General features: G+C 39.1%; 8 protein-coding genes and 1 non-coding gene across 13 annotated transcripts in view; all 9 read left to right on the top strand.

The window, feature by feature from the left end:
* Positions 1-20,966: 20,966 nt before the first annotated feature.
* Positions 20,967-29,517, top strand: cunh4orf54 (chromosome unknown C4orf54 homolog). The gene is made up of 2 exons (XM_036597148.1): positions 20,967-25,032; positions 29,128-29,517. Exon 1 carries the CDS (start codon positions 21,072-21,074, stop codon positions 25,017-25,019), a length of 3,948 nt encoding a protein of 1,315 aa, XP_036453041.1. The 5' UTR covers positions 20,967-21,071; the 3' UTR covers positions 25,020-25,032; positions 29,128-29,517.
* Positions 29,518-40,533: 11,016 nt separating this feature from the next.
* trmt10a (tRNA methyltransferase 10A) lies at positions 40,534-47,629 on the top strand. Its single transcript, XM_036597743.1, has 8 exons — positions 40,534-40,580; positions 41,180-41,363; positions 41,640-41,802; positions 43,734-43,805; positions 43,893-43,967; positions 44,665-44,814; positions 46,010-46,115; positions 47,151-47,629. Exons 2-8 carry the CDS (start codon positions 41,194-41,196, stop codon positions 47,381-47,383), a joined length of 969 nt encoding a protein of 322 aa, XP_036453636.1. The 5' UTR covers positions 40,534-40,580; positions 41,180-41,193; the 3' UTR covers positions 47,384-47,629.
* Positions 47,630-49,728: 2,099 nt separating this feature from the next.
* On the top strand, positions 49,729-71,445 carry nectin4a (nectin cell adhesion molecule 4a). The gene is made up of 11 exons (XM_036596543.1): positions 49,729-50,381; positions 56,291-56,485; positions 56,786-56,953; positions 59,264-59,542; positions 61,043-61,160; positions 63,453-63,604; positions 66,389-66,548; positions 67,745-67,820; positions 67,935-67,994; positions 68,090-68,278; positions 69,564-71,445. The coding sequence occupies exons 1-11, from the start codon at positions 50,312-50,314 to the stop codon at positions 70,050-70,052; spliced, it is 1,956 nt and encodes a 651-aa protein (XP_036452436.1). The 5' UTR covers positions 49,729-50,311; the 3' UTR covers positions 70,053-71,445.
* On the top strand, positions 70,485-86,361 carry coro1b (coronin, actin binding protein, 1B). Of its 3 annotated transcripts, none has more exons than XM_036596545.1 (11): positions 70,485-70,565; positions 75,114-75,319; positions 75,603-75,725; positions 76,754-76,883; positions 77,927-78,108; positions 78,228-78,347; positions 79,615-79,719; positions 79,998-80,143; positions 80,798-80,855; positions 82,045-82,350; positions 85,433-86,361. In XM_036596545.1, the coding sequence occupies exons 2-11, from the start codon at positions 75,116-75,118 to the stop codon at positions 85,553-85,555; spliced, it is 1,497 nt and encodes a 498-aa protein (XP_036452438.1). In that variant the 5' UTR covers positions 70,485-70,565; positions 75,114-75,115; the 3' UTR covers positions 85,556-86,361. The 3 variants fall into 3 exon arrangements, with proteins under 3 accessions (XP_036452438.1, XP_036452437.1, XP_036452439.1); XM_036596544.1 differs by lacking the exon at positions 70,485-70,565 and adding an exon at positions 71,813-72,577; XM_036596546.1 differs by lacking the exon at positions 70,485-70,565 and adding an exon at positions 72,006-72,020.
* Positions 86,362-91,821: 5,460 nt separating this feature from the next.
* On the top strand, positions 91,822-95,945 carry si:ch211-119e14.1 (FK506-binding protein 4). Of its 2 annotated transcripts, XM_036597605.1 has the most exons (3): positions 91,833-91,899; positions 92,695-92,762; positions 94,497-95,945. In XM_036597605.1, the coding sequence occupies exon 3, from the start codon at positions 94,502-94,504 to the stop codon at positions 95,114-95,116; it is 615 nt and encodes a 204-aa protein (XP_036453498.1). In that variant the 5' UTR covers positions 91,833-91,899; positions 92,695-92,762; positions 94,497-94,501; the 3' UTR covers positions 95,117-95,945. The 2 variants fall into 2 exon arrangements, with proteins under 2 accessions (XP_036453499.1, XP_036453498.1); XM_036597606.1 differs by lacking the exon at positions 92,695-92,762 and having other exon boundaries at positions 91,822-91,899.
* Positions 95,946-97,661: 1,716 nt separating this feature from the next.
* Positions 97,662-97,733, top strand: trnaa-cgc. The gene has a single exon. It is a non-coding gene; the product is annotated as a tRNA-Ala (tRNA).
* Positions 97,734-97,785: 52 nt separating this feature from the next.
* dtx4a (deltex 4, E3 ubiquitin ligase a) lies at positions 97,786-121,759 on the top strand. Its single transcript, XM_036596762.1, has 9 exons — positions 97,786-98,317; positions 98,983-99,200; positions 102,123-103,110; positions 116,852-116,913; positions 117,509-117,670; positions 118,156-118,217; positions 118,333-118,653; positions 119,089-119,178; positions 119,803-121,759. Exons 1-9 carry the CDS (start codon positions 98,259-98,261, stop codon positions 120,028-120,030), a joined length of 2,190 nt encoding a protein of 729 aa, XP_036452655.1. The 5' UTR covers positions 97,786-98,258; the 3' UTR covers positions 120,031-121,759.
* A 6,061-nt stretch (positions 121,760-127,820) lies between these two features.
* Positions 127,821-130,869, top strand: msantd1 (Myb/SANT-like DNA-binding domain containing 1). 2 transcript variants are annotated; one of them, XM_036597122.1, is made up of 3 exons: positions 127,821-128,253; positions 128,580-128,864; positions 130,620-130,869. In XM_036597122.1, exons 1-3 carry the CDS (start codon positions 128,000-128,002, stop codon positions 130,867-130,869), a joined length of 789 nt encoding a protein of 262 aa, XP_036453015.1. In that variant the 5' UTR covers positions 127,821-127,999. The 2 variants fall into 2 exon arrangements, with proteins under 2 accessions (XP_036453015.1, XP_036453014.1); XM_036597121.1 differs by having other exon boundaries at positions 127,821-128,259.
* A 3,875-nt stretch (positions 130,870-134,744) lies between these two features.
* The window catches only part of rgs12a (regulator of G protein signaling 12a), a 48,249-nt gene continuing 38,814 nt past the window's right edge, over positions 134,745-144,179 (top strand). Inside the window, 4 exon segments of the mRNA XM_036597174.1 lie at positions 134,745-134,819; positions 135,413-137,021; positions 137,023-137,334; positions 141,550-141,651. Of these exon segments, the coding sequence (XP_036453067.1) occupies positions 135,501-137,021; positions 137,023-137,334; positions 141,550-141,651 (1,935 nt within the window). The 5' untranslated portion in view covers positions 134,745-134,819; positions 135,413-135,500.

Genomic DNA, 144,179 nt, shown 5'->3' with positions numbered 1-144,179 from the left:
GACTTATTAATGCAAGGAAACGAGATCCTAATGCATGGCCACGACTTAGTAAGCCATGGGAACGAGATCATGCTTTACTAAGTCATGGCCATGCATTAGGATCTCATTCCCATGCCTTACTAAGTCGTGGCCATGCATTATTTTTATTTATACAGGATGTCACCAGTGGGGCTCCATACTTTTGTGTTGTTGTATACAATCTTTTCATATCAAGAAAGCTGTCGTGCTGTATTTTATTTCCATACACAGAAAGATAACAGTGGCCTAGTCTGATAAGTGTTACAGAGAAAATACTTTATTTGATTATATTAATTAAAAACATCAGAGTTGATTTCAATTCTGCCAGTCAAATAGTCACTAAGGACCTGCAGGAAGAGAGTCTAGCACTTAGTTTAAATCTAGTGTACCATGACTCAAAGGAGCATTTGTTTTTTACGCTAAAGGTCGCAATCAACTTAACCCACACCAGCACATTCGATAGCATCATTCAACTTCACAGAGGCCACCACATTCAGTATCATTATTCCACCTAAATCACTCCAGCAGGTTCAGTGTCATATGAATTGCTTTGAACAAAACCAACACCACTAAATTCAGTGTCATACAGTTGTATGCAAAAGTTTGAACACCCCCCAGTCAAATGACATTTTGCTGATTTGCTAAGTGAAAAAGGTTAACACATCCTCTACAGAGAACAAGCTAAAACCTGACATTTTTCTGCTAACTTTTGTGTGCAATTTCTATTGATTTCTTTTGATTTAGTTTAGAATATAAAAAAAAACCTAAAATATAACATGTATCAAAACTTTTGCACATGCCACATTTTATTTACTTTTTTTTTCAATATGCTAAATTCAACAAATAAACAGTAACTTATTTATTAACTTATTTTCACACAGAAAATCAATAAAACATATCAATTTACCAGGAGTGCCTAAACCTGTGCATACAACTGTCCGTCATGCCCCCAGCCCTAGTCTTATTAGTAACTTTTGCAATAACATTGATGGAGACATAATTTTTCTTCATTTGAATTTATTTTAAAAATTGTGAGAATATTAAATCATGAACCCAGTATTGTGAATCAAACCCCTAGGATACAGTGGATGATAAAGGGCCACAACCCAGCCTATGTGGATCACATCCAGCACTGCACCCACCACACCCTCAGATGACAAATGGCAGGCCTCCAGCCTGTCTCCTTGCCTGATCCCCTCCTTCATGTGGCCAAAGAGTCGACACAGAAAAGCCAATTGCTGCCAGTCATCTGATCAGCGCGTTGCCTCCTAATGAATTGAGGACATCTGCGCTTCAAGCTGGCCATGCATCAGAAGAAAGTCTGAGGCCCGCCGCGAAGCAATCAAAGTGATCATTTCTTGTGGAATTTGCTGGAAGGCCTGATAATGTAGATGTGTGATATTTTGTGTCTGGCGGCGGAGTCATATTTCCAAGACATGAAAGCTGACTAGGGCAAAACTGACTGAGGATGTTTCAGTTAAGCCTGCTTGACGCTGGCAATCAATCACCTATGAGCATCACCATGGCCCCCTCACTCTCACCCCTGCAAGCCTTCCGCCCCCATTCTGCCTTATCTACTTCCCTACTGCACTCTTTCCATATATTTCATTATCAAGTCAAGCAGGCCTAGAGATTAAAGGAGGAATTCAGACTTCAGGTCATGTTAGAGGCTTTAACCTTTTGTTGAAGGCAGAGTCTACACAGCTACTGAGTGAGCTTTTTAAAGTAGTTCTTCACCATATATTTTTTTCTTGATGACAGTTTTGCCAGCTTAATGATTGCTTCTTTGTAACATGGATAGTTGCAGTTCTAAAATCTGATTGGCTGAGCCATGTACAATGGAGCTGTAAATTGCTTCATCTCCATACATATAACCATATGCATCAGTTAAATTTTGTATTTATGCTCAAAGTTATCAAAACCCACTCAGCTCTTCATGGAATTATCATTCACCATTACATTGCTTGGCAGCCATAGCCTAATGTTACTGAACTACTTTGCTTGCCAACTGTTTATTGCAATTATTATTTATAATGAATACATAGTTTTTTGTACCATATTGTATTTTGTTTCTATTTTCCATTGTGTCTACAAACACTCAGCAGAATTCCACTGATTTGAAGGGTACAAAGAGAAACTTACAGCGTCAGAATTGTTTAATGGCCCTAAAAGCTCCTGTACAGACATTATACATGAAATGGTTAGGAGTACAATGTCTGAGACATTACTCTGTGATAGTTTTGGGATTTTTTTGGTTAAATTCACTTTTTAAGATCCATTCAAGTCAGACAGCTACATGCAGGGTGTGGTAAGGCAAAAATAGTACCCAAAAGGAAACGCCTATTGCCCAAAATCATGTATTTCTGTTTTTATTTTTCGACATCGTTTCCACTCATCAAACGGCCCTTAGATTATGTGAAAACGTCATGATAAATGGACCAATAGAAATGCTTCAGAAATTGCTTTAATACAATAACTTTGCAATAACTTACATTAAAAGTAGAGATACGGCGACAGTTTATTTACTTATATTTCTATCATCAGAAAACATACAGTACACAATGTTTAATTCAGCAAATAAAGCGTAATTGTGAATTAAAATGTGCAGGAGTATGTCCTCTGTACAGGATGTGCAACTTATTTTCACTTAGAAAATAAACAATAATTGTAATTTGTATAAAAAAAACAGGACAGGATCATTGGGAATTTTGGATAGTAAATAAAATGGTTACATTTCAGTTGTAGACATCATGATCCCCTGGTTCCTATCAGCACCACTGTAAAGAAATCTGACTCGGCAAGTTTCTCTACAATGAACCATTTCACATTAAACCACTCTGAATGATTGTTTCATCTTTCATTTCAGTAACTAAACTGTGCAGAAACCTTAAAAAATGGTGGAATTCCTCTTTAACAATGGTGAAATCACAGTAATGCATTATGTCTCATGGCTTATTCCTGCATTTTACCAAGATTGTACAGGTCAGTCACTACATGGCCTGAAACAGAGAATACTTTTGGTAAATATTTTGAGTATGTGTGTTGATACTGCTGCACCATCATGGCAGTAAAGTTACTTTTAACCAAAATGCTCCTTCAGCCCTCTTGATAGAAGAAGCCCTGTGCATTTGGCACAGAATGATAATCATCCATTGTATTGCAAAAATCGTCAAAAAAATGCTGTTGCTTCTGCCTGGACCTGGCAGCTCTGCCAAAAATAAGCCAATCTGCTGTTTCCTGCTGAGTTTCTGAAAGGCCTTGTTTTGATCAATAAGCATTTTCCAACGCTAATTTATCCAGTTAAGTACCCGAGCACGTCACTCTTTATTTGTTTGGACAAGCAGTCTGAGCCTGCTTTCAGTGCGCCTGTCTCCAGATCCTGAGGTTATTACTGATCAGCAACTGAATGACTGGCTGTAATTTGCTTCACATTTCAGATGTGGTGTCACATTTGATTTTCAGGAGGGACTTGATAAGCTGAAGTAACTGCGTTCTGATAATTACAGTTAGGAGATGGGGGGAGGTGGTGGTGGTTTTGGTTCAGACTCTCTTCCGCCCAGCCTCTGCTCTAATTGCTCCAGGTTTAAGAAAGTGCTGAGTCATAATGGGGAAATGTCACTTTCGACAAGCTGCGCCAGCATTTCACCGGCTGTGTGACTTTCCCTCTTAGCTGGGGTTATGAGACTTTAACTGTGGGATTGGGCTGTTACATCTGTGTGCAAGAGGGTTAGCAGAAACATATGACAAGTGTTGTGAGAACGGTGCGATATTGATCATAGACATCTACTACAGTCTCTAGCTCGCCATTATCAAAAACTATTTTAGCCCCTTAAACTCCATAGGGCCATCATTCATTTATTAATCTTAATATTTATTGGGCCAGGTTCTTGGACACAGATTAAACCTAATCTTGGATTAAATGGTCAAGTTAACAGGGTTTCACTATTAAAAACCTTTTTAGTCTAGGATTAACCTTAATCTGGGTCATGTAAACCAGCCCAGTATACAGTATCTACTCTGAATTAGTCAGCAACTACTATGAAACTTACATAATGTCTGTTTTTATGAGAGTGATAAAGGGAAGTTTGGATCTGCTGAATGTTGTGGCCACTATGACAATCTGTTATCATTATTATGATGAATTATGCCACATTAGCAATTTTACAGTGACTCTTTCAGTAAATAGCCTTAGTATAAAGCTGCCACCACAGTTTCCATTGAAACATTGGTAAGGCTACCACTCATTCACAGTCAGAGACCTATCTAGAAGTTCCAAAAGGCCTAATTCTGTTAGTAGTAAATGCGACACATTAGGCCTTCAGTTCAGCTCTTGAAGTTCTAACCAATCAGAGATCTTGCTTTGCTGTATCTAGTTACAATCCAAACTGAATAATTTTCTGTTGGGCATTTGAAGAATTTAATCCTTTTGTGTCTGACCAAAATGTAACCATGAAATAAGAGTAATACTACAATACTTGTAGGGTTTAAATACAACAAGGATCACAGTTATATATCAAAAATGAGCTCAAAATCAGACTCTTTTTTCACAAGCTTTTCCTCTAGTATTTCATGGCCTTTTTTTAAATAAGGCACTGCTGTTTTTCCAACTTGTTGACAAACAGAAAAACTAAATATGATTATACATATTATTCATTGTGAAATGGCTTGAAGTATCCCAATGTTACATTTTTGTCATCTTGCTCAAACTTACCAATGCAAGGGTCACCTCACCTCTGGTTTGCTTTATAGTTGTAAATGTTTTTTTTGTTTTTTTTTGTCAAATGGGAAGCGCTAGTCATCAAGCTGACGCCTGCAGGCTCTGTCCTCCGCACCTGTGCTGGAGGCTCATTCACTCGCTGCCAGAGCAGTCTGAACCTGCATGAGCAATCTGTCCCTCGTCACTCATGCACAGACAGCAGCTTAGGCAGGAGATTCCTCTCATTCCCCCACCAAACGAATTCCAATGATTGCTGTTAACATAGCCGTTTTGTCTGTTGGGTGGCTGTTCACAGAGAGTTCAGAGACTTCTCAAAGACGTCACTGTAAAAGAAGCTCATTCGCAACGTGACTCGTGCAGGTGCACCAAACGAAGAAAACAAGGTGTGCATGAGAAAATCAGGCTGGTGTTCTGTCTCAACTTACAGGTGGGCTTTTGGCGTCTTCAACAACATGCCAAGGACTGTGGTTTTGAGAAACAGGTTTTGGGAAATATTCAAGATCATTTCAGCACGTAATGTAAAGTCAGTGGCCATTTTATTAGAAACACCTTCCTTGTACATCCACTGGGTGCACAGATACAGACTGTAGTCCAGCTATGTCCGACCTTATCTGCAAAGGGCTGATGTTTCTGCAGGTTTTCATTCCAATCAAGCAGAAGTGCACATGATTCTATTTATTCACCTGGTCTCAATCATGGAGGGCTGCCTTTCTGCAGAGCCGAGTTGCCACCACAGTTGGCCACACCTGCTCCAGCTAATCAACCTCTTCCCAAGTCCCTGATTGGCTGGATCAGATGTACTTGAGTTAAATGAGGGTCTGGGCATCTTATTGGATACAGTTTGGAACTAAACTTTGCAGGAAAGTGGCTCTCCAGGACCAGGATTGGAGACTGGTCCTAACTGGGAGAAAGAGTATTCAGTGTGATGTTTGCTTTACTACCCGTATCAGTACCACAGACAGTACAATGATACTTAGGTTAGAGTCTGACCATTGACGGACAGGGTGGGGGGATAATATATTGTACATCATCAGAAGGGTCACAGCAGTGTTTCCATCACCCTTTGAAGTTAACAGTAATTTTAAAAGCTTAAAGGTCTCTGACAGTACAAAGCTTCCTTTTGTCTGAACGATGCTCAGGCACGCTTAGTCCACAGCAGTTTGAACTCTCAAAGTGCTTAACTGCCCCCTAGCGTCTGAATACAGCAATTACAGCAAATTCTTTTCGTTTCACAGAAATCCATTTTGGAAGCTACAGTTCATTTGAAGTTCTGTAACAGATGCAAAACAAACAAACACATTAATCTATATGGATAAAATAGATCATTTTTTAATATACATGCTGTACTAGAAAATAAACATTATACACAAACCATAATTATTAGATGCAAATACAGCTTAAAAGGGATTTTTCAAATATTCTGCATAATTAAATCAAGGATAAGTAAACAAAGTCATTCAGAGTGGTTTGACATGAAATTATTTAGAGAAACTTAGCGAGTCTGAATTGTTCACCATGATGATGATCGGAATCAGATGTCTACTGTTTTTCATGCCTCCAAAAGCTACGTCACAGAAAGTTATTACATGAAGTAGTTATGAATTTGTTACCTGATGTCTGAAACATTCTTTTAGAATAGTTTTGAATAAGATTCTTTGAGCTTACTCAAAGAAAACTGGTTCCTACCACCAACACTGTAGGGGAAACTCATACCACTCTGAATGACTTTGTTTATGCATGACTATGATTGAACTATCCAGAAAGTTAGGAAAAATCTCCTTTAAATTTATAGACGATGAATACTGTAAGTCAACAGTACTGTAAAACTATAAAATACTATAAATATGCCACACAGGCACTGACACAGTAAACCACAAAATAAATTGACACCTCCCAGTGCTCTCAGCTGCATTGTTGCTCATTCAGGCTCTGTAGAGAGGGAGTGTGTGTATTCTGCTGGGTGTGTGTGTGTGTGGGAATTTTGGAGTCTGGGAGGCAGAGACTGGGCGTGCCTGGCATTGCTGTAAGTTTTGATGACAGCTCACTATATCTTGCAGCTTGTGTTCAAACACATGCACACACACAGCTACAGCTGAGCACCACGTCTATTTTAGTTATTGTTACTAACGCAGGTGCGCTTTCTTAGATGACAGTTTTCCTTCACAACAGATGCCTAAGAATAATCAAATGTAGGTCTGTGACGATTATTTGATGAATTGAAATTGAATGAAAATAATATAAGTGTTATATGAACATTTACCTTCTTGATGGATGGGCAGTGATTAGTACTTAGTTTTCTCTCACAGTAAGAGGCAGAGGCACAGGTTGATGGACAAACCAATTTATAGACATTTTTGGTCACATAGTTTGTGTGTGTGTGTGTGTGTGTGTGTGTTTCGTGATGAATAGAACAAATGAAATTACTTGGAAAAAAGTCCATAGAAGTCCAAAGTCCAAGTCCATAAGTCCAAGGTTCCATATACACACACGTGGGGTCCAAAAGTCTGTAAGACCACTAGTGAAGAATATACATATACATACACACACACACTTATATATAAATGAATTTTCTCTACATGGCATTTTTTCCCACAGTTTTTGAATTCTTTCCCTCACACACATTCTCACCAGACCTCAGTATGAAGACACACGCACTGAGACGGACAATCTGGCTAAGTGAACCCAACAGTGCTGTAAATTTGTTTTAAAGACCTCGTCCTGACACAGTAGACACTGCGTCTCACAGTTGCTATAAGGCTGTTGAACCTGACACCCACATTTCTGTTTTACCATCACGCCCCAGACACATGATGCGTGTGACATGTGGAAAAAGCTATGCACTCAGTATGGATGCAGTGGTGTGCTGGGATTCTGAGGAAGCAGAGTGGCTGTGGGGTGGCCTTAATTAAGTTCCCTGGACAGCCACCACATTCTAGTGGCAAACACTGGACTGGTTAGATTCTCTCAAGCGGATTCTTTCTACTCTGGACATAAACAGTGTTTAATCTTAAACTATATCTTTACCTCAACTAGTCAACTACTACTATCTGTTAGCTCTGTAAACAGCCTTTAAAAACTTTACCAGAATACCATCAGGAGAAACAGTAGGGTCTGCTAATTCTGTCTTTACATGTTAAAAAAATAGACGCTTTTGCATGAAAAAAGTGTCTTTATGTGCCTTTTCAATAGTGACATGCAGCCAGTGTTGCCATGATGATAGCATTTGTCAAAAACTTGTCATGATCTAAGGAGAGTTTTATCTATTATTTTATCTATCATATATTATCCTTCATTTATTTAAGATGGACAAAGGAGAATAAGGATACAAGAACTTTTGCCCTTTTACCATGATTGCCTTACATTTTGTAATATTTTCAAAGGCACTGTAGATTTTTTTCTTTTTTTTTTCAGAAATCCGTAGCTACTTGCATGCAATGTTTCCCATTTTCCTCAAAGTTTGAACAGTATAATTATATGTAATTGCCTGAGTGGCGTCTGATACGTTATTGGCTAGGAATAGTATTACCTGCCTCTAGTACTTCCAAATCATCGCTGTCTAAAGGGTAACAAGTATCTCTAAACTGGCAACTTTACAGGAGAGGGCAAAAACATTATTTACTTTCAATGTAAGTTAATGTAAAGAGATTTTATATCTGTGTCAGTGCGTTAAAAGTCAGTAAAGCACTGTCATTAAAGCACTGCTAACTTGGAGCTAGCTTAACATTGCAAATCTCATCGCTAGCAGAAATGTGCATTATTAGCATGATTGCACAGTTGTAATTGAATAAACAGACTACTCATGAAGTGACATGGTGGTGGTGTGTTAGTGTGTGTTGCGCTGGTGGATCCTCAGTGCTGCTGGAGTTTTTAAACACCTCAGTGTCACTGCTGGACTGAGAATAGTCCACCAACCAAAAATATCCAGCCAACAGCGTCCTGTGGGCAGCGTCCTGTGACCACTGATGAAGGACAAGAAGATGACCAACACAAACTGTGCAGCCACAGATGAGCTATCATCTCTGACTTTACATCTACAAGGTGGACTGACAAGGTAGGAGTGTCTAATAGAGTGGACAGTGAGTGGACACAGTGTTTAAAACTCCAGCAGCACTGCTGTGTCTGATCCACTCGTACCAGCACAACACACACTAACACACCACCACCACATCAGTGTTACTGCAGTGCTGAGAATGATCCATCACCCACATAGTACCTGCTCTGTGAGGGTCCATGGGGGTCCTGACCACTGAAAAACAGGGTAAAAGGGGTCTAACAAAGTATGCAGAGAAACAGATGGACTACAGTCTGTAATTGTAGAACTACAAAGTGCACCTATATGGTAAGTGGAGCTAATAAAATGGACAATGAGCGTAGAAACAAGGAGGTGGTCATAATGTTATGCCTGATTGGTGTATATGAAACTGTTTTCACTCAATAAAGCAAAGCTAAAGTAGTCTGTGGAAATGATGACGGACATAAGCATCAGTTTTATTGCAGTTTAGTACTCATAAAGTCAGTGGAAACAAAGCTAAAGCTGATGAAGGTGTGCATTCTGCATCCTGTAAAATCTGCTTTTCCATTGCTGTGTCTTGATGACAAACATGTGACTGAAATGTAAAGCTTCAGCTCTGATCTTAATCACGTCTTAAACGAATGATTGTCCATTGACTAGGAGGAAAACTCATCATGCACTGATCCTGATAAATAACACTGCCACATCTGCAACAGCTTCAGCAGAGTTGTTACAAAGTCCCTTCATCCCCAACCAATACACACACTGCCACCCACATACAGACCCCTCCTCCTCTCATACTGTGAAGTAAAATACTGCACTAAAGATCGCCAGGAATCAAATATCAATAACACACTATTTTATGATAGCATTATTCAATATAAACTAATAACCATTACAATGTAATATTACTGTAGTAATGTCAACAAGACTTTTGGTAACACTTAATTTTAAGGAACTTACTACTTTTTAAATACAAGTTACTTTGGAAATTATTTTTCATTGTAACTTAATTTTTAATGTTATACAGTTTGCTACAGCTGTGTTCATCATTGTGGGCACATCTAACATTTCCTATTTATTTATTTAACAGATTCCTGGCTTCCTACTAATTGTTTGAAACCTCTGCAGTTGCACAGGACTCACACATTAGAATCATTTTATACGTTTATCTGCAACCAATTTGGTTTAATATCACTGTAAACACTGACATCAGACTTCTGATTGTAGAGTAATTCTGGAAGTGCTTTCTTCTCGTCTGATCTCTACACAGTGATTCATCCAGCTCTGTCAAACTGTTACACACATCAGTCGTGCTTTCACTTATGAGACAGCATTCAGCATTGCTGACCAGACAAACACCAGCCACTCCAGCAGCCTCAACAACAGTGTATCAGTGCTCTGTACTGTAGGTTCCCTCTGGAACAACACACACCTCAGTCCTGCACTGACTGCAGGAAACTCTCTCGTCAGCTGAGTTTCCTTTAAGTCTGTGAAGAGCTGCAGAAAGTATTTTGTAAAAAAAGCACTTTTCCTCATGAGGAAATGACGGGGAAAGTCATGAGAGGGTCTTAGGTTAGTGGTGGGGTTGAAACAGAGCTACAGAATAAAACAGCAAAGAGGTAAATTGGGTCATTATCATTTTTGATACCCAGCTTTATTAGCTCACATTAGTGGAAAGTCGGAGGGGAGATGCAGGTCCACTGCAGCATCAGTGTAGAGGTGGGAGGTTAGAAAGTGGACCAGAGGCTAAGATGGAACTACAAAGCAGAGAACCAGACAATACAATAAACTCCACAAAGTAAAAGGAAAGGATTCATTCAGCTCCTTATCTGACTCGATGAGATGCTTCATCTGAAGAGGCTCAATATGTTGTTATTTTGAATTATTTTTTTATGATTGTGACATACCATTAATTTCTGCAAATGTTCTGGCCATCTTGTCTTTTTTCTGCTTCACCTTGTTTTTCAGGCATCTGAATGTTCACTGTCTTGTCACACAGCTTCCATTGCTCATCCTCTCTCAGATGTTTCATCGCTTCCTCTTTATCTTCTGAACACAGTCCGGTTCATGTCCATCATTCAAAATCACATAGCTGGGCTGAACACTGTTCCTAGCCAGACTAGGAAGTCCATTACCTTTCTGAATCGGAGGAGGAGGCAGCTCTAGCCAACAGAGAGTGAATAATAGATACAACATGGTCTTAAAAATATTTAATGAAACCCATATGCTTCCAAATGAAGTGTCACAAACTGAGCTAACAGATAAAGTGAATAATAAATAACACTGGGCTGTATTGTCCTAATTGTCTAACTGTTGTTGTTCCTTGAGCAGCTTTCAAGATCTTTGCAGTGTCTGAGATGTCTGAGACTCAGCACAACCTGCTGCTGAACAGAACTGTGGTGAATGCCATGAGGAAGCTTGAGGGGAAAGAGGAAACTATCATCAAACTCCACTTTGAGATGCATGTTTGAACTCAGGACCAGCATTATGAAGTGTTGATGGTGAAGCTGAACCCTAATAAGTCATTACAATGAAAACACCTCATGAAAATTACACTTTTTTAATGATTCCAAATGCAACATCTTAATCCACATATCTGTTCCACACAGTCATTCAGTGGAGCTCCACCAAAGCTATTAACGCAGATGGCAGCTGCTGTTCCACTTCATTATCGGAGGTGGTGAGGTTGATGTTCAGAACAATGTTCCACAGCAGCACTGATAGAAGGAAACAAACCTGATTAAGACTACTGGAGGTGGACAAATGTCCGTTGCATAACTGACAAACAGTAGTAGCAGCATCTAGAAGTCTTTTATAGAATGTTCTACAGTGTTAGAAACCACAGATGCAAGTCTGTTTAAGACTACTTTAAAACTTGAGGACATAATACTTTCCTCGAGGAGCGTTCACTGTTTTTCTCAAAGCTTAGATGATCCTGAGTGAGGCATGTAATAAATGCCTGGATCGGATACATCATTAGCTACTCACTGTGTGCAAAAAGCTATTGACTGTTACAGTCTGTGTCACAGTACTACCACATTCAGCCAAAGATCATGTTGAAATCTTTAGTGTAAAACTGCACCATATAAAGTAAAATATATTTTACTTCAATGTCTTTTTATTAGCTTCTACATCCTGTGTTTAGAGAAGACATCCTCAGATCTTTCAAAAAATTCTGATAAATCGATTGTTGATATTGCTAAGTTACTCACAGCAGATGTAGTGGATTTCCTACAACAAATAAAGGCTCAATTTAAACAATTGCATGACCAGACTTCCATTCTATTAGAGGTAAAGAGAGCCTGTGTGGAGAAAGTATAGAGAAATTAAGGAGCAGAGCAGAACTCAAATATGTGATACTGACCTCTTTGCTGTATTCTAATGAAGCTTTAGGAAATACTACACCTACAAAACTACAGTGGCCCACAGTGAATGTTTGTAATAGAAAGTGATCTCTGTGGGATTGTGTACAATATTGTGCATAGTTCAAACGTTGAGATGATTCATGCAAAGAAACTTCCCAACTCTAATTTCTGTACAGTGGTGATGATAGGAACCAGGGGCTGTGATATTTACAATGCAATTATAACCATTGTAGTTACTATACAAAATGACCAGTGAACCTATACTTGTCCTTTGTGTTTTCATATGTAATGTTGATGATGATAAAATAGTAATAAATATGTGAACAGTTCTCCAAAAAAGACATTTTCACATGAAGCCACTCTCACTTTGTGTGCATATTAATGATTTAAGTATACAGAAATTTCCAACAATGGGTGGAGTTCTCATTTAAAAACACTCTCTATATAGATCAAAGTCACATTTTTCCTAGAAAGTGTTTGTCTTTCATATCTCTTTATTCTTCTGAAATTTTGATAAACACAGCTTCATAACATGACATTGCAAGAAACCATATTCAAATGCATATCAAATTTATATTCACCCTAATATCAGTAAAGACCTGGGCTACAATCACAGTGTACACTCTCAGAAAAAAGGTACCAAATGGACACTGTGGTGGGACCCTTAAGGGTACCTCTCCAGTACCTTTAATTAAGGAACAATAATTGTACCATAATCCATTGCAATTCTATTTTTTAAACTTTATTGACTCCACACATCCTGTCTTGTCTCCAGGCTACTTTTTTATGTTGCTTGTTTTTCAACAAGTTTTAAACATTAGGTTATGTACTTTTCCCCTGGGAAAAAAACAGGGCTTTTTAAGGTACACCATTGGACCTTAAAGAGCAGAGCAAAACTCTGCTCTGTCTGCTCTATATCTATCTATAGTGTAATATACCTGGAGAATATAACCGAGGGAGAGAGAGAGAGAGAGAGAGAGAGAGAGACAGACAGACAGACAGACAGAGAGACAGAGACAGAGAGAAAGTGACATAGAAAAACAGAGGTAGAGATAGAGACAGAAAGGTAAAGAGGCAGGGAGGCATACTAAGACATAGACAGACAGACAGAGATATAAACTGACAAACAGTGAGATTGAAAGACTGACAGAAAAAGATAACCGACAGAGAGAGAGAGAGAGAGAGAGAGGGAGAAAGAAAAAGATAGATCTTGCAATGTCATGTTATGAAGCTTTTGTACTTTTGAAGGTACATTTACATTTCTTGTACCTTGATGATCGAAAAATGTACCAGCACAGTGCCTTTATTTCTGACAGCGTGCTATCAATCATTGGGCTGAAGTGACCTGACCTGAACCTTGCTGAACCACGTTAGCACAGACAGTGAGACAGGGTGACCACTACAGCACCTCTCTGACATCGACACTGATTGCTGGGTTAACCTTTCAGGACTGGAAAGCCCCCATACTGGATCAAAGCCAACCTACGAGCCAATGTTCAGGATCAGAGTTCACACGATACATACTTCACGCTCCATATGGAACAAGTGTCTGAGTCTAAGAGTGGACATGTACAACAACCAAATTACATATGTTCATATAATCAGTATATAATCTGAACCCTTTGCAGAGACATGACAGAGAATATGTACATTTATGACTGAAGTGTCTGACAGTGGATTAGAAACAGGCAAGAGCAGATCTGATTGAGAGAGTTGAACTGTGTGAAATTTGCTCAGCCTTTGTAACAGTATTGGTGGACCAGTTGTTTCAATAAAGGTACTATAGAGAGGTGATATGTATCTCTAAAAGGCCTTTGAGGACACTCTGTCATTTCTCCATCCATTCTTAGTAAACATAGCTGGATAATCTGGCTGTGGTATGACTGTGTCCAGTATAGCGTGGCTGGGCAAGTATCAGTGAGGGGTATGAAGACGTCTCGGCGCACTGCACATGAAGTGACAGTTTTAAAAGGAAATATTAGCCTGGAGACTACAAATAGAAACCACACTGGCAATAATTACTGTAATATACCTGCAGAGAGAGACAGAGAGAGACAGAGACAGAGAGAAAGTGACAGAGACAGAAAAACAGAGGTAGACAGAGACACAGAAAGAGGTAGGGAGGTAGGGAAGCAGACTAATGAAACAGACAGAGATTGAAACTGACAAACAGTAAGAACAAAAGACTAACAGAAATAGATAGATAGATAGATAGATAGATAGATAGATAGATAGATAGATAGACAAACTAAGCAGACAGATAGATAGACACATAGACAAACAGACAGAGAGACAGACAGACAGACAGACAGAGACAAACAGACAGACAGCAACTAATACCTAATCATGAAATATAATTCAAACTATAAAAATATTGAACCAGTTTATAGTGTGTGTGTGTGTGTGTGTGTGTGTGTGTGTGTGTGTGTGTGTGTGTGTTAAATTTTAACTGCTGATTAATTTTATTAATAGTGGAACACGATGTACTTGTTTAATGGACAATGCGCTTCTTGAGTGTCTATGTCCTGTTTGAGACTGTTGATGTTAGTTGTGTGTGTGAGCTGGGTTTTCAGGCCTTGTGTTTACTGAGTGTGTGGAGACAGCAGCAGTGGAGAGTGCAACACTGTGTGTTTCCCTCTCATTACCAAAACAGCAGATTAGCTTAATGTCTGCTTATGTAAGACAGAACTCAGTAGTGCAGCCACTGGCCTGTTCCACAGAGCAGCTGCTGGAGTCAGCTGTAACAGCAAGAATATAACTGAAGTTACTGAATTACATTTACTTAATCTGTGTTAAAGATGGTAGTGCTGAAAAATGTCACTAGTCAGCATTGCTTACACTAGTGTGTTTTTCTTCACGTGTTTTTTTACATGTTGCTCAAGTTCTATTTTACAAACCTGATATATCATATACAGTACAGCATCAACTCCCCAGTGCATTATGAAGTAATAGTTTGTCAAAAATGAAAAATAAATAAGTTCACGAAAGTTTCCCCTTTAGCATAAAAAATGGCCAAAATGTAATCAGTCATCAAGCAATTGCTTGGTGTCTGAAGTTTTCTTATTTAGTGTAACACTGGATTTATGTGGCTAATGTAGCTAACAACTAATAGAAGTCACACTGTGGAAACACTTTATTAATGTAGTTTCTGACACTGTATGACAAATTGTTATCTATAAAAATAGTCAAAAATTCAGGCAAAATAGACAACATTCAGACTTAATGGCTAATAGTACTGATTTTAGCCATGAAAGAAAATGTCCATTTCTTGTCCATCTGGGATAAGAGGAAAATGTGTAAACTGGGTTAATTTCTTTATTTATCTGAGAACCCAAATAAAAACGCTTGGATTCACTTGGATTTCCAGACATATAAACAACTGTAAATGTACAGAGTAGTTGTTGTTGTTTTTAGCTCTTGTTCAGGCTGGTGAGGTTCAGTAGAATGAGTGCAGTTTAGAGTTGGAACAGTAGACCTACAGGAGAAGCTCAGATATTCCAGTGTTATTGGACTCCCACAACTCCACTGCAACAGCTGCGGATAAATACATGTGAGATTTATAAATGTGTGATGGCCTCCGTCTGCACTCAGAGCCTGAGCTCTGGCCTGAGTCCCTCCTAACACCACACACATCCTACTCCAGTGTCAGTGCACACATGTCCATCACTTACACCAGTTTCTTATGGGTTTGTATATTTACTAATGCTCTCTCTCTCTCTCTCTCTCTCTCTCTCTCTCACACACACACACACACACACACACACAAGGAGGCACTGAGAGGGCTTAGGAGGATGAGAGACAGATATTTACTGAACACATGGTTAATCTGGGCTTTCTTTCTAGAAGCCTCCATCAAGCCTAAAGCCAGCAAGTTAAAGTCATTCACCATTTAATATATGAGTGGATGAATGATTGCTAAATTTTGTCTCTAATAAAAAGGTACTGGGCTACAGTGTCATATGCCACCATTAGAATTAGATTACATTAACCTCTTAACATCTCAGGCTTATAAAATACAAAGGCTTGTTATTCAGTAACTTATTCAGGGACTCCAATGCAAACTGGTTGACCTATTCTTTGATTATAGAAGTGTGTAATAAAACTTTGGCCCACCAATTAAGGGCTTAAAGGACCTGTGTTCTACTTTTTTCTTTGTGTTTTATTTAATCCCCTGAGCTCCACTTAAGACATTAAGAGGCCATTTGTGTAGTATTACATATAGAAACTATTCATTCATACATTCTCCATTCTATAGGTCAGAAACACAAGTATGTGAACGCAAATGCTAAGCTGTGCACAAGCTCCATTCTTAGTTCTTTAGCAGGGGGCGCTACAGCGACAGCCTAGCTTGGCCAAACTATCTCAAGTCACTAGCGTGCACTAATCTGGTCAGCTGTCAGTGAATTTGTACAGCAGGGTGTTTTGGCCTTAAAAACAGGCTGTTTTTGTAACTGTGCCTTTAAGACTGATATATGTAAATGACCTCAGTTCTGACTGGCTGCTTTGTATTGTGTCTTATTAAAAACCAGTCTGAGCTGAAACACTACTTAGAACTACAATATGAATAGCCGGAGCTAAACTACAGCAAGAAGAACAGATGGAAATTTATAAATACATTTTTTTCTAACATCATAAAAACGAAAAAAAAAAAAAAATAGACTCAAAATGGGTTGTTTCTGGCACTTACTTTCCCTGTGTGGAATTTATGGACTAGAGAGTGAACGGTATGTTTTGAAACTTTTTTAATCATATGGGCTGTTTAACATACAAAGCTCTTAGGCACCTGATAACATTATATACATTATACACAAAAAACTATTCATCAATCATATATACAGTAAGTGTTTGTTTTGCTCAGAATAACACTAATATCAGAATAAATGCAAAAATATTAATACAAAAGTAATGATATTATGTATGTCAAAGTTCTCCTTGTGGAAGCCCAGTACTGATTGTAGTTAAAATCTAATGCCTGGCTTGGCTAAATCAATACTTCATGAAATTCGAGCAAATCCATTTGATGTCAATGTCAATGTCAATACGATTACTACCACTACCGCTACTTCCACAACTACCGCTACCATCACTACTACCACTGCTACTATTATTACTACTACTGCTACTGCTACTACTACTACCACTACTACTACTACTGCTACTACTACTACTGCTACTGCTACTACTACTACCACTACTACTACTACTGCTACTACTACTACTGCTACTATTACCACTACTACTACTACTGCTACTACTACTTCTACTATTACCACTACTACCACTGCTACTATTACCACTACTACTACTACTGCTACTACTACTTCTACTATTACCACTACTACTACTTCTACTATTACCACTACTACTACTGCTACTATTACCACTACTACTACTACTGCTACTACTACTTCTACTATTACCACTACTACTACTGCTACTACTACTACTACAAGTCAAAGTTTAGTTTCAAGTCAAAGTTTACATAATGCTTTTTACAACAGGTGTTGTCACAAAGCAGCTTTACGGAAAAAATCTGGGTCCGAAGCCCCCATGAGCAGGCCAATGGCGACAGTGGCAAGGAAAAACTCCCTAGGAGCAAGAGGGACCTTGGGACAAACCAAGACTCAAAAGGGGAACCCATCCTCCGCTGGTCGACACCGAATAGGAAACAGTGTTAGTATAGAACATTAAAATACAAAAACAGGGGAAAAACAGGTTTTACTACTGCTACTATTACTGCTAATACTACTCCTACTACTACTACCACTTCTACGACTATTACCATTACTACTACTACTAGTACTACCACTACTACTACTACTACCACTACCACTACTACTACTCCTACTACCATTACAACTACTACTACTACTGTTATTATTATTGTTACTTTCTTGCATTCATTTGCCGCTGAAATGAAGTATGAAGAAACTTCCTGAAAGCTGTAAATAAATAAATGAAGTTAATGCTAGTGTGAAGTGCTACATGAGAATGCAGTAAGTGAAGGAAAGTGAAGCTGTGCTGGTGCAGCAGTGAAGCAGTGGCAGCGCTGGAGGTGCTTAATGCTGTGATAATTAATCATATATGTGAGGGCCTTAGCAGTGCTTATATAGGACATGCTAGCTGGTCTGTGATCCGTGGGAGCCACACATGAACATCTGCTGGAGAGGTTAACTAGAGTCAACAGCACAGAGAAAAACCAGGCTACAGTTTCACTTACTAATCTTGGTGTTACATTATGGCCTTTATGGATGAACTAAATTGTTTATATGTATGTGGTAAAATCAGCAGTGTTAAATGTGGACCCTCTCTACAGAGAGTAAAAACCACACTGTTAACAGTGTTAAACTCTCAGTATTAATATGACACTGAACTGTGGAAAAAGAACACTTGCAGTGTACAAACACACACTAAGGTTGTTTATATTTAATGCTTGGGCCATTTAACACTCCTGGTGTTGTCTGTACTTTAGCACTAACACCCCCAACACTAATGATCTTCAGTCCAGCTCTACTGGACTGAGCAACATTTGACGCTTCAGTTTTTACACCGAGGATTTACTGTGAAGTAATATATACACTCAAATAGTTCAAACTTGTAACCATAGAAGAACCATTTTTGGTGCTATATAGAACTATTTTCAAAAAGGTTCTATATAGAACCACATACAAACCATTCTCCATCTGAAGAACAATACCATACAAACAACTATTTAAGCATGAAATCGTTCTATATAGAACTTATGGTTCCAAATAGAACAATTCCCTTTACTAAAGAACCCTTGAAGATCCATCTTTTTAAGAGTATACAATATCAACAGCTCTTAGTCAGTTAAAGGGGAATTCCATTGATTTTTCAGACTTGGCATAATTCACTGATCAAGATATCAACAAAGTCATACAGAGGGTTTTGATGTGAAATGGTGGACTGTAAAGACGCTGCCCATGTCTTTACAGTGGTGATGAGAGGAACCAGGGGCTGTGGTGTCGCAGATGTATTTTATTTATTTACTAAAATGAGCAGTGAATCTATGGCATCTTCTGAGTTTTTATATGTAATGTTGATAATAGTGAAATAGGGACAAATCCCAAAAATATGTTTTCTTTGGGGACTATTTTGCCTTACAATGCCCTACATATTCCTTTAGGCCAAAATCATATCTGAAAACTATTGTAGAACAATGTGTCAGACACCAGACAACATGTTCATTACCATTTCAAGATATAACTTTTTTAGATGTATTAAACCCTCAGGTGTCTGGTTTCTATCAACAATTCTGACTCAGTAAGTGTCTCTAGAGCGGTGTATATCACATCATACCACTCTGAATGTATTTAATTAGAGCTTAATGATTTAATTATGTTTAAATGTTGAAACATCTGTGGAATTTCCAGGACTTCTTAATGTCAATCCTGTAAAAATCTGGTACTATATAGAAAAGCAACATTAAAAAGGAAAAAAAAAAGCAATTAACATATTTATTCACCATGTTTTGCACTGTGTATGTACAGAATATCTCATTTAATTGCAAATACACATTTTACAGACAGTTTAACTGTGCTTTAATTTGCGAAAACAAGACCAAAAACTCACATCTGGCAACATAATTTTTTGTCAACACTTCAATGTTCCATGTAATCCAGCGTTTAAATTTAAAAGCCTTTAAAAAAACAAAACCTGAAAAAATATTTATGCTTATTTAACTGTCTTGTCCCATAATGCTGTGCAGTACAGCTCAACTTCAACATCATGGTAATTTGCAGTGTTATAACAGGAAGTATCTTTAGATGTGCTGATTTCACAGTAAAATGATGAATACAGTATTTTACTGTGGGACAGACAGAGTTAAATACAGTGAAATACTGGCAATAAATTACAGGGTAACTACCTTCTTTTGATGTATACTGTTTTATATTTTTGGCCATCGGTTCCCTAACAATGCGCCTGGGCCCCCAACAGGACCAGTTAGGGACCTCCTGCTTTGACGGCTCTGACTGATTTGACTGTGCTGTGCGCTGAAGGTGAAAGTGCTCTGTTGTTTCCTGGTGGCGCTGTCCGCGGCCTGTGGTGCTGAAACAGCACAAAAGCTGCCGTTTAAGGTTAAAACTCACTCTCCACACTGACCTACTGCGAATCACACAGCAACAGTGATGACACACAGCTCAGTCGGGCTTCAGACACACGGATGTCTTTGTTTTGAAGCTCAGCAAAACTCATCAGTCACCCCCTCAGTCATGTTTGAGGATCCGGAGAAGTTTTCTATAAAAAACCTGTGTGAGCTGCTGACAGAATAAAACCCTCTCACATGACATGAGTGTGAGCCGTCTGGCCTGCTGTTTCACCAAAACATATACAGGAGCCGCTTTTACTATATCATTAGACTATTATTATCATCATTATCATTATTATAATCATTATAATTAAGCAGAGCTGTGGAAAAGCTCCTCAAAGCTCAGGAATCTTTTTTTAGTCCAAATGTTGTGTTGGAGTCTCGGCCTGCAGGTCTGCGGCGTGTAACAAAACACGGCGAGCACAACATCCCCAGTTTTAAAATAGCCCAGATTTGGCGTTTCGTCACCGTCTCTATATTTGTAGACTGGGTGCATTTTAAAGACAGAGATCGAGGCAACAGAATCTGTTCTGGCAGTAGAGGCGCTGCTCCAGCACTCAGGAAAAACACGTTAGATCAGTTTAGGCAGGAATCGCCTTCAAAATGTAGAAAAGCCCTGAGGCCCTCACTTTCCAGAGCTGGACGCTGGAATGCTCCCCCGCTGTCAGCACCGCTATGTGAGATGAGTCTGTCGGTGCCACACCGACCACTGGAGCCAAACCGACAACCGCGCGAGCGCAGGGAGGGCAGTGAGGAGGGCAGGAGGGCTTTTCTGGGGGGTAAAAAGTCTCTACCGTCTACCCCTCTCTGTCCATATCTCCTCTTCACCGCAGAGTAAAGCGCGCGATGGCTGCGTCCCCGACCGCTTTGCCCATTTACGAGCCCAGCTACGTGGACCTGCTGGACGTGAAGGTGGACGCGGCGGCGGCGAAGAGCGCGATCCGAGCGGGTTTTAACGGCGAGGCGAACCACGTGGCGATCGTGAAGCAGTCGAAGTGGTGGACGGAAGGACGCGCGGGGGAGGGGGCGCGCGCCACTGCTGCTGAAGATCCTGCAGTCAGCGCGAGCGGCGCGCAGTTCCCCGCCAAAGAGCGCCAAGAAAGCGCGCGCGCCAACGGGGACCTACACGACGAGGTGGACGACGACGACGACGAGGAGGAGGAGGAGGAGGACAACGACGGAGATGGAGGCGACGACCTAGGGAGCGCGCACGAGCGTCTGAGCGTCAAGAGCAACGAGTCTGAACACGAGCTGCGCGTGCTGTTCGCCGAGGTGATCGAGGACGAGTCGCACTACATCACCACGCACGAGATCCAGCTTTCCGAGCTCGATCACGACGCCGACTGCGACGTGAGCGCGTGCGCAAGCTGGGACGGCGAGGACGAACACCAGGTCTACACGTTCGTGGACTACGCGTCGTTCGATCGCGAGGAGACGATAGTGGAGGAGAACGAGCAGGAGGAGGAGGAAGAAGAGGAGGAGGTGGTGGAGGAGGAGGAGGAGGAGAGATCGAGAGCGAAGAGCGACGAGGCCGCGAGCGCGCAGCCCGAGATCAAGAGGCAGAGCGGCGGTGAGAGCGGAAACGCCGCTGGGCGCGTTCACGTGGCCATCAGGGCCACGGCCAGAGCCGTGAACGAGCCTGGAGGCGAGCGCGCCTTGAAGGAGGAGAGAGCGCGCGAGGGCGCTGCGTGCTTGATCGCCGTGCCTGGCCGGCTGCACATCGGCGGTGGCCGCCTGAAGGGGAGGGACGCGCACGAGCACTCGAGCGGTGCGTCTAGCGCGGTCAGCGAGCTGGACGACGCTGACAAGGAGGTGCGCAACCTGACGGCGCGCGCCTTCCGGAGCCTCGCTTACCCGTACCCGTACGCGCTCAGCTTCAGCACATCCAGCGAGTCGTCGGCGTCGGAGCGCGGTAAGGGCGTGGGCTGCTGGTCCGCGCTCGTGGACTTCAAGTACGGCAAGAAGGCGCGCGCGGGGGAGCCTGCGGTGTCGGCGCGCGCACAGCAGCCTCTCGGCGGCGGCAGGGAGGGTGACCGCGCTGCGGCGGCGGCGCTTTGGACACGCGGTGGAGTGAGGGCGCCGCCCGTGGAGGTGTTCGCGCTGAACGGGAGTCTGGTGAGCGCCGGCGGAGCGGCGGCTGCGCGCGGCGACAAGCTCGAGCTAGTGCTACGGCGCGCGAGGCCCGCGCCGGACGGCATGGAGGACACGCACCGGCGCGCCGCGCTCGCCTCGAACCTGCTCAAAAGCGTGCTCGCCAAGAAGGTGCAGTTCGAGCGCGAGCGCAGGATGGAGAGGGGCGAGATCCACGAGCCTGAGAAAGCGGGCAAGGAGAAGCAGAGGGTGAGAGAGAAGGACAAGGAGAGGAGCGAGTCACGCCGGCAGAGCGAGTCCGACATCAGCCTCGTGTGCTTGGACGAGTTGGCGGACGTAGCAGACGGCGGTGGCTCGTCGCGCGAGTCTCCAGGCGAGGCTAAAAAAGGAGCGCGCGGGGGCGCGCTGCCCAGAAGCCAAAATAGCGCGTTCAGGTCGTGGAGGGACGGCGAGCTTGGGTTTCACGAGGAGCGCGAAGGCATCGGGAGCGAGAGCTCGAGCGGCAAGGCCACCAAAATGTCGCGGCTGTTCGTGCCGAGCATCCAGCTCGCGGGCGGAGAGAGGGGCAGCGGGAGCTCGAGCGCGGCTGGGCGAGCGGGGCCGCGCGCAATAACCTCTAAGCCTCCCGAGATCAAAATCAGACTGCGCAGCGCGCGGAGCGACAAGAGCGAGCCGCCGTTAACTGTGGCCAACGCGCTCGCGGCCGCGCTCAGGAGCGAGCCGTCCGAGCGCGTGCCGCACTTCACCGTGAGGGACGTGAGGGACAATAGCAAGGGCAAACTGCAGGCGCCCATTCACCAGGTGCGGGACGTGAGGAAGCTCGTGAAGAGCTCGTATCACTTCGTGTCGCTGGAAGGGAACGAGAGCAAGAGCGCGGACGGGGAGCACAAAAACTCCAAGCAGAGCTCACTGGTGAAGGGGAACCCAGCCTCACTCTCGCCTATAGTCATCAAGTGTCAGTCTGTGAACACAAACAGCAGCTCGAAGCAGAGTGGAAACCTCTCTGAGCCTTCCAAATGTAAGCCAGCTGAGGATGCACCAGAGCTTGAAGGGTCATTTCCGCAGGTGCAAAAGGACGACATTAAAACTGGGGCAATTCGAGTCCATAAACCTCCTGTCCGAATGACTTCAGCCAACATAAAGCAAGAAGGGTCATCTGGACTGAAAATCGAGACATGGACAGCCACGAGGAAGCAAGACAAAGTAAGTGACATGGATGAGAGGAAGGCAGACACCAAGATGGCAGCTCTGGAGAAGCTGCAGGCTGCGGTGAAGACCATGGAGCAGCTCTATGTGTTTGACAAAAATGAATGGAAGAGGAAAACTGAGCCCCAGGCCATCAAGGACACCCGTCTGCTCTCGCTCATTAACAGCGAGGAGCATGGAAATTCAGAGGGAGAACAAGGGGATGTTGGCTCAGCCGCCATGAGACGAGACTCATACTCAAAAACTCCACCTGCTGGAGGACACATAGTCCAAGCAGAGGTACCCCTCAAAAAAGAAGAGAAAGGAAGCTTCAAGGTATCACATGCGCTGCTCAGTCGCGAGGAACGGAATGGCCCCCAAACTGTGATGCATCTTACAGGAACTCCTGGTAAGAGCACATCCAGCATGAGCCTGGGTCAGAAAATATCAGCTCCAATCACCGCAAGCTCTGTAAAGGCCCCACAGGTGCATACTTCATCCTCAGCATCTCTTAATGCTAAAGCTGTGACCCCTAAGTCTCCGAAGCTGCCCATGTCTTTAAAGATCTCCCAGTCAAAGTCTACAATGGAGGAGAGGGAGCGGCCAAACGGCAACGAGGCTGGATTCACCCCAGTTCAGTTTACTTCTTCTGCGGATTCAGAGAATTACTTGACCATACCTGTGAAACCTGCCGCCAAGCAGCCTGCCTCATCTATAGATAAAACAGTTGTGTACACCTTCCCAACTCCAGGCAGCAAGACCCAAACGGTCAGCCCGCCTGCACATGTGGCACATAGCAGCGATGCCAAACGGCATGAGAGTCATCAGTCCCCAAAACGCTCCAGCATCGTTATGGAGACGCGGCCCTTGGATACTCCAACAGCCACCATCTACCATCACCCTCTGCCTCTTACCATGCAAGCTGCAACACCTCATGTAATCTGCTTCTCTCCCACTGTGCAGCCTTCTCCAGTCCCCACTGAACACTTCCAGAGCACGCAACGGAAGATGCTCCTGGACCCCACCACCGGCAGTTACTACCTGGTGGACACCCCAGTGCAGCCGGCCACGAGGCGGCTGTTCGACCCAGAGACGGGGCAGTATGTGGACGTCCCGATGCCACAGCAGCCCCCGATGACCCCCGTTCCCATGTCCATCTCTCCTCTGGCCCTCAGCCCCGGAGCTTATGGTCATACCTACATGTTTTACCCGGGATACATGCCCACCACGGTTATTCCGGCCAGGATTCAATCTCAGCTCTCTGTGCAGTCGGAGGTGGATGCAGGAGACAGAGGTCATGCGGGACAGCAGGGAGATGGAGCCTACATGGAGGGGCCTTACTACATGCCTTCTGGGAAGTCTCTGCAGACACCTCCAGGGGTTCAACATGCCAGCTCCAGCAGAGTGGCCAGCGGTAAGCAGCCTGTCATCAGCATCACCTCTCAGCAAGGGCCCAGGATCATCGCTCCTCCCTCATTCGATGGAACCACCATGAGCTTTGTGGTGGAGCACAGATAAGGCCACATGCAATGTAAGTGTTACTTCTTGAATTGTTACTAATGTATACTCTATAAAACTGCTCTAGCATTCATAAATAAATTTAACCCCTTAACCTGCAGGCCTTTTATAAAGTTATTCATCTTGAAACATATTATAACACTGTAGGGCAGTGTTTATAAGCTTACAACTACATAAGCTCTTTATGATATCTCACATAAACCTACGTAAACTAAAGTATTTCATCTACACGCCTAAAATGATGGTTCTTCAAAGGTTCTTTAGTAAAGAAAATGGTTCTATATAGAACTGTGAACACTCAAAGAGCCTTTTGCATGATTAAAGGATTATTAGCATTATGAAAAGGTTCTTCAGATTAATGGAGAATGTGCTATAGATGGTTCTATATAGCACCTTTTTAAAAAAAGTTCTAAAAAAAGTTCTCTTGACATTGTAACAATATCAGAACCCTATTTGGTGCTATATAGAACCCTTGAAAGACCATAATTTTAAGAGTGTATATGGATCATATACTTTGGTTCCAACGGCACAAACTAGTAAACTAGAAAACTTTCACCTAACTCCCCAATGTACTTGTTGGGACACTAATCCAAATGTACATGTCCAACCCAGAGATCTACAACACTACTCCTGGAAAGCCACAACATTGTGAAAGATATTGCATTAAAAACTTGAAAACTGAGTTGGATCTGTCCCAAATATTGTCTCTTGGTTAAAAATGTCTTTGAGAAAGATTGCATTGTGAGGAAGATAAGCTGTAAATTCCAAAATCAAGCATACAAAATGTGCGGAAGTGGTGTAAAGAGACAGGGAGAGTTCAAAACCTGCCTCACTCTGGCCATCCAAAAGAGAATATCCAATAAAGCTGGTTGGGCATTGCTTGTGCAAACTCATGCAGTCCATGCCTATAAGGCTTAAAGCTGTCATCTAAAAGAAGGCATATGGAACAAAATAGTAACCTAAATAAAATACAAAATACTGACCTACATAAATAAAAGAGACAGTAATCTTTGTCTCACCAATGTTTGAGTACTTCTGCTTATTTTACTGAACCACATAAATGACCAGGGCCTGCTGGCGGGCCCAATGTTTTATTACACACTTCAATATACTAAGAATACTGAATAATAAGCCTTAATATGTAATAAGACTGGGAATTTAAGGGTTTAAGTTTGCTTGTCATTATAACTTTACTACTTGTTCAAATGAATAAATGATTATTTTAGCTTGGAAAGTAATAAATAAACAAAGCACAAATTGTATTCAGAGAGTGTTCCAAGACCAGTGCTTTTAGAGTGGACTGGTCATTTTTCTAGCTTGCCAAGTCAGGCAGGTTGAATAAGAGTGACCAATTTGTGGCCCTTAGATAAAATATTTTCATTTTACCATTTCTAAGATTTAAGCTGTTACATCATCAGTATTATGCCACTGTGATATACACTAAGCTACGATGACAGCTGTTAAAACATGCTGTATTTCACCCAAAAAAATTGTCATGACACGACCCAATCAGTCAATCAGTGTTACCTAAGATAGGTATTGCTGCAAATTATCATAATATGTATACTGCTCTATAGTAAAGTGTTACCAAATGCATAATGAATAAACCATTTCAAATTGTCTAACTGGGGCTTTATTGAAATAATAATAATACCTTAATAAACTCCCAAAATGTGTTATCAATTTACATGTAAAAATCTTCACTAGTTGAATGGAATTCAAATTGCCAGTGACTTAAAGTGCCATATTTACAATGTTGTTTACATATGCTGCTGTAAACTGAAGAAGTAGCTGGCTATTCACAGTGGACTATCTCAACAAGGCTGCTGTAGCCACTGCTATTCAGAGGCTGCATTTTAACTTGTGTTCAAGCCAAATATCAAAACATGGTGGTAGAAAACGTGTTAATGACTGCTTTCTATTTTGGGATGAGGGACTGTTGGTCCTGAAAGACAGTTCATGATTCTCTGACAGTGTTTGGAAGGCATGCGAGAAATACACTCTGAACAACTTTTCTCCTTTACAAGCATACTTCGAAGCTTTACTGAAAAAGCCAGTGCATGACTGAAATATTATAATGACCCAGTTCATAATTCTTCATCTTCATAATACTTCGCAGCATTCTAGCATGATAGCAGGGTGCTGTATGGGCTCGGCCGGACCTTGGTTGAGCTGGTTGGCATAGTGGCAAGAGCGAGAGAAAGGTCAGCTGCTGTGTGGCATGTGTTTGTGCTGATACAGGGCAAGGCCAGCTGCTGTTGGTCATCAAGGCAGGGGTGCAGGGAGGTCAGCCTTTTTATAGGACAGCCTTATGCAGAAGGGAAAAGACCAAGAGGCAGGCCGGAGGCTTCTTGCTTGGTGAAAATTAGATAAACAAACCGTTCAACGTGCCTCCAGTCAGCTCAGAATGCAACGTGATAGGTAATGGCTGGAATATGTTTATGTCCTATAAGCTCTGGGACATAATACTGAGAAATGGATCACTACACTGAGATTTCAAGTTCAAGTGTGAGTTGTGCAGCACTTGAACCAAGAGATGCACCATTCTTAGCACGGTAGTGACACTGACATGCTAGTGGTAATGCAGTATGTTGCACTGATAGCAGGTATCAGGTGCAGCATCGTTGCTGGACTTGTGTAGAACTGTGCACGGGTGATCTATGAGATCTAATTTAACATCCACAAGACGTCCCAGATGAAAGAAATGTTCTAAATATGATCTCCTTTACTTTGTCTAGACATGTATTTGAAAACATTGTGAGACTTTTTATTAATCCTCTACCTGAACTCTTAAACTCTCTCTGGTTTTCATAGATCAATTCCTCATTTGTTACACTGATAGGCCACCAACATTAGTCATTGGTTATCACTGGTTAATCTAAATATGTCTGTCCAGTGACAAGCCCATTTCTTTTCTTTTTTTATATTCACTATTGTATGTTAATTGTCAAATCTTATTCTTTATTCATTCTGCTCTTGTTGTATTATTGTTTTCGCCATCCAGAGTCAACCAGATCCAGAGGATGGGTTCCACTTTTGAGTTTTGGTTTCTCTCAAGGTTTCTTATTCTTGCACTTAGGGAGTTTTTCTTGCCACTGTCTTGCATTCAGCTGAAATGAATTAAAGCCTGCTTCAAAACACTAACATAACAATATCATAGACATATAATGGCAGATGTCATATGCTGTCATTAGTTGTCGTTACAGATAATGTCCAGTAAAAACACAGTTTCATATTGAAATTAATGGTAGTTGTCATGACAGACGCCATAATGTTATATGTTATATCTTATATTACTGAGCAAATTCTGTCATGACAACTCATGACAGCATAAGACATCTGCCATGACATGTTTATGGCATGGTTATGTCCATGTTATGTAGCAGAGTTCAAGTAAAATGTTGCTCAGTTTGTCTCATGTATAGTTAAACACGTTTGTGTCTACCTTATCTTACCCTCACCCACTTTTAGTTGAATAATATTTACATTAGAAAAATGTAAGATTTCATGATTTTCTTATGCATCTCAGGAATTTTTCAGCAGTCTCTGAGTGTAGTAGGAGATTTTGTGCTTTTCACATTTGTCTCCAGACCTGCTTAGAGGTAAATGCTTATATTGAGCTGCTAAGGTTTGGGACAGGGGTGTCCAATTTTATCTGCAGAGGGCCGGTGTTGCTGCAGGTTTTCACTCCAACAAAGCAGGTGGTCACCTGATGAAATGTTTGAAGACTAGGACCAACTGGTGTGCTTCAGCTTGTTTGGAGTGAAAACCGGCCCTTTGCAGATCAGATTGGCCAGTCAGTGTATACCATGTTTAAAAACTCCTTTGCTGTGCTGAAAACAATATCTGGACAGCAGTGGTCCTAGGGTAGCCCCTTACCATGGATGGATGGGCAAGAGGGGGGCTGATAAATTCTGGATAAACAAATAAGCTAGTAATTGTACACCTACAAAGTGCACCTATATGGTAGGTGCCATTGAGTAAACAAAGTAGATGCACCTAATTAACATGCAACTATAGCTAAAACTGTTCAACATTAAGCACTGGATGACATTCAGGCATATCCCACAGTCTCTAATAAGTTCAACATTTTCTTTTTTTCATGCAGGAGCTGCTTATAGATCAGCGCATCATCATTTCCCAGATTTGGTGTGTTTGTTTTTCTCCTTTATTGACTTCTTATGCAATGCCCATCACACTTTGGAACCCATGGACTCCTTCAATAACAACAACTGGATCATCTATGTTTTTCTTGGATCATCTTGGATCTTGGATCATCTTTGCATTTTCATTTACTGTGGTTCTTTATTGTTTTCTCTTTTTTTGTTTGTGATGTGACTATGCCATGTCTATTTCTTGGTAAGCTCTTTGTGAAAATGGCTGGAAATGATTGATTTTGAAGAGTTTAATTAAATGCTACAGCTTTTCAGGTTAAAGCAACAAATCACCTGGACATGTATTAGTTCTCATCAGGTCAAGATTAATTAAATAACAGACTAAAAGGTTTAAAAATACATGCAGAAGAGAAGTTCATAGCACAGTAAACTCTCTGAAGAAGGAAAGTGAATGCAAGTAACTCTGACAGATGTGTAGTTATGGCTGTCACCTGGTTTAAAGCACTGGCTTGAGCATAATTTCCTCTTGAATCCCAGGTTCTTCTGTTGAAACTGCACCCTTCATCTTGATCTTCATGACCCTTTTCTGAGAGGTGATTTTAGGTTTAATGGGTTTTAGATTACAGTACACTTCAGTACTGTATATTTTGTTACATGTGGTACACAGTGAACCACCATAGAAACACAATGGTTTGTGTTGAGTAATATGGTGGTAAATAAGATGTTTTAGGGGAGTGTCCTCCTCTATTTATCTTAATCTAGTACCAATCAGTTTATATGTACGTGTGTAAGTCATTTAGGGCATTCAGCCATTGCCTCTTCTCAAAAGGGAGATGGAAGATGAAGGTAAATGGGAAAGCAGGTTTAAAGAAGAAATGGGATTTAAGGCAAATTATCTTCACTGGTACGGTTAAACTTGTTGAACCCCATAACTACATTTGGCAGAGTGAGACAAGACATGTTATCAAGCTGGTGGTTTCTTATAGTTCAGTATGTTAAGAAGAACTACATTTGTTTTGGTTGCAATTCAATCACAGTTTTACTCAAACAACACGTATCATAAGTGAGTCTAATTAGAAATTAATCTTTCACTTTAATCAGAGTTTTTAGTATCTAATATTACATTTTGGTCAGTTGTCAGTTCAAGGTACGTGCCAAGTTGGGTAAATAATGGACTAGAACACTAGACATGGATTAAGCCTTGTCTATGACTAAATCGCAGTGCTAATGGTGAGTCACCATTGGAAGTTCCCTTTAGTCTAGGCTTAGGCTTAATCTGGGAGACCAGCCCTAAAAGACTAAAATCTTGCGATTTTCGTGTAAACATAAGAAAACATTTCAACAAGAATGAATTTGTAACAGTCAATTCAATTCATCATGTCCAAATAGTTTGAGGTATTTGCTTGAAATATGTTTGTTTTTGAGGCTTTGCAATTTCCTTTGTGTTTTTGGATGAATTAAACTTTATCATTAGTAGCGTAACTTCAACCCAACCTGAATGTGAATGAAAATCAAATCGTCATTTAATTGCGATTGTCTATTCACTCATGCATCTGCACTGATACTTAAAGGTCAGTTTGAGTAATGAACATTGAATATTCAGTGTTTAATTGTATCAGTCACAATTAAACTGACCTCAGTACATTATAACCGTATCTATGAAAAAGCAGTGAGTGGGGTTGAAGCATTTGTACAGAGCTTTGAGTGACATTTATATGGTGGGATTTTCAGATCTTTTTTACGCACCAAGTTCCCATTTATCAATGCCTGAATTTAGGCATTCTGCCTCTTGTTGATGCATTGGTAGCTCTGCAATGATTAGTCACTTTATGTGACACTTGAAAAGCTCCCGGAGCTGCTGGTCAGTCCGTCGAGCTGTCATAACTTTTGTTTGAATGATTTCTGGATATTTGGGATGTGAATATCTTTAGTCTGGTTTACAGATTGTATTCTCATTGATGCCCATAACAGTGGAAAATGTATCTTAAAATGAGTCAGACGGTCAGCCTGCATGTAGATGAATGCAATTCTGATGGAATACACTCTTAATTTGTTATATAAAGTCATTCTTTTTTATTCAGAGAAAAAACAAATGTGGTAGTAGAAACAAAAACACATTCAGGAATGGCTAAAATAAGAAATTTAATTTTTCAAAATGTCTGCATAATTGAGTCTTTGAGATGTAAACAAAGTCATTCAGGGTGGTGGTTCATTGTAGAGAAACTTACTGACTGCTATTTCTTTACAATAGTGGTGAATGGGATAATGATGACTATAGCACAAATAGCCATTTTACGTAATATCCAATAATTAAAAGCTGTAATGTTGATAATGGTAAAATACTGGTAAATTTGAAAAATGTTTGGATACTATTTGCCTCAAAAAGTATAGTAAAACAATGTTTATATATATATATATATATATATATATATATATATATATATATATATATATATATATATAAAACCAAGACTTTAGGCATATTAAGCTCTTCGGATGTCTGGATCCTTTCACTGTCATGTTGTTATAGGTTAGGAACATATGATAAGTTTCAGTAGAATAGAGCATTTCACATCAAACCACTCTGAATGCCTTTGTTTACATTTCAAATATTTAATTATTAGAAGCTGACTACTAAAATGCATAAAGCAGTATAATGTTAAATGATACACCTGCTGTTAATTCAGTAAACCAGAAGCACTTGACTTGAACAACAGTAATGCTGTTCTCAGTTATCACTATTTATTAGTCATTATTTCATCAATTATCACAAGAAACGTTGCTTTTTAGAGCCATTCTCTGGAGAACCTGTTTGAGTGAGAGTGAAATGACATGGCCACGTTGAAAGGGTAAGCGGAATGTGTGAGACTGTCAGGGCGAAAAGCGGGGTAACATTAGACGCGCAGGAGCGTCTTTGGAGGGCAATAAGGAGTGGGTTACAAGCTAAACGAATGCAAAAGGAAAAGGAGGAACTATTCACAAAACATCTTTACTACTGCAGAATCTTCACTGGTTCTTGAAGTGATTGTTTCTTTTCTTGAGAAAGTGCTATTTATTGTTCAATAAAGTGATATACTTTTACAAAATTTGTTTCACTCAATCAATGACTCAAGCTTCCTGTTGTTCATTTAATGTTTCAATTTATTAACCAGTAAGTAAAATTTGACTGAGCCAGTTTGCATTGTTTTTCATGTAATTACTGAATCATAATCCTTTAGGATTAATAAAATTCACATAGTTAAAGAGATTAAAATAATAAGTTAGCATTTGACACAGATTTCTGGTTGTTAACTTACTATTTTATGTTAACAGTTAATTAATTCAGTTAATTAAACAGTTAATTAGCCACTTTTTAGGTTAAAACAACAGTGCAAAAGGTTACTGATTGACACTGTTTACAAGTGTATATGATACTAGACTAGTGCTACATACTGCAGTCAAGTACATCTAAAGCCATTAGCATGTTATTTTTACTTCCTAAAGCTCTCTAGGATTTCCCCCATATTTAACTCATGAAGTTTACACAGAGTATATCTAATGTTGGGGGTAATGAAGCTTGTGGACATGACAGAACCACTATGAAAGTCTACTTTGAAGTGCTAATTTGAAAGCTAATAGCCACGTTAAAGTGCATGTTACCTAACCTCAGGCAGTGCTGGGAACTTTAAAGTCTGCACTAATACTTCCCAACGCCACTGAAGGAGAAAGCTGTGGAGTAAGCCCATAGTCGTAGCCATATTTCTCAAGAGGAGTTATGGCTTCCCTTTTATAACATAATTCATTTCATCACTAGACAATAAACTGATTCAAGCAGTTTAACTTTTTCATTCTTGTTCTGTGCGGCCGGGCATTTTGAACTAGTTTTAAAAGCGTTCAAATGAAAACAATGAATGATGTAAATGGAAGAAAGTCCTATTCACAAGTGCACGGTGAAGTGGGTATTTCACTCCAGTCAGTTCTGCTCATTTGATAAAGGCACAGAATGCTGTCCATCTGGCCACCTGCCTGTGCCTCTCAAATGCAGGCAATGATCCAGAGTATCTATAACAGATAGAGACAAGAATAAATCAAATTAATAAATGTGCTTTAGGATGTGTTACATGCCTGTATCAAAGCTCTCATATCTGAATAAACATTTCTGGATCAAATCTCTTACTTTTGAATACCTATCAATGCTCCCACCAGCAATTTCTTAGTTTATTTACTTCACATTAAGTATAAAAAAGCCCATAATGTGACAGAGTAAAACAGACAAAACTTTATATACTTCTTTCCATTCTGTAGGTGTCTATCTGCGTAGATGATGCAATATTTTCCTTAATTCAGTGGTGGATTAGGCCTTATAAAAGAACAACAAGTTATAACTACAAAAGTGCATTTCCTTAAGAAAATACATAGTGACTGTGCAGCTTAAGCAGTTGCTAGGTAGTTGCTAGGGTGTTGCCAAATGGTAAATACAGTATTTTAGGTGGTTGCAAAGATGTTTACTATGGCATCCCAGATGGTTGCTAGGTGGTTGCTAGGGTATTGCTAGGTGGTTGCTATGGTATTCCAGATGGTTGCTAGGGTGTTGCTAGGTAGTTGCTATGGTTTCCGAAATGATTAATAGTTTCTAATGGACTTGTATCCTCTTGACATAAGTTAGGTGCACAAACTTTCGCTTCCCATTTATTCCTAAGAGAAAGAAAAATCATCACTTAACGCTGATTGTACGAAAACTGAATCAGTTTAAAGCTGTATATAACTTAATTCCAAAGCTGTGATACAGTACAGATTTAAATATTATATATTAGAGATCAAAAGGGATGTTTTAAACATTATTCAGTATTTCAGGGAGCTATTGTAAACTAATGTAATGTAATTGTCTGTTTATCTATTTGTTTGAGCTTTAATCACAATTTTCAAATATAAAGCATTGTGGATATTATTTCAATTTTAATCTTAACTGTAACATTCTTGATGCAATACAGCATTTTCAGTCCTTTTAGAATCATGAAATATTTGAAACTTCTGAAATTGCACAGGTCTAACATGACAAGATGATCAGTGCCTTTCTATGAGGCTGCATTCATGAATAGCTCTTTATACAAACACATAAATACACATACACACATAAACATAAATGTACTTGTATAGAGAACCTATGACCTGGTAACAATGCTTTTTAAGCACACTTATAGACTCTAATAATGCGTCATAAGTCTGTAATAATTTACTATAATTAATCCTTTGGTGACTAATATCCATTATAATGCCTCTTAATCTTACATAGTATTAAGCACATATAACACGTATTAACAATTATAAAAACATAATAAACATAAATAAATCACTGTTTGAGCACTACAAGTAAAGCAAATGATATTTGAGGTTATTCATATTTGCATGTTAAATATGTACAATCAGTATGCGCTCTATAATATGCTGTATATCTTCTAGCATTGCAGGATCAGCTAATTAAGTGCTGTTTAAGTATTTTGGTCATATTTGGACATTGTAGGACAAACAAATGTTCACAATAATCATTCTAGCTGTTCTAACTGATTTTAGTTTGGAAAAATGAGAAATTGAGAAAGTACATTACTGTGTTTTCGCACAAACATGAAGTTTATAGTACCATATAATGTATTTATAACAAAAAGTGACAAACGAACATTTTACTTGAGAGTCACTTTACTTGAAGCACTTAGTTATTGTATTTTAAATCTTTCAAATTGTTAATACGTTTTATAGGTGTTTTATTATTATTATTATTATTATTATTATTATTATTATTATTTATCCATTATCCATTTTAAAAGGTATTGTAATTGAAAAGTGTTACTTCAAATGTTAATAGTTACTATATGCTTATAGAGGCTTATGAGTACATATGTTAATGCAAATTCAATATTCTTTTCAAGGCTTAAGGACAATAAATTACTTATTACCGATCATCAGCACCTATAGATATGTGGGGACAGCTGATCATAAGTAGGTTAGGCTGTCTGAACCCATACATTATGGTCTTCCTTGGCCACTGGCCCAGAGTTAAAGTGGATCGTGTAACAGAGGGAGGGAGACAGAGGGAAGAAAAGGGGGAGAAAAGTGTTCACCAGAGAAATCAAGTCAGCTATAAGGGTGTGACAAGATTTAGGAAGGATCAAATTGATTTGGACAGCGCCCGCCAAATCCTTAAAACGTCTCCAGCGCATTCCCAAAAGTCCAAAGAGGCAGCTTCTCTTCCTCTACTCCCTGCCAAGAGAAATGATTTATGCAGTGATTGGGAAAAGTGTCAGTCAACAAGCCCTGAACTGTAGTACAGTTCTGACTCAGTGTTTGTCTGAGAAAGAAGCAGAGATGTCATCCCACCATGCTCTGTGGCATGTATAAAAATGCTGAGCAGGCCTAGTTTACCTTAATTTTAGATCAAGATCTACACTGTTAGAAACAACGGTATTATGAAGGTACATTTTTCATTCATCTAGGTACAAACAATGTAAATGTACTCTCAAAGGTACAACAGTGGTTTTAAAGTTCAATCGTGCACCTTAAATAAGTTTTTCCCAGTGGAAAAATACATATTTGTACCTTTTCAAAACCTAAGGTTTAAAAACAGAACAGTAAAATAAAAAGCCTGGAGATGAGGAGACCAATTGCTATAGTTTTGAAAGTGATATGTTTTCCCATTTTTGCTTAACATAGGATTTCAGCTGCTCAACAGTTCAGGGTCTCCTTTGTCGTATTTTTCATTTTATAATGTGCCAAATGTTTTCAGTGGTGACAGATCTGGACTGCAGGCAGGTCAGTTTCGCACTCTTTTAATAAGGAGCAATGCTGTTGTAATAAGTGCAGAATGTGGTTTGACGTTGTCTTGCTTAATTAATCTTAATCAAGGCCTTCCCTGAAAAAGACGTAATCTGGATGGCAGCATATGTTGCCAAAACATATATATAGCATTCAGCATTAATGGTGCCCTTCACAGATGTGCATGTTACCCATGCCGTGTGCATAAATGCCCCTATATCATCATGAATACTGGCTTTTGAAGTGTGCACTGATAACAAGCTGAGTGGTCTTTAGCCTGGAGGACACAGTGTCCATGATTTCCAAAAAGAAATGTAAATGTTGATTCGTCAGACCACGGAACACTTTTCCACTTCCTCTCAGTCCATTTTAAATGAGCTCAAGCCCAGAGGAGGTGGCAGTGTTTCTGGATCCTGTTTATATATGATTTGTTCTTTGCATTTAAGAGTTTTAATAAACAGTTGTGGATGCAGCGACAAACGGTTTTCATTAACAGTGATTTTCAGAAGTTTTTCTGAGCCCATGCAGTGATTTCTACTACAGAGTCATGTCTGTTTGTAATGCAGTGCTGCCTCAGGGCCCAAAGATCCCGGCCAGCAAATACTGGCTTTTGGCCTTGTCCCTTGCATACAGAGATTTCTCCAGATTCTCTGAATCTTTTAATGTTATTATGTACTGAAGATGATGAAAAGCAAAAGTTCTTTGCTATTTTATGTTGAGAAATGTTATTCTTGAATTGTTGCACTATTGTATTGTGCAGTCTTTCACAGAGTGGTGAACCCCTCCCCATCTTTACTTCTGAAAGACTCAGCCTCTCTAAGATGCTCATTTTGTACCCAATCATGTTATTGACCTATTGCCAATTAACCACCAGGTGTTTTTTTAAGCATTACACAACTTTACCAGTCTTTTGTTGCCCCGTCCCAATTTTTTGTTCATGTTGCTGGCATCAAATTTAAAATGGGCATATATTTTTCAAAAAACAATACAATTTTTCAGTTTCAACATTTAATATGTTGTCTTTGAAGCATTTTCAATGAGATATAGGGTTTAAATGATTTGCACATCATTGCATTTTTCACAGCGTTCCCAACCTTTTTGGGAATGAGGTTGTATAGTTTCAGTGGACTGTGGTACAATTATGTTCCCTGACTAAAGGTACTGAGATGTACCCTTGAGGGAACCACCCCAGTGACAAGAGGGGTACTGCCCCAGTAACAGTTTTCCTACCTTTTTTCTGAGAGTGTATGTGATTTTACTACCAGACATTGTTTAACCACTGAAGCAGCAACACTATGCAATCATTGTTCCATATTTGACTTTTTGACAGCGCAACACTAGTCTATGGTTTATCATCAGGGTGTTAAAGGGCTTGATAGAAAGTCCAGCAGTTGCCATCATTGCTTTAATATTAAACAAACATTAAGAAAGGATAACTTACTTCGGTTTGATCTTGCATGGTTTGGATCCTCATCCCCTAACTGCTTTCATTAAGCAGAAAACAAGTGAAAATAGGTCCACTAGATCAGTTACTAGAGGACACAGTCAGCTTTCTCAGAAAGAGCAGCCCACCATTGGAATGAGCTGACTTTACGTATTAAAGAATTCACTCCTTTTGGCTCTTTTTCATCATCTAATCTAACTCCTTAAAATCCCAGGCTTTTTACATACTAAGGCTTATTGTTCAGTAACTAAAGGGACTTCAGTGCAAACTGGCTGAGCTATTCTTAGGTTATAGAAGTGTGTAATAAAACTTTGGGCCTGCTGGTGGACCCTGGCCATGTAAGGCATTAACTAAGGCTTATTATTTCATAACTACATGGACTACAATGTTATGGTTGAGTTATTCTTAGGTTAAACAAGTAAGTGCATTTGATGAGTATGAAAACAATGTAAATTTAAACCAGTTGGACTGACGTTAGACAGCGCTGTCCTCCACTATCACACCAACTGAGGGAATATATTTTGGGAGCACAGTGTGTTCCCTCCCTCCAGTGCCGGTCCAGGGACTTGTAGAATCTATGCCAAAGCGCCTTAATGTAGCTCTGGCGTCTGGTGGCAGCCCAACACCTCACCAAAACACATAACGTTGCCTTTTATTAAATGTGTCTACAGTCTGTAGCTCACGGTGAACTCAAGAAGTGATTATAAGATTTTTTATAGGATACTTTTGAGGTATGATAAACAATGTCAGGTGTTTTTGGTAAAGTCTTGGTCGTCATTTGTTAAAATTAGAGGACCATACAAATATTTCAGCTTAAAACATCATTTGTCAAGATTTGGTAAGATCTGAACTTAGAGGCACCTCAGTAGTCGCTTCAAACTGCTGTTTATATGCTTTTTTAAAGAATGTGTCTCCTTGTTACTTTGCGTTAGCTGTCCATTTTTCTGAGCTTCTAATACTAAATATGTTCCAAATCAAAAGCATAGTCAATCAAACTAAATACAAAACAGCTGCTTTTGGGGTTTTACAAAGGTGCTATATAAACTATAAGAACCAAAGAACACAACCAATAAACATTTGCAGGATGATGCAGGTATGAAGTTTCCTTTGGTTTTCTTTTCTTCTTGGCTCAGACATGTGGAAATTAGTACAATACTCTCCTCAATCATAGGGTACTGCTTATTTCTGCTCACACAGCCTTTAACACTGGGGTATCTGAAAGTGGTTTCTTAATGGCTGTACTATCATCAGCACAGATTTGGATAGGTCTGTCTTGAGGAGGCTGATAAAATTAGAGAATTATAATTTGCCACTGCTTGACAGGTTAAAACAAAAAAGATTTTGTCTCATGATCTCCTCTTGTAAGCTAGCTTCAGAAATTCGGAAATGAAAGCTTTAATTTTTAAAATGTTGCAAATCTAGAACAATTACATGAAACACCGCTTGCTTTTGAGATTAGCATGTTCAATAACCATTCTTCCCCCATTGTGGAACAAAACTACTCCTAAATTCTTTAAAAAATAATAAAGTAATAAATAAATAAATTGGGCTGTGAACATGGCATTTAATATGTTTTAATGTTAGCAGTTCTTTCCGCCAAATTATAGTTCCTTAACAAGCAGCTTGTTGCTATGTCAGAACTCCGCTCACTCGCTGCACAGCCGGCAGATCATTCTCCAGCTCCTTACACTAAATTCCCAAACTGTCATCACCACTGAGCAGCTTTTCAGTCGGTAGCTGTGACAGAAGAACAGCTAAACAACCTGGAATTAGCCAGAAATGAACCGAATACCATTCGCCAAAGGTGTAGTCTGATCTTCAGAGTCTGACCAAATCGGACTGAGCCATAAAACTGCCATAATATCAAGTGTAGGTCAGTTTTGTCAATTTTTACTCAATCAGTATTAATGTTGTTTTGTTCCAGCCAGTCTGTAAAGCATCTTATAGCCCATTTTGTTTGGTGAATGGTATACGGTTCATTTCTGGCTGATTCCAGGTTGTTTAGCTGTTCTTCTGTCACAGCTGCCGAATGAAAAGCTGCTCAGTGGTGATGACAGTTTGGGAATTGAGTGTAGTCTCATCTGTAGGTCAAATGTAATCTTAAAAGTATCCATTTTCTGTTTGTGCGCAAAGTAAGAAGTAAAAACGTTCAAATGGCTTGAGCATCTCCTACAGCTGTCAAACTCATTGCTTAGCAACGGCGTCTCAGCAGAGTGATACAGTTTTTGTGAAAAACCTGTTCAGTTCAGTGTAGTGTAACTGTAGTTCTTACAGTTCAGTGTAGTGTAACTGCAGTTCTTACAGTTCAGTGTAGTGTAACTGTAGTTCAGTGCAGTACAATTACAGTTCAGTGCATTGTAAGGGTAGTTCTTACAGTTCAGTGTAGTGTAACTGTAGTTCAGTGCAGTACAATTACAGTTCAGTGCATTGTAAGGGTAGTTCTTACAGTTCAGTGTAGTGTAACTGCAGTTCTTACAGTTCAGTGTAGTGTAACTGTAGTTCTTACAGTTCAGTGTAGTGTAACTGCAGTTCTTACAGTTCAGTGTAGTGTAACTGTAGTTCAGTGCAGTACAATTACAGTTCAGTGTAGTGTAACTGTAGTTCTTACAGTTCAGTGTAGTGTAACTGCAGTTCTTACAGTTCAGTGTAGTGTAACTGTAGTTCAGTGCAGTACAATTACAGTTCAGTGTATTGTAACTGTAGTTCTTACAGTTCAGTGTAACTGTAGTTTAGTGTACAACTACAGTTCAGCGTGCCATGCAGTAAAACTGCAGTTGTACTTAGCTGTACAACACTGAAGTGCAGTACTGCTGCAATTTTACTGCATTTCCTTTTTGTTAGGAAACAGGCTATAAAGACAAAGTCAAACCAAACGTGACTGGAGAGTTAAGGGGTAAGGATCACACGACTGAAGGTAGATAACGTGTAACGTACACTGTCATTTTTGAAGCTTTTGTGTATTGACAACAACAACGACAAGTGACATTTGGCTCAAACACATGACATGTGGCACATGCTGAAAACTGCGATTTGTCTGTTTTCCGTATTAACTGTCACGTATTTTAAATCAAGGCGTTTCTGTGCGAAAGAAGCGTCGTGCCCTCTTCATGTTGACCTTACAAACATGGCGGAGAGTTGCTGCCTCAGCGCCAAAGGCGCAGTGAAATGACGCAGCAGCGGGACCACGCGCTGCACAGCAGTCTGGATGAAAATAAGGTGAGTTAGCAGGAGTTTGAAACCAAGTTTAAAGTAACGTTGTGTTTAGTAACATTACGACTCCTTTGTGTGTAACATTGTGCACTTTGTGGTCTTCTGACTCAGAGGGCAAGTCTCCCTGTCATACTGATAACCCTTAAAGAGAGAGAAAGAGATGCTAAAGCTGCTAAAGACGTCTAAAACGCCAAGTAGCGCAAACTAACACCGCTACATAAGCTACACAGTTCGAGAGTTTGGCTTGTGATATTGAAGACTGCAGTGTATATACGACGGAGACGTTGCTTGACGTTAGATATTCGCGGTTTTTTAATCACTGGCTGGAGTGAGTTTCTTATTTGTAGCTGAATGACACCAACGGAGCAGAGCATGGGAACTAATTGCTTCTCAAGCTCAGCTGTGTTTGAGCTGAGAAATCACCAAACTTCAGCCTGTGAATGAGTAATCAAAATAATCAGAATTTGTACATTTACAGCCATCTTTATCGTCGTACAGTTATGTATCTGCCTTTTTCAGACTGGCCCTGGCTCAAGCAGGTGAGATATTTCTCACTCAGTGTTTTTCCTCTCCCTTTCATTGGTCTTTTAAACTGTTTCCTTCAGGAGTGGCCAGAAGCATGGCCTCTGATGCAGTCACTGTGCCTGCAACGCAGGATGACAACAGAGATCCCCAAGCTAATGGAACCAAGCAGGAGGTCCAGAGTGGAGAAACTGAGACACTGTCAAAGAGGCAGAGAAAGAGGCTTCTCAAACAGCAGCAATGGGAAGAACAGAGAGACCTACGCAAGTAAACATGACATTAATAGTAAAATAAATGATAAACTATCCTCAGTCATCTTTAAAGTTTCATTAATGAAACAATCACCACTATATCAGTGATATTCTCCAAACAACAAACTACTATTAAACACGTTTTTCTTGTGATAGTTGAAAAGATACCCATGATGTCAACCCATTAGATGCTTGCTGTTTTCTTGTGTTAGTCTGAGTTATGGTTGTCTTGTTGCAATGTTTTTGTTATGGCCTGAGTTTGTGCCTTTGTGGTTCTCCCTTGGTTGCTCAGGCAGAAGCGCAAGGAGAGGAAACAGCAGAGGAAGTTGGAGAGACAGACACAGGCTGAGGATGGACCTGAGTATGCAAGCAGAAAGCGTCTGCGCAGAGAAGCAGAGCCCAGTCCTCTCCGCCTGGTCATAGACTGCAGCTTTGACAACCTCATGGTGCTAAAGGTAAGAATTTCCCCCAGCCCATAGAGTCCCTCCCCTCAAGTAGTGTTATTGCACATTTATCCATGTCATGTTCACATTTATATTCATATAATAGCGACAGTTAGCTGATCAAGACAGAAGCTGATTAAGTTGTATTTTGATGGATTGGGTTTGACTATATTAAGCCCTAGCCAAATCCAGTTTTTTAATAAGGCTGCCCCATTGTGCTTCCTTTATGCCACTAAAGCACTATTGACAGGATTCATTTTCCTCTACGAGTGTGGGATAATGCTAGTTTATCACACGTCACCTGGAATATTTATAATCAGTTTGCAAGGGATAAGAAAACTTGGTATAAATGACAGAAAGTGGCTGCTTGATTTATGTACTGTGTTTAGTTTAGAAAAGAGTTAAAAAAAAAGTCAAAACATTTAGATTAACCATTATTCCATTTACCCCAACCATGTGTCTTCCTGTCTTAAGTGGATACACATTGTCACTAGTATTGTTATTAGCTTCCAACTTCAAAGCCAACAGTCAGCATCACTGCATAAAATACATTTTTTAAATTTTGTTTTAATGCAGTTTTTACATTTTAAATCTTTTCAGGAGAAAATCAGTGCTTGTTTATTAACTGTTATAAAATCAGTGCATGTTCTGTAAAGATACTCTAAAGAAAAACTCAAAAAAAGGCTTCTTTACAAACACTGAAGTTCTTGCTAAGTCTGAGTAGACTGATAAATCAATGTGATGATCAGTTATTTATCTCAGTGTTTGAGCTCTGTCAAGCCTGAGTTGATGCTAAATTGATATGTATGATCAGTTATTAATCTCTGCATTACTAAAATCTTTTGAGGGGGGGGATGGAACTGAACAGTCTCCTCGGTAGTGGACATGTTCATGAGTAATAAGCTTAACATCGGTGTAATGCGTTTCGTGGCAACTTGCACATCAACTAGCTACCCACTTTATAGTCAAATTAGCAGATTAGAGTTTGTTATTTCAGTATGATGAATTGTTTGCCTAGTTCATGAGATGGCTATGAGGTTATAGGAACAGCAGAGGACTGAAACAGTTGATAAGAGTCAAAATAATTGAGAATTTTGTAACTTTTTAATTTTTCATGAAACTTATTAACAGAAGTATTACATAAAGAAAACTGTCAACCACTAAAAGTGAGGAACACTGTGAACTTAAAAAATGACAACAGCAGAGATTTTCCCATGAGCCTTATCAATACGAATTTTAAATGTTTTCTGAATGTGTTACTTTTCATATATTGAAAAGGACTATGTTAATGAATACATTTATGACAGTGTATTCAGTATTTAGCCATTGCTACTATTTTCTGCCCAGCACAGGCTATTACACACTTATTGGTAAAGGTAATGCTACATAAACCAGAGCAGGTATTATTTGGGTGGAGGATCATTCTCAACACTGCAGTGACACTGACATGGTAGTAATATGTTAGTGTGTGCTGGTACTCCTATGTACCTTGTAGGGTGGAAACAATAGCTCAACTGTTGCTGCACATTGTGTTAGTCAACTTCCATAACATATTGAAATGGCCACAAATAGTTATTCCAAAAAAAGTATCAAATTTTGATTACTTTTTTAGTAGTTGGCAGTTCAGAATGTCACACTTTGTGCAATTTAAAGTAATTCAGGTTTTGCTAACTTGAAGTACTTGAAGTGTGCACTGTGTGATTCTATTATCTAATGAAATGTCAGAGCAGTTCTCCATCAGCAGATACTCAGATTTGTAGAGCTCTGGTTGGGGTTGGGATCTTAAAAAAAAAAAACCTGATCAGGGGGGAAAAAAAAAAGATGTGTTAGTAATATTAGTTATGGGATTACAGTGCCTTACATGTCAACATTATATTCAAGTCAAGCCAGGAATAACTTATGTCTGTATTTTAATGATTTGAATGGATGATTTTAATTTACAGGATGTAAAGAAACTCCACAAGCAGATCCAGAGGTGCTATGCGGAGAACAGACGCGCTGTGCACCGGGTGCAGGTAATTAGTTGTCATGTCGGATTTTTTCTGTATATGTTTTTAATCTGCATCTGTGCCATTTTGACATGTAGACTGTTTCTTCTACAGTTTTATATAACAAGCCATGGTGGGCAGTTGAAACAAAACATGGATGAAATTAATCAAGGCTGGGTGAACTGGAAGGTAAGATTTCTGTTTGATTGTAATTAATTCTGCAGTAATGTCTGGATACAAAGCAGCTATAGCGTCATAAAATGCCACTGTCCTTTTCATAAGTTTACAGCTATGAAAACCTCAAAGAGAGTACTGTGCTTAGTCGTAGTGGTGGGTAATACAGTCAGCTGTAAAGTGAGGCAAAAATGTTGTGGAATACTCGATTTACTCATAAGGCAGCTTGTAAATTTATTAAGACATAAAGTAACCCTATAAGTCAGTCAGTATGTTGACTTAGTTTGGCACATCTGACCTTCCATTTAAACATGCACAGAGTCTGTGAAGGATAAAAGCATGACTTTTTAATACTCAAGTGGATTTTCGACATTTAAATCTATTTTCAGTGCTGCTACTAAAACCCATGGAATCAAATCCACTAGCCTGTAGTCTCTTGTATCAATGTTTCCAGGTGGTTTTTACCTCTTCAGTCATTCTCAAACAACCCTCATACTAGTAAAACATAAATCAGTTCCATCCAGTATATTTGTAACCCATCTCATTTTCAAATACACTATCTGATACTCGACCACGGGATAAGAAACTGTATCGTGGAGGGTGCTGTGGGTAGGTGTGTGGTAGGTGGTATGGGTATGAGTATTGGATTTTAGAAGTCAATGACTTTAACATATTGAACTTGCCTTCTCCCCACTCATTTCAATTCATATAGGATGTCCATATCAAGCCTGAGCACTTTCATGAAGTCTTAAACAAAGAGGATCTGGTGTACCTGACCTCTGATTCGCCCAATGTACTGCAGGAGCTGGATGAGAACAAAGCCTACGTGATTGGAGGCCTAGTGGACCACAACCACCATAAGGTTGGTTGTAAGTGGCATGTGTAACACAACTTAGCAGTAACTAATACCATATACCAGAGGTCTTCAAATCTGGACCTCGAATCCAGTTTCCACTCCTGAATTTTGCAGTCACCGGTACGTATAGCACTAGGTGGCCAATCAGCTCTATCAACAGTTCATTGAACTACCTGTGATTACAAAATACCAGACTGGAAACTGGATTCAAGGTCCAGATTTGAAGACATCTGCCATATACAAAACTGTGCAAATGTCAAAAAACATCCTTTTTGTTTTGATGTTTTTAATTCATTTTTCAGGAGATATTTCTAAGGAGACCAGATATAAGATAATCCACTTGTGTAATTATGGGGAAAGTCAAAGGTAAATAAGTGAAGAAAAAAACAGGAGTTTCCAAAACTCAATTTTAAAGATGTAGAGAAAATGGGACTCCTAACAACCATGCAAGACCCAGTAGATGACCAAACTGCCACCATCAGATAAACATTACTTAGCTTGAAAATCAAGCTCCACTCTTGCTTCAGATCTGAAAAAAAAATCCACACGTGTATCTGTCCATCTTTCCAGTGAGACAAGACAAGTCAATGCTATGAGTCAGAAAAGATCTGCATCTGTCAAGAAGCTGTTACTGAGAGAATAAAACAGACAAAATAGAAGAAAGTTTGCAAATCAAACAAAGAAGCTCCTGGTATTCTCAGAACAATGGACTGGACATACTGGACTGGAAGTCCAGACCTCAGCATCACTGAATGTATTTGGGATTACTTGGAAAGTGAGAAGTAGAAAATGCAACCAACTTCTAAGACTGAACTTAGGAGGTGTGGAAAAATATCCCTGCAGATTTCTTTGAAAAACTGAACACAAGTTGCCCAAAAGAATGAAAGCTGTGATAAACACTAAATACTGAAAAATGTATTTTATATGTAGTTGTTGAGGCTTCTCTGTAAATTTGTGTTAAATGTATGTTTTCAGTTTTTTTTCTTGACACTGAACTTAATGGCCATTTTGACTAAAAATGAAAAAAGGGTAGTGTTTGACTTTTGCACAGTACTTTCGATTTGTTTTATGTGTGTTGAAACAAGAATTGCCACTAACAAATTACTTATACTGAATTTTCCATATATTTCTGATGTAAAAAGGGAAAATGTTCTCAGTCAGATTTGATGTTTTTATGATATTCCATCATCATGTGTTTCAGGGGATCACTTTTGATCGTGCCAAAGAGCTTGGAATTGCTCATGCTCAACTCCCACTGGGCAGTTTTGTGAAGATGAACAGCCGCAAAGTGCTTGCCGTCAACCACGGTTAGGGGGCTGCACACACATGAAACACATAGAGAAACATAAAATGCAAATTTGTATACTTCAAATGTAAATGTTTTATAAATGCAAGCTAAATGCTTGCCAGAAACTGTGAGGGGGGAAATATTTACACAAATGTGTTCTGAATCTGGAAATCTTTTGAGACTGAGTATATTAATACTCTTAAGTCATTTAGCAACAGCAGTAAGGATGTGGTGAAGTACATCTGAGTAGTCATAGAAGAAACAATTACAAAAAACAGTACTGCTGATAGAACCTCATTGTTTTACTCAGGAACTTACCAGTACTACCCCTTTCTCTTACAGAAGCTTTAAAGCAATACTACAGCGTTTTGTTTTTTTAAACTAATTTCCATCTGCTGTGTCTATATCAGACAGTTTATTATTACAGACAGTTTGAACATGTTTCAGCCTGTTGAAAAAAGCATATGTAAAAGAAGCTATTGGGCAGTTGCTGAATGATGTCAGTAAATAATTATGCACTTGTATTTTTGTAAGTTACTTTTATGGGTTCATTAGTTGAACGTGTTTGTGTATTAAGCCGTAAACCTTTATCATTCGTTCTTTCAGTGATGCGCCTAGTTTTCCAAGAGGAATTTGTGGTAACTCGATATCAGCACAGTGCTGTGGGTGGAGTTTTCACAGGCATAGGCAGTTTACTTTTTGCATTGTTTGACAGTACAGTGTTCAACAGTAGGATAAACCTTTAAGACATTCTCTCAATGTCTCATTGTAACACATTTTTCATCAGAATATAATGGTGATTGTGTATATAGTGGCAGACATTTACTAACAGAATTCAGCAACTGCCCGATGGCTTCTATATTATGCAAGAGTTTGGACACAACAAGTTTTCTGTAAAGGGCAACACGCCAAAATGATTGTCCGTGGTCATTGATGACATGATCCAGATGCAGCAGGCAGAAATTAGGTTGAAATACACTGGAATATTACTTTAAATGTGATGCAAGTTGATGAAAATCATTAAACATAAATCCACTGACTTCTTTTACCGCAGTGTTTGAGATTTTGCTGGCGTATCTGGAGAAACGGGACTGGAAGGAGGCGTTCTTCACTGTCCTGCCCCAGCGGAAAGGGGCTGTACCTGTAGGCCAAGAAGACATGCAGGAGCAGGGCAATGATGAGGAGGAGGAAGACTCTGATAGAGACTCGGGCACATGTGAGCCAGTCACAGAAAAGAGCGAAGATACAAAGGACCGATCAAATGATCAGCAAAAAGATGCATCTTAGCTGAACCAGTCAGATTCATGTGGACTGTAGAACAGAAAGAAATGACCTCATAATTACCTTTTTTTTTTGTTAATTAATTTATTTTTTATAAAATTTGCCTTGGCAGTTTTTACTTTGTTGCTCACTCATGCCTAAGTTATGGATAATACCATGCAAATTGGGGATGACATTTTTGTTTCAGCAATCACAGTTGAGATCATAGCATGTCTCGCTATCATTAAAGTTACCTGACATGCAGTACTCATATTCAGGTACATTCCACGTCATTGGATTTGTATTACCTTTGCCTTTGGTTTTGGAAAGGATATAAGAGTTTACTTAAGAGAATATTCAGTATCTTGCAAACAGTTCAGATGTTTGACTCCTTTTTCAGAAGATTTGGTTCCCCTAGTGGCAGCAGTGCTCATTACCTTGTGAACCCAACCCAAATGCTTTACACCAGCGGTTCTAACAGTGATCCTGGAAGGGCCTGCACATTTTTGGAGGTTTTCCTGCTCTTGCACAACTGATCCAACAGATCTGCTGATTAACAAGCCGTTCTTGAGTTGAAGTGTATAGAATCCCATTCCTGCGAGGTAGAGGTGAAAAAAATGTTTGGTTTGATTTCCTCCCTTTTCTAAACTTTCTGACATCAGTGTGTCAAAATATTGTCTTACTTTCTTGAAATACTAATTACGCTCCTGAGATATTGACTCATTTTCTTAAAACAAAAAAAAGGTAAAAAAATCGCCTGTTTTGTGTGTTTGTGTTATTCCCCATCCATCTTTGCTTCTTCATATTGACTCAGCATCTTAAAATGTAAATTCTTTCTTCTCAAAATACTTATTTTCTCCAAATATTTACTTTTTTAATATTGATTTGCTCTCCTAAAATAATAAGTGAGTAATTATATTGGATTAATACGTTTTCATTATGAGTGTCATTATTTTGATATTGCAAGTTGAACATAATATTCAATAATTATGATGACATTAAGTAAGTATTTTGGGAAAGTCATTTTTTGCAATATCGCAAGTCAATATTTTATAAAACTAAGTTTTTAATGACATATAAAGTCATTACAAGATACTAAGTCATACTTTTGACATGATAAGACAATATTTTGACAAAATAAGTCAAAATTTGTACATATTGCTGCCAGAAACAATGAGAAAAAACATAAGCTATTTGTTTACTTTTTATCCCCCCAACCTCCATTGAAGCTTTCTCAATTCAGTTTTTTAAGTCTGGGTACAGATGATAAGTGTAACAGTTTACATGTTGAAGGGCAGGAGGTGTAATAAGCTTTTGTGAGTGCTGTGTGAGTACTTACATTTGGCACCAGATGGCATCAGCACATGGCTCTGATAGTCGTTACCAATAACGGGTCCTAACAAACAAAACTCAGATTAGCCAAAGAACGTGCACAAACGACAACATGAATCTTCTGAAAAAAGCTCACGTTACAGAAATATGTTGTTCTGTCTTGCTGCTTTTGGTAAGATAATCTCTCCTATGCTGTAGAGCCTCAGGCTCTAACTGCTTTTAATGGAGAACAAGTTTAAAGGTTATGGTGTCTCTTCACCTCTAGGCGAGGTGCAACCAGATCCACAAAATGCATTCCCACTCAAAACAAAGCAGAAAAAAAGTACAAGTAGAAGCCGTTCCTTTCATGACAGGCTTGATAGCACAGGCAGTGTATATGTATCTAAGCACAGCCATCAGACATGGTTCAAATTCTCCTGTTTGGTGATCTAGGGGTGTTTTAAAGAGACGTATCTGTCAGAGGAGGAGATGCCTTGATACAAGACAGAATATCAGTAAGGGATCAGATAGATAGGGCTAGGTTTAAGGTTAAAGATTGCTTAGATTACAACATACAAAGTATCTTTAGCAGGTCTGTAGTTACATTATAATTACCATGTAGTTACCAAAAGATTTAAAAGGTTTTTTTGGCAGATGTCAGAGCAGTTAAGGAATATCCAGCTTTCCCTCATAAACAGCGCTTGGCTTGTTTGTGTTCTTCCTTTAGACACTGCTGTGAGTTCCAGAGAACCTGAAAGATGAGTGTGGCAATTAGCGACATCCGAATCGTCAAGCAGTCGGTTCTTTTGAGCCGATTCTTTTTCAACCTAATCCATCTACCTTGTGTAGTCTGACAATATATTCTACCCAAATGTATGGCCTGAAGATTCAAAGTCACAGATGGAGTGTCCAGGAATTTTACAGGGCTGCGGCGGCAACACTGGACTCCCTCACTTAGGAGAATGAATCGTTTAATCGGACGTTCGAATTATTGAATCGAAAAATTCGAAAGAGTCGGTTCAGTCAACTGAATCGAACTTCCCGCTACTGCTGACAGTGTGAGCGCGCGAGGGCGAGGTGAGCGGACAGGTGTCTGCGAGGGAAACCTCCAGTCAGACTGCAGCAGATACTCACATCACGGCTCAGCTTTCGGGACAGATTCAGGTCGTTTAAACTGATTTTAGTGTCAGTACGAGTGTTCAGTGTTCAGTACGAAATAAAACCCTTTTTTCCAGCGGACTCTTCGGCTTTTAGAGCTCATCGGCGAATACGCGCTCAGAGAGACGCGCTGCTCCACAGACCAGATCATGAAGGACTGAACTGTTTGAGCGCAACGTCTAAGTCCGTGTTTTGGACAGCGGCGACCAAAAGTGACCAGTAACCGTTTCTAATGTGGATTCTACTCGGAGTTTGGTCTTTTTTATTCATTACTACAGCCGAGTGGAAAACGGAATAACGAGAAGAAAGCCAGGGATTAACGGTTCATTGATTCAGACTCTGCACTTTAGCAGAACCTGAGTTATTTTTGTTTAGTTGGGCTTTTTGGTTTTTTTTTTATTTGTTTTTTTTGTTTGTTTTTTTTTGCTTATTTGTCGATGTACTTTCCTGCAGTGAACTCTATTGACATTTGACATTTGAGTTAGGATGAAAATCCAAGCACCGAGGATGACCTCAGTATTCATCTGCTCCAGGATTCTGCTCATGTGTCATTTATGTGAGTATTTCGGTTGAACTGTGTCTGGTTTTGTGTTTCTGAAGAATTTCTCTCACTTGTTGCTCAAGAAGCTTTTGCTCCAGACCTCAACACGTCCACAGCTGTCTGACTTTTCAGGAAGAACTGGTTATGAATATCGACTCACCTCCTGTCTCTCTCTCTCTCTCTCTGTGTGTGTGTGTGTGTGTGTGTGTGTGTGTGTGCTCGTCTTGCTAACTTTGTGAGGACTACATGTCCTCATATATATATACACATATATTTCAACATTAAACATTTTGCTAGTTCTTACTTGAGAATTTTTTTTTTTTTGCCACAAATTACATTTTTAAACTAAAAGAGCAGAAAAATTGCCTGTTGGATACTGAGGTTATGGTTAGGTTTAGGTGTAGCATTACGTGGCTACAGTAATAAAAAAAGTAATACAAAAATCAATAGAAAATCAATTCCTACCTCCTGCTAGTCCTCACTAGTAATGTAAGACAAATGTGTGTGTGTGTGTGTGTGTGTGTGTGTGTGATTCAGAACTACAGGATGGCCCTCCCTAACACATAGTGTGGGACTAGTAGGCCTAAGTGTGTATATTTTATTCTCATGTCTTTTTGGGGTAAAAACGGTTCAATGACAGAAGTTATTACACATAGAATGCAGCATTTATTTACATTTATTCCCCTTTGATTACTGGAGTTAGATTTGTAATACATAGAGCAACAGTGAGGGGGATGGACAGGTCAGATACTGCATCATACAGTATTACAGCAAATTATTCAAACCACAAAACTGTCTACATGTACAAGAAACCACTGGACTGTGAGGGATTTTTGTCTAGATGCCTGTTTTGTTTACAATCATTATATTACAAGGTACTGTACATGTACAAATCTTAAATAAGTTTTTTCCCAGAGAAAAGTACGTATTAGTACCTTTTCGTAACCTAATATTTTATAAAAGAACAATAAAATAAGAAGCCTGGAGACGAGACGGGGTGTGTGGAGTCAATACAACTTGGAAAATATCATTTTAATGGATTATGGTACAGTTATGTTCCATGACTAAAGCTCCTGAGATGTACCCTTGTGGGTAAAACCTCAGTGACAGTTTACTACCTTTTTACTGAGAGTATATGATGACTTCAGTGATAGTTTCAGGCACAAAAAAAAACAATAATGTTCAAATCATGATCTGCTTGTTATTGTTTAACAGGTTTAAAGGGTTAATTCTAAGTTTAAGTTATTTCAGAGTGGTTTGATGTGAAATGTTTCATTCTGGAGAAATTTGCAGAGTTTGCAGAGTGAGCATTGTTTGCAGTGGTGGTGACAGGAACCAGATCTCTGAAAAGTTTCATGGCTCTAAAAGCTGCTTCACACAAAGCTATTACATTTATGAATATGCTGCCTGATTCCTTAGACATTGTTTTATAATAAAGTTTGAGATAAAGTTTTGGCCTAAAATGTATTTTTTAAAAACGTCATTCATGGCAGACAGGTACATTCAGGGTATTGTAAGACAAATTAATCTCTAACTTCAATATATTTTTTCAGATTACCACTATTTTACCATCACATATAAAACTGAAGATGTGTAGATTCACCGGTCATTTTGTATAGTAAATAAAATGGCTATATGTGTTGTAGACAGTGTGACCCCTGGTTCCTATCACCACCACTGTAAAGAAATTAGAGTCAGTAAATTTCTCTACAGTAAACCATTTGACATCAAAACATTCTGAATGACTTTGTTTACAATCACAATGGTTGAATTATGCAGAAAATTTGAAAAGTATGTGGAATTCAGCATTAACTTGGAGTTGCTATATAAATGACTTCTGGCCGTCAGGGAACTGATTCTAGTTAAGGTAGCTTCATATTCTGGGCATTGAACCACAGTCAAGTGCATTAGCAGCCTGTGAAATGAGGCATGACATATAAAGTGTTCTGAGAACAATTATAAGACCCATTGCGCTTTTCTTGCTAAGATTTTTTCCATATGGTGGCTGTTGTTAAAAATCTGAATTTGCACCCATATTAACTAGGTGAAGTTTGTGTGACCGTGTGTGTGTTTATGTGGGTGTGTTGCTTTCTTTCCACCCAGAGATAATTATTGTTCAGACACTGAACAACAAGTTGAGCAGCATATCTGCCCTTCATCCATTAAATCTCTTCCAGACTCTGTTTTTCTCGCCTCCCTGCCTCCAGCACACTCCCTCCCTCCTGTTTTCTTTCTCGTCTTTCTTTCTTGTTTTTGAGTTCTCTCTGCCTTTTAGGGTCCTGTCATGAAAAATGTAAGGCTACTACAATCGGCATGCAGTTCTGCTGTCTTTTTATGCTGTCTTCGATCTTCTGAAAGTTTGGTACCGGTCAGTTCAGTTGATCTATTCATGTTTTCCAGTAGCTTCTGTTCTGAAATTGAACAAGTTTCACAGAACTCTGGCAATATTGTAGCATTGGCACAGAAGACGACACAGACAGCACTGTGCGTACGGGCAAATGCTCTTATTTCTTAACAGGCACTTAAACAGAGGTTAACCCAGCCCAGCGTTAACCCCCCAGGCAGGGGGAGGACATGACATGCGAGGAGGGTAGATAAGCACGCACAAAACGCACTTCCTCAGTCATAACTGCACCAATAACTATGAATAAACAACAACAACCACAAAATGTCCTTTTTTAACCCAGGAGCATGATGCATACCGAGAGCCACTTTACATGGCCACACCCCCTAAGCTCCCCACGGCAGCCCGACGTGTAGCAGACTACACAATATCATTTGAAATTAATAACGTTCTTCATGTAATTTTGACAAATATGTCTCTGTTAGCATGCTATGCACTCCAATTCCTAAAATGCCTGTTTACCATTTACCACACTTTGAAAGCCTTAGCTGCATGTCCCAAAAAGGCCTAACAGAAATAACATCACAGAGAAATACAACTAAATGCTTGCAAAATTCTAAGAAAGTGCCGCCTCTCTTAGTTACTATGTCCATCAAACTTTCAGTACAGGTTACCTGGTAGAGTCTCTAACACTTTTACTAGCAGGCTAAATAGATCAGTAAGTACAAGCTCACAGAAGAGAACACTTTTCAAGTCTGGTTTTACAAGATGATAAGATGTTTGCAGGCCAATTTAAAGTGAACAAAAAATGGATTCTGAACACTATATTTACTTAAATAAACCAGGGAAATCATTTAGTCACTTAATGTTAAAGCAGAAAGTTTTCATGTATAACAAGGAGAAGGTTTGTGCAATGGAAGCTACCTCTTCAAAACAGCTAATGCTAAAGCTAACCCAGAGAGCAAACAGTCAGTGAATCAATGTGAAATCAACATTAAAGTGTCAATGTTAACTCATTCAACATTCTGATCTAATATTGATTCTTAACCACCTTTGTACCCTGAATTTATACTGCAGCAACACAAAGTTCAAAAAAATCAATTGAACTCAGAATCAGTGCTACCTGAGTCACTTTTCAACCCTTCAAAAATCCTTTTACTGCAGTGAAAAACTGGCTTTATCTATGGCAAAGATCATTTCTTAAAAAGCCAACTTGAGCAATTTAATCTTAGACAGTGTTTCTCAGCCCTGGTCCTGGAGGCCCACTGCCCTGAACTTTTTAGTGTTTTCGCTGTTCCCAACACACCTGGTTCAACTAATCAGCTCATTAACAACCCATTACTTAGTTAAAGTGGGTGTGTTAAAGCAGGAAAAGCTCAAAAATGTGCAGCGGGCCTAAAAGACCAGGGTTGAGAAACGCTGGCCTAAAACATGCAGCACTTTCCATCAGTTTCAGACAAAAATGTATTTTTATTCAGATTTGCTGACTAGCAAGGTAACAAATGAAACACCAAACAAAACAGCAAACTTCATGAGGTCTTTCTTCTTGGAGGCTCTGAAAAATAAAAGCAAACTCTGTTTTTAACCAGTTGTTATGCAAAAAGCATGACAGTAAGAATAATTTCTTTCTCTCTATTTCAAAAGCAGTCATTTTTCTCAGCTCAATAAATGACCACTAAAAATGGTTAGTTTCCTCTAGTTAGCATAGATTTAATGAAAAGTCATGACATTTTGCTACCTTAACAGTAAAACAGGTAATACTTTATAGTGATTAATGCTCAGTTTTAATAGTGTTGTCTATCACACAAACATTGAACTTTGAAAAAATGTCAGGAGTGAAAATATTATCTAACATGATGGAGACAGCAGCTGAACAGAGAATCTGAGAACAGGGCGTGTGAGTTCATGCTGGTGTGTCCATCACATGATCTTGCAGTCTTCTATAAATCAATGTTTTATGCCAGTGTGATGAGCCAACTTTGGTCTCGTGGTTAACTATAAATTAATATAGCTGTAGAGGCTCTGGGGGCATGGCCATGCCTTGATGCTGTGTCCTGTTAGTTTAAAATGTGTGTACATGTTATCTGTGTTATTTTGTGCCAGGCAGTGGTTTCAGGTAGTTGGGTTGAGTGTCTACCATGAAGCAGTGATGTGTGGCTGGCGATGACCTCCCAACTATTTGCATTGTGTTATGTGCCTTTTCTGCTGGTGTTTAATAAAAGAGCACTTTTCGCAGCAGAATCATGGCCTCTCCTGTGTCTTTAAGCTGACACCACAGTATTTTCAATGTCACTATTGCCAAAGTTGGGAGCTGGTAACTTTCAATAATAGTTTTACATTGATCCAACACATGTTGCCATCAAATTTCAACCCCAGCCAACATAATAAAAAATCAATAATCATCAAAAATCAATGTCATCCTGCTATGTGGGGACACTGGAGCTAGCCGGTGGTGAGGAGTTTTTTACACAAGGTCTTTCAGCAAGCTTTAATAAAACAACAAAAACAATGATGTGGATTAGGGCATTTATCTTGATGCATGATATTTTAATACGGTTTCGTTTAATCTGAGTGATTTATCAAGCTAACTGTGAGCAGCAAGTTAAGTAAACTAAATTATCTTAACATTTCACTGTTGTGTTATTTATTGTCAAAATGATTTTTAGCAAATAGAGTAACATAAGCTATAAGTGTGGTATTGAGTTTTATGAGTTTAATCCAAAATTGCAAGTGTCAGGCATTATATGTTCTTCAGCACTTCCCTTCCTCCATTTCTTAGTCTAATAATTCTGACTAGTTCACTGCCACCTCCGTTCTCACTGCAGGTTTGTTTGAGGAGAAAGAAACATTTAGAGATGATTGTGATTGGCTGAGAGGCATGTCAGTCATATTTTTGAAAACGGTCAATTATTGAAGGACAAGGACATCCAATTGATTTTAAAATTTGAAAATACAAACAGCAGTGGTCTCTGATGACTCCTCCCCCTCCACTTCATATTTACAGCCAGTGACTGTGTGTGCAGTGTTGCATACTTCATTTTTTGAGGGGTATGTTATTACAGTATTAAAAGTATGTCCTGTTTCTTATTCTAGTGGATGGTACACTACAGAAGCCTGGACCCATGGCCTGCATATTTTATTGTTATCCCTGCTCTAACACACCCCAACCAACTATTTAGCTCATTAATTAACTCTTCTAGTGTGAGAGGCTTAGAACAGAGAGAGCACTAAAATGTTCAGGACAGCAGTACTGCACGATCAGGACTGTGAACCACAAGAGTGAGAATGATGGGTAAAAAGTGTTTAATGGACAGTTGAAGTAGTTTTACTAGAAGAATAAACAGGAAGTGCTGACTTCTCATTTTTCAGAGTAGATGATTTTTATTTTTAAAAGTATTTCTGCTGTTTTTTTCTCCTTTTTTACATAAAATGCAAACATTGTAATTTTTGGTTTGACTTTTTGCCACAAAAATCCTTTTGGTTACTTAAGCTGTTGTTAGCTTTCTAATACATATTTCAAACTACAGCAGTGATTGTTCATTGAGACCCTGTTTTAACGCTCTCTCTCTCTCTCTCTCAGTGGTGTGTGTACGTGGTGGGACTTTCGTGGAGCCCTCGTCCCCGGCTGTGTTTTCTGTAGCAGAGGGTGAAACACGGCTGCCCTGTCAGTTCGAGCCGTCAGAAGAGAGTGTGTTTCAGGTCATGTGGACAAAGGAAAAACCAGATGGAACCAAAGAGCAGATCATAACTGCTCATCATACAGAAGGACAGTCAGGTAAAAATGCATTTATAGCATCCATATATTATACCTCCACACCCAGGAGATAGTTATTGCTGTACAATAAATGATGTCAGTTATAATTAATAATAATAATAATAATAATAATAATAATAAACAATTCCTCCAGCAGTTAGCATTTGACAAACATTAGTTAACAGATTTTCAAGAAGAAAAAGTACAAGATAGAAGATTTGTGACTGAAAACAGTGTTAATTGTTAAAAAGCTACATTTCTCTTCCTGTGACTGGTGGGATTTTTCTCGAATCTTTTGTTTACTTTTCTGTCTTTCCTCAGAATCTCCTGAATATGCAGGCCGTGTGCGATTCGAGGGCACTAACCCCATGGTGAACTCTGCTCTGATTATCATGAATACAGTACAGGCAGATGAGGGAATATACACCTGTACCATTAGTACCTATCCCTCTGGAAGCTTTAAGACTGATCTGTCTCTCACTGTGTGGAGTAAGTGTTTGTACATATTTTAGTTTGTAAATCAAAACTGCATTTCACTCAGTTTCTCTCTGTGATAGCTTTGGCCAAATGTTCATCTTCCCAGACATAATCAATCAACCAAGATGTGTTTTGCAGTGGGAACAATGAGGCTCATGTATCTAACAAGGTTATAACCACCTCTTAGCATTATGCAAACTGAGTATCTGAATCATCTCACACTTGCCTCCAACCATGTCGAGCTGTTAAGTATGTCAAATAGACTCCTTCTGTGGCTCTTAACACTGTATGACATACTGTTATCTATACAAATGGACATAAGTATATAGCATAGCTAGAAACAACAGTAGCAGCCATGTTGTTCTAACAGGTCTTAGCTGATCGACTACATTTGGAGTAAGGGGAAGAAGTGGGCAAATCGTTTGATTCTTGTCCATCATTTTTAGGGTGGGATTGAGACGTCTGCCGAAGAAATGGCTCTAAAAGTCAGTTAAAAGCTATATTTGAATGAGAGGACTATGACTGTAGCTTGCATAGCTAAAAAGCATGCAAGCAGCTGGGCTTTGGCCTGCACTACTATAGATGGTTTACATCACATGTGACAGGCTCCAGTCCTCGTGGGCCAAAACACTGCAGCACACTGCCTCATTAAACACACCTGATTCAGCTCATCAGTTAATTAGCAAGGCCTTCATAAACTGAATTCAGAATGTTAGATGAGGGTAAATGCTAATCTCCGCAGCACTTTGGCCTGGAAGGACCCCCAATTAGACATGACTGGTTTAAAGATTCAAACTAGGAAACTTCATCAGCAGCAAAAAAAAATCTTGTCATTAGTAATTTATTATGTTTACACATTATTAACAAACAAAGTGTGATTTAGCAGAGAAAATTATTTAGAAACAGCAAAACAATGCCAGGTATTGTGTGCATATTTATAACGTTTACAATGTTTACATATGTGCATATGTAGTATATAGATTTGTAAATGTACAAGTGATATGGACGTTAGTCATGATTGAAGCAAATAGGGCTGGAGCACTGGGCCAGGGGGAACTAGGATTGTTTACAAAATTACAAAAGGGAACAGAGGGCATAGGGAACATAGAGCTCTGGAAACATACAACTGTAAAGGAAAATAAAGGGCCCTCTTAACACAGGGATAACTCCTAACACTGACAGTCTTAGTTAATGCAAGCTAGCTGTAGTCTGGTTTCTCATTGTCTATATATGAATGTTTCAGTCATATTCTGGTTGATGTTTGGAAATCAGCAGCATGAATAAATGGAAATAGACCATTTAGTCTACACAGAGCAAAAAGGAAATGGCCAGAAAGTGTTCACAAGATATTTTTTCACCATAAAACTGTGGTTCTGTAACAAATATTACCGTGTTGTAGAGACTGAAGCTCTCCTACAGGGTTAAGCTTAGGCCTAGCTACCTCCCCATCTACTTTAGCTAGTTAGCTACAGGCATCAAACTTTATAGAATTTTAAACATAATTAACATTTTGTCACTAGCTTGGGAGTTAGCTAACTTAACCAGCTCCCAAGCTGCCTAACTGATCAGCTCTGGACTTCTTCCACTCCAGAGGCTTTTGCTCAGCTGAAGGCTTGGTCTGCAGAGATGCAGCTAGATGTACCTCTAAAAATTTGTCAGCAGGCTAAATTGAGTGAAAAATAAAAATGCAATTTACCTCTAATTTCGCTGAAATATTGCAGTGTTGGCTCAGAAGAAAATGCAGAAAACATTGCTCATATGAGCAAATGCTCTTCAAAAATGCCCAGCCCAGTGCTAACCCCAGCAAGACATACAGAGAGGGGGTAACACGGTAGGACACAGCATGTGAGGAGAATAGACACTTCTGCCCACTGGTTAACTCCAAAGCCCCCCTTCTTGGATACAAGTTACACCAAGCAAAACAACTACACTGATAACAACATCAACATAGCAACAACAGCAACAATAACAGTCCCTTTCTAAAACGGGAGCATGGCCACACCCCCCCCCCAAGCTCCACATGGCAGTGCGGCCCACAGCAGACGCCGCAGTATTAATGTCTCTGTAATCATCTCGTGTCTTAGTGATGTCCTTTCAATGCTTTCTTTTAAAATGTTTTGTTTCTTAGATCAGTACATTAAAGGTCTCTGTCAGTAGTTTCAGAGGAACACGTCACAAATGCTCAGTGGAGTTCTGGAGTTAATTTACATCCTCAAAAACATTTAGAATTTTTCAAATGTCATCAAACATCAAAGACTGCAAAAATGAGTGTAGTGCAGGTTATTAAATTTTTTGTGTTTCTTGTGTTTTGTCTTCCTTTAGCCTTACCCATCTCCACATTGGATACCTTTATTCTCGTGGAGGGTCAGTCGTTCCGGCCGGCCGCTACATGCCGCTCCGTGGCGAAACCTCAGCCAGGTCTGTCCTGGGACACAGACCTACCGGGCCAGAGCCAGAACCGCAGTCTGGAAAATGGAGTCTCTTACATCCAGTTCTCCCTGCACCCCCTGCGCTACATGAATGGCCGCAAGATGGATTGCCTGGTTTGGCACCCGACTCTAAAAAGCCCACGGAGGCACAGAAGCCAGCTTGTAGTGCACTGTGAGTATGACTTGGTCATACTTTTTTACAGTTTTTACATACTCATTTGCATTTGGTTACATTAGAAAACAACTTTTGGAATGATTCCCTAAAGAACCTTTCAGCACATGGTTGCTTAAAGAACCTTTTTTGTAAAGGAGATTTATGAGTGTGAAGAACACATTTTTTCAATGCGAATTAAAGAAGCACACACCCAAGACAATAACTATTTAGGACTGCTTATTTTTAAGAGTAACAGATCTGTATCTGTGTTGTATTGTTTGTTGCCTGTGGTTAACATGTAGATGGAGTAAGTGTTGAGATAAGCTGTGATGATGGTTTTAGATCATGGAAGCACACCAGAAAAAATCCGTGGCTTTTACTTTTCTGCCTTTAGGCAGGGTGAAATACCTGTTACAGCATACACAGTAAAAATGTTCAGTCAGTTCAACTTAAAAAAAAATATTTTATGTGATAAGCAGTTTAACTTCTTTTATTCAATGCAAATACACGCTTTGATTGAAACAAAGTAAAGTAATACATAAGATTCACAAACATTCTTCTTAGTCCAAATCACATAAAACACACAAATGACCTTCTGGCCTCTTCCACTTTTTACAGTGAAGTCAGTGAGCTTGTTTGTCTGCCATTTTTCAAACAATTGCTCTAGAGAACTCAGAAAGTGGTTTGGCTAATATTGTAGTTCACCTCTTTCATCTGCTCACTTAATTGACCATTACACCTTTCTCTCACCCAGTGGAAAATGCCCTTCAGATTCTTTAGATCTGCTTGGTAACCTCTCCGAACTTGTGGTTTGTAGCACCTGTTTTGTGTCTGCCTCAGGAGCATGACTACCTAGTTTCTGTCTGATTCATTGTCTTAACATCTTTAGTTCCGAGAAATTTTGGGTGTGTTCGTGAAGCAGCTGATTGTTTTGCATTAGTTTGTAACAATCCATGTAGGGAAATTGCTAAGTAGCATTATTATTGGGATGATGTTATTATCTTTGTGTTACATCATACTATTACTAATGATGATTAGTATAACATTGGTGCCTACATTATTATGATATTATTTTCATTTATTAAGCATTTCAACATGTTGAAGTGTAACCTTAATGAACCCTAATGAAAATGGGGCACAAAGTGGGTATTTACAGTCAATTTGAAATCCTTTTAGTTTTGTAACCTTAACCTAACCTTAACATATCATTTAAAAGACAAAAATCTTGTGTTCCCATAGTAGAGTGAAATGTGAGTATCTGTGTTTTGATGACATCACTGTGCAGCCGTCAGGGAAAAATAATAATTAATAATATCATGTTTCACCTTCCTCTCCCAACACCCCACCTATCATTAAGGAAAAATGCTCAGCTAGCTCAGAGACCCTCCCTTACAATGTTTCACTAAGACATAGGTCATAGTACTGAAGAAAAATATATTATGATTTCTAATTCACGATGACTTTAAAGGCATTTTGTGTGTGTCTGTGTGTCTGTGTGTGTGTGTATGTGTCGGTTAGACCCACCGGATGCAGCAATCAAAGGTTATGATGAGAACTGGTATGTGGGACGGGAGGACATGACACTAGAGTGTGATGGTGAAGGAAACCCAAAACCAGACAATTTCACCTGGATCAGGTAAATAATCGTGTAACTGCTCATTCAACTGTCTGTCTACACTCTTAAAAATAAATGTGCCATAAAGGGTTCTGTTTGCAATGTCATAGAAGAACCTCTTTTGGTGTCCTAAAGAACCTTTCTATGGATGGTTCTTTGGAGAACCATTTTTGTCAACAAGGAAGAACCCTTAAATTGGTATAATTACATTATGTTAGATTCTTTCAATCTTTAAATGGTTCCAATGCATCACTCAAAATAGTATAACTGTCCTGTAGTCACAGTTATTACTGTAGTTCTTCTATATCATTTAAGTATAATGGTTGATTGCAAAGTAATTGCGTTTATGTTCAGTTTACATTTTGCACTGACAGGTGCGAGTCTGGACTTCTGACTTTTTTATTGTTGGATTCAGTATCAAGAAAGGTGGCTGAAAGCTACTGTTTTGTGTGCATTGATGTTCTGAATTTTTACCATATGTTTGTCATTAATTAATATAGAAAACAAACCAAAAATAGACAGATGTGCAGATGTTTTAATTATGCAATTACTTTTGAATAGTATAGCAAAGTGATGACATTCTTGGGGATAATGTGCATCAGGATAGTCACCAATCATCCAAATATACCTTTTCCAGTGCTCTTTCGCCTGGCCTAAGCTGCTTTTCACATTTCTGTTTCTTTCTCCGCTTGCATGCCGCAGTAATCCAGTCTAAAGGTGTGGTATCTCAGTTATTCAATCAGCAAAATTTATTAGCACACCCTCATTGATTTTTTCGTTTACCAGATAGAACCTTTCTGTAGCTCTAGCCTGTATGACCGTGTTTATATGCAGTGTATTAGAGGAAACATTTGTGTTGTAATTATGGCGCAAATAAGTCGCAGTCTTTTTCATTAGTCATGTGCACACGCCTTATTTTGTGATTATCTGTAGGAGTGACTCAAAGTTGTATGCACGCACATTCAAGCAGTCAGCCACTCGTTTCTTGAGCTTTTGTCTTTCACACACACTATGCATTTTGGCGAGTGCCCTAAGTGGCAGAACCTGTTCTGTGTCTGCTCAGCGCAAATGCAAAGCAAGTGAAGTAACTGTGTCCTGGTATCGTGTTGCTGCTTGTGCATAAACCGTCAGCAGCACACTTTCACACGAAGGAGGGAGGGAGAGGAGGGTGAGAAATGGGGCGAACAACTGATGACTGGGGGATGAGTGGACATGTGTGGGTTTGGTAGAGGTGAAGTAAGGGTGGAATTTATGATAGATTACATCATGATACACTTTTCTGAAGATATCATGGATATCATCAGTACTTCTAGAACACTGAACAACTGCATGTTTCATAAAACATGACAGATTTAGATCAATTATAGAGAGTCTGTGAACAACTAGTGTGTAGTAACTGCATAAACTGCATAGCAACAAGTAGCTGATTGGTTGTCAGCCCATTATGACATCATCTAATTTTATTAATTTACTTTTGTCATCAAGTCTTTTATAGTTTTCTTTACAGTTGTGTGTGAAAGTTTGAACACCCCAGTCTAATTTCATGTTTTGTTGATTTTGATGAGCTGTTTCTATTTACTTGCCGAGTTTAACATATTGGAAAACATATAATATAAAAGGTGCCATAACCTTTGCACAGACCACATTTTATAGTTTTTTCCAGGGTGTTAAATTCAGGAAATAGACAGTAATTGTACATTAAAATGGGCAGACATTTTTCTTTCATGGCACATCATATAAGACGTATTGGATTTGTTTGTTTGCTATCTTTAGACAGGATGGCGGACAGCAACCAGTTAAAACATGTGTGGTCGGGGTTTGGGGGAAGCTAGTTTACTGTCACTATGCAAACTCTCATGTAAACTCTCATACAGACGAGTTTCTATCTCATGTAAAATATGTTCCATGTACTTCCTATTACAGCTTCCTTTCACAAAAGTCAAACACCGTTCATTTATTTAATTTCCAGTCAAATCAGCCATTAAATTCTAACCCAATTACTCCTTTTGTGTGTGAGGACAAAAGGTAGAAAATTTAACAGAAAATAACATAAAGGCCTAAATGTAATATAATAGGTTTCAGTATTCAGTTTGCTTTCAGTTTTCCAAAGAAATCTGCAGGGATATTTTTCCTCACCTCCAAAGTTCAGTCTTAGAGGTTGGTTGCATTTTCTGTTTTGCATGATCCAAGTAATCAAGAGATTTGTCACCAATGACAAGGATGACTGAATGTCATTTTAGGAAATGATTCATATTGCCAGGTACTGAGTCTTAAACTGTTTGAGTTACAGAACTGTCTGTTCTCACTCTTCAGGAAAGATGGAGGTTTACCAGACGGTGTGACGACAGAGAAGGGGCTTCTGAAATTTAACAGGCCTCTGACCCTGACAGACGCAGGAGAGTACGAATGTGTAGCCACCAACGTGGTGGGGTCGGGACGATCACACTTGAAGATAACTGTAACTGGTACGTTTGCCCTTATGTTGTTTTGTAGTTTTTGTGTATTCACATGGAAATAGAACTCGAAAGAAAATGTATGATGCATCACATCAACATCACGATACAAATAGATAACATCAGTATGATTGCTGCCAAAAGTAAATTGAAAGACATGTGGAAATGATCTACACATGTGAATCCAGCAAAGTCAACGCATTACTTTTTTGTTTGTAGGTTTTGTACTTTCATATGAAAATACAACCCCATTTCCAAAGAAGTTGGGACACTTTGCAAAATGTAAATAAAAACAGTTAATAAGCCACGAGAGGCCGTGGGTTACTGCGGTTACTGTGGGTAATTGCAGTAACTCACTGCCTCGAGTGGCTTATTGCTTTTATAAAATGGTGGCCAACATAAAATATATTAAAATACACAATGTTTTAGATAATTAATAGTTATTATTAATAATAATCGACATAAGTATTCCACCAAGAAATGTAGTTCCTTCAGAGTACGGTATCATTGCTAAGCAAACATTGACTGCTGAGTGAGGAGAGGAATGTTCGGTCGCCAATCACTATAAACTGCATACATTTGATGATTTTTTAAAACCTTTTTTGTATAACAGTGAACATATGTAACATAGCACTGTTTAATGCAAATACTTTCAGTTTATAAGTACTTTTGGTCATTAAATTACCACAGCAAGTCTTCTGCCAGTCTGACAATGCCACTTTTCTCACGATGGGGCTGATTCTCAAACGGCTCCCTGCTCCCTACATAGTGCACTACGTAGGAACTTAAATACTAACTCCTGCACCCCAACAATGCATTTAATAGCAGAAGCTAGAATTTCAAAGCTTAATGTAACACAGCACATCAGCTATTTAGCTAGGGAGTGTGGAGCTGTTTCGGATTCAGCCTAGGTTTGATGCTACTTCTGACTGAAACACAGACATTTGAAGCATGTAAGCCATTCAGGTGACATTCTTTAGACTTTTATTTTGCAGTTTTTCAGTGAATCATATTATAGGTACTTTAATTCAAGCTTGCGATATTAATGTTGGGGTTGTTTAGCATGGTTGCTATCTTTTAGCTTGTTAGTTAGCTGACCAACCTAGTTTTAGATAAGAAAATAAGTTTTCAAACAGAAACAGAAACGGGTTCTTACTTCATCAGTGCGCTCCGTGCTCCATGTGAGCAGCATTAAAGTCAAAGATTAATCCATTAACAACAGAAGGGTTTTTCTCAAAGTAAAATAGCAAAGAACTTGGGGATTTCATCATCTACAATACATAATATCATTAAAAGATTCAGAGAATCCAGAGGAATCTTGTATGCAAGGGACAGGGCTGAAAAACAAAAATTGGACAGCGTGATCTTTGGGCCCTCAGACAGCACTACATTAAAAATAGACACAATTCTGTAGTGGAAATCACTGCATGGGCTCAGGAACACTTCTGGAAAACACTGCCTGTGAACACAGTTTGTCGCTGCATCCACAAATGCAAGTTAAAACTTGTGCAAACCATGCAAAGAAGAAAACATATATAAGCAGGATCCATAAACGCCACCACCTTCTCTGGGCTTGGGATCATTTAAGATGGACTAAGGCAAAATGGAAAAGTGTCCTGTGGTCCAACGTATCAAATTTTTTGGAAATCATGGGCACCACATACTCCAGGCTAAAGAGAAGAGGGACCATCTGGCTTGTTAACAGTGCACAGTTCAAAAGCCAGCATCCGTGATTAGTGTGCATGGCATAGGTGACATGCACATCTGTGAAAGCAGCATTAATGGTGAACGATATAGACAAGTTTTGTAGCAACATGCTACCATCCAGCGTCTTTTTCAGAGAAGGCCTTGCTTATTTCAGCAAGACAATGTCAAATCACATTCTGCACTTACAACAGCATGGCTCCTTAGTGAAAGAGTCTGGGTGCAGTCCAGAACTGTCTCCCATTGAAAACATTCAGCCCATTATGAAACAAAAAATACCACAAAGGAGACCCCAAACTGTTGAGCAGCTGAAATCCTATATCAAGCAATAATAGGGAAAATATTTCACTGTTGTTAAAAGGCGATGTGACGCAACACAGTGGTAAACCTGCACCTGTCCCAATTTTTTTGAAATGTGTTGCCGGCATCAATTCAAAATGAGCATATTTCTTTCAAAAGACAGTAAACTTCTCAGTTTCAACATTTGATATGTTGTCTTTGTACTATTTTCAATTACATGTAGGGTTTAAATGATTTGCACATCATTGCATTCTGTTTTTATTTACATTTCGCACAGCATCCCAACTTTTTTGGAAATGAGGTTGTATAACAGAATGGCTTTTCCTTTTGTATCTTCTGTTTTCTTTAGATATTTTAAATCGGATGTACCACAACTTCTGTTGTTTTTTGAAAGTGCTTTAATAAACAAACATGACTTGTGGTAACCGTACTTTGGCCTTCAGCTGTTGTCATGAACCAAAACTACTGGAGACTCACATCTTACCACCAGAGTTTGGTGACAGTGTGTTAAAATAAACTTTTTATCTAAATTCAGTGCTACATTTGAGTGAATTTAAATGAGCAGACATGGGCTTTTGGCACCATTTTACTTAACAAATATTTCCAAGACCCTTTAGTTGCCCCCCTCTATTTCTGTGCAGGCCCTGGGCTATTTTAGATCTAATCATTGCTGATTGCTGACCCCTAGTGCCTATATTATACATGTGCACAATACATAAATTTTGATTATAAGATTACTGGGTGGTCGGTTGGTTGTGACTAAGTGAGTATGATTGTGTGTGAATTTAACAGAGTTACCTCAAAAACGGGCATCATTCGACAGCCTCCTGCTGATCATCATAGGAGCCGTTGCTCTTATGGTGGTGGTTATTCTGGTGGCTGTGGTCCTAACAGTGAACCGACACCACAAGCGAAAAAACAAACAGCTGACCATGGAACTGAATGAGAAAAAGTAAGCCAACTTTGGACCAGTTTTAATCACTGATGAACTATTACACTAAGCTTTTTAATTTCAAACATGTTTGTTTGTTTTTGTTTTCATCACATTTGTTTTTTTGCCATATTACAAATTTATGGATATTCCAAATTCTAATTCACATTTAAAATTCTAACCCATATTCCAAATTGTAACCTGTATTGTAAGTTCTGACCCCGTTCCAAATTTTAACCTATATTCCACATTATAACTGACATTCTAAATTCTAACCCACATTCCAAATTTTAATTCACATTACAAATTCTAACTCCTATTCCAAATTCTAACTCACATTACAAATTTAACCTAAATTCCATATTCCAACCCACATTCCAAATTTTAATTCATATTACAAATTCTAACTTCTTTTCCAAATTTCAACCCACATTACACTTCCAACTTACATTATAAATTTCAACCTATATTCCATATTCCAACTGACATTCCAAATTCTAATCCACATTACAAATGTTATTCCTGTTCCCAATTCTGACCCACATTACAATTATAACTCACATTACAAGTTTTACCTATATTCCACATTCTAACCAACATTCTAAATTGTAACTCACATTTCAAATTTTAACCCATATTTCAAACTTTCACTCATATTCCCAGTTCTAACCTACATTCTAAGTTGATCTAACATTTTAACTTATATTACAAATTCTAGCCCATATTCCACATTCTAACCAACATTCCAAAGACATTAGAGATTATCAACTGTTTTCCAAAAATAGCCACTTTAATTGGTATCACAAGAGAGAAATGTTTGTTTGTTTTTTTTCAATACATTTTTTTGGTTTTCAATACTGATTTTTACGCTTAACAAGCCATATGTCAACATTACTAACACTGGAAGTTTAGGCTGACAAAATATTAAGCCAGTGGTGGGGAGTTTCTTTCAGTCATATCAAATTTCAGGAAATCTTCAAGATAGCATGGCACAGTCATGACAGAGAATCTGACTTTCCCATTTCTTTTCTCAAAGATATCAAAATGGTAAACAAAGTCAGCAATTTTTGTACTGTTAAGTTTGATGTTGATGGTTCATACAATAATTTACTTAATTTTCATAATGTTTCACATCTGCGTGATGTGGTCGTCATTCTCCTGCATGCCTCCATCAGTGTTGCTGCATAGAACACTCTCTATCTCTCTCTTTCTCTCAGGGAAGAAATCAGCACTCTATCCAGGCAGGCCTCAATCAGGAGAGTAGGCTCAATTAACACAGAAAATAAGTACCAGGTATGAATACATACACATAATAATAATAACACTATTTACCAGGAAACTGTTACATATATTCCATTATTTTTATTGTGCATTCATTTTGTATATCTTTTCATTCTGTCTTATCAGATGGATGAAGCTCTACCGCTAAGAGTTGAAGGAACAATACGTGCCAGCCTCAGTTCCCTGGTATGTGTTTGACCTCTCTCTTCCTCTGTAGATAGTGTTATATTCTCCTGTTCAGTTTCAGGTGTTTTAATTTCATTCTATTTTCTTTCTTTCAGGACCACCCCCGTTCTCGAGACAGTCGCTCTACGCTGGGAGGGGCTGTGGATACGTTGGGTCGACCGATCATTTACAATGCGTCCAGACGAGGGAGGGAGCACACGATGGAAAGAGAGAGAGATGGAGATTTCACTCGACTGAAAGTGGAGTCTTTTGTGAAGAACAGCAATATGTCATTGGTGCATTCGGTATGTCTCTGTACACACATTGTTTTGATTTCCCTTCATCAGATTTTGTGCAGTGCCATACAATTTTGTACAGTGAATTACATAAACACTGTTCTAGCCAACTTTTACAGTACTGTTTACAAGTTTAGAATCAATATTTTCAGTAACATAAATTCAATTTGATGCCAGATAAATGTGTAGAATGAAGTCCCCTACAAGTTCATTGTTTTTTATGTAATTAGTAGTAGGACATGTTTTTTTACTAGCTGTAAAAAGAAGAAGAAGAAATGTTAGATGTGTCCAGAATAAATGAACAGAGCTGTAGATGATTCTAAAATGACTGAGAAATCTGCATCACATCAAGGATGAAGCTGTAATGAAGGTAACATTCTGAATGTCTTATATTGGAAAATTAGTAATCAAATCTTGAAGCAGACAAAAAATATTGTAAATAGAATTTACAGTATATACTCAATCTTTGAAATATTGAATACACATTCTTAAAATGTAAAAATATAAGACAATATAATAAAATGTATAAAGAAAATATAAGAATTAATTCTACACTGCATAAATTATTGTACACCAACTGGCCATTTCATTAAGTACACGTCCTTGTTTCTACGCTCATTGTCCATTTTATCAGCTCCGCTTATCATATAGGTGCACTTTATAGTTCTACAATTACAGACTGTAGTCCATCTCTTTCTCTGCATTCTTTGTTAGCCCTCTTTAGCCTGTTCTTCAATTAAGTGTAGATACAAGAAGATGTACTTAACAGCTACTACATGTCAGTCTATACAAAATAAACAAAATAATTTTAATAATTATAACTTTAAGTTTGAACTGTAGTATATTGGACTATTGTCTCTCCATCTCATTCACAGGTTCAAAGGTTTGTAATCTCTGTTCAAAACTTTGCAATCACTGTTTACAAAAATATTAAACCAGTTTCATCACATATATACTTATAAAATAATTCTAATATTCTGTATGTTTCAAACAATTTGTAGGAAGTAGTAAAAATGAAAAAAAGAGCTGGAGATGGTTTCATAATAATTCCTCAAAAACTGAGAAAGCTGTATAACTGATAATTACAGTTTATTATTGAATAACTTTAGCTGTAATACTTTGAAGTGTGAATAAACCCTCAGTTTATAATTTGGTATCTATTTTTTAACATTTCGATCTACGCTACATTAGTTATTAGTGAATAACAATCATAAATATTACAGTGGTGAACGGTAGTGTACACTGTTATTTATGCGATTTTTGATTATATGTTTTATCTGTTTCTCATTTCTAGGATAGCCACTTCCTCCCTCCACTCCAGCCTTCTCCATACCTACATCATCAGACTGCTGAAGTTATCAGGTCTCGGAACGGTAACGCCATTTTACCAGCAGAGGGCAGACCACAGTCAGGAGGGGGCAGCAGAACAGGCAGCAGAACTGGCAGCAGAACTGGCAGCGTGGTAGGCAACAGAGAGCACCAGTCACCCCCCTTAAGCAGTTCCATCTACCCTACGCTCACTGATGAGGAGGAGGGTTACCTGGGGCCAGTTGGTGAAGATTCAGGGGTCTTGAGAGTCCCAAAAGAAGTGAATGGCCTAGACAATGGGGGCAGTGAGACAACAAGCTCTCAGATATCAGAGGCAATGTCCAATCACTTCGAACACAGTAACGGGACGCTGTGGCCCAAGTCGAAACCCAACAACATCCTGCTAGCACCAGAGACCACCCGGTTACTCCCTGCAGACTACGGCATTATCCACCACCAGCCTCAGATAGTGTAGGAATTCCTAACCTACAGCTCAGCAGCGTCATTGATCTACAAGAGGTCAGAATGGTCGTCATTGATCCACAAATGGTCAGAATGGTCAAGAGAAAGATAAATGCTTTTGGATACAGACTTTAATGGCGGTAACTGGAAAAGCCATTTCTTTTAATGCTAACTGCTTCAAATAGAGTCCATAATCAGGTTATGGATACACTATCTCCTCACTTTTGTGCTACAAGATATATAATGTCAGCTGTAAAAATGTATTTTTCTATGGTAAAAAGCTGAACTAAACAGAGCAATACAGCTATTTTTTCCAACTGCATGTTTCAGAACTGTGCTCACGCCTTTTTGTGGATAAGTATTATAATGGATGGCGACGACTCCTGTGAGAAACATGGAAAGTCCATGATCATGTGTGAAATAATGCCCTGTGTGACCACGAGAGAGAACTGAATCCTCCTGTTCTTGTTTCACTACAGCAAAACTGTGGTTTTAGGATCGAAGACCAAACCCTGGGCTTAAAAATGTATGTTTTTAATGCTAATTGTCTTCTGAATGCAGATATATCACACTGACGTTACAGTAAAAACCACACCTATAATACACATTTTGAATCATTATGAACATTTTCTCATTACTACATGTAAATAACAAACAGAGTATATGCTGACATGAAGTATTATTAACTGCATTAAGATGTTGTGAGAATAAGTGTTTCCTGCATTAAGAGATGAGCATCATCTTTGTTTACAGCCTGTTCATTGCATTTGCATCAAGAATGTATGTGCCTTAAATGCATGTATTATGACTTACGGTCGTCTGAAAGTGGAACAGTCCCACCGTTAAAGCCTATGCCCTCCTGTTAAAGTGTCTATACCTTGAACAGGCATTAGGTCAGGCATTTACAATTGTATATAATGTTAGTCTGTTGGGTACAGTTTTATTAATCTTGTTAATTAAGTGTCTGACAGTCTAATTTCTACTTTTGTTTGCTCTCTGTACTGCTGGATAGTGCTGGGATTCTGGGAAAGGCATGGGTGATTGTAAGTGCAAACTAGAAATATAAAATAATTCTTTTATCTATGTAAAAGTGTACTGACCAGTTATTATCCCTCTTGCGGTTCATGCTGCAGGGAATCTATTACAAATCTACTAGAAAAAAAAATGGGAAAGTGGAAAAAAAAAAGCTGACAGTGGGTGCAATAATGGTTCATTTCAGTTTCAGATTTTTTTTTTTTTTTGACGAAACTGTGTATAGTTATACCTTGGATTAACATCTAACAGTATGCATTTGAATTTCTCAACTGCGTTTAATTTTAATACTTTTATTCACAAATCAAATTTTGAGTTTTTCTTATTTTATTATTAGTCAGGGTCCATGAGACTACATTTAAGAAGTAAAACCTGACTTTTTAGCCATTTGGTTCGATGTATTTGAAAAAAGTCTTCAAATGTGTGCTCTGGCAAGCATATGTGGTCAAAAGAAATGTAACATTTCAGATACAGACATTAATGGGTTAACATCACTTTGCTTTTAGCATCACAGAACTGGAAAAAAGATGAACTTTCACCTTGTAAACTGCACCCATTAAGGCCTTCTCTGATATCTAATACGATTCTATCCAATTAAAGGCACTGTGTTGGTGGAAGCATTGATCTAAAACATTAATCTTGGTGTTTTTCTCCAGATCACCTTTCATTTGTGGATTTCTACTGTAGCACATTGTAATGACTCATAAGGAATGGGGCTTTTATTTTGAATTCTGTTGTGCAGGGTGATTAGGGTGATGTCTACTGATGTACTGGTACTGCTAATGATGTGTACAGACTCCCATTTATTCCTATTTAACAAACACACGGCCAAAAAGTGATGTGTACACAGATCTCATAGCTAAAGCTGAAACCTGCTGTGAATCCAGAAGCAGTGTGGGTTTTGGAACAGGAAGTTGTTAATCATCCCCTCCCCCAGGATTACATTACTGTACGCCACACAGTAAAAACAATAATATTATGCAATATTTCATTTAATTTTTATTTGATAATAATTTATGGCTGTGGTTGCGCTGGCGTGTAACTACGAGGTGCAGAGCTAGGACTTTTAATGCGTAAAATTCCTCTTGCAGGTGGCCTTTGTGTATTACCTCCTCTCGGCTGATGCTTCATAGGACGCTTGCCTTAATTCTAGGCTTTTTTCTCAGGATGCCCTCCCGGAGCCTGGATCTACATTTTTAATATCATTCCCTTTTTTAATGTTTTTACACGTTTATTTTTTAATTCGTTGTTTTTCTACTAAACATTAAGCTGTTTTTTAGAGAAAACACGGAGAAAATCCAAAGTAGGCTAATTATTTTTCGTAAACCTAACCTAATGGATTAGTCTCTCCGTGAGAACTGGATTCCTCCACCTGGCTCTGTAAACCCTGATACTGACAGACTGGGCGTCGAGGGAGGAAACGCTCACTATTTGTGCTGGATTATTGTTGTCTGTTGCCTTTTCTGATACTTCTTTCTTGTTTTTTACTGGAAAACATAAGCTGAGGTACAGTACCCTAACAGCCCGTCCTGTCTGTGTGGCCCTGCCGCTCCTGTCATTGTAAAGGACGGCGGCTCGTCCTCTGAGCTGCGCCTTTGTTTGTGTGCTGTCTGAGGTGTGCTGTTTGGCTAATGCGACGTTCGTGGGCTTTAAAATGGCTTTTCAGTCCATTTTCACGGCACATATGTTTCGTCATTAACTGCGTTTTGTCTGAGGGATGTGGGTCATTGTTTCTAGTGAAACCAAAGAGAGCTGTTCATTCATTCAGCACTCATTCAGACCTGGGCGGCGCTGGAGCTCAAGCGCTGAATATGAAATGGAGCACTGTTTGCATTTTTAATCAGATTCCTCCGCTCCGCTCGCCTGTGGGATAATTCCGCTGCTTTTCCTTGATGTGGGTGATGAGTGAGGCTGTTCTGAGGGAAATTTGGCATGTATGCTGCAAATAGCCGCTGAATATTAAATCACAAATGTTGCTATTTCCAAATACAGTGAGATATTCATTGGACGTTACTCATTAGGGCGTCAAAGGGGAGCTCCACCAATTTTTCAAAATTTCTGAATTATTCAGTCATTGAGAAGTACACAGTGATTCAGAGTGATTTGGCATGAAATTGTTAATTGTAGAGAAACTTACAGACTCAGATTTCTTTACAGTGGTGGTGATAGGAACTAGGGGTCACGACACAAATTGCCACATTATTTATTGCCACATAAATATATGAGTTTTGTTGTTGGAATGTTGTTGATGGCTAAAATGTCTGAAAAAATAAGTTTTCTTTGGTGACTGTTTTGCCTTACAACGCAGCGCATTACAATCTTCAGACGTCTGGTTCCTATCACCACCACTGTAAACAATTCTGACTCTGCAATTTTTTCTAGAAGAGAACATTTCACATCAAACCACTCTGAATTACTTTATTTACATGTCAACCATTTAATTATGCAGAAATTTGGAAAATTCAGGGCAGTTCCTTTTGAAAATACATATTGTCATATCATCACTGTCATCATCTCCTAAAAATACACTAAAAAAATAATATACAATAATATTATAATATATTATTTAGATGAGAGCTATTAGACTTCTACAGTTACGCTTCAAGAGGAAGGGGTTTTCACTTTCACTACTAGCCAGCTGTATCGTATTATAGTCATTGTCTTCATATGCACCGAGTGGATTTGCTGTTGCACTACAGTGAGTGTCATCACCATAACTTGCAAGGATAGATTATAGTCTGGAAAGAATTAAAAAGAGAGGGTAGGGGCTGAGAACACATAACATTTTTCATGTATTTGTCATTTGTACTTATTGAAGGGCTATTTGATAATGTAATATATATCTACACACAGCAGTGGATTGTCTTAATTATTTGGGCTGCCCAAGACGCCCAATGCCCCTGATAGTCAGAGGCTCACGGACACTGGGCCCAAAGGTCTGGGCAATAGTCTATCCTTGTTTACATGGTCTTTCCACATGCGTTAAAAAGAGCAGTTTAATCTGTTTTTCAAAATTTGATTAGATAAATGTAAACAAAGTAATTTGGTGGATTTTTAACGTAAAATGTAACAATCTAAATAAACTTGCTGCATTGTTCACATGGGTGGTGATAGGAACCAGGCATCTGATGTGTTCAATGCCTCCTAAAGTTCCTTCTTAGAAAGTTATTTTGTGTGTATTTTTTATACATGCAGGGTGTTGTATATATGTGTGTATAAAGGCACAGTAGTCTATAAAAACTTTTTTTTTCATTTACTATTATTTAATTATTGTCAGCATTACATATGAAAAATGGGAGGACATGTAGGTTCACTGGTCATTTTGGATCTCAAATTAAACGGACATGTTTGTACCTTGTAGACATTTTGACCCCAGGTTCCTGTCACTAGCATTGTAAAGAAATCATAATGTGGTGAGAGTCAGAATGTTTCTGTACGATGCACCATCTCACATAAAAAGACTCAGAATGACTTTATTTTCATCCCAGTAACTGAATTATGCAAAAAAAGTGAAAAATGTGTAAACTTCTCTTTTAATGTTGACAGCGCTTGTACAATTGGTGTCCATTAGATACCTACTTTATTAATGTTCATTATTGAAGATTTAGCACTTGATTAATTGATTTTATTGAAAGGTTGGTTGATGTTCGTTATAGCACAGCATTGAAGGGAAAGGTGGATGGAGGTCATATTGGAAAAGCATGTGCCAGGTCCTGAATGATAAATCCATTTTTTATTCAATTTCCCTCTTATTAATACGTTTATATTACTTTCTGCTTATCCCAGTACATCTGATCATTTAGTAAAAATGAGCTAGTAAACATCAGTTGGAAGTAGATGAGACAAGAGCTCCTTAAAATAGCCTCTATTAGCGGATATCTCTGTAATGTCTGAGTGCACTGAAGTCCATCCAAAAACACAAATTAGACTAACAATGAATGAAAGCAAGTAAAACCAGTTAGCCTTATCTAATCTGCAGCTTCTATTAGCTTTCATGAGTTATTAGCAATGCCTTAAATTTACTCTGTTGCTTTTTCTGCAGTCATGTCCTTCCGGAGGGGCGTAGTGAGGCAAAGTAAGTTCCGGCATGTGTTCGCCCAGGCGTGGAAGGCAGAGCATTGCCTGGATGATGTCAGAGTTACACGTGTCACATGGGAGGGACCACTTTGCGCAGCCAATCCGAAGTTCATAGCTGTTATTGTTGAGGCTGGAGGGGGTGGAGCCTTTCTTGTGTTACCACTCACCAAGGTTAGCAATATATATCTCAGTAAATTAGGAAAAAATAAATTCATCTGTAACTGATAACAGTAACTGGTTGATGACTAGATAAAGCGTTACTTCGCTATTCGTTAGAAGCTATAATGAGAGTAACAATTTCAGTTAATGTAATAAGATTTGATTCTAGTTTGTCATGACATTTTCCTACAATGTAAAGGGCAACTGGCAACAAAAACGGATTTTGTTCACACAGCAACAATATATTCTTTCAAAATAGAAATACGAGTTTTGTCGTTTTGTGTCTTTTTACTAGAGTGGCAGAGTGGACCAGTCCACTCCAACTGTGTGTGGTCATGCTGCTCCTGTGCTGGACATTCAGTGGTGTCCACATGATGACAATGTCATTGCTAGTGCCTCAGAAGACTGTACTGTAAAGGTCAGTATAGAGGACATTCCACACCTGAATAAAGAAAGTATCACAGGGCTTAATGTCATCAGGGTGCATGGTATCATGATCTCTAAATTACTTTTACGTTCAAGTCATATTCTGCAGTCAAATGAGCACTTCTAATATTTTATCTGTTTGTTTTGATGTCAAACAATTACACAAATATGGTAAAACATGTAAAGGATGTTTTGAATGTGAAGCACTATGCACAACAATAAGTTTTCATCAAATTCAAATCATAAAATATCTTCTTAGATGAAATTTAAAAAGGTGTTCTAAATGAAATTTATGGTGAACTACAGCTAAAATTGCCAAAATTTAAATGAATCTGAGATTTGAGAAGCTATGGTACGCATTTAAAATACCTTTCTTTCTATTTGTTCTAGCAAAAGGAAGTAATATCATAAAATAATTTAATTGTGAAGGGATGTGCAAATGAAAACACTTGGTGATACAGAAAAATACTGTTTGCATAGTCTGCACCTTTTTATATATATTTTCCAGTTCTAGGTGCCACTGTATTAAGTGACATCGAGACTGTGTGACTGGGAAACCATCACTTACCATCACTGAACCCTTATTTAGCATAATTACAAAAGTATTCTCGTCAGTAGATCTTATAAAGGAAAGAGCTTGTAATGTAATAATCATAGTTCACTAGCCCTGGAGGGTCTCTGTGGACTTTAATTTAAATGTAACTTGGTGATAAGAGGATTTTCTCCAAGCTTTATAAGATTTCTTTCTGAGGGCTGAGACAGATTTTAGGTGAAGGTTACATTTTTTTCGTTTAAGGAATATGAAGTGCTTGGCTGGGCTTTACTCAGGACCTTTTCTTCATGAACCATCAGTTGGCTGAAGAGGAAATAAAGCTGATTAATAGTCACTTTGGCAAGAGGCTTGTTTTTATTTTAGTAGAATACCAAAGTTGGGTTCTGATTCTGACTGGCTTTGTTATTGGCTTTTATTACTTTTATTTTCTATATGTCTGATTGAGTGCTTTGTCATGCTGATGGTAGATATGGCAGATTCCTGATGGAGGTCTCACAGCACCGATGACTGAAGCTGCAGTAACTCTAGAAGGCCACAGTAAAAGAGTGGGCATTGTGGCCTGGCACCCAACTGCTCTTAACATCCTGCTGACTGCAGGTAATCTTTTTGTTTGTGTGTATTTCCGCACACGCGCGCATATGTGTGTGTGTTTACATGGTTCTTGCACCAGGCGCTAATGTTGGATTATTTGGATTACGTCTCTCTGGTTCACCACAGCCTTGGATTGTTCATGTGCTAAGTCTTGTTTGTCAGCCTAACATACTTTTTTACTTCAGTAATACATTTTACTGAATCATACAATGATGTGTGTGTGGAATATGCCTTAAGTCATAGATGATGTCTTTATGGTCATCCTTCCTACCATGAGTTGCGCAGTAAGTGGAGTGAGTAGAAATGGTGACATAACTATTGACTCACTGTGCACAATTTATGTTTTTAAAAAAAGGAGTTCTGGTTCTAAAAATATGTTTGGCTGAGACTGTTGTGGTTGGATAGCAGACATTATTTAATATCATGATAATATCATGTTTATTGCTTCACCTTTATTTAACCATTTGTACAGTCATCCTAATCTATGGTTTGTATGCAGTATGTATACGATAGAAAAGAGCACACTTAGTTATAATCTATACAAAAAGAACATCAGTAAGGAATTAAATACACACATACATAAATTAAACACCATATGGAAAGATTATAACGTAGATTTTTAGTCTGGCAAGGAATGCTGGGGTTCATGAGATCTACTCTCCAGTGAATAGTAAAATGTACAAGCTTGTGCAGAAGAAGAGTGCCAGTGCACCAGTTTGGCAACATTTTGGTTTCCAAAGGAACGTGGAGAACCACTAGACATTAACAGTGTCGTATGCTGTCTATGCAGAGTACAGTTAATGTTATAAATTATTAAGGAGCAATAGGAGCTAGCCCATATAGTAGTAACTATATAGTTATTATATGATCATCAGGGAAAATGCAAGCTATTGGATAGAGCTACGTAAAGCTAAGATGTGGTACTTACTTCATAAATTTGGATAACAAATCATTTATAGTGATAATTCTGCAGATGAAAAAAATCACAAAAATCTTGGAGCTAGTTTCTCGTAGTGTGTCAGATTCTTGTTCCCATTTGTTTGTTCCAGGGTGTGATAACGTCCTGTGTGTGTGGGATGTTGGCACGGGTGAGCTGGTGTACCAGCTGAGTGACGCCCACCAAGACCTGATCTACAGTGTGAGCTGGAACAGAGAGGGCAGTGTAATCTGCACCACCTGCAAGGACAAAGCTCTGCGTGTGATTGACCCCCGACGTGGAACTGTCCTTAAGGTCAGCATTGACAGAGCTGGGTCTTTGGGGCTGTTTTCTGCATCTCTCCTGTCTGTCTAAGAACTCAGTTGTGGATCTGTGATAATATGATTTGTCTCTGTGATGACCCCCGCTCTCAGGTGCGGGAAAAGGCCCATGAGGGCACCAGACCAATGAGGGCCGTCTTCCTGGCTGATGGGAAAATCCTGACAACCGGCTTCAGCCGCATGAGTGAGAGACAGCTAGCCCTGTGGGACACAGTAAGAGAAAAAAAACATAACACATTAGAAAGAACATCCTTATTTATTTATTATTTATTTTTTATTATCAATTATCAAAACATTTTAGTAAAATTTATTCTACATCTGCATTACTGTTAAAATGTTGTGATATCAATAATTACTGTTATTTTATTCAATAACAGCTTGTACAGTGTACATTAAAATACAGTAGGTTAAACAATTTTAATATTTTAAGGTTTATTTCATTCCATATTTCTAGTGCTTAGAGAAGAGAAAGAATGTATTGTATGATAAATAATAAACTGTTGTATTGTTATTATGTATTTACTATTTGCAGTACGTGCAAATCTTCCCCAAGATTTGATCACTACTATTTTCCAAATGTGAGGCATGGTGGATGCTAGTTGTATTAGAACTTGATTCTGAATGTTATACAGCTTTCTCAGTCAATTTGGGATCATCTACAGCTCTTAATCATTCTCGGCATATTTAGAATTTAATGTGTTGCAGTTTCCTACAAATTAGTTGAAACTTATGAAGTTATAAGAGTAGAAGCATCATAATAGAATCATTTTATGTGATGTATCTTCAAACAGTTGTTTTTGTATTATTAAATAAAGCATCTCTTATTTTTTGGTAATGTATAAATATATTCTATTTACAGTATGTTTGTGTACAAGGGTTTGACCACTCCTACTCACTGTACATGTTTTGTTGATTTTGTAAATGTGTTAACACACCCTCTACAGAGAACACACTTAAATATGCCATTTTCCTGCTAATTTCAGTGCGTAATTTTTTTTCTGTGTGCAACATTTTGGGAAAAAATTGAAACATAAAATATAATATGTGCCCTAATGTTTTAACACATCACATTTTATATTTGTTCAATATGTTAAGTTCAGCAAAGAAACAGTAATTGTGCATGCAAATGTGCAGAAGTTCCCTGTAGAGGGCGTGTTAACTTATTTCACTTACAAAACCAATAAAATATGTAATTTCACCAAGAGTGCCCAAACTTTTGCATACAGCTGTATGCAAGCTGTGTTGTCAGTTAGGAACTCCAGAGCTAAATTAGTTAGAATACTACATGCACATTAATAGTACATACTGTGTACATTAGTAGAATGTTGTAGTTTATTTACTTTGATATACACTTCAGTATTTAAGATTATATACTCATGTTAAGCTTCTTTCAGTCACTGAGGGGCCAGTGAAAAACATTTTCATGTAAATCTCTCTTATGTTTTGCTCTGTGTTTGTTGCATGTAATTGTAAATATTAGAAAGATCTCGCTGAGCCAATGGCTGTTCAGGAAATGGACACCAGTAATGGAGTTTTACTTCCTTTCTACGACCCAGACACGAACATGGTCTATCTGTGTGGAAAGGTAAAACCATCCAGACCTGCACTATCACTCTTAACCTACACCAGGCTGAGAGGTTTCGCTTACTGATTTAACTGGAGTGTACTGTTACAAACCTGTGTATACACAACACAACGTGTAATACCATGTTTTTTTTTCTATCTGATGTGTAAATGGACAACCTAAGCAGGCAGCACAGTGCTGATTGAATAGCAGTCATAAATCATTTAAGTTCCAGCCTGCCAAAAGTTATGCTGACCTGTACTCCAATTAGGTTCATGGGTTCTGTCTCCTTTTTACAGGGGGACTGCACCATTCGTTACTTTGAGGTGACAGATGAATCACCCTACGTCCACTTCCTCAGTCTGTATAGCAGTAAGGAGCCTCAGAGGGGGGCTGGCTTCCTCAGTAAGAGAGGAGTGGATGTGAACAAGTGTGAGATAGCCAGGTAAAAATACCCTCAGATCAGGCTATATATGGTCTCTGCCAGTTAAGTTCCTCATAACTTCTTTTACAGCATTTGAAAACAAGCTGCCCTTTACATTCTGCTAACATTTCGTGATGAATGGAACAACAGAATTGGTCTGAAATTACTAAAGTCTCGTTACATTACATTGCATATATTAATGTTAAGAATGTTTTTCTTTTAACTCCTCCAATAGTATTCAAGATGATATGAAATCTAATTAACTAATGAGGTGGAAAAACAAAAGAAGTCAGTCATAAAAGCAATGGCAATGTCATTTGGAGATTGTGAGTTTGATTCCCAGTGAAGCCACAGCCATCCGTCAGCCCAGAAGTCCATGAGAACATATCTGTACTCACCTACTCTGTGTGTAGGATGGCTCTTTCTCTCCCCATCCGGTAGCTGATAAAACAGAATTGACAGTTAGCATTTTCCTACAAGCTGCTTTCAGTGACATTGTGTTAGTGACAGTTCAATAAGATATGGTGGTGCTCCAAATGGCTTAGTCGAAGCACATGCCCCAACTTTCACCCTCCCAGCTTGGTAGCATTGCGTGATAGGGGGGGGGTCTTGCTATCTATGATGAGAAGGACGCAGTTAAATAGTTCTATCATTTTCTCTCCATATCTCTTCCAGATTCTATAAGCTCCATGAGAGGAAGGTTGAGCCGATCTCCATGACTGTACCAAGAAAGGTAAACTGAATTCACCGGTTTTCAACAAATGCTGTTTCGAGGTTTGTCCTCGGGAGGAACAGAGATGACATACTTACACCGATCAGGCATAGCATTATGTCCACCTCCTTGTTTCTACGCTCATTGACCATTTTATCAGCTCCACTGACTATATAGGTGCACTTGGTAGTTCTTCAGTTACAGACTGTAGTCCATCTGTTTCTCTGCATACTTTGTTAGCCCCCTTTTACCCTGTTCTTCAGTGGTCAGGACCCCCATAGACCCTCACAGAGCAGGTACTATTTGGGTGCTGGATCATTCTCAGCATTGCAGTAACACTGATGTGGTGGTGGTGTGTTAGTGTGCATTGTGCTGGTACGAGTGGATCAGACACAGCAGTGCTGCTGGAGGTTTTAAACACTGTGTCCACTCACTGTCCACTCTATTAGACACTCCTACCTTGTCAGTCCACCGTGTAGATGTAAAGTCAGAGATGATAGCTCATCTGCTGCTGCACAGTTTGTGTTGGTCATCCTCTAGTCCTTCATCAGTGGTCACAGGACGCTGCCCACAGGATGCTGTTATGGATATTTTTGGTTGGTGGACTATGATTTGACACTGATGTGTTTAAGTCCTCCAGCAGCACTACTGTGTCTGATCCACTCAGACCAGCGCAACACACACTAACACAACACCACCACATCAATGTTACTGCAGTGCTGAGAATGATCCACCACTCAAATAGTACTGCTCTGTGGTCATAATGTTATGCCTGATCGGTATTGTATATTGTATCTCATAGACAGTTAGTATATTGGTGACATGCTTAGTGTGTTTCCTAGACTAAATTAGCCTATATATATGTTCATGAAAGTGTTTTCCTTTTTTGAAGAGCAGTTTTTTTTCTAAATAATGAATGGTTTTATTTCCCTGTTAAAAAAACTGTTAAAAAAAACTGTTAAAAAGCACATACCAAAACACTTGGTCGAAAGTTGATGAGTGAACAAGAGTATTGCTGTTTTGCGAAAAGCAATGGCAACATTTAAACAGTCCACTATTTATTATGTTAAATTATTGCAGATGTTAATTTATTAAAACATTTTGAAAAGCAACATGCTTTGACAAATTTTTGACAGGGAGTGTAATTACAGTGTTACTTGCAGAATATGTACCAGCATGTGTTATACCTTCTCTGTAATTACCCCCCCAGTCAGACCTGTTCCAGGGGGATTTGTATCCAGACACAGCAGGATTAGAGCCCTCCCTTCTGGCTGAAGACTGGATAGCAGGGCAGGACGCTCCTCCACTCTTAGTCTCTCTGAGTGGAGGCTACACCGCTCCTCCTTCTAAATCGAACACGCTCCGGGGTAGACCAAAACTACTGCCTCAGACCAACTCAACTACTGCCTCCACTGCTTCCAGTGCTGCTGCCAGCAGAGAAATGGAGAGTGAAGCAATGGAGCAGGTGCACGTTGGGAGGGAAATCGAGGGAGGGATGGAGAGAGTGAGAAAAGAGGTAAGAACACAAACTGGGTCACAACAGTCATAAGCATCATTTTTAGTCAAATGATTGTCCTTTAGTAGAATTGCTTATGTGGTCCCTGACACTGTTTGACATGCAATCTATATCTATAAAATTGGATAAAAGTATGTGACATAGCTGAAACTGTAGTAGCGCCATCTTTAAGCCCGAAAATGTACATTTGACCATTTTTTAGATTACATATATTCCTGCAGTGGCCCAAACACAAAATACTAATGGTTTTTATGAATGTTTTTCACCTGGTCAAAGTTCACGTTTAAATCCTATAGAGAACAATTGTTCTCCCATTAAACACAAACTAGCTAGGCAATATTTTAACTGTTACTCAATGCTGAGTAGAACACATTCTGTAAAAGGCTGCCAGCAAGTTTACCCACAAGACTTCAACATTTAAAGAAATCAAAGGGAAAAGCTTTCCCATACTAAGTTAATTAATCTATTTGTTTAATTCCTGTTAATTTAATAACTAATGATTTTTTTGTTAAGACTGTTAAAAGCTTAATATTTTGCCATTTTAAGCTTGGCCCATTTTTTTTTGCACAGGAGTGTTGATACATAGATATTTATAGATTTTATTGATACAGAATGCTGATACCTATAAAAATGACAGTTGTTATTCATTGTTATTCACTTCAAGATGACCGCTGCTACAGTTGCTGTCTGAGCAATGTACTTTTGTCCATTTGTATAGATAACAGTTTGTCATACAGTGTCAGAAACCACATAAGCTTGTCTAGATGAGACTACAACTCAACATGGAGGGTGGGGGTGGGAGGTCACTGACCCATACTTAAGTTACACACTGTAATTAGAAGATTCAGTGTGAAGTTTCAATATTTAAGTGCACGTCTGAGGTTCGCTGTTGCCCACGTTTCACCAGGACTTGAACTGGCCTTCAACTTTGCATGCACTTCTGCTCTTCTAAGCTAAAAATGCTGCATTTTAGTGACACACAAAGCTTTCATGATGAAAGCGATTTGCTTTGCAGTCATGAAAATGAAGAGTTAATCCACTCTTTACACAGCTGTGCTCTCAGGCACTGTTTTGACTGAGTTAGTTTTATGTAATGATACAGTAAGTTAGTGTTTTGGGTTGTATTCCACAAGCCCTGTACTGTATGTTGCTTTACAGAAATGTAATTGAAGCAGTGACAGATGTCATGCTATCATTGCGGTGTTGTGGTGGTGCTTGCAGCCGTAAAGATGACCACAGGCCATGTCGGTATAAAAAGACTTGTGGGCAGTAAAGCAGTACTGTAACTGATAAACCAGTGGCAGATAAATCTCTCCTTATTTTCGCTGTTTAGTTCTGAGCTTTTACGTTGTCTTTTGGAAGGAAATGAGAACATGATCTATGTTTAAATGGCTAAGCAAAATAATTCACAACAAAAAAGTTTTGCAACACCTGTATTCCCTGTGTGAAAAAGTAATTGCCCCCTAAGCCTAATAACTGGCTGAGCCACCTCTAGCAGCAACAGTTGCAGGCAAACACTGCCTATAACATGAGATCAGTCTTTCACGTTGCTTTGAAAGAATTTTGGCCCACTTTGCAGAATTGCTTTAGTTCAGCCACACTGAGGGGGGAGGGGCTTTTGTTGATGTCCTGCCACAACCTCTTACTGGGGTTTAAATCAGGACATTGACTAGGCCACTTCAGAACCTTTATTTTGTTTCCTTTGAGTCATTCAGCATTGCTCCTGTGCTTTAGATTGTTGTTTTGCTGTGTAACCCAGTTTCATTTTAGCTTCAGATCACAGAATGATGACCATACATTCTCCTGTTGGACTTTCTGGTTTAGAGCAGAATTCATGGTTAAGTCAATTATGCCAAGGCTCTAAAGCAGCAAAGCATCCCCACATCCTACTACCACCTCCATGTATGTTATGAGGTTCTTTTTGTGGAATGCTGTATTTGCTGTACATCAGATGTGACAGGACCACTGTCTTTCAAAAAGTTCCAATTTTGACTCATCAGTCCACAGAACATTATTCCAAAAGGCTTTTGGGGGTCATCACTGTGTTTTTGGCGAGTGTAAGATGAACCTTTATGTTCCTCTTGGTTAGCAGTGGTTTTCATGCTGCAACTCTCCTGTGTATACCACCATTTTTGCCCAGTCTCTAACTAATGGTGGAGTCCTGAATGCTGACCTTTTCTGAGGTGAGCGAGGCCTGCAGTTTCTCGGATATTTGTCTGGGTTCTTCTGTGACTTCCTGGAAAATTCGTTGCTGTGCTCTTGGAGGAATTTGCTAAACAGCAAAAATTGACCACTGTTCAAATTTTTCTCCATTTGGAGATAATGGCTTTCACTGTGCTTTGCTGAAGCCCCCAGAGTCTTACAGATGACTTTGAACCCTTTCCAGGGTTCTCTGTGTGTGTGTGTGTGTGTGTGTGTGTGTGTGTGTGTGTGTGTGTGTGTGTGTGTATATATAACTTTTTCTGTTGATTGTGGCATGGTGGGCTGCTTGTTAAGACCTTTTAGCCTGTGTCACATTTCTTTTTAGGTGATGTTTAGATTTGAGGCAGTTATCAAGCCTGGGTGTTTATGGTTTAAACTGACCCCAATTATCAACTAAATTTAGTTTATTGGTTAAATGTAAACTGACAGGGCAGTTACTTTTTTACACAGAGGCAGTTGGTGTTGGATAACTTATGTCTTTCAAACAATGAAATGATCATTTAAAAGTTGTGTTTTGTGGTAGTCTTTGTCATACATTCAACTCTTTTTTAAGATCTGGAACAAGTGTGACAAACATAGAAGAACAATAGTAAAAGAAATCAGGATTATTAGTCATTGGTCAATATTATTTTTCCCCACTCACTTGTGCATGGTGATGAACCCCAAACTCAGAAGACATTTTAGAGGCGGGCAAAGGTCATTATAATTCAACCAAAGACTGTTTTAAATGATATGATCAATAGTGATTAATCTGTCTGGGGACATGAACTAACAAAGTAAAAAAAAAAGGTCAATTTTGGATACAGATTGACTTTAATTGACCTCTAACTGATTCTCTCTTGCCTTTTTCCTTTCTCTCTCTATCTCTATTTCTTGGCAGGATGACCAGCTAGCTGACATTCTGACAGAAATCCGTGCTCTTCGAGCTCTAGTGTTAGCTCAGGGGCACAGGATCGATGTGCTGGAGAGACAGGTCGCCCGAATTGAGGACGGAGATGTGTGAGATACATGACTGCACACACACCCCGACAGACCCATAGCCTTACCCTCCTTATAGCTTTACATCACAGTGAAGGATCATGGGAAATGCAGTCCAACGGCTGAAACATAATGTTAAAAAGATTGAGCATGGAAATTCTATGCCCTGTTTAGAAGTATTACACAAGAGAAGAAAACTGATTATGTTGATAAAATGAAACCTCATGGCTCGTACTGTGCACTTCAAAGAGCTTTTACATCAGGTACTGATTATTGCTGCTAATTATAAACACACAATCAAATGTAGAATTGATTTTTGCTTTAGTCAGAGTTTTTTGGTGTGTAGCTTGGGTGTGTAGCTACCCAATGCAAAATGTCTGAAAGATAAGAGCCTCTGAGGGAATAGCGCAAAAAATCTTACATGCTGTACTCTTTAGTAGCCTCTCTGCATACTGTTAACTAGACCTGATGGTAACAATGCTTATTTGCATACATTGGTCATCACTGTCTAATTCTTCTTTTCCACTACCAGCTAACTGGATGGTGTAAGTCTTAACAAGTGTAGCTCTTTTTTACGTGTTGTACGGCTAATATACTTCATTTTGTACCAGTAGCAACCATGTTTTGTGTAGTCCTGTGAGCTGTCAGTATGAATGCTTAAAGAGAATTTAGAGTATTTAGCAGTAAGGATTGTTGTGAACTAAAATACTGGTTCTACTGATGCAGACTCTCTGCATGAATGAATAGTGCTTCATTCTTGTTAGATTCTAAATGGATAACAGTAGGGCTATGATAGTTCTTCTCTCGATCTTCTTCTTACTTCCTTCTCTTCTGTCTTTTTTTATTTTCACATACAGTATCTTTATGTGCATTACAATCAGGGATGTTGGTTTACTCATCCTCATTTGTTAACTTCTTTGTTTACATCTAACTTTTTTGCTGTATGTCTTATAAAGTAACATAAGTGTTTTCTTGCAATTCTGTAAGCGATGACTAGGTTTTAAATAAAAGCCAGAAATGTACTAACCACTGACACCCCTGTGACCCTGTGTGGTTTGCTGTTCACTGGTTGCATCTTCATCACTGTGTAACTCCCACAGAATGGAAGCATTATTGTGTCGAACAATTTGCTCAGAGTGGTATTGTAAAACTGTAAACATACAGTAGGTTTAAGGACCTCACGGGTTAGTGTGATTTACCATCAGGTCCATACATATTTGGACTTCAGAGTATTTTGTTGCATTTGTCAAAAAATAAAAAGCAAGCGCTGTACTTATAAAGTAGCTAGCAAACATATCTCAACAAATTTATAGACTTACTCTGTTGCACATTAACTTTGGTTATTTAGCAGAGTTAAACTATTTGGCGATATCAGCACATCAGTTTTCACACTTCTTTTGTTGACTGACCACAAGATAAAGTTTGATAAAGATAAAGTTCTTGCTGTGTATGTACAGACGGGTGGGGCACACCCTGAATAAAAGAGTGTAGAAACATAATGAGTACAGATGCTTCCAGACAAGCGTACTGCATGATACAATTAAGCAATTAACATCCTTCCATGCTCTAATAACAGAGGAGCAACTGTTTCTCATGTGACTAAGAATGTCACTGCAGGACATGATCAGAATCTGTCAGCAAGAACAGTCAATCCTAAACACCATAAAAAGTGATATTATAGTAGGGTTGCAGAACATATATCCCTCATGGCAATATGAAAGTAGCATGGCACAAGCCTGAATGCTTGACTCCTACAGTAAGGGGGTCTGGTGGACTTGATGTGCTGTGGACTTGGGCAGTTTAATGCTCAGGTTTATCTGGACTTAAGCAGTTCGGCGCCTCTGGTTGGCCGCTTTTGAGAGTTTTTGTTCATTTACCCTCCACCCATCTGCACAATGTATATATCTTTCATACTCGTGACTGCTGATTGGCTGGATTTATTCAAAACATCAGCTCTGTTATTGATTTGCATTCGACTTGGATGTCTTATAAAGTAACATAAGTGTTTTCTTGCAATTCTGTAAGCGATGACTTTTTAAATAAAAGCCAGAAATGTACTAACCACTGACACCTCTGTGACCCTGTGTGGTTTGCTGTTCACTGGTTGCATCTTCATCACTGTGTAACTCCCACAGAATGGAAGCATTATTGTGTCGAACAATTTGCTCAGAGTGGTATTGTAAAACTGTAAACATACAGTAGGTTTAAGGACCTCACGGGTTAGTGTGATTTACCGTCAGGTCCATACATATTTGGACTTCAGAGTATTTTGTTGCTGCATTTGTCAAAAAATAAAAAGCAAGCGCTGTACTTATAAAGTAGCTAGCAAACATATCTCAACAAATTTATAGACTTACTCTGTTGCACATTAACTTTGGTTATTTAGCAGAGTTAAACTATTTGGCGATATCTGCACATCAGTCTTCACACTTCTTTTGTTGACTGACCACAAGATAAAGTTTGATAAAGATAAAGTTCTTGCTGTGTATGTACAGACGGGTGGGGCACACCCTGAATAAAAGAGTGTAGAAACATAATGAGTACAGATGCTTCCAGACAAGCGTACTGCATGATACAATTAAGCAATTAACATCCTTCCATGCTCTAATAACAGAGGAGCAACTGTTTCTCATGTGACTAAGAATGTCACTGCAGGACATGATCAGAATCTGTCAGCAAGAACAGTCAATCCTAAACACCATAAAAAGTGATATTATAGTAGGGTTGCAGAACATATATCCCTCATGGCAATATGAAAGTAGCATGGCACAAGCCTGAATACTTGACTCCTACAGTAAGGGGGTCTGGTGGACTTGATGTGCTGTGGACTTGGGCAGTTTAATGCTCAGGTTTATCTGGACTTAAGCAGTTCGGCGCCTCTGGTTGGCCACTTTACATGCTATTTCAGGATAGCATGGTAGCCACTTCTTGCTGCCAGATGCCACTAAGGGAATGAACCCCTACAGGGAAAAAGGGATCATTTGCACTGTGTGTTATGAGATGATCAGACTCTGGATTATAGCTTGTAGTAGACCTGGGTTGTTTTGGTGATGTTAATGGTTTTACAGATTAAACTCTACTGCACACTTTGTATAATCTGCAGTTTTGCACAGCAGATTATACAAAGTGCAACTGTAGCATATAGAAGATCAAGTTCAAGTTTTTTAACATTGTATATTCTAACTTACTTTTCTCATATGGTTTTCAGAGAATACAGTTTTTGCAAATGTGATATAGTAAATGTATCACATTCGGTAGCTGACTCTGTACAAACTCACTGTTTTTGAGCTAAAACGTATAAGGTGAAATGTGACTTGGCTAGTAATGTTAACTGAGATGAGAAAAAGACAATTAGCACTTTAAATTGGCTGCCTTCTTGGTGCAATTTTCAAACCTAGTGTGATCGACTACAGCCTTTGTTGTCTGGTTCTGGGTTTAGGGTAATGTAGTAATAAAGAACTGATGAGTGTGCCGGAGGTTGCTGACTGTTGATGTGTGCTCCTTTATTAAAAACTGATTTTTGGATGCTGCGTATAGTCTGGTGTTCAATAACGTCAATCATCAGTTCTGCTTATTGCTACCCATTTGACTACCTAAGTGCATGCTAAGTAAATCTGTTGTAATTTGTGTACATCAGTTGAGAGGGGACATTGTGTTGTGTTGCGTTATATTGACTTGATGGATTTTTAACTAGACTCATAGGGCCCACGACTGCCTGCAGCTCCAGAGCTGGAGGGCATTTTGCTGCCATGGCTTGCGTCGATGTGTTTCCCTAGAGGAAAGAATCAATACAAAGTTATTCTGACTTATCACATTTGTCCTATGATGAAATATTTCTATCCACAATGGGTGTGGTCTCATCCAGGATTACAGCATGCCCCCCCACAGGGCATGAGGGGTCACTGAATGGTTTGATGAGTATGAAAATGATGTGAATCATATGGCCTTCGCACTCACCAGATCTCAACCCAATCATCAAAACACCAACTCAAAGAATATCTTTTGGAAGAATTATGTTCTACTCCTTCACTACACTTCCACAGACTAGAATCTATAGCAAGGCACTGAAGCTGTTCTGGTGGCTTGTGGTGGCCAAACACTTCATGTTGGTTGTTCCTTTAATTTGTCGCCCTGTTTGTAGCTAATAAGTCATGCCCAAAACATCACACCCTTGCCTTGAACCACACTGTCAAGTAAACAAGTCTTGACCGTGTGGTTTCCAGGACTGTAAAATACAATCTACACTTACTTAAGTGGTTTCTGATACTGTATAAGATACTGGTAACAGCAAAAGTGGACAAAAGTATGTCCCATGGCCTGAATTTTGTCCACAGGTTGGTCAGGGTGGTAGACCGACTTACCAGCACAGAGTATGTTTCCTTTAAGTTTGATGGTTTAGCTGGTTCACCAGTGTGACCAAGCTAGGCTAACAGCATGCCTAGCATGCCCAGGCTGGTCTATCAGCCTAATCCAGCTGGATGTCCAGCTGGTCAACTGCCTTGAGCCTTGAGACAAGCAAGAATCTAGTTAATAACCATCAGAGACCAGCTTAGACTATCTGAAACCAGCTAAGATCAGTTAACAACATAAGATTTTTAGCATAATTTATATTTTTTTATTGATAACAATTTGTCATACAATGTTAAGAACCACGTTGTTATTTATTAAAAAGAACTTATTAATTCTTTATAAATTCTTGACTACGCTACAATTATGTTGTTTTTTTTTACATTTACATACTGTATCTTTATCAGGAAAATTTGGTTCAATATGTAACTGCATACGTATCCCAGCAAACCCATGTCTTTACTCCAATGTCGATAAGTCCTACATTGCAGTGGAGGATCATGGGAAATGCAGTTCAGCAACTAAGGTACCCTTTCACAAAGACTGAACATTGAATACTGTGGTTTATACTGTGCATTTGATTCTTTTATTTTAGATATTGCATCTTTGTCAAGTGCCAATTTAGTGGAGGATCATGGGAAATGCAGTTCAACAACAAAAGCACACTCTCACAGAGGCTGAACATTGACTTCGCATTTGACTTTTTTATAATAAATATTGTATCTTTGTCAAGTGCCAGTTTAGGTACAGTATATTTAGTTATTCTTATGTGTTAGTTCTTTTGTTCAGGCCTGGCTTTTTTGGTGACATAAAGTACCCTCAATATGTGTGTGTGTGTGTGTGTGTGTGTGTGTGTGTGTAGAATATGGCGGGCATATCAAATAAAAACCAGATGTGTGTGTGCTTCCTCTATTTCTATGACCCATGTGACTTAATGCTGACTGATTGTATCTCTCTGCTGGTAAGTAATGGCTAATTTTAGCTAAACAAACAGCTGTTTGCCTTGACATGTTCTTCAACCTTCAGTCAAAATTATTCAAAAAGAAAAGTATGGTAACAAACAGTGTTCTGTAAAAGTACAGTTAATGAGTAATGACCTGTGCAGACTAAAAGAATATCATTATCTGTTTGAAAACAACTGCAAATAACTGTGGAATCACTAACTGTATCTTAAGCATGCAAACACTCAAACAAGCTGTGCATTTCACAGTGAGTTCTAATTTTGCTGGTGCAAAGAGCAGGTTTAGGTTTGAATCTTCAAATGCTCACAACAGGATGTGGTATTTGAGGGGCTAGTACTCAAGCATGCTATCGCTCACTAAAGGGTTCCACCAAATCCTTCCTGTATAAAGACCCAAAGCTGTGCTGTTTGAGCAACTATTTGCAAGTAGTTTCAGTTCCTAAAGGCGCACTCTAAAATTCTCTTACACTCAAGTAGCTGTTAAACTGTAGTGTAAATCGCCTATAGTCATGACCTATAGTCTTGACCTATATTCTCTTGGACTAAAACAGCCTGTGGTTTTCGATATTTTTTAGAGGTTAAATCCATGTGAAATTTTACTCCCTCTTAATGTTACTATGTAACTATGAGTTTATGTATATAATACAGGTTTATAGATGCAGATCTGTTTATATACTGTATAATCTATTTTTAATCTATATATATATTCTATTTATATACTGTATATGTATTTAAAGATCTATTTTTGATTTCCTCAACCTTGCTACTCATATAGTTGATTGAGTCACATTGAGTCATGCATGTGGTTCCAACAACCCGAAAAAACTAAAAATCCTAAAAACCTTGAAAAGACATACTAATTCTAGTCACACATATGTCATCACACATACTTGTCTTGTCTACTTATCTTTCTGTTCTTAAACCAAGACAGAGTAAGATGGGTAGTTTGCTCGCTTTGAGCTTCACATTTCCTCCACCCACTTTTTCTTCTTCTTTTTCCTTCTGCGCAAAACGCCTTTTCTCTTCACGGCTCATTGAAGTTTAAGAAGAAAGAAGCAACGGTAAGCAATGCTCGACTTTAGCCATTCTAAGACCGTATTCTTAATTATGTGTGTACAATTCATCGCTTATATGATGTAAACTTGGTCCTGCTCTATTAAGTCTCTGTCATCTTCGAGATTAAGGCAGAACTATTCTATCAGAAGATACAGCTTTAATGTACTTCTCATCTTGTTTCTTACCTCTTTGATAATATTACTAACAGTCAATCTTGTCAATAACAACCTTAGAGACTCATGCTGTGCTTCTGTCTCAGTAATTAGTATGTAACGAAACAGAAGCACAGCATGAGTATGTAACGAAACGTTGTTAATATCTAGCAATGTTCATGTATGTTTTATATGGATATACATTGACTTCTATTATTCATGTCACCACATCATAATGTAAAGCAATGAAAAGAAATGGAATTAAAGGAATGAAATATTTTATGTTCAGTAAATGTGAGTTTCTGTTCGCGCCATTGTAGGATTTACCCTCTAAAGAATCTGCTGTTAAATCTGCCACAACATCCATAACATATAAGTTAGAATATGATCACTAGCATTGTAAGTCTCAGTTGACAGTGAAAGTTAAATTTCCAGTGTTAGGTTGATAAACTGTCAAGATACGGAAAGAAGCAAGAAAAGAAAAAAGACATAAAAACACGATAAACCAGCAGACTATGATGGTGTCAAAGAAACGTTGCACAGGCGTTTCCTGTGTGAAGGTGTTAGTGAAGGTGTTAACATATAGCTTCATTTCTAAGCAAATACAGAGTACTTACTTATAGTAAGGTGCACTATTTCTTTCCTCAGCATCTCATAATCTATGTGACAGAAGTAGCTGGATTGTCTCAGGTGAAATAATTCACCTTCATTCACAGGTACGTATAATAAATAGTCCTTGTACACAGTGGTCGAACTGTAAAAAAAGTGTCAGCGGGGGGGTGGTGGGTTCAAGGCACACCTGATGAAAAAAATCTCATTTTTTGAAATAAAATACAGTGTAGTATGTAAACAACATTAAACTTTGTAAACACACCATTCACTCCACAATCCATACAGTCCATATTTGGAAAGTAAGCTTTAAAAACAGTCCATTTTGAATGAATTGTTTTTGTGACGTCACAGAAAGCTTCACATTTACATATCACTGTCACGCTGTTGTTTCTCACTTTTTTGCGGAATTTGAAAACTCTAATTACGCTCTGCATTGTCTTCAAATTTCATGATGAATGGACCAATAGAATTGGTCCAAAGCCAACCAGTCCAAACCGAGCGCGTTTACATATATCAGTCTTAAAGGCACAGCAACAAAAACTAATGACAAAAACAAAACTAATAACTAAAGAGAGGTTGAAAAATGGTCATGTAAAAATGAATTATGACTGGTTTTGGTTCATAAAAACATGCAAATGTTACTCAGGAGGGAAAAATAAAACACCAAAAAACATAGCATATGGGCCCTTTAACTCTAGAAAAAAAGATATATCCCTGTGATTACACTGAGTAAACTCAAACAGAACAAAATATAGTCTTTTTTTTAACATTTTCTTCCTTCTAAACCAATAATGACTCCCATTTCAACATAAGCCCCTCTTTCAGCTAATTTGAATTCAGTTAACTATTAATTATGGCATTTTCAATACAACCTGCTCTTTTTCAGTCATTAATGCACTAATCGTAACATTACCATGAAAAACTTTTGGTCCAAAACTGGAGCGTGAATCTCAGTATGGATGGAATTTTAACATCTACAGCTGATATCTCAGGGTCCATCACAAAGCTTATGGAATGGTTATCAGGGAGTAAAGCAGGGTTAAAGGGCCCATATCATTGACTTACATTTATCAGCCTATTCAGTTTATCCCCACCCATTCATGCTGAAGTTATATGAGCGTTTCAGCCCTGAGTGCTTTTTGAAGGTGTTGCAATTCAGGCCATCTGATCAGAACACAGCTCATTTACATGAAACGATTTGCAAAGGTTTGGGCGCACGCCCCGATCAAATTACATATTCTGTTGATTCTCTAAGTGAAAATAAGTTCCACAGAGAACACAATTCTGTTCATTTTAATGCACTATTACTGTTTATTTGCTAAATTTAACATATCAGGAAAAAATAAAACATAAGGCCTGTGCAAAAGTAATTTTCCAATATGTTAAACAATGAAATTGTGCTCTAAAATTGTCAGAAAAATGCAATATTCAAGTTTTGTGTTGAGGATAAGTTAACTTACTTTAACTTGGAAAATCAACAAATGTAATTTGACCAGAGTGTTCATATGTATATGTGCGTATGATTGTATATTGTATTATTGTTTTAAAGGCACAGTAACAAAAACAGCCTGCTTAATTCTGAGGGATAAACAAAGGTTGGAAAATGTTCATGTCAAAATGAATTATGGCTTTTTTTGGTGTTTGGTGCAACTCATACAAACGCCATAAGTGGGCCTCAGGAAAAAAAATAAAACACAAAAAAAAAATGTACAATATGGGTGCTTTAATCCAGAGGGGGTGTAAAGGGGATGCCAGTTTTTCTAGGGAGATGACTTCCAACATTTTTTTACAAGGAGGTACTATAAAAGCATCACTTTCACTGTCTCTCTCTTCCTCAGTGACCATGACAGGGTCGCAGGAAGGCTCAAGCAGCACTCCAGTAGTTTTGACTCTCTTCTTCCTCTGGGTGCTGCTCGTCCTGATCCTCATCTATCTCTACAAGCGGTTGAACCATATCACAAATAATCAGTACACTGTCCAGCGTTTCGTCTATGGTGAAGGAGGCCTTCGCGATCGTGTGGTACAGGGGGTTGAAGTCGTGACCACCTTAACTGCCCGCTTTCTGCCCCAGAACCGCGAAGAGGAGGAGGCCATAGGCGATATTGAAGATGGCAATGACGAAGATGGAGAAGAAGGGGAGGAAGAGAGAGAAGGGACCTGTCAAAATGAGACCAGTGCAGACGAGAATGAGGAAGAAGACAAGGACGACTCGTCGGACGACTACTCCAGTATTGACCTAAAGGAGAGAGTGAAGCAGAATAATAGCACAGAGGAGCTGAAGAAAGATGAAGAACAGAAAACAGAGTCAAAGAATGAAGAAAAAGAAGACGGACATAAACAAGAGGAAGAGGTGAAGGATGAGGAGAGAGTGGGCTTGCTTGTAAACATTAAGCCTTTTTCTGGCAGTGCCATTTGGTCTGAGGAGAAGACAGAGGAGAGTAATGTTACAGCTTTGTGAAAAAAAACCCCAAAAAATCTGATGTGGCCTTAATATGAGGCAGATGAAGAGAAACTCTAGAACTGAAGCTGATGGTGTAGATTTTGCATGGAAAACGAATGTGTCCTTAAAGGGGAATTTCATCAGTGTCGCAAAATGTCATTGTACATCATAAAGATGTAAACAAAGTCAATCAGAGTGGTTCTGTGTGAAATGTTCCATCTGAAGTTTAACGCCTCTAAAAGCTCCTTCACAGAAAGAAATTACATGAAAGGGTTATGAAAATTCTGCTTGATACCTGAGACGTTATGTTATGGTAGTAAATGTGTGGCCTAAAACATCATTTTTTAATACAGTCACAGCAGAGAGGCACATGCAGGGCACTGTGAGACAAAATAGTACAGAAAGAAATCTTATTAAGCTGTTTCATCATTATGAACAGTCCAAATAAAAATTAAGAAGATGCGTGTAGGTTCACTGGTGGTGTTAAATAAAATGGCTATATTTGTGTTGAAGACATCATGACCCCTGGTTCCTTTCACCACCACTGTAAAGAAAACAGAGCCTGCAAGTTTCTCTAGAATGGAGCGTTTCACATCAATCCACTCTGAATGACTTTGCTTACATTTTGACCACTGAATTATGCAGCGGTATTGAAAAATAGATGGAATTCCCCTTTAATGTGGCTCTGCTACTCTGAACTTCATCTTTTTTTATATTAATAGCTTTTGTAAATGCTGATTTTCAATGAAGATTATTAGGTTATTAGTTATTAGTTATAGGTTAATTTCAAAAGAACTGTACATTTTCTTTAAAATAAATACAATAATAAACTGGCTTTCCATAAATTCATAAAGGCTATGACGACTTTCTTTTTTGTATAGCAAAATAGGCGTCTTGTTAGCCAACAATGTTTCCACTAGCTAGCTGCTAATTTGAGCCTGTACTGGTTTACCAGCTTCTGCATGTGGTTTTGCAGTGGAGCCTCCATGGTAACAAGCACACAAAGACAGTAGCATGCTTTACTTGTCACACAGCAAGCTCTAGTGGGCTAGAACACTGACATACTCAGATTTACTAGTTCTTGATGTGATTTTGAAGACCAAATGGTTTGTTTATTTACACTTTATTTTGAAAGTCCTCTGATACTGAAAGTCCTCTGATAAAGTCCTAGATACTTAGAGGCTCAGGCTTCAACAAGCATTCAACCAAATATCTAATAAATATAAGTGAACTTCAGGTTATTGTAATAGATATTATTAAATCTAACCCTAAACTTCAACACAAAACCTAAAACCTCAACCTAACCCTTACTCTAATGTTGTGGATAATCAACTGAGTAGTACAAGATATTTTATTAATAATTTAAGTATCTACAGATGATCAATAGGGAGGACATCAAAACAAGGTGTGACTGTTTTTATATTTCACTTTAAAAAACAGAACCAATTGATTGTTTTTTTTAAAGAAACATAAAAAACAAAAAAAAAAACAATGCAGTAGAAATCCAGCTTAGCTAGCTTGGAGCTTAAATTTGGGTACATTAATGGGTGTTTCCACTTTCCTCATAATTCAGTGGTTGAGTAATTGAGTGGTTAAGTCATTCAGTGTTTTGATATGAAATTATTCATTGTAGCAAAACGCACCAACTTGTTTTTTTCTTTGCAGTGGTGGTGATAGGAACCAGGGGTCATGAGGCCTGCCATTCAAATATAAGCATTATTTACCATCTAAAATGACCAGTGAGCTTACACGTGTCTTCTGAGTTTTTATATGCAGTGTTGAAAATGCTAAAATAGTGGTAAATATCCTGCATGTAACACTCAGCCATGGAGGGGTTTAAAAACAATACAATAAGGCCAAAAACTTATCTCAAAATCTTAAAGACCAGGTTACGTGTTAGTACCCATTTCATGAGTTTCTGTAGTTCTTAGCAGCATTAGCTAACGCTTCAGCCGTCTGGTTCCTATCACCATCACTGTGAGCTAGCAGTGTGACTCCGCAGGTTTCCCTAGAATTGCATATTTCACATCAGCTCTGAATGGCTTTATTCAGATCTATTTAGTTCTGCTGAAATATTTTTGAAAGTTGGGAAAAATTTGAAATATAGACGGAATTCCCCTTTAATGTTAACATTCAGCCAGCTGATTTCCCGAAGCTTTACTCGTAACGTTACCTTGCCGACATTTTGAAAACATAATTCTGTATTTAAGAAATATGTTAAAAAAAAACAAAAAAAAACATGCAAATACAAGGCTGTAAAGGACGAGTGGTCACTCCCAGGATATCTATTCTGGAGCCTGAATCCTAGTTAATTAGTAATTTAGCTAGCGAACGCTATCTAGGGTAGCTAAGGTTAACTTCAGTTATTTCGGTCCGCCCATTCACTGAAACACTCACATTTACAAACACTTTGACTGGATTTTTGAAAAGCGATTTTGTATTTAAAGACGTGTGAAGAATAAAACACAAATACTGTGAACAAACAATGCTTTAACAAATGTGACCGGACCTGAAGGGTGTTGTGCGAGGTATACATGGCCCAGGGTGGCATGACGTGCTCGTAGGGGATGTAGCTCAGTGGTAGAGCGCATGCTTCGCATGTATGAGGTCCCGGGTTCAATCCCCGGCATCTCCACGACGTTTTCGTGAAAAACGCCGTGTTTATTGCTGGTGTGAAACAGTAGGTAATCATGAAATCTACTTCGCTGTACATTATGATCAACCATCTCAAATGTGAAAATGCATGCAAATGTATTTTAACGCCATCAAGCAACGCCTGGACGTTTGCACAGAACTGTTCAGGCTGGAGGGCGGAGACTGTAGAAGTGGGGAAGGGCGATTGGCCCCTTTGTCGTGTTTGGGCGTGGAAACTGGAGAAATGCACGAAAACAAGCAGGAGTCCATCATCACCATCAGGCTAAAACACTAGATTTTTAAGTAGACAGAAAGACTGTAACATTGGTGCGATTAGAAACCGCCGTTTAGCAGCTGGCTGGACGTGTGTCGTCCTTCAGGAGCTGCTGTTATGCGCTGTGTTGCCGAGTAAACTCTGCCTGAGTATTTGATGAAGACACTTCAGTGAGTTGATTTCGCAGGAAAACTATCCAGACAGGCGTCGCTGGGGTACAGCAGCTTTCGCCGAGCGGTGAACTAAAGATGTATGTGCCAAAGGATTCACCCTCGCATTCGTTCTGAGTGCAGAAGGAAGAAGTCTTTTTGGTAAGTTTTTTTCTCTTTTTGTTGGTATCTGCTAGCCGTGTGTCTTTCTGTTTAGCTAAACTGCTCACCGATATGAAAATCCTCAAAGGCGAGAGCTGGCTAGGCTGGCTAGCTGCATATTTCACTCTGTATGGTTAACTTGCGTGCAAACGACAGATACTGGCAAACTGTCAGCCTTTTATTTTCTAAAACACAAGACATTAAGCTAGTTGTTCGCGATCACGATGGTCGGATTAACCGACATTTTATTTTGAAAACGGCGCATTTTGTGACGAATGCTTTGTTAGCCAGCTAGCTTGCTAACCCTAATGTTACCTCAGGGTAGCAGTTAAAATGCCAGGCTTGCTTAGCTAGCTGGCTAAATGATTTAATGTTTTCCCAACAGCTTTCTAAACCATATCTCGTTAGATTTGTGCACTTTTGACTTGGTAACACCGAGCTGTGTGGTTTCAATCCAGCTGCACTGGTGTGTGGTTTGTATCTCGGTGAAGAGCCGCTGCTGCAGCAGGACTGAATAGGAACCGAGCGGCTCCGCTGAGAAATGTAATGTGGATGTGGTGAAAGTGCTTTGGCGGATTGTTTAGCCGCTGTAGATTTAGCTAATAATGGTGGCGTCACTAAACGCAGCCCGAGCGATGGTTCTGTTTTGTGTTGTTTTCTCGCAGGTGTGCGATGTTGCTGGCGTCGGCCGTGGTCGTATGGGAATGGCTGAACGAGCACGGGCGCTGGCGGCCCTACAGCCCGGCCGTGTCCCACCACATCGAGGCGGTGATCCGCAGCGACCCCCGGGGCGCCGGCAGCGTGGTGCTGGGCCAGGTCGACTCCAGACTGTCACCGTACATCATCGATCTGCAGTCCATGCACCAGTTTCGCCAAGATACCGGTAAGATGGACGTGACTTTTATAGCCTTTGTGTAGTTCCGACTTTTTTTCTGAGCTTAATAAATAACTTATTGCATTTGCGTGGAGTTGATATGCAACTGGCGTTAAAGCACATTGTACATTTAAAAGGTAATTCCACTGGTTTTTAACATTTCTGTATAATTCAGTCGTTGAGATATAAGGTAAATAAAGTCTTGCATAGTGGTTTGGTGTGAAATTATTTATTGTCGAGAAACGTACAGACTCCGATTTCTTCACTGTTGTGGTGATCCAGGGGAACCAGGGGTCTACTACAAAAATATAGCCATTTTATTTACTATCCATAACCAGGGTTGATGATGGTAAAATACTTTTCTGAAAACATAAGTCTTTTTTTGGGGGACTATTTTGCCTTAGAACGCCCTTAATGTATCCCTCCACCATAAATGGATTAAAATCAGTTATTTAAGATACGTTTTAGACTAAAACTTTATCACAGAACTACTGTAAAATGTTCTCAGACATCAGGCTGAGTATTCATAACCATTTCATGTAATAGCTTTCTGTGATGGAGCTTTTAGAGGCATTGAACACTTCAGACGTCTGGTTCCTATCACCACCACTTTAAACAATTCAGACTCGGTATGTTTCTCTAGAACAAAGCACCTTACTCCGAAATACTCTTAATGACTTTGTTTACATCTTTCACCATTTAATTAAGCAGAAATTTTGAAAAATCTGTGGAGTTCCCCTTTGATGTTCTTTGAAGGAGTTTATTTGCAGCTCTTTTTGGGCACCATATAGATGGGGGGAAGGCTTGAATGGTTGAGGGGTGCAAGAGCTATACAGGGGCCCTGGAACATGCCAGGAATTGTAGATGGCATTAAACTAAAAATGTTATGGTTTATTATGCAATTTTATGCATTTGCCAGCCAGTGCTCAGGATTTCCAACCTCATCTCTTGAGCAAGATGGACGTGAACTGTGTGATTTTTGGTAAATGCATTGCTGGATGAACATTAACATCCGTACATGGATATGCAACTCATTTGTGTCTTAAAAACTTCTGTATATTACTGTAATCTTATGAGTCACATCACATTTCCACACTTGATACCTTTGATAGATGCCTGTAACTCTTGTTTGACAGGGCATTAGGGCCCACTGATCTATATCACTGTTAAAAGGGAATTCCACAGATGTTTAAAAATGTCAGCGAAATTCATTTGTTGACATGTAAAGTCATTCTGAGTGTTTTGATGTAAAATTATGTGGGGTACATTGTAGAAAAACATACTGATTTCTCTTCACAGTGGTGGTGATGGTAACCAGAGGTTGCAATGTCTGCAACAAAAATATAGGTATTTATGTACTATCCAAAACCACCAGTGAACCTACTCATTTCTCAATTTTTAACGTGATAATGATAAAATAGAGACCGACCTAAAAAATAAGTTTTGTTTGCGTACTATTTTGCATTACTGTGCCCTGCATGCATTTCTCTACCGTGAATGTATTAAAGTGTTTTAGACCAAAACTTTGTTTTACAACAGATCAGAGACAATGTATAAGGCGTCAGGCAGCACATTCATGGCCATTTCATGTAACCGTTTTCTGTGAGCTAGTTTTTAGAGCATTAAATTCTTCAGATGTCTGGTTCCCATCAGCACCACTGTAAACAGTTCTGACTTCGTATGCCTTTATTGAAAGGCATTTCACACCAAACCACTCTGTTTACATCTTACAGTGTATTTACAGAGAAAACTTTTAAAAATCATTGGAATTCCCTTTTAAGTTGAATTTATATGCCGTTGCTTATTCTCCACCCAGTGTTGACGGGAGGCTTAATTGCAAAGCAAATGCAAGCAGTTTCGCAGGAAGGTTCTCCTAATGATGAAATGACCGAGCAGATTAACCCCCATCAGTACAATAAGAGCACCTCTCTCGGTGAGAGAGGTGGAATACATTGGAGGCAAAAGCATGGAGGGAAGTGCAACCAAAACAAAGGGATGGATTGTTGACTGCTTAGAGTTTTGAGAGACTCCATCACCCTCCACTGACTGACAAAGGCCATTGTGCAAGGCTGAGTGGCCCACATGGGAAGACTGAGGGACTCGGAGAGGAGGGCTGATGAAGGGCAACGACCCATTACTCCAGAAAAAACATGAGGAAGGAGGAGAGAAGCAAATAGTTGTAGAGTGAGGTCATGAGGGGGGCTCTGGGTCAGATGAATACCCTTTCTGATGCATTACATGCACTGTCTCATTTTTTATGGACTATCATAAATTGTTGCTCATGTTACGTCTCATCTTGTTTTTTGCTGTGGAATTTGTAACGGACATGGAATTTCACCATTGTGCTTTGCTTTTGTCTGAGGCAGATTAGATTAGTTATAATGAGGTTTATGACTTTTGTACTTTCAATGTCAGTTTCCTAGATCCATATTCAGCTTGAGCCTGTGGTAAATCATCGCTGATGTTACAGTTTAGTCTAAGACTAGGTTTAATCCATGTTCTGCGAACTGGCTAGTAGTGTTTTACAGTTTTCCTATGAATAGTCCTTTTGGCTATGCCTACATTAAAGGGGCTTACCACTAGTGTTTAAAAATTTCTGCATAATTCAGTGGTTTAATTGTAAACAAAGTCATATCAGAGTGGTTTAATATGAAATGGTTCATTGCAGAGAAACTCACTAACTGATGTCTTTACAGTGATCATCATAGGAACCAGAGATTGCAATGTGTACAACACAAATAGAGCCAAAAATATTATTTACTGTCGAATAACACTAGTGAACCTACACTTCAGAGTTTAGATATTTAATGTTAATAATGGTAAAATATTGGTAAATCTGGAACAAATACGGTTTCTCTGGGGACTGATGTATGACATCATTTTCTTAAGAGACTATGACTTTTATCACCTGCTTATCTCATTTCTGTACAGGTACTTTGCGTCCAGTGCGGCGGAGTTTCTATGACCCGCGCTCTGCTCCTGGTCAAGGCTGGGTGTGGGAGTGGGAAAATGACTCGGGCTCGTGGACTCCATATGACACGGAGGTGGGCATCGCCATTCAGGCAGCGCACGACCGGCAGCAGCCCTGGCTGGACCTGACACCACTGGGCTTCTGCTACCTCATCGACCTGCAGGGCATGACCCAAATCAACCGGCAGACACAGCGGCGCCGCCGTGTCCAGAGACGGTCGGACTTGGCCTACCCCCTGGTCTCAGGCCCGCTGCCCAAGCCGCATGCCTGGGCATCTAACGGGAGTGGAGGACACCTGGGGGTGGGGGTTTCGGGCATCACGGGAGGAAATGGAAGTGCTTATCCTAGCGGTGCTCTTCCTGCTAGCGCTATCACTTCTCTTGGCCAGCCTTGTTCTTGTCAGCAGTGCATGCTGGTCCTGGGCGTCAAGACTCCAAGCTTGGCGGCGCAGACTCTGGGCCGGAAACCTCCATCCATGCCCAAGCCCCCTAGCCCTAAAGCTGCCCCGCGAAGCCACTCGTACTCCCTCACCCTCCCCCACCCACCGTCCTTGTCCCGAGCACTGTCACCACACAGGAACTCCACCTCGGGTGCCAGCAGTGGCGGCGGGTTTGGACATTCGCTCTCTATCCTGAGCTCAGCCACTGCTGCCCTGTCCCTCTCCTCTTCCTCCTCACGACCACCTCCTCCCACTGTTCCACCGCCCCCTCCTCCCTCCTCCACTCCACACACCGCCTCAGCGCCCAACGCTGCCCAGCCCACGCCCTCCAACGCCCTCATCTCAACCTCAACCACCTGTGCCCCCACCCCCTCAGCTCGGGTTCTTGGCCCGGTGGCATCGGCAGCCTGTGCCGCCCCGCTGCCCCCACGCTCCAGCCTGGCAGGCCTTAGCCGCCCTGCCCTCCAGAGGATCGCCATGGCACAGTCGCGGGCGCTCATCGCCTCTGGGTGAGTTTCCATGGCAACAGCTGCCTCCAGCTGAGTCACACCCATTTTTTTTCTTATGTGGCAACCCCATTACTCAAGTGTTGCAGCTGGCTAGCGATATGCAACAAGACATTCATGTTTTCAAGCTTTTATTCTGTTAAGTAACACACATTTCTCCACTAAACGAGTTGCATCAGTGTAACTATGACATTCTTGAATGTAGGGCTATGCAGTTCAGCAGTGTATACGGCTGTATAACATCAAGAACTTTGACACTGTTGAGTTGCTGTGGTGTAAACTAGTAGAGCCTGCTTTCTTCACAAAGTAGCTATGTGGGTCAAAATAGGGGTCAAGAGGAAGCAATATTTATCATCAACGATGGCATCAGTTGACCTGTCCATGCTCTACCTACAACTACTTTCTTTCATAGCTACACTTGTGAGACTTTTACAAGTTTTACATTGGCGTAAAATCCTATGTAATCTAATGAGGAGCTCTAGCCTACACTTTGAGTGTGCTGTTATTTTTTAATGGTGTTTATTGACTGTTTTAATGGTGTATGACTGTTAGGGTAGATCGAGTGGAGGTTCTTTCGGGGATCTCATTGATATTCTAATCACAAACTTCGCTGGCTGCAGCAGGTTTAGTGTTGTTAGTTAGCTAATCCTTTATTTTTTTCTCTTTGTCGCTGTTCTTTTTCTGCAGCGTCAATATATATAGCAGGTACAACAAGGAAACTGTTGTTAAGCAATCTCGTAGAATGTCTTCAGTCATGCTACAGTTAGTGATGCACCGAAATTAAAATCAGTGGCCAGAACCGAAAGTGGATTTTTTAAAGTTTATTTTAAAAATGTATTTAAAAACTGCAAAGTAACTGTATTCTGTGTATCAAGCAGGAATAGAAGGTCTTAGGTGTTGTACCTGGCTCTGATACTTAAAAGGAACAGAGGTTATCAATCACTCGTCTGATATCCCTCATAGAAACCTGGAAACAGCTTCATGTGGCTGACGTTTAAACTCTACTGCTACTAAAAGTGTTGGGACGCATCTGCGCAGACCAGCACGAAAAACGAGGAAAACAAACAACTTTTCTCATTTTCATTGCCATTAAAATTCTTTTTCGCTTTCTGCTGAAAACCAAAAGTGATACTTTTGTAGATCTGGTTTAGTCTGGTGGAAGTAGCTGCACAAGAAGGCATTTGTGGGCGGGACATGGATAGGTCGAGTTGGTATGAAGTAAACGGTGTTCTTATTGGCCACTATATCGCTAACAAAAAGCACTGACGAGTTGACAGACTGTAGATTGTGGTAGTTCTTTGACCGGTTAGAGAACAGGTAAAACTTCTAGCTGAACGGTTTGCATTTGTTTTCTTACATGTGTGCTGTGCAGTGCAAAGTATTTGAAATTGGTGGCAGACAGCAAAATGAGTTAACTGCATTTTTTTAGTTGGTATTTCACAAGCAGATCACATGAGAAATACAAAAACTGCGCTGGTGTATTTTTGTTCACACAAAGAGAATCTAAAATAATTATAGATACAGGCGTCACTGGGAGCATGTAATAGGTGAGTTTTGATATACTGTCTTGGTTCTGTGGTAAGCTCTAGTGGTGCCAGTGCTAAAGCCCGAGATCAACTTTGTGAAAACCCTCTGAATCAGAATGGGCTACAGAAGAAAAGGACAGGAAATATGGCAAAAGCCTCTTTAGGCTCAACAGCCATGTATCTGTCATATTTTAGTTTGTCTGTTTCTCTGAAAAGAACATCAGTGTCTTCTGTAGTGCTGAGTGTTCAGCATGGAAAGTGGGAAGTAAAGGAAATTAAAGGAAGTGTTCTAGACTGGAGCTGGGAGTTTTCCATCAATGTCAACAGGTCACTCATTCATTAGAATCCCCCCTTCTATCGCTCCGTTTTGGTTCTCCCCTTCCCCAGTTCCCAGGCTCTGCCTCATTCTTCAGGCCCCCTTCTTCGGTGCCTCATTGTGAGACTGTGTGTGAGAGAGTATGTATGTGTGTGCGCTGCTAGCGTATCCACAGCAACCTTTGTTGGCAGGCGGCAGCTCCGTTTGTATTTGCAACACAATGCAGTTAAAGTGTGTGTGTGTGTGTGTGTGTGTGTGTGAGAATAGAGGCAAAGTGGAGGGAGGGGAAGATTGGGTCTTGAAGGTGGTGCTGCTGGACAAGTTGGGTTCATTGGGCAAGTGTTTGGCTTGTGTGTGTGTGTGTGTGTGTGTGTGTGTGTGTGTGTGTGTGTGTGTGTGTGTGTGAGAGAGAGCCAGCGAGCGAGCCAGACGCAGACGCTGTCCTTTAGAGACAAAGGCCTGTCTCAGACATTGGAACGCCACAGCTTCAGGCTGGATCTGTAAAGAGGAGCAGTGTGAATAGAGGGTTAGGAAAGAACCGTAGACAGTTTCCTAAGACGAGCCAACAAGCAAACGCACACTTACTGTGGCATACAAATCAGTCACATGGAAACTGGAGTTTACTGAAAGTTCACTTTATCCCATGTGATGCGCACACAAAATAATATGCTCTCTTCATTGTGCCCAAATTAATGTCAACACACAAAAAGTTAGTGAGGTGGATACGATGTAGACCAGGGGTGTCAAACTCAACCAGTAAAAGGCCCATATTAAAAAATCTTATCAAATCTGTGGGTCAGAAAAAAAATGTTATTTCATTTTTAATTAATGTTGTTCTTTGACCCCAAGTGGCCATTGTTTATTCAAAATATGCAAAAAACTTTAAAAGTAACATACAGGCACTTGTAGTAGACCTTGAAATATTCATAATTGAAATGTTCACAGGAGCTCAGTCTTTTAAACCTACCTATTTGCTTGAACTAGACACTGAGCAACTTTTCTTTGCTGCAAGTTCAATAAGACTTGGGCTTAATTTCTGAGCTGCTGAGCTAATGTTAGGTGTTCATATTGGTTGAACTGCAGCTGAAATGCATTTTGATGATATGACTGGTGTGGATTTGTGTAGAATTGTGTAGAATTCAGGTGTAACCGCTGTCCAATAGATTGTTGTTGGGGTAGGAGAGTCGGAGCACATTGCGTTGCAGTGCATGCTGGGGACTGTAGTGCAGCGCATTGTGAAACAGGCTAATATTAATAGAAAATTCAAATACTTTTGCGGGCCAGATAGGATTGCGTGGCCTGATCTGGCTCTTGGGCCTTAAGCAGCATTAATAATTATACTGTATTAATCACCTTATGTAGTATTCCATGCCAGTTAAAGGACAAAACTAATCCTAAAAGAGCATACCTTTTAATTTTTCCATTTCGGTACATTTTACAATAATAGTGAAGACAACTCTAATTATGAGGAGTAGCCTGAAATGATTTTCCAGCAGCCTTGAAAAAACATTACGTTTACTTGTTGAAAACTGCATTTTAGAGACATGGTTGCAATTTTCTTTTAATTAAGACCAAAAAAGTGATCTTTCAGCAGTCTAATAGTCTAATAGTAAGGTTTTGTGTAGTCAGTACGTATTACATATTATTATACGTATTACAATAGAAGTGCCAAGATAGAGGTGGGCAGTATTGCAGTGTTTTATAGTTATTGTGATCAATTTTATTATTGTGATCATGATATGCTCAGAAAAGCATGCTGTTTGATATTTAAAGAACACTAACCAGCTACATGTTTCATTACAAAGAGAACGTAATTAGGCCTGAACTGGACTTGGACACTACAATGTATGAAACACTGAACGAACATAATCACGTTTAGTTTCTGATGGCTTTTTAAAATATGGTACTGCTAGTGCATTGGGTCTATGTAAAGTATTGTGACATGTAAAAACTGTCTGGACGTATGATATATTTTTGTGAAATCACCAACACCTACGTTCCAATATGATACAATGACCAAACACACCAGATGTACAACACATGTTTCAGTTCAATGTTTACTGTTTATTTTTGCTATCAGGTGTTTCCAAACTTTTGACTGATATTGAATGTCACAATTGGGAGAAAATTGGTTATCCTAGACATCACAGACACTAACACTATAAACCTTACTTATAAACATCCTAAAGAAAAGCTTTACAAAAAGCGTATATGAAAATTCTCATTAAGACGGTTTGCTCTAAAACAGTACAATTTGTAAATACCAACAAGATGCTTAATGTTGCAGTGAACAAAATCGCCACCTCAGTCTGATTCTGTGAGCTGTTCTGTACCCCAGAACCTCAGAGTAGCCAAAGAATTCATAGCAACTGGATTTTTCCTGTCGAGAGTGCATTTTAATGCTGCAGTAGCTACTTGTACTTGTCTTCAGCTGCCTCTCTGTTTTACCTACTAAGCTAGTCTGTAAGAACTTTTCAGTGAATAGATGACCTTATTAGCCATACAGGCACTCATGCATCATGTTTTACAGGTTTTACTGATATGAGGCTCTGTAAATTTATGATATTTCATCAAGATACTAAAGTAAGTGCAACATCTGCATGTCTGAAAGTCTGCAAATCTGAAATCCTTAAAGAACTATTACATTTCTGGAGCCATGTTTTGTGTCCAAAGCTTGCTTTCTTAGTTTAGCACTGGTGGGTGGAGCTAACAAGCAGTGGAAGCTTATACCCACCAGTCAGCATCATGCATACTAAATCTCTAAATCATTGCTTCTCGCCTAGACTTGCTTATATGGTGTCTCACACTGAATGATGCACTGTTTTCTATAGAAAACCATACAGTGCTTTCTGGCACAAAATGACCTAATAATGTCTAGAAAAATGGACACTTTTGTACTTTTCTGTAGATGACAATACATCACATTGTGACAGAAACCACATAAGCAAGTCTATTTGAGGTTATATAACATCTCGATGCCATTTCTGGCAAGTGTGTCAGTTTGATTTTTGGCCAGACTGTTCCTTTAATTGGTCTCCTAAGTCTTCTTGAAGGCGGACTGGAGAGGGTTTTTGAAGACTGCCGTATACTAAGGATCAGAATCAATAATATGCCACTGATATACTCAGATGTGTCCTCTTCAGACGTTCCATTGAAGTTCTTTACAGCAGAATTGATCTGAGCATTCAGCTTTACCTCTCTTTCTAAAGCTATGGCTTTCTAAAACTATGCAGGTATGCAAGCGCACATGACCATGGTCAGCCAACTGGTTGCAAGCGCGTAGTACTCAACAAGCTGCTGTTACTGTGGTGATTTAAACACTCACTACTCAAGGGGGCAATAGAGGACAAATCAAAGCATCTGTAAACAGGCTCTACCATTATTCCAGCAGCCACAACAACTGAACATGTCCACTGTAGAGGAATGTCTTCAGCTTTACTAGTTCTATTGGAATGAAGAAGCAGTAATGTGTCACTAGCTTTCAAATGTGTTGTTATTTATAAAAACACAGTTTTACTGCTTATACATGTGTAAAGGATTGTAAAGTGATGTTAATATTCTATAGGTTTCAAAAAACTGGTAGAAAGCTGTAACGATTTAGGGATTCAGGAATTTTCTATTCCATAAAAAAACATAAAGTATCCAGAATTTCCTTACAACAAAAACTAATCTCTAGAATGCCTCATATTGGAAAAGTGGTGACCAAATCTATTTGATCCAATAGCTATTCATGAAAGTTTGTGGCAGGAAATTAGTATAAATATATAATTACAGTTTATTATTTAATAAGGTGTTCCTGTTTTTTTTATAAAAAAAATTATAACTTTCTCTTGTTCTTAAAATACAGTTGTATGCAAAAGTCACTTCTTGTCAAATTGCATGTTTTGTTGAATTTCTAAGTGAAAATAAGTTAACAAATCCTCTAAAGAGAACACACTTCTGCACACTTTAATTGCTGTTTATTTGATGATTATAACATATTTCAGAAAAAATAAAATATAGCCTGCACAAAAGTTATGGCACATTTAATATTTTTTTTCTGTAGAGGATGTATTAACTTATTTTCACTTAAAAATCACCAAAAAAATGTTATTTGACCAAGGGTGTTTAAACTTTGGCATACGTGTGTAAATAGACCATAAACCAACGTTCTTTGTTTTGGTGTGTAGTTGAAAAGAAGTTATAAATTATACCTGTGATTTAGTTCTGTGAGAGACTCATCAAACTGCTGGTGTGCCGTTAGTGTTGACCGTCCGACACCAAAATGTGTTGGAACATCATGCAAAATCGTGGTTGCATAGCTTGATTCATTTGCATTCGTCTACTTGCATGAAGTAAGACACAGTTATTAACAGTACTGTGTTATGGAAGAAACTGGCTTGAAGATACACTTTAATTTTCTGGGTTGTACAATAAAGGCTGCTGATGGATCTGTAGAGAAAATCTGATCTTTTGCAAACCAAAGTATATGATAAGCCCACAGCATAATAACCAAGACTCATTATAAATCTGTAAAGTTAATTAAAAGAATTTCAGAGAGAACGAATGTGCTGTAATTTTGCTGCAGAATAAATAATCAATACAATGAAGATGCATAGGAGTTCAGTCTGCACATAGTTTCCTGTATATAGGAGGGCATAATCTTGCAACATCTTGGAGCCCATTGCTGTTTTTAGAGACACACAAACCATGAAATTCTAATTTAGTTTTTTCCAGCAACTTTTGGTTGTAACATTATTGCTGTGAAAATGTGCTACATGTGGCCGAGAACCATTAAACACTGTTTGATCATTTTGTTCTGTGCTGAATAACCTCTTTTGTTTTAGTATGTAAAATGACAATCTCAACAGGTCTGAAATACTTGTTTTCTGTTTATGAACCACTAGAGAGAGCAAAAATCTTTGGGTATGTTGAGCTGCTCAGCGTAGCTAAAGGGGAAATCCTCCACTGAGTGTCTGTATGCACATGTGTGAGAGCTTGATTCTTATAGTCTTTGGCAGGTGAGAGCCCAGACCCCAGATGGCATTTATGTCTTTATGTCTGATCAGCGCTCTCTCTGTCTCTCTCTCTGTCTCTCTCTCTGTCTTTCTCTCTGTCTCCCTCTATCTTGTCTAGTTGAAATGCCACCTTACTAACTGCTAAAGTGTTTGGTGTTATTTGTTGTATTTTGTTTTGTTTTGTGAGATGCAGGAAATAGTGTGGATAAAATATGCCTGCAGATTTCTTTTGACAAATTGAAAGTAACTCTCTCAAAAAGAATGGAAGCTGTGATAAAGGAAAAAGGTGGACACAATAAATACAGAAAAAACGACATTAAGTTTAGTTGTTCAGGCTTCTGTTTAGTTTTTCTCCTGCACTAAAAAACAAATAACTTGTACTCAGTTGCTGTTTTGGCCAGAAATTAAGTGAATGAAGTTTGGTCTCTGGCTGTTGTGCTACGTTTGCCCAGCAGTCTAGCATGTGAAATGCTATGAACTGCATTTTTTGAATAAGTTACAAATGAATAGGTTGCAAATGTTAACATTGGACTGATGATTAGGTTTCACTGATAATTAAAATGGAGATTTTATAATTTTTAATCTTCTACAAGTGTTACATTTTTCTGTAATACTGTAAATGTTACTTTTATCGGCACTTTCAGTGACAGATATGTATGTGAAAAATTGGATGTCTGCATCGGCCCACGGTTTCCATGAAGCATCTCCAGCCTTAAGTGGGAGAGCGGTGTGGTACCACATCATTATTCAAAAGTCAGAGGGCTCTGGAGACAGACCTTAACCAATGAACGGCCACGGCATGAGTCATTACAAAGGCGGCATCTACCTACTGTTGAGTGCAAACTACACCCAAAACATATGAAGAGTCATCCCAGCTGTTACAGTATTGCTTATGGGGAAAGTCAGTATTTGCTGTTTTATTTTTAAACTTCTGCAGAAGATGCAATATATGCTAAACTAATAGGTGGCACAGAATAATCGGTCACATATTAATAAATGAGTATTTGTTTTTGAATTTAATTCTGGAGGCTGCAAGTCATACATTTCCTTAAGCAGTTTACCTGCTGCATCATTATTTTAAAGTTTGAAAACATTTTATGCTCTGATTAGATGATCCATCAGAAGGTTGAGAGTGCTATGATGGATTCAGTTGCAGTGTTTAATTTGTGTGGCTCAGCTGATTGTAGAATAGCTTTTACTCAGCCAGAATTTGCTGGATTAAAACATAAATTGAGCACTGCAGCTCAGTCAAACCTAATCTGATAAAGCTTGTGTTTTAGATAGAGGACGTGAAAGTACAGTAACAGTCACAATTTGACAAAATTAACACTTGGCTTTGATTTTTATTTTTTTTTGTAATGTTAAAGACATTTTGTGTAAAGCCTTCTGCTTTAATGCCCATTCACAATAGCTTTTAGCTGAACATTGCATTTATTCTGATGCAATTTGCCACAATAAAATGTTTCTTTGGAGAGTAAATTTAATGAGTGAAGCTTGGCATTGTAGCGAAACTGTAATGACTTTAATGCGCAAAACTTAGCATCTCCCACTTGTGCGCTGTTGACCCTGGGAGGGGAAAAAAGCAAAGGAAAAAAGTATGAACCCAGCCATCACTCAGAAATCAAGGATTTGGAGAATCTTTACACCCCAAGTTATGATGTATTGTGCCCTCCAACAAGTTTTTTTCAGCAGCAGCAAGGTGGCATATGTGTATCTTTAGTCTTGTTGAAAAACATTCCAGGTGGCTCCTGATGCAGCTTTACACACTCTTGGCAATTCCTCAAGCAGCTTCATCAGGGCAAAGAGAGGCTTCATTGAAGAATCTGAAATAGAAGTGTTTTGATTTGTTTAACACTTCAGTCCATGTTTTTCGTTTTATAGTTTCGATATCGTCACTTTTTTATTCTAAAGTGTGAAAATAGAAAAAAATAAAACAAACCTTCATTGGTTGTACTGATACTGTATTTGTATGAAAGTTTAATGATGTTTAAACACATCAACAGGACAGTCTGTAGTTCAGTCATTCTGATTACAGTACCATCTGAACATCATCTGTTTCAAACAACTTTGTGTTGAGCGTAAGAAGGATTTTGTAGGGATTGATGTGGAGGGTCCCATGAACGAGTGAATGTGACTTAGGACTGTCGTCAGCGAGAGCGCACATCAGCGAGCCCCCACACAAGACCTCTGCTGTCCCTCCTGCTCCTCACACCTGCTCTTTTCTTTTCTCTGCCGAGTGTGTCAGTCAGGTACTGCAGCTGCTCAGGTATCTTTAGGTGACTTGGTGATTACGAGTGCGGGCCATATGGGTAATGCTGCTTAGATTAGCTGCCAGCAAATGTGACTAGAGGTTTACCGTCCAACCCAAACCCCCTTCCCTCATCTTTTGTTTTTATGAACGCCTCCATCACACTTCACCCATTCACACTGAATCAACCTCACCTAACCAGTGAGCTGTTTCATAAAGTTCTCTTAGTTTGGCCTGTCACTGTTCACGTGCACTCATTGTGAACGATCAGTCACACTCACCCACAGCCAGATCTGGATCAGAGTGGTATGTTCCAGTGTACTAAGGAGAGACTGTTCTGTTCTGGTCAGAAAAGTGAACACTTACAATGCCAACATATAAACAGAACTTCAGAAAGTGATCTTAGTTACTGTGGGGACTGCCCATATGAGTATTTGTGTATTTACATATATAGTACTGTGCAAAAAAGAAAATTATTTAAAACTATTAGAGTAGTAAATGTGTTCTTAGAGCAGTTGGAAGAACACACTCTGTGTGGGGTTACTGTATAGATGTGTTAAATTCTATTAGCAGCACACAGGATTTAATTTAACTCTTAAACTTCAAGTCATTCCTGGACCTGTTTTGCCACCTTTTTATACCTAAAATCAGTGTGGTTCCATTTCTGACTGGAGGATGCTAATGTACATCTGTGGAACCTACAGAATCTAAACTAGATGTAGGGACGATTTATACATCTCTGTGATGCCATGAAACACTTTTATTATATCAATGGAAAAAACACAAAAAAGGGAAACTGGTTCTAAATATAGTTCTTTCAATAAATCAAAGAGTGAAATCTCTTGAAATACAACATGTATATGTGCCAACAGGACTTATGAAGCCCTGGGGAAAGAAAGAAGAAAAAAACAACAAAAAAATTGTAAATGTATTTGTATGGTCTTCATAGGTGCTTTAGTAGGGGCCTAGAGGGAACCCTATGAAGTTTTTTTTCTTCCTTTTGCAGTCTGCTTCAGAGTATTGTGCAGGATTAAGCAGTTTAAAAATGAGTATATCCTGCCTCGTCATTCCCATTGGCTGCGGGAACCAAAGCGATGACATCGATAAATGCAAGATTTCATTAGCTTGTACAAGTATGTACTAAGTAAACTAAGGAAAATGTTTGTAACTTAATGACTTTATGTAACCTAGTTTTGCTTAGATAATTGAAAGCCAAGAGTTCTTATCTTTTCCACTGAAGTTTTGAGAATCTAACACATTCAACACCTCATTACTGAAATTATTTACTTATTTGAATTTAAAAAAGTAAAAGAAAGTGTATTGAAATGTAAAACTGTGTTGTCAGTACGCTCTTCGGTCTTTTCTGAGAGTCTCTTGTTTATCATATTTTGTGGAAACCCCTATAAACACTTGGAAGATGATTGGAAGAGTTGCTGTCAACAAGGAAAATTTTGAAGAAGAATCCCCCTTCGCCATTTATGTACAGATATAGTAGTTGTAAACATGTGAAATGTAACGATTTTAAGGGAGGTGAAGTTACTTTCATTTCCCCATATGATTTCTCTCTTTAGTAGTTTTCGAATAGTGGTGCAAAAGTGTTGTGTGTACAGTATCATTGTTTGCAACCATGACAATCAGCTACCACTTCATTCTTACATATTACACAGAAATGGCAATCAGGGTCCAAGCACTGCATGCGTTTTTTGCAGTCAGATGATGAGCACCGTTTTTAGAATGACCTCTATTTATAATAAATATTTAGGAGAAGGGGGACCAAGTCTCAACCCCCCTACAGGTGGGTGGTTTCTGAACTTTAACCTTTCTCATTGCTCACAAGTTTGCATGTCTGAGTATGGTGGCTTTGAAATGGTAAGCCTCAGGATTAGACATTTTACCATGTCTGCTCCTGAATGTAAAACAGTAAATATTATGTGGAATGAACCATCTCAGTAGTGTGGTTAATACTTACAATAAAGGTATTTAGAGATATTGTGGCCCCACCTGGAAAAAAAAATCACCGCTGACACTATTCTGATACGTTCCAAAAGAAATGTAAGCAACTTATAATGTTTAAAAAGTCTTTGGCCCACTGTTAAGCATTCAGGTGCACATGCATTGTTCTAATATAAATTAACTGATTGTAAATTGACTATAAAATTGCAATTGCATTTAAACAAAAGAAAAGGGGACTAAAATTCTGTGTATTCACTTTAAAATACTTTGTGGGCTGATACTACTCTTGCTTACATGAGTTTGATTGCGTCATGTACACATAACTCTGGTAGCTTTGAAGGATCTACCACCCGGCCTTAAGGAAATCTAGGGGAAATGCTGCATGACCAGAGCCTTTCACCTCTTCACCTACTTTCACCTGAACCTGGAGCAGCAAGCACACGTGAATTGTTTGAGCGTGCACTGGCTCATTATGCCGTATGTGCGGCTGTGATGGTGCCTTATGGTGGAGTGCTGGAGTGTGACGTTGAAAGGTAATCCTGAGCTGTGTGACGTGCCTCACCTCTCCCAGCCGCTTGTCAACAGATGGAAACAGGTGGATTAGCTCTATAAGAGGCAGCGCGGGAGGAGAGGAGACACATCATCCATCCACAGGGAGAAAAAGAGAGGGAACGAGAGGCAAAACCTTTTTGTAGCTGAATACTCGTATAGTCAGACTATGTGGCTGCTTAGAAACATTACAAGAGAGTTTTGAGAGCTTGTTTGAGGACATCATTGCGGCGAGAACAGCACAAATCCGAACTTTTTATCTGTCTGCAGTTTTGACTGTTTGTCTGTTTTGTTTTTGGCTGAATACCTGAAAACATGACCGTAATCAAGGTTAACTCGTGAGTATCTTCTACGATTGTGCTGTTCTTCTTTTATTCAGTCATGTCCTTGACAGATGTGCTTGTTTTTTATAGTGATCATAACAGAATATGGTTTAAATTTTAAATTCTTGAGTTTTCCTCAGCATGTTTTTATGTGCTTTAAATGAGGGAAGCACCAGTATGGGAATTCTAGGCCACTGCCGATATCTGGTATTTTTCTTGTATGCTGGTGTTCAACAGTTTGGAACTTGTCATAGTAATAATTGCTGTTATTTTTATTCAGTTTTAATTTACACAGTGTAAATTGAATTGCTACAAGCCACACACATTTTATGGCATATTATTCAATATTTCAAGTTTTTTGGGGACATTAAATAATGTACTGTAATTTTTTGTTTTTAGTAATTTCTTGACACATTATTTGCAGTAGTTTAATCACCATTGTTCAGATATGAGGCATTCTGGATATCGGTTTAACTTATCAGTAATAACTTTTTTTCTCAATGTTATACAGCTTTCTCAGCCATCACCTATGGCTTTGTTCATCATTCTCCGTTTTAATAGAATAATTCTATATATTTGTAGTTTTTTTTTGTTTGGAGTTTTATTGTGATTCCTTGCTTTCGAACACTAATGTACATTGTCAAATGTTTGAACACCCCTGTTCAAATTATGAGTTTTATTGATTTCTCAAAACATCTTATACAGTAAACAAGCTGGTGCATTAAAATGTGCAGAAGTGTGTTCTCTGTAGTGGATGTGTAACTTAGTAACACTTACAAAATCACCAAAACGTCATTTGACCAGGGGGCCCCAAACGTTTGTATATGACTGTATCTGCCAATGTCTATGTTGTTAGACAACATATTTCAATTGACCACTTTAATGCACAACATTAAATAATCCGAATAAAGTGGTGCTTGCTTTGTTGTGTTATTAAAGCAGGGACTCTGTTAGACCTATCTGTTGCATATAAACTCACTGGTACCTAAGATACCATGTAGCACTTATGGACAGTGTGTTGTAGCCTATCCAGGCAAAATACCTGTCAGGGGCTTTTACTGACTGTTGTTTTCGTTATCTTCATATTTCTATTTTCACTAATTACAGCTATGTGAGCTAGTTGCTATGGTGTATCCTAACAATGCTGGGTCATGCTAAAATTAGAATGATTATTTTTGTTGTCAGCAGACCTGGCAGAAGGTGTGACCTGGTTTATATACTCTAGCATGATTCGGCACTTCATCAGGTTGAGAAGGGGTTGCGAACAGGTGTCTAGCGGACAACATGGCACCAATGTCTGATTGGCCTCAGATTGCTGTCGTTACACAATGAGGCCAGATTACGTGGAATGTAGAGGTGTAAATCTCTAACCTTGCAGTTCAACTCCCTAAAATGACTCAGTGGATCATTAAAAATCAGACTGTACCAGTTTTATTCAGTTTGATTCAGTGGTTTCAACAGATTCAGAATTGTTTTTTTTTTAGGTACCCTGAATATAAAAATGTGACTGAAGGAATTACTTATACAGTAGTGAAATATAGATAATAAACAATTAACAAACCTAACAAACTTTTTAATATTTGAAAATCACCCTTTTTTTTTATGGCCATACTTTACTTGCAAACTTTACTGTATATTGTTACAGTTCGTTATCATAATTGGTTCTAACTTCTTAAAACTGATGCCTTTCATAAACTTTAATTACCACGTTTAAATCCTACATCACAGTGCCTCACAGTGCATCCTTGAATTCGTTTTTAGTACAATGTGGTTTTTTTGTGTTTGTGTGTAGAACATGGCTGTGATTAATAATGTTTTATTGTGTGTTTCAGGGTCCCTACAGTCCCCGTTAAGAACCTAAATGGATCCAGTCCTGTTCACCCAGCCCTGGCTGGTGAGTCTCTAGGAAGAAAAACATACATACACAAGTGTAGGCTGTAATGATTGTAGGAAATTGGCCTGTGCAATACAGCAGTGTGATTGAGTATCAGCTATCATTGACAAATAACCCCTTCTAACGATGCTTCATCGCCACATTGGTAAAGAGAACTGATGGAGAACCAGAGAGGACTAATTTAAATTCAGACAGCTTACTAAATACTAATAGGTGATATTTACATGTATTGTTTTATTACCTTTTACTGTTGAAACAATAGATTATTAAGGAGTATTGATAAGCTGTTGATAAGCTGTTGGGCTACAGTAGAGTACATTCTGCACCTGCTGCAGGTTTCTCAGTATGCAACATAACATCTGAGGAAAATCTTCTACTTTTTCCACACAGCTTAAGTGTCCCAGTGGTTCAGATGAGTTGTAAAATTTGAAAATATTATACCTCATGGTTTCCCACAGACAATCGTGGCTGAATTCCAAAATGCCTTTGCTGTAACATAATATTTAACAAGAAAATATTGTGCTAATTATTTTTAGATGTCGTCCAGGCCTTGTAGAAATAGAACTTCAGGAGTAACTTTTTTTTTTTCTTTCAGGAATAACGGGCATCCTGATGAGTGCTGCAGGACTTCCTGTCTGTTTGACCCGCCCACCCAAACTGGTACTCCACCCCCCACCTGTCAGCAAGAGTGATATAAAGCCAGTGCCAGGCCTGGGCCACTGCTGCCGCAAGACCACCAAGAAGCAAGCCCGAAAAGGTAACGCACAGATAAAGTCTGGAATCACGCGCCACATTATTGATTGACGTTGTGTTCAAGATTGAAATTTTATAAAGAGAACGTATGTTTAAAGCTTTAATTTGACATATATTGGTTTTTAGAACAACAGAATGTTATAAATTAATATAGAATCTTATGCAGTTATTTACCTATGGTCATTTCTTGTGAAGTTATCTGCTTTAAAAATTGATCACCACATTTAAAATATTTTTGGATATTAATTTTATTACAGCTTCAGTCTCAGTGTTACTCTTGATATATCTACAGGTTTGTTCATTATTCTAGACACATCAAAAATTTCCTACCTGTGATGTGATATGATACAGAGCTTACTGTCCTATTAGAATATTTTTTCAAATGTATTTGGAATAAAATACTATATTTTGATGTTTTATGTTATTGAAAATAAGCTTTTTACCATTTTTCACATTAATGCTGACTCTCAAATCTGTCTACATCAACAGGCAGAACTCCTGAGGAAGTGGTGCGACGGTACTTGCAGAAGGTCCGCAACCCCCCAGAGGAAGTAAGTCTCCAGCTCACCAAATCTTTTACTGTAACACCACGTGCTACCCCATATATTCCCTTTTTTCTGCTGGTACCAGCATTTCATACTCTTTTCTCTCCTGGCTCTTCTGCAGGACTGCACTATCTGTATGGAGGCTCTTGCAGGCCCCTCTGGCTATAAAGGCCCTGGCGTGGGTGGTATTTCTCGGGCAGAGTCCGTCGGTCGTCTCTCTCAGTGCGGACATCAGTACCACCTGCAGTGCCTGGTGGCAATGTACAACAACGGAAACAAAGACGGCAGCTTGCAGTGCCCCACCTGCAAGACCATCTATGGAGTAAAGACTGGTAACCAACCACCTGGCAAGATGGAGTACCACGTCATCCCCCACTCACTGCCTGGACACCCAGACTGCAAAACCATCCGCATCATTTACAACATACCACCTGGCATTCAGGTAAGACTTTACTATATCAGACTTCCTCTGTGGATGTAATGTCCACTTCAAACCAGAGCACTAAATCATGAGCTAATGAACAAATCTAGAGCTGGAGCGAGAAGTATTTTTGAAAAACTGTCATTGATAAACATCCATGTTTTTATTATATAAAACAGCTTTTTTACATTTTAGTATGTCTTTTCCTTGTGTGCCAGTAGGGCCAAAGTATCTGTCATGATGACGAATCATTGAACTAAAATAAAGAAATCCATAAACTATTAACCATGACGGGTTTGTAGTTGACGAGTGTTGATTAAACAAACATTGAACTGTAGTTTTATAATAATGGATCAGTGTGCAGTTAAAGAGAGATTCATTTTATTGTTAATAATTGCCTAACAATCACAGATCATAATAATTGACTCTCAACTTCTTTTTCCCTTTCTGCCACAGGGCCCTGAGCATCCAAACCCCGGTAAACCCTTCACAGCTCGTGGATTCCCCCGGCATTGCTACCTTCCCGACAGTGAGAAAGGCCGCCTGGTAAGTGTCCACTGCTTCTATCTACACCTGCTCACTTTTAAAACACATCCTGGAATGAAAACATATGACCATTGAAACTCACTCAGTCCTGCCTAATATACAAAAGTAGTTTGCTCTAACACAGTGCCTCTGTGCTTTTGGAAGCTGTGATGGACATAATGTGTACTCACTATTTACGTGAGCGAACTGTTTTAGGCAATGGTTAAGCCATATAGAGACCCATCTTTACAGAAAAATACTGCTAAGACTAAACAGTTCAACAGTTCAAAGACTTAAAGCTTGTTAACATTATTGAACAGGTGGATATGCTGCATTTTAATTAGCTTGAAATGTTACATCTGGGGTAATCTGAGTGTAGATACCTGTTGACTTCACAGAAAGGGCCTGTTTTTTTTTTCAACTGAAAGTCAGCTAATGAACCCCCCTTCCCTTCAGATTCATGGTCCAAACTTCCATTTGAATACAAATGTATAGATGTAACAGTTTCACTTCTGTAAATAAGCAAGTAAACGCACAAATAAAATAAATAAATGCAGTTAGCTAACTTGCAAAATCCTAGTGAAAAATGCTTCGACACCCTATATCTACTACTATTTAAATCTTACTACCTCCCCCTCTCCTCAGGTGTTGAAGCTGCTGCTGGTTGCGTGGGACCGCAGGCTGATCTTCTCCGTGGGGACATCCAGCACAACCGGTGAGGCAGACACGGTCATCTGGAACGAAGTCCACCACAAAACTGAGTTTGGCTCCAACCTGACTGGCCACGGTTACCCTGACTCCGGGCACCTGGACAACGTCCTAGAAGAGCTGCGGGCACAGGGCATCACCGAGGAAGACTGTCTGAGGGACTGAGAAGAAATGAGGTTAAAAAAAAAGCGGTGCCAAGTTTGAATCCAGATCCAAAATGCTTTATCTCAACTGGAATTTGAAGACTTTTTTGGCTGAAGTTGAGAATCCTTGTGTTAATTGAACTGGAAGGACTTGTAAAAGTCACTACTCAAATTCTTTTCTGTGGTATCATCCCTCCTGCTGTGGAAGAAAGCTAAAGCTTTTAAAATCAGATTTTGACACAGTTCTCTTTCAAAGCTTGTTGGACCAACTCGAACCTTGAAAGGACGTTGGTACAAACTTACTATTGCTGGTGTCTGTTTAACAGTTTAATGTATTGTAGTTCTGTGAAGGGTACTCCAAACTTGAGGTACTTCTGTGCATGTAGGTATATCATTCAGTGCAAAGTGGAAAAAAAGTCCTTTTGTACAATTGAGGCCCCTACATTTTGCTATGAAGCTCCAGTGGCAGTTTCAGACTGAATATGAATGTTTACTGCCCTCTAGTGGCACTTGATGATACATTCCATCCATATCCATTTCCATGGTACTACTGTTTGTTCTCATGAAGTTTTTTCAGTTTTGCTTTTATTTACACTAGATTAATTATATGTTTATACATATACTATCCTACCGTATTTCATTTCATAGAGTGAATAAATTAGAAGCCTGTGTTTTGGCGCTGTTTTGGGGATTGAAGCTAATCCAGGTACCAGTCGAGGACTGGTAATCCTGCCTTTAGGCATTAAACTCGAACCACTTAAACAATTAATCAGTATTAAAGAAAATGTGGAGACGAGGGGTGAAGGCTTGGCTGTGGGCCAACTTAACAGCCCTGAACTGGGGGTGAGGACAAATGCACAGCATGGCCACGTTCCTCCTGACCCATTCATGGAAAGCGTGAGTGAATCGAATCAAGTTTTATCGTGATTAGACTTGCAACCGGAGATTACATGTGTAACGCATGGACCAATGCTAAACTGAATCATGTTTACAATAATAATAAGCTCTTCATGGGCCATAAGGTAGTATTGACACTTCATTTCAAACATGGCAGTTTGGTGTAGCGGCATGCAGCTCAAGACTCTGTATGGTTTGGTATTATCATACCTAGCAGTCTGCCAGGCTGAATGATGTTTACCTGTTACAGAACATCCAGCCTTGCTTCTTTAAATACTTCTGTCCAGTGGTCAAACGTTCTCCGGTTGCTTTTCTAGTCGGTCCTTGGTAGGTCCATGATGGACATGTTTACAAAAAAAAAAAAAGTACTGAAAAAAGTATTGCTGTCAAGACATTTGTGCATGTGTGTACATGCAAATGTAAGCTTACATTTCTAGTTGAAGTATATCGTGTGCTGTATGTGTTTTATGTACACATTTTTCTTAATCAAAACCATGTTTTTGAAGTGTGATGGCAAGTAAATGAGGCGAGCGCTCGTTACTCATTTTCTTTTCTCATTTCTGTTATACATTTAATTTTTTTTAGTATTGTCTTATAAGCTGTTAGTTTATTCCTTTTTTTTGTACTGTGAAGTTTTACTCTCAATTATTGCACTTGTAATTTTTTCATGATAGTTGCTATGGTTATAACGGTTTAAAAAAAATATGACTTCTGCCAAGAGGAAGCTGCAAAGAAAACCAGTGTACGGAGCTAGAACTATTGTTGCTGTGTAATATAAATCTGTACAAAATAACATGCATATTAAATAGCTGCTGGAATACTGAATGAATATTAAAGCAAAGGGGAAAAAGCCATGTGATTTTTCTTGGTCTTGAATGCTTTGCATTATTCTCATTCACTTCAAACCACACTACATTCACCTAGTTCTGATAGTACAGTAGAACTTCATAGTTAATGTATTAAGTGTGAATTCCACTTCAACTTAAAAAGCAAAATTCTTCAGAGTGGCGGTGATAGGAACCAGACGTCTGAAGCATTTAATGTCTCTACAATTATTTATTACATAAGGTAGTTACAAATGCCTTACCTGATGCCTAAGACGTTGTTTTATGATAGTTTTAAGAAAAGGTTTGGCCTAAAATGTCTTTTTTTACATTCACTCATGGTGGGTAGATACTTGCAGGCTTCTGTAATAGTACCTAAGCTTTTAATGATTTTTGGATAACTGTGTAGGTTTACTGATCATTTGGCATAGTAAATAAAATGGTTATATTTGTAGACATCTTAATTTGCACTACAGCGCACCATTTCATATAAAAAAATATGAATATTTACTTCACAATGATTTATACATTCAGAAATTCTGAAAAATAGGTGGAATTCCCATTTATGTTTAGCTGTGATTACTCATCCTCCTTCTGGAGATCTGTTTTCCCATGGAGTTCCAATCTGCATCTAACAGACTCCCATCCCACTTACCTAACATTCATTCATCTGATCCAGCCAGTCAATGAGTTCTGAACAAGTTCCTCAGCTGGAGCAGGTGTGGCAGATTGGGTTTGGAACAAGACTCCGCTGGAAGGTACATCTCTAGGACCAGGGTTGGTGAGCACTGATCCAAAGCTAAGCTATTAATGAAAATTCATATCAAAAAATAGACTTGGTAACCTGTGTCCAAACAAAGATGATATTATTCTGATTATGGTGCATCTCTACATAATAAAGAACTAGCTCTCTATTATAAAGAGATGTCTGACGGCCAATGCTGAGTGAAAGCACCACTTTTCACCAACACAGTACTGGTACCAACTTTGTACCGCTGTTGTAATGACCTGACATTTTATATAAGCTCTACATGTAGCTGTGTTGTGCTTTGTATCATTCTTGTCTGTCCACAGTCGCTGTTGTTATCCTTGTAATGAAATGTTTACTGTTACAATGTTCCTCAATATGAAATTAACACAATGGCTTCAATATGATCAGTAATGACTACAGGAGTGATAGCATCAGGGTCAATACAGACATGGCATCAGTAGTTTTATATTTATCTATTTATGTTAGGATAACAAGCGTTATCCATTCCTGAGGAAACAGTACCCATCTTTCTAGTAACACCCCTCTCTTGGTCATTTGAGATATAAGATAATTCTTACCAGCTCTTAAACCAGGTTCTAGTGCTCTGTTTGTGTTTTCTTCTAAAGATCAATAGCCCATTAACGGGCAATAATAAACATCTGTAAAATCATACCACAGAGAATCCTAAGGCTGAATCTCAAATGACTCATTGCTTCTCATATAGTGCACTATGTAAGTTATGAAATTTTGGCTTTTACACCCAAATATTGCACTTTATGTACAGTATGGAATTGCACACACATGGCTGAAAAAGGGAGTCATTTTAGATCCATTCACATGAAAAGTAAGTAAAACAAAGCAGCTGTGCAGAGTCTCGTCTGCAGTCAGACTCTCCATGTTTCTTTCTCAAGTCTTTCCAAATCATGTGGCTCAAGTCTGAGTCGAAGTCCGAGTCACTGGTGTTTTAATCAAGTTGCAAGTCTTTCTCGATTTCTTCGAATCTCAAGTCATCAAATTCATGACACAACTCGGACTCGAATCCAAGTCATATGACTCAAGTCCACATCTCTGATATGCGTGTGTGTGTGTGTGTGTGTGTGTGGGGGTGTGTGTGTGTATTGTGCCGTGCGGGCTTTGAGTAATTCTGCTGTGAGCAGTTCTCTTTGTTGAAACACTAGCAGAAAGAATTGCACAAAGCACTGAAGTCACAGAGGAGGTTGCCGTTAGTCATAGGCTTCCACCCCATGGTGACCAACACCACAAACATGTATACCTTTAAACTAACAAAAAACTTAAATGTGCCTTTTTACAAGGCCTCTATCATGAGCCTCTTTGCATGACCCTCTGCATAGCCACACCTCTGAGCATCTCACAGCCGCACACAGAGGCCCCCCTTCAAAGGTCAACTATCTGGGCAACCCATCAGCTCGAGCCAAGTCCCCGGGCATGCACAGTCCGGGCCCAGGGCCACGTCCTTGTATCTGCGGCATCTCCTGTGCGTGGCAGAAGTCCCGTGCAGCTGGGAGCGACGGTAACAACAGCGGGCGCTGGTGACTGACCTGCATGACCACATACTCTGGATGTCCATGGACCATTGAAGTCGTCATTTCGTAGCCGGTGCCATGCTCTTATAAGCCCTTATAGAGAACTCTGGGTCCAAATGGAATTTCTCTGTAAGAAGAATTAAAGGAGTTTTGAAAAATGTCTCTTTTGATTCCTGGGGAAAACAAAAATGTTTCAAAGCTGATACGTTTGTCCTATGAACATTTTTCTCTTGAATATCACTGGATCCTCTGAGTTACGAGGCTGTTAAAGAACTGAAATATGAATGTTGCTACGTGTTAGCTACAGCTACTGCGCACTGAATTGACGTCATTGGACTGGCAGCCTCCTTAAAAACTGCACAAACCAGCACGCTTTGCCAGTGTGGTGGTGCATTTCTGTGTACAGACTGAGGGCAGATAAAAATAAGTCAGAACAAAAGAAACAGGTTTCTCTGTTAAGTTACGATGCAGTTATTTGTTCATCTTATAATACTCACTGAAACACCGTATACCGTTCTGTTTACTGGGTATTTTGAAAAGCTCTACAAACTTGTAATAGGCTTGTAATGGTGTAATCTGCACTGTAATAGGCTAATTTAGTACAGACTCAGCTTAATATCACTGCTTACCCCTAATAAACTGATTTAGGCTATCAAAATATCATAATTATTATTTTAATCCTGGTAACATTTTCTGAGTACATTTTCTCAGGACTTTGCTTCTTGTTCTAATTTCCCCGTTCCACCTTAAATGGTTCAGCAGTGCCTGAAACGTTATAATAACTGCTGCGCCATCTCTCGAACAAGAAGCTATCGAAAAATAAGCTAAATCCAGCCTCGTACACTGGTAGTATATTATAAGGAGTTTTAGGCTATCGAAATATCCTAACTAGAGGTTTTATTTACGAGCATTTCTACATAAATGCACCACGGTAGGACATTTTGGCTACACAGCAGGTAGAAGTGGCCCAAATCCGATCTTTTTCCTCATATGTGACACGTGTCATCCGTGTGGCAGTGTGAACAGCAAAAAACGCATTGAATCTGACATTTTCAATTCCGAATTGAGACGCTTTTATATGTGGTACTGAATTGTCGCATTCTGCGGCAATGCGACTCTGTCTGAACAGTCAGATCGGAATTCATGCGACTCTTACGTCAATCCAATCCTGCTGAGACTCATAAACATTTAGTCTTATGTTTCTGTACCAAAACATGAGAAGAGACTCATCAAAGCGCTCCGTGTTTGAAGAGGTTTAGAACGGAACGGCCGAACGCGGCCGGAGGAGCCCGAGGCTGCAGCGTCAGAGAACAGTTTAAAGAATCCGAGGACTCGAACCAAAGAAGTGGCCGAATAACGAGCCCTTTATACAGCGAACTCGAACACATTGTGGGTGATGAGTCCAGCTGTCAGTCATTGGAACTTCATAATCGCTCCTGTGATGCTGGTAAAGACCAAACTGAAAGCTGCGGGAGCGACTGGCGCTCGCTGGCCGTCATGATTGTTTACCTCTGAACGAGCCACGTGAAGCACTGTTCTTTTGCTAATGCGGGTCGGTTTAGGAGCTGATCTGTTCAGACTTATGTCGCATACAGATCACATTTAAAAGATAATGTGAACAGCCAAACAAAAAAATCGGATTTGGTGAGAAAATCAGATGTGGGCCACTTTTACCTGCTGTGTAAACGTAGCCTTTGATATGGTATCGCAACTCGTCAGAACAGCGCCATAACCCGCCGTAGTTTCGCTTAGTCATATCAAATTGAAGCGCAGCAGCTTTAGCTTGCATGTAGCAATATTAGTATTAAGGCCCAATCCCATTTCTTTTTTTCCCCTACCCTTTGTTTTCGAGTGTCACCCTAACCCCTTTGAACTGAGTTAACGTTACAAGGGGTAGTGGTTGAAATCTTGCCCTAGGAAATGGGACAAACCTCAAATTAAAAATAAAAACATTACTTCATTAACAGGCTACTAGCGGTGCTCTGTAGGCGACCCAGCCCGTCTTCAGTGATAGCAGAGAAGGGAGAAGTTCAGCAACCTCGCTGCTGGGCTTTAGTTACATTTAGGGCATCATGTGCTTTCAAACAGGGGGTTTAAGACAATTATTTATTATCACCCACCCCTAATTCTTTGGTGATACGAAGCTGAAGTCAGCTATTCACCAGCTTCTTGTTCCAATTTTTCCGTTCCACCTTAAATGGTGCAGCAGTTACATTTTGGCGCTTCGGGCGTCAACACTGCTAGACTATTTAAGGTGGAACGGGAAGTTAGCCAGATAGCTACCGAAACATTAGCATGCTATTAGCGTGCTTACATTTGTGCGTTTCTTTAGTCGCTCGCGCAGCCATCTTGCCGGTTTTTCCTTTTTTCTCATAACACTCCGTTTGGAGTGAGCCTCTGAAAAATCTCCGTTTGGAGGGCCATGTAGCCCTAACACTTTGCCCTACCCCTCCATCTCAACAAAAATTGGGACACCCTAACCCTAGACGTGAACGCGCAAAACAGAGGGCTAAGGGCTAAGTGGTTTGGGCCTAAGACTCTTTAACGACCTCGTAATTCAGAGGATCCAGTGATTTTCAGGAGAAAATATACACAGGGCAAAATGTATCAGGTTCTGAACATTTCTGTTTACCACAGGGTGCGATAGAGGCGATTTTTCCAAAACGCCATTCATTATGGCCATAGAGACATGGAGCTTAGACCCAGAGTTCCTGAAACAGGCATAACACAGACTACAGAGTGACGCATGTCTGCAGTGGTCTATGGCCAAACAGTTCTCTACAATGTGCTTAACCAAGTTACCAATGAAGGCTTGTGTTTGTGGTTCTGTACCGGTCTCAAAAGTACCATATGCATTTATCTTAAGACACACATATACGTTCGTTTGCTGTGTCTTTTATTATCTTCAGATCGTACACGAACACACACACACACACACACACACACACACACAGAGGTCTAAGAGTAAATGTGGTTGTAATGTGAAACTCTAAAGGTGAGGGTATTATGGGAATATTCTTCCATACGTGGGGAGGGGAGAGGGGCTGGAAAGGGGGAGAGAGGGGTACAGTGATGGGAATATTCTTCCAAATATATACGGGGAAGGGGAGAGGGGCAGGAAAGGGGGGAGAGGGGTACATTACTAAGACAATGCCTACAGTGTCCACATGGTCAAAAATCCAGTCAGCAAGCTTTTAAAGCTCAGAAAGCTGCAGCATGTGCAGTATGCTGTTTTGCATGCTCTACTTTTGCTAATATGTGCTATGCAGCCTTTCTCTCTACTGCTGCAAAATTCAGTCAGTTTATGCTTTTAAACACAGCTGTAGCTGCTCTCTCGGGTTGCTGTGAACAGACTGTGAATTCCAACCGCGTTTTGTAAGTGTCAGGCGAGGAACTCTGCGCTCCAGCCTCCATTAAAAGCTTTTAAACACATTAAGGCTTGGCTTGCATGGCCCGGAGCGAGGCGCGTTGCCAAGGCAACGGCTCACTCCGCCGCCCGCAGGCCCCCCTCCGCCCCCCCCCGCCCCTCGCCCCCCGCCCCCCAGGAGTCGCATTTCACATGCAGATTTCCTGGCCGCCCGACCCACTTCATTAGCTTTCTGCTAAAAGCTTTTTGTTACGGATCCGAGAGGGAGGCGGTGGGGGACGGAGGAAAGGGGGGGGGCGGGGAGGCTGGAGAGGGGAGGGGCTTGGTGGGCCGTTGCCAGGGCAACTTGACATCATGGTGACGAACTTCCCTCTTTAAAAGCTTTTAAAGCTGATTGCTCCAGCCCTCCAGGCCCCATTTTGATGCCTCTTAACTGAGTTAGAGGGGGAAGGGCAGAGCGTGTGGCCTGGCTCACAACACAAGCACAAGCTTGGAGAGGCTAAGAGAGAACAGGGGAAGAAAAGAGGCTTTCTAAAAGCTCACTGCACTGAAGGCAAACAGCAGCATAAAAATCTGATTGTACAACAAACCTGAGAGAGCTTCACAGAATGTCTGCTGAGGACTGTTTCAGTTATATAGTGCCAGGCTCAAACGAAAAGCACAGAAGGGCTCGTAACTGGACAGACTCAGAAATGAAAGGTCTTCTGTACATTTGGGAGGAGTATGTCACCGAGCTCAAGAAGGCTAAGCGCAACGCTAAGATCTACGAAACAATGGCCAAGCGACTCTACGAACTCACCGGCGAGCACCGCCACAGAGAGGAGATCAAGATGAAGATCACCAACATGACATTCCAGTACAGGCAAGTGTAAGGGTGGCCACTTTTTCCCCTTTTGAACACTCATTCATCCTTTTAGGTCTGCATGAGGACTTAAAATCCATTTTTACATTTGACTCTTATTTCACACAACAAGCTTAAAGCTGCAGTATATTTTAGTGCGAAACATCATAATGCTCTTGGCTGCTTAGTGACCTTTCTTGTATTCAGTTTCATAATGAGAAACATGAGGCAATTCAAGCTTAACTGTAGCTGTGGGTTCTGTTCGAGAGTAATACAGCCTGAATCAGTGTGCAATATATTACAAATGCATTATATGCTACAATATACAAATGTTTTTCACTCCACAGGAAGCTGAAGTACACAGCCAGTGGAAGCACCGGCACACCTGACTGGCCTTACTACAAGTCCATTGAAAGGATTTTGTCCAAGGTCCCAGAGCAGACCCACATGAGCCCACTGGACCCCCAAACTACTGGAGCATCCACCTCCCAACCTGAATCCTCTCTACCTCTACCTGCAGCTCCAATGATAGGCTTCCTATCAGAGTACACTGGCTCCTCGGAGGAGAGGGAGGTCAAAGAGGAAGATGAGGAAGATGGAACAGAGATCTCTGTGAGCTCCTTTGAGTCCAGGTAAGGCTCTGGAGTATAGTACCTCAAAGTGCATCAGTGCAGAGATGTTCACAGGTTGCTTCTCTCGAGTGAGTGAGTCCAAATCGAGTCTTGAGTCTTTAGAATTTGAGACTCTTGCATAAAAGTGAACCATATAAAACATATCAGGTTTGACATGGTTTCAAATAACAAGCTTAATATTATACAAAAACTGTCAGTCTGAAATCAAGCGCTACACACAGCAAATAAACTGCTTAAAATAAAGGGGCGAAACAACTTGAAACAGATGGTGGGTTCTCAAACCGGTGCTCAGGGCCCCCGAATGGTCCATATTTTTGCTCAGCAGCTAATAATGTGGACTCTCTGGGGAGCCTTGAGGACTGGTTTGAAAACAACTGGGTTACTCTGTAACTTGTAAGTCTGCTAGCTAGATAGCATAAAAGCTAATGGAGGTCAAGTTTTAAGTGAGATCTGTGACATATTAAAACTTTGGCTAGATTAGCTGACACCAGCTAAATGACCTATTGCTAGAAGGAAAAAAACACCAACAAACTATGGTCTGTGTGCTACATAACCTCACTCTTGCCTCAGTTTTTCAGAGTTTCATTGGCTCAGGATTATCCCAGATCCCTGCACTTTTGGGCTACATTTCTAATATTTTAGTTTATAAAAGGATGGCTGTTGCTTTGATAGGCTAGATGTGACCACACCTGGCAACAACATCATTTTAGGCCTTTGGCTGACAGAAGGCACCAAGATGAGGTTACGTCTTTTTACTTATTTAATTTTCTACATCACTTGAGTGAAAGTTTTATAATAAATGGACCAATAGAAATGCTCCAAAATTAGGAATAAATCCTTTTTTGCTTTTGACTTCTGTTTATGCTTTTTGGAGGTTTCTGAAAAACAGGTTCCTCGCTGGTTTGTGGAAAATCCTCCTTTTTCTGAGCTGTCAAGGCTGGCAAGTTTTACTGCAGTCATCAGCAACATATTCCTATATACTGTTCCATTAAAAAGGAATTCCACCGTTTTCTCAAAAGTTCCGCATAATTCAGTCACTGGGATACAAAAAAAGTCATTTAGAGTGGTTTGATGTGAAATGGCGCATTGAGAAATTAGAGAAATTTACCAACTTATATTTCTTTAGTATGATGATGATAGGAACCAGGTGTCACAATGACTACCACACAAATATAGCCATTTTATTTACTACCCAATACAACCAGTGAACCTGAATGTGTCTTCTAAGTTTTTATGTGTAAAAAATTGTAAAATAGTGCAGAGCCCAACCTAAAAAAAAATAATTTAATAGTAATAATTTTCTGTGAGGATGCTTTTAGAGGCATTAAACACTTCAGATGTCTGGTTCCTATCACCATCGCTGTGAACAATTGTGACATGCCAAGTTTTTAACATTGTTGTATTTTAATGTGTTTAGATACATTTAGTAAATAATTTTCCAGTGCAGCATGATGCAGATCTTCACATAAGCATCACTGTTTATTCATTTGAGCATCAGAGAGTTTGTGATGATCTAGCTACAAAAACAGTTATGTACAAACGAGTTAGCTACAAGCAAACTTGTGGACAGTGGATTTTGGAGCCAAGGCAGAGACCATGAGATGCAAAATTGCATATAATAATAATAATAATAATAATTATACTATACTGTTGTTGTTGTTACAGCTAGGCTATTTAAACAGACTGCCAACACACCTGGCTAAGATCAGAGTGCAGCATGCTAAACACAGGCTTGATGTTGTATGTTGTGTTCAGGTCTCAGGCGGTGAAGAGACGGCGCATGTCTCCGGTGCCTCTGCGTCGTAAGAAGCTGCGCGTGATGGAGGCGATGCTGCAGGAGCAGCGCAAGATGAGGCACGCTGTGGAGGAGACTTGCCGAGAGGTTCGCAGAGTCATGCAGCAGCAAAACTTCCTGCAAGTGCAGAGCCTGCAGCTCCAGGACAGAATGATGAACCTTCTGGAGAAAATGATCCCATTTACAGCATCTAAACCCACCCAGCTATAGGCCCACGTGCCACATACACGCACATTCCTGATTGCTGGCGATGAATAAAATGAAACACACACAGCTACATCAGTTAGATAATGTTATAGCAGCAACAAACAACTTTCATTTGTGATCTTATTAAACTGTGTTTATTTTTCATAAAATCCATGAAAAAGGTGTCATTTGTGACTAGGGTTTTATATAAAGTAGTCTGTCTGATTTCTGTATTCTCATGAAGTCTGTTTGGGACCTGGGGGGTATTAATAACTTAAGACATGATAATATAACCCTTTTGTTACGAACAACTAAATTTAGCCACAGAATTATAAAAAAGCCACAGAATTTGATTCCTCTAAAGTGATTATATTGTGTACAGTTATGCACAAGTTTAATAGTACCATAAGATTTTTTTTTACACATTATTGCCATGCTTTTTTTCACATTCAAATTTGAATCAAAACTAGGTAGTCCTGTGTGACTGAATTGACTTGATTTAATATGATAAATCAAGGGATACATTTTTTTAACCATGTGGTTTAATTGGTTGTGGTATAATCAATTTGTGCTCTTGCCAACCCCAAAACATATCAAAAATATATAGGCTTTAATGGGTTAAGCCAAAAGTCAAGACTGACCAATATGCCAGGAACAGTTCCACTGGACAGTCCAACTAACGGTAAAATCTTTGTGAAAAAAAACACAAAAACATATATTCACTGACCTATTAGAATGTGTCTTGTATATAATAATAATAATAATAATAATAATAATAATAACAGGGTCACTGGCCATTACAATGTAAGAAAATTTAATATCCATCATCTAAACGTGGAAGTTATGGAAAATTATTACATTTCCTTACATTGTAATGGCCAATGGCCCTATTATAATTATATACAAGAGACATTCTAATAAGTCAGTAAATACATGCTCAAGTGGCCTACAAAGTATCTCACTGACATACAATAGCTAGACCTAGTTTGAAGTAACCCAATGTGAAATGCAGACAAAAACAAAAAACAGTGATTATAAATCTACCTAGACCTGTATTTGATTAAAAAGCAGTACAAGGACAAGATAATTCATGTTGTAATGTATCAACTTGAATGCAAGGATTTTAAGTGCTTCACCCTCTATAGTGCATAATATCAACAGATTCCAGGAATCCTGAGAAATATCTATATGCTTTAAGAGCAAGGCAAAAAAACATCACCATTCACCACCATTAATGCTGAACACTTGTAGAGCAACAAATTCTGCCTTTTAGACATTGTCTTTTTCAGGAACACCCATGTTTATTTCAACATGACAACACCAAGCCACATTCTGCATGGCTGTGTAATCAGAGAGTGTGAGTGCCACACTGTTTCCTACTTAATACATGTGTCTTATTAAGCCCAAAATATGACAACAAAGGCCTCATACAGTTGCACAGGTGAAGACTTGTATCAGAAGAAGGGCCAAAAATTCCCTCTTAAAACTGGATCTGTTTGTGTCTTCACTCTCTAAACAGTTATTTAGTGTTGTTAAAAGGAAAGGTGATGTAACTGTGATAAACATGCTCCTGTCCCAACTTTTTTGGAATGTGTTGCAGGCATCAAATTTTGAATGAGCATATATTTGCCATATATTTCATAAGATACAACATCAAATATTGTGTTTCTGTACTATTTTCAATTTAGTACAGGTCAAATTGAATTTACTAAACACTGCTTTCTGTTAGCATTTCACATACTGTCCTAACTTTTTGGAATTAGGTTTGTAGATGACACACCATTTTGCCATTTATAAGTGCCTTCAGGTGACAGATTTAGATGAGGATTACAAAGCCAGCAATGTTCCAAGCAGACAACTGACAACACAAGACTTGCTACTTATTTACTCCTTTTTACTACTTATTTACTACTAAGTTTTTCGCTTGGCTTTCAATCAGGAGGTGGACAATGCTTTAAGGCTGTGAAATGTGAGATGAAGATTAATGCTGTTAAGAGAATTGCTGTGGTAGTAGGCTTAAGAGACTTAATTGCCTGATACCTTAAGGCTGACTGACACAGAAACAATAAGCTAGGACCGTTTCCCAACCCAGTCCTCACAGACCCCAGAGAGTCCACATTCTCTCTTCACCTCAGTTTCCAACACACCTGCACCAGTTTTTTTGAATGGCGTGGTTCAGATATGCTGGATGCTGTTAGAGTCCAAAAGATGGACAGTATATGATCAGGTTTGAAAATAAAGACAATTTTAAAAGACATTAAAGTAATGCAACAATATTTATCTTTAAAATGTCAAAAGTAATTCTCATGAAATGTAACGTAAGACTTCTGAATTACATAAACCAACGAAGGCTACATAATTCATGTTTGCTCTTGTACTCAGTGATCTGTCTGAGAGAACGGAAAGAACCGTTGGTGCTCTTTGACCAAGCCATGTCCAAAGTCCACTTGGAACTATAGGCGTGTAGCCTGTAGAGAGAAAATGGGAGTCATGATCACCAGCTTAACTTATACAGTGTCTTTCCAAAGCTCAGTGTTGCTTATAAAAAAGATACAAACTTGTACAAAACTACTTCAGCATGACTTGTCAGTTTACACAAGGCACAGAACCACAGCACCACAGCACCAGTCACAGGATACAGTACCTAGTGGAGGTTAGAGCAGTCCAGTGTGGCATTGTCAGAACAAGCGAATAAACAAACAAACAAACAAACAAAACCTGGATAGTACACTTTCAGGGCTGCTTAAATCTTTGTCACTCCTGCTATTTATGACCCAACATTATAAATACCTGTGCATCCTTTGGATTGTGGTTCAATAATGGTTTAAACATTTTATCTGGTTATACAATTTACACTTGTGTCCAATAATTATTCTACTCTTTACAGATTTCACATGCAGATAAACGACCTTAATCTGATGTTATGCTCTCTCATTAATAGCGCATGACTTTTTTAATGATATATAAAAATGACAGGGTCATTTAATGTTTTTTTTCACATCAAGAAATCACACTTTTTCTGTCCTCCATTCCATTAAACAAACTAATTTAATTAATTAAATTAATTAATTATGTGGCAAATAACACTGAGAAGTACCCCATGACACTGAGATTGTAATGGAGGGGAATGTGACGGGTGAAATATTTTAAGCTATTTTGTGTGTGTGTGTGTGTGTGTGTGTGTGAGATGGGTTGGACACGTTATGCTATCTTGGCAGACTCTGCTAAGTAAAGAGAAAATAAATTATTATCAGTGTTGAATAAAGGCAAAATTGCCAGCTTGCCAGCGACTTCTCTTTGAAGCCTTAACTGACATCACTTTCTCTTAATCATGTCACTTAATGTAACAGGGTGTTTTTTCTTACAGCTAAATAAAACTGGTGTTCACTTGCTTCATAATTTTAATACACTATGTTCATTACGAACTTTGAAATAATATATTTAAACTAGATAAACACGTGCTAGTTTTTGTATCATAAAATTTGTGTGGCGCTTTTCATGGAAAATCCATTCATCTTAAATCTTTCAGATACGTTATGCTATAAAAGGCTTGTTTTATGTCTAAGGCACTTAAGAGACTAAATGAAGAAATTTAATAACCAAGAAAACCCTGATACGCTGTTTACACTTAGCCTGTTTCGCTATGAGTAAATCTCGTTCCTCGTGTTGTAGTTTTGAGGAAAGGTGAGGCAGTAAGCAGAGTCTTCTGAGCCCGCCCATGTGAGCCGTCAGCGTACCGCTTTCAATAGAGCGCACCACGTGGTTCATCAAACACCAATGAGCGTCAAGTATTCGTTTAAACGCTAGACATGATTGACGGGTCTTTTAGCCAATGGGAGCCTTCGTACGCATTAGTAAACGTTACGGTGCCATAGAGACTGAATGACGCTTTGTGTTCTGTACAATAGTGAATGGCAGTGGTTGTCCTGAGGAGACGGACTTGAAAAGGCTGCAACTTTGGAATAACCAGATAAGTAAGCGGACATTTATTTTGGTGATTTGATGTGAATATTTACCATATACTGGAAAATTGCTTATTATTTATATATATTTATATTGTAATTTATATACTAAGTAATCGAATTTTGTCTAGCAGTAACGTTAACGTTACTAACTTTACAGCCTCTCGAGGGTGGAAAGTCACGTTTGGTTACTTTGTGATATGAGGCTGGACGAAACCATACGCTAAATATTACGCTAAGTTTCCAGTCAAATTAATTGTTATTCTTTTAAAATAAGCTGTTTCCACTGTGTTTTGCCTTTATTTATTCTAACAAGCCATTGATTTGAGTAAAGTAAGTCGTGTCTGAAACGTCAAAACAAAGGCTCGTGGGCGGCTGTTTTCCTTTAACTTACATTAGCAAAAGCTGGAACACATTATCATTTCATATTTATTTCAATTTTATTGTGAACAATTTTCATTTTATAAATCTGCAAATCACGTAATTTAGGGTATTTGTTTAATAACTTAGTTACTGCAAAGCAGTTACTGTAAACTTTGTTGTGTATTTCTTACATTATAATCCTGTTACTCTATTAACCGTTTTTTTCTCCTGTGTATTATTAGCTAAGCTACTATGTCTGATGCTCATTACTTTTGGCTCTGACATCATTCCAAAGTCATCATACAGCTGTGATCTGGAGATATCATAAAAATGAGGGTAGTGGAGCCGGCTAGAGCTGTTAGGAGACCTCTAGATCTTCCTCAAAGCCCAGTAGTCCGCACCGTGGAGATGGAGCGTGGGCGAGCTGGATATGGATTCACCATGGCTGGACAGGCACCCTGTGTCCTCAGTGGAATTATGAAGGGGAGTCCGGCTTATAGTGTTGGATTGAGACCTGGTGACTACATTTTGAGTGTGAATGGTACAGATGTATCTAAGGCCTCACATGAAACTGTGGTGGAACTCATTGGTTCATCGTCACGATCGCTTTGTTTGCTTGTCACATCAGGTGACAGGCCATCTGCAGACTCTGGCTCGAGTGATGAGGAACTGGCTTTTCCAAGAAAGCAGAAAGCAACATGGCTAAATCCTGGAAGGATGGATTCTAATACCTGTACACCCTATGAGAAAGATGTGAGTGAGCCGTTGATGCAATCAGTGGGAAGTTTTGATACTATATTTGAGATTTCAGGCCAGGCTCCCGCTAACACACAATCTAAAAAGCAGAGACCAATGTCAGAACCAGATATGTCTTACTGGGCTCATCAAAATCACTCCAAATGCCGTCCGCATCTCCTTGGTGAGGAGGAACCAGCTCGTGTTGTTAGTAGGGATTCAGTTTTCTCAGACTTTCAGAGTCAGAATAATATTTTACCTGACTCTAGTGCTCTGAATGTGGGAATGGTGGTAGGATACATAAGTTCCATGGAACTGGATCTAGTGACATCACACTCTGAAGAAGACACCTTACGAGCCATTCGTGAGTGCATCAGCCAGATTGGAATTGAGCAAAAAACCCACTCCCTGGTGATGATGAGGATTAAGTGCAACTGTGTGCAGCTTTGTGATGACAGGGATGTGGTTTTGGCTGCATATCCTGCAGAGAACCTGGCTTTGTGTGTCATTTGCACGGAAGACAATAGGTTCTTTTGTCTTGTGTCAATGGACGGGAATAAATCGGTCAGAAATAAAGCAGAGGAAAGCACTTGTCTAAAGACATTGTGCCATGTATTCTTCATAGACCCTGAACTGTATGACCACAAAGAACACCAAAATATCTCTGAGCATTTTGGCTTTTCATGCACTCCTGACCCTGACACCCAGGGCTGTTTGGAATTTCCTCAAACTCCATACTCAATTTTACACTTTGTGTCAGTTCTATACACAGACATGGGAGATTATATTGAGAAAATGCGGCTCAAATTGGACAGCGAGGATTCTGACGAAGGACAGTCAAATGCACGAAACAGTGGTAGCGGTGACAGCGGGATTGGAAATGTGTCTCCAGAAGATCAGGAAAGCCTTGCTGACCAATGGAGTCTCACATCTCCAAACAGTTCCCAACACCTTTGGAACAAACCTCCTCCATATGGCTCCCAAGAGAGGAATGGAACATCTCTAAAGCCAGAACGTAGGTGCCTCCTCTCAGAGCCGTTTCCAGGTCCTGCTTTACCTGCGGCTCCACAAACAGGTGCTTCCACCAGAACAGAGGTCTCAGGTTGTGCACTACTGCAAACCTCTACCCTTGGTTAAACAACCAGATTTGCCAGAAAATACATCCAAACGCAGAGGCAGTCAGCGCTGGTCCTCTGTTGGCATCCGGGCACGCTGGCAGAAACCTCGGCCTGATAGCATTGAAAGCCTGGCAGACACTGATTTTAGTGGACCCAAAAATAAAAACAGCACTTTGCCACCTGCCATGGAAAAAATCCCCACACTGAGATACAAGACACCGAATAATCACACACATCCACAAAGGCCTCACCTTGATCTGACTCGGAAACTCTTCAGCAGTGGATCCAAGAATAGGGATGGAGAAAACAAGGTAATGTTTATGACATTTAATAACTGTAATTAAGGATGCACCAATCATGGATTTTATGGCCCAGTCTGATTTTTTATTGGCAAATGATTTTTATTAGCTTATTTTTAATAACCTGAGGCTCACACTGTGTGGGCTAAATGGACACACTCAAGCACATTTCGAGGACTTTCTGTTAACCAAAATCACAATGTAAATAACATTATTTGCTCTTTGTATTGGCCAATCTAAATTTTAAATTCATAAATGTAAATAACATTAATTAAATAAGGTGCTACATTTAAAGTAAGAGGTGACTGGCCATTTAGCATGATGAGGAATGTATAATTATGCTGTAACATTTTGGTATAGGTGTAGGAGCTGCATTCAAGTACAGCATGACTGCACTTACCTGCTTCACGTAATTTACAATTTACAAATTGGCTGTACGCAGATTGGCCAATAACAAAATAATACATTGGCTGGGTGCCAATTACATCTTTGATGCAAAAATCTACTGATTTTGTGGCTGATTACAATTGTACGTCCTTGACTGTAATGTTTAATATATATTTCAATATTTCAGACTTACTCTAAACTTGATCTTTGATGGAGTTCTTAGTATTAACTAGTAGTAATACATAGACCATGGCAGAGTTACAAATAAGATTATAAGTTCCCACTCTAAGGCAGAGGCATCAGCTTTCAGTCCTCTAGGCCACAACACTGCAGAGTTTAGCATTCTACTTCATTTAACACACCCGATTTAGCTCATCAGCTAATTACTAAGGCCCTTTTGAGTTGAACTCTGAGTGTTAGAGGAGGAAGACACTAATCTCTTAGTGCTGCAACCCTCCAGAACCTGAGTTTACCTCCCAGCTCCAAGATATTGATTTATCTTTTATATTTATTTCTTTTTATTTCCCTGAAATGATTATTATATAGATTAGGAAAAACCCTGAAACTTAATGTAACTATGTCTTTGCCATCAGACAGAGAGTCACTCATGTAGTAGGCTTAGTTGCACACTAAATCGTGGGCTTTACTACTGTGATCTGTTGAACAGATGGTGCTGCATGTTTGAGGCACAGCAGATGGAGCTGTTGTGTTGATTAGTGGAGCCCAATATGATTACACCAGATACATCAGTGTGAAAGCAGCTAAGCCCTATTTAGATTCAAGGGAGTCACCTAGCAACCATCGGTTAGCCGCTGATCACAGGCTGTTCTGGAGCAGAATAATGAAATAGTGTTGTGTTTAGTTTAACTGACCTTGCTCACTCTTCAGTCTTAATCTGTCATGGTTTGTCCATTAGTTTGATTATGTGTCGTAAAATTAAATTTTACACATCATACCAAACCCAGCATTAACCATGTTCAAGCACTTTAACTGGATTTTACTTTCAGCTTGCAGACAGTGATGAAATAGGTTCATATTAGTCTTATATTGCTTTAGGGGATTCCACTTAAATTCAGGTTTTTAAGAAGCTTTGTTTTAGGCTTTTGCTAATTTGTAATATTTTTGTAATGCGACATTTCCTCAAGAAGGCATATTTTTGTCTTAAGGGATAATGCTAAGATTAACTTAGTTAACTCTGGGGCTTCCATCTGTTCTGAGGGAGCAGAGTTTACAGATGGAAAGGAAATTACAGGGTTTCATGGTATGTGTGATATCATGGCCTTTACTGCCAGTCATTCCATTTAAACATATGTTCAGCCCATATCTGTTCTCAGTTTTATTTTTTGGGAAACCCAGAAGGGCTCAAAATCTAAAATGTGAGAACCAACAGTGCAGGTAAATGAGTCTGTAAAAGAGCCATTATGTGTTAATTTGTTCTGTCCATAGAACAATGCCTTGTGAGATCTTAACCCCCAAGCTTTACTGTAGAAATCTGAACCTTGAGAATGTTTTAAAGGCTCATAAAAGTAAAAGTACTGCCCAGTCAGTACAGTCCATATATGGAAAATAAGCTGCAAATATTCCTTGTTTTAATTTATTTTTTTTGTTTTTTTTTGGTTTGTCACAAAACCAACATATTTATAACTACAACTATTCAGCCTGCAGCAGTTTAACTGCCCATTCCCTTGTGAAGTTACAAGGAGTGTTTCAGCTTGGGCAGCCAATCAGATCAGAGGTCATTTACATATATCAGTCTTAACAGCACAGTAACAAAAACAGCCTATTTAATTCTGAGGGAGGGAGGGTAGAAAATTGTCATGTAAAATTAATTAAGACTTTTTTGTGGCCTAAAAAAGTATTTTTTTGTGTTCATTATTGAAAGGGAGGAAACCCACAGCAGCATGATCTCACACATGCATGTACATTTGAAATTAGAAAATGCATGTATATAAAGTAAAAGTTTGCAGGTCTAGGTTGACCAGCTTGGTAGTCAGCTAAAAGGGTAAAACTGCAACAAACAAAAGAATATTTTAGTTCATTGCCTGTTACAAGCTTCACATGTTGATGTTTAAGTAGAGCTGCCATACCTAGTATTAAGCACTGTGTGGAAATGTACTTCATAGTTAGCTTGGTGCTTACACAACACTAAAAATGTCATACGAATTGAAATTGGAATCTTTGACTGTACATAGTATGTTATTTTCGGTAAAGTTTAAAAGCAAAAAAACAAAAAAACAAAACAAAACAGATTGCCTGATTAATTGTCAGAATAATCTGTAGATTACTTGATTACTCCTACAATTGATAGTGAGAGTCCTAACTTTATTTAACTTGCAGACACCAAATGTTATTTTGCCATAATGCAATGTGAACAGGGAGACTGCCTTGTCTTTTAGCGTATTGTTACCTGGTCATCATGTTGATTATGATGATAGGTTTCTACTGAAGCCTTTTTAATTATGCTGTCTCCTTCAAACAGCAGTTTGAATCTGAAGTATGTTTTTTGTGATTTTGGTGACTGTTTTCAAGGACTTACTTCACTGATGCGGCGCAGTGATCTTTCTCTCTTAAGCTACAGCTGTTTTCTTCAACTAGCCTTTTAAACAAAAGACAATATCCTTTACGGTTGTATGCAAATGTTTTGGTGCTCCGTGTCATATTGGAATTCCTTGAAAGTGAAAAGTGAAAGTGAAAATAAGTTAACACCTCCTCTACAGAGAACACACTTCTGCACATTTTAATACAAAATTACTGTTTATTTGATGAATCTAACATATTAAAAAATAAAAAAAAATGTGCCATGTGAAAAAGTTATGGCATATTTTATACTTTAATTTCTTTCAACTTTAAAGAAGGCAAATAAATAGAACCCATGCAATAAAATTACAGAATGCCATATTTAAGTGTGTTCTCTGTACAGGATGTGTTCACTTATTTGCACTTAGAAAGTCAACAAAACCTGTAATTTGACTATGGGTGCAATACGTGTACAACCCTGTTACTAAAAAAATTGGGACACTGTGCAAAATGTAAATAAAAACGGAATGCTATGATAAAAACAAATCATTCAAACTATGTATTTAATTGAAAATACTTTAAAGACAACATATCAAATGTTGAAACTCATCTTCTGAAAGACTCAGACTCTCTGGGAGGCTCTTTTTATACCCAATCAAGTTACTGAGCTGTTGCCAGTTAAACTAATTAGTTGTGAGATGTTCCACCAGGTATTTTTTCAGCTTTACGCAACTTTACCAGTCGTTTGTTTTCCCTGTCCCAACTTTTTTGAAATGTGTTACTGGCATCAAATTCAATATGGGCATATATTTTTCAAAAAACAATAGCATTTCTCAGTTTCAACATTTGATATGTTGTCTCTGTACTATTTTCAATTAAATAAAGAGTTTACATGATTTGCACATCATTGCATTCTGTTTTTTAATCTACATTTTGCACAGTGTTCCAACTTTTTTGAAAACAGGCTTTTTAGGCAGCTGTTTGATTGAAATCTTTTTTTTTTAATCCAAACTGCTTGGTGGCTTATGACAAGTGGATGTCAATATCTTGCTGTAGACATTGTGTAGATTTGATCAATGCCCAGTACAAAATTTTATAATACTTCAATAATTTACTCTAAATTTATGTTTATACTAATCTAAACTGGGGGAAATTGAGCAAAATGTGCAGTTATTCTAAAGCAATAAAACTCACATGCTAATTAAAAGGTGAGATTTTGTGTCACATTCATCTTTTGATGAAAAATGAATAAAACCATCTGATAGCAATTACTAATTATACCAAGACTGTGTGTAAATTTTATTGTAAATTTTTCTCTCCTAGGGTTCTAGATTTTGGGGTCTCACTAGAGGACGTTCTTCTGTTCGGCGAACAGCAGCTCATACCAAACGTCTCAGTCTGGCTCGCTCACTGGATGACCTTGAGGTATGCTAAGCAGAAAAAGCAAAAACACATTATTCTAGGCTGACAGGCAGAATAGGCAGTGCTATTTAGTAAATTTGATTCACATAAATTGATAAATTAGTTTCACTGCATTTCATTCATTGCCTTTCATTTCAGTTTACCCATTCACATCCAACAATGAAATTTAGTATGATGAGATAAAATACAACAAAACTTCTTCTGACTGGTGTAAAGTGATGACATGTTGTAGGCTATATAGTAGGGCTATATATTGGATGAGCTTTATTGCATTTTTATCAATCAAGTGAATAAAACTTTTTGGCCACAAGTTTAACCATTTTTTTACGGTTTTGTCTGTTTGAAAAAAGTCTTCAGATTTGTATTCATGCAGGCTTAGAGAATATATGAATCCAATGAAATGTAACAGATAAGGATCTTAATAGGTTCATTTTCTTGTGAATGCCCTTGTGAACACACCTAGTGAAATTACACATTTTGTTGATTTTCTAAGTGAAAATAAGTTAATACATTCTCTGCAGGTAACTTAAATATTACTACTACAGGGAACAAAAATATTTTACTGCAAACTTTAGGGCACAATTTCTGTTTATTTACTGAGTTTAACATTGAAAAATAATAAAACATTAGTATAAATGTCCTTTTTCACAGCCCACATTTTATTTTTATTTTTTTAAATTACATTAGATTCAGCAAATAAACAGTAATTGTGCAGTGTAATGTACAGAAGTGTGTTCCCTGTAGAGGATGTGTTACCTTTTTTCACTCAGAAAACCAGCAAAACATGTAATTTTAGTCCAAACATTGGCATACGACTGTATATAAGTGATATAAATGTGTTACCTGATTTACTTTAACTTAGGCTATACCTTTCGGTTGTGGTGCTTTTCTGTTCATACCTCTGCCTTGACCTTCAGTTCTATGCTTTTTTACACTTATAAATGTTAAGGCCGTGACTACAGTCAGATTATTCTATTCTAGCAAACACTGCTGTATGATACACTGACATTTAGGCCTGATGGGGGCACTAAAATCTGCTCCCGCTCACTCTTCCCCCTCACACATTAGCAACCTTCACTGAAATTAGCTTTGGAATACTTGTCTGACCAGTGTCTCTGCTTCAGCGTGCCACATGTTTTAATCAGTTAAGTTTTCCCTAATGCACGTCTTATCCTCTCTTAAGGAGACTAGGCTGAACTGGGATGTGAAAACATGAACATGTTTTGACTGTGGTCTGCCTTTTCTGGTGAAGGGTCATAGCCGCAGAGCTGGAGGAGGGGTGGCTGTTTCACTCAATGTTCCATACACTGAAAAGAAGAAAGACAGGGATTTAGCTGATTCTAATGTGTGCGTCATTTCCACATGAACAAAACATTACATCAGCACAGTTATTGCCAAACTTGTGTTGATGTAATATAGTTCTTTTATATTTTATGTACACATTTGAATGAAGTAGTAGACTTCAGTGTAGACAAAGACTCAAAACTGTTATATTCCACACAAGGCAATGCATAATTACAATCCATCCACCAAACCTGACCAAATTTATTTTAGCAGTTTCTCTCTTGAGGACAAGGACAGGGCTAAAGCTCTTTTGAGTGCTTACTAAAGAAATAGTTTCCTTCCACCATACCTCAGTAAATCACTGCCTTCCTAACTTATTGACTTCCTAACTCATTTTTTGGCCTGTGCTTTTGTAAATTAAGTCTTTTGTGTGCAGGACATCTGAGTAGACCTATATTGAGTTTGGTATTCAATAAGTTCCATACAAAAGTAGAGCACTGCTTAATAAAAGCTGAGAGTGTTTTGGGTTTGAAATCTAGGTTTGCTATTTATTTCTTTCTAGGTCACTCTTTTATTAAGTATTTCTGAGTAGGTTTTATGAAACGGACAGATTCTTGAGGTTTGAAGTAGGAAAGCTTTTGTCACTTCTCCAAGTGTGAAATCTGAGAGGAGTAGGAGATTTTCTGGAATTGGAGACGGCTGTTTCATGGACCTAATGCCCTTCTGGTGGTCAGGCAAGCTGGAAAGTGTGGTTATGAGAACATCAGTCTTGCTGGTGTTCACCAGGAGAAACTCTGCTCTGAAAGGAGAGAGAGAGAGAGAGAGACTGAGGCTCGAACTGGGAAGGAAAATGTCTTGTGTAAGCATAGGATCTGCTAGATTGCCAGATAAAGTCTAAATTAATGGCTGTTGAGCTTATTTCACCAATTTGCGCTGCAATTTTGTGCTAAACTAAAGCAACCAAGACAACGACTCAAATGAGTAATCGTGTGTTGCCAAGTCTAAGTTCATCACATCTTGAAGTGTTTTACTGGAAAAGAAACTTTGATAGGATTTTATGTTTATACGTAGAATTCCACCTTTTATAATTATTACGTACATGTTGTCCAAAGGTTTTTAGAAAAACACCAATATTAGAATAAATACTTACAACATTAATTCAGTAAGTAGTGATTTTAACTTTGTCAGTGCGCTTGTTTATTCATTGCCAAGGCTCTCCTCAAGGAAGCTCAGCATTAATGATAGTT

Source organism: Colossoma macropomum, unplaced genomic scaffold (genome assembly GCF_904425465.1).
Source record: "Colossoma macropomum unplaced genomic scaffold, Colossoma_macropomum, whole genome shotgun sequence".
Classification (NCBI taxonomy): Eukaryota; Metazoa; Chordata; class Actinopteri; order Characiformes; family Serrasalmidae; genus Colossoma; species Colossoma macropomum.
This window is presented reverse-complemented; position numbering and strand designations above follow the sequence as displayed.

Excerpts from the sequence above, each read along its gene's own strand:
- cunh4orf54 (XM_036597148.1), top strand. The coding sequence starts at position 21,072 with ATGGCTGCGTCCCCGACCGCTTTGCCCATTTACGAGCCCAGCTACGTG.
- trmt10a (XM_036597743.1), top strand. The coding sequence starts at position 41,194 with ATGGCCTCTGATGCAGTCACTGTGCCTGCAACGCAGGATGACAACAGA. Across the intron at positions 43,806-43,892 it reads GCGCTGTGCACCGGGTGCAG|TTTTATATAACAAGCCATGG; the intron begins GTAATTAGTTGT and ends TTTCTTCTACAG. Across the intron at positions 43,968-44,664 it reads AAGGCTGGGTGAACTGGAAG|GATGTCCATATCAAGCCTGA; the intron begins GTAAGATTTCTG and ends CAATTCATATAG.
- nectin4a (XM_036596543.1), top strand. The coding sequence starts at position 50,312 with ATGAAAATCCAAGCACCGAGGATGACCTCAGTATTCATCTGCTCCAGG. Across the intron at positions 56,486-56,785 it reads TCATACAGAAGGACAGTCAG|AATCTCCTGAATATGCAGGC; the intron begins GTAAAAATGCAT and ends GTCTTTCCTCAG. Across the intron at positions 56,954-59,263 it reads TCTGTCTCTCACTGTGTGGA|CCTTACCCATCTCCACATTG; the intron begins GTAAGTGTTTGT and ends GTCTTCCTTTAG.
- coro1b (XM_036596545.1), top strand. The coding sequence starts at position 75,116 with ATGTCCTTCCGGAGGGGCGTAGTGAGGCAAAGTAAGTTCCGGCATGTG. Across the intron at positions 75,320-75,602 it reads TTGTGTTACCACTCACCAAG|AGTGGCAGAGTGGACCAGTC; the intron begins GTTAGCAATATA and ends TCTTTTTACTAG. Across the intron at positions 82,351-85,432 it reads TGGAGAGAGTGAGAAAAGAG|GATGACCAGCTAGCTGACAT; the intron begins GTAAGAACACAA and ends ATTTCTTGGCAG.
- si:ch211-119e14.1 (XM_036597606.1), top strand. The coding sequence starts at position 94,502 with ATGACAGGGTCGCAGGAAGGCTCAAGCAGCACTCCAGTAGTTTTGACT.
- dtx4a (XM_036596762.1), top strand. The coding sequence starts at position 98,259 with ATGTGCCAAAGGATTCACCCTCGCATTCGTTCTGAGTGCAGAAGGAAG. Across the intron at positions 99,201-102,122 it reads CCAGTTTCGCCAAGATACCG|GTACTTTGCGTCCAGTGCGG; the intron begins GTAAGATGGACG and ends ATTTCTGTACAG. Across the intron at positions 103,111-116,851 it reads CGGGCGCTCATCGCCTCTGG|GGTCCCTACAGTCCCCGTTA; the intron begins GTGAGTTTCCAT and ends TGTGTGTTTCAG.
- msantd1 (XM_036597121.1), top strand. The coding sequence starts at position 128,000 with ATGTCTGCTGAGGACTGTTTCAGTTATATAGTGCCAGGCTCAAACGAA. Across the intron at positions 128,260-128,579 it reads ACATTCCAGTACAGGCAAGT|GAAGCTGAAGTACACAGCCA; the intron begins GTAAGGGTGGCC and ends TTCACTCCACAG. Across the intron at positions 128,865-130,619 it reads GTGAGCTCCTTTGAGTCCAG|GTCTCAGGCGGTGAAGAGAC; the intron begins GTAAGGCTCTGG and ends TGTTGTGTTCAG.